Source organism: Pelodiscus sinensis, chromosome 4 (assembly GCF_052426305.1).
Source record: "Pelodiscus sinensis isolate ZL-2025 chromosome 4, ASM5242630v1, whole genome shotgun sequence".
NCBI classification, from domain to species: Eukaryota; Metazoa; Chordata; order Testudines; family Trionychidae; genus Pelodiscus; species Pelodiscus sinensis.
Genome location: NC_143055.1, coordinates 108,289,698 through 108,400,423, shown reverse-complemented (window position 1 = coordinate 108,400,423; position 110,726 = coordinate 108,289,698). Strand labels below are relative to the sequence as shown.

The window sequence follows — 110,726 nt, the reverse complement described above, 5'->3', positions numbered from 1 at the left end:
GGTGGCCAGATCCCTTTCAGGACACTGTCCTCCGGCAATGTCCACCACAGCCAAAGCCTTTCCCCCATTCCGGGGGCTGAGACAAGCCTCTTTCCCGCCTTTCTTCAGGTCGGGACGAGAGGTACTTGTTCGCGTGCCCGGCCTTGCTCCAGGTCTGGGCCGCAGAGGGATAAGTTCAACCCCTCCCAGCACATCTATTATCGCACAGTCCAGGGCAGGGTCCTGTCCCTTTAAGAGTTCCCGCCTGAGGCCCGGTCGGCAAGCCCGAGCTCTCGAGCAGGGCGGGCAACACTTACAGTCTATAAGGCCTGGCCCTCGAGCCAGGCGGGCCAAGCAACAGGTCCAGCCAAACCCAGGCCCTAACTCCGGGTGGGGCAGCAACTGACGGCCAGGCCCTGAGGCAAGGCGTGGCCGCCAACATACGCAAGTTTGTAGGAGCTCCTCGTTCAGGAGCGGGCCCAGTAGGGCACCTGCAGCAGCGGTGAGGAGGGAGACTGCCACCCGGTTAGGGAGGGTGGCAGGGGGGGCGCAGGCCTGTAACTTGCTGGCCGTGGGCGGCTCTCCGCCCGGGCTACCCCTTGGGCCATTTCTCGTCTCCCCCCTTCCCAGGTACCTGTAGCCCCAGCGGCCTGTCGGGGAGTTGAAGCCCGCGTCGTCTCCGCAGGGGCCGGGTGGCCCAATCCAGGGGTCAAGAGGTCGGAGCTCTGTAGCATCCCGCGGGGCTTGTCCGGCCCGGCATTCCAGTACCCACCGGGGGTCCAGCTGGTTCAGCGGCTCGGTCCCGTCCTCTGGGTCCGCGAGTGGTTCAGCTGGCGGGCCTGGCCAGGCCTTAGTAGCCCGGGCAGGGAAGCCCTGGCTGGCCTCCGGGAAGGTGGCTGAGGGCGGCCTAGCCTGGGTCTTAGCCTCCCCAGGCAGGAGCTCCAGCCAGGCCTCCGGCTCCTTCCGCGGCAGCCTTCTTATAGTCCTAGCCCCGCCCTTTGACTTCCAGTCAGGTGAGGGGGCGGGGCTAGGCTGGCCCCAAGATGGCCCCCAGAGGGTTTCCTCCACCTCCGGCTCAGAGGGTGGCCATTCCACCCCTCTACAGTCATACATCACATTCGGCGATTGATGCTAGATGTCCGTGACCTTCAACCTTGCAGCTAATGTAAAGCCTTAAGGGAGGACAAACGGAGCGATCCCTCGATGGATGCCCACTGCCGGTTCCAATGCAGATACCGCAACCGAGTCCTCACCTCCTGCGAGCTGACACTTGGTGGAGTACCGGATCCTGTCCAAGTATCCCGTAAGCGAGACAATATTATAAGTCCCAAAGTCTTAGTGGTAGTGGAAAAGGCTTCCCTCATTCCAAACAATGTCACTAGAAATGTCAGACTGCAGGCTGGAACCTTGGCCTCCTCAGGGTAGACGATGATGCAGGGAAATGATGAACCACGGATGCACACGCAGGACATGAGGAGAGCCAAAGAACACGAATGTTCCTTGACAAGAGCTTATAAACACCTTAAGGTGGGAAAACACTAAAGGAAAGGGGTGCAGAGAACTAGGGTTGGGTGCATAAGGAATTGAGTGCCATGTGCAAAGGATGGATGCACACGCAGGCAAATGGGGTGGTGTGCACAGTCTTTGGTGCTGAGTGCACAGCTTTAGTGCTGAGTGCACAGCATTTCCCTTCCTGGTTTTGGCGGGAAAGTTGCTCTGAGGAAAAGAGAACCCCTCAGACTCCATTTTGTATTTTATATATTATGCCCAGGCAACAATACGGAAATGGTATATAACACATCACCTCCATATTGGTGCACATAACAAAATTAATTCTGTACAAGGACTATCTGTGGTCAGAGTGAGGCCCTGAGGTTCGGAGTGTCATAAGGGGCTCAGTTGGGGAGTGAGGGCTCTGGCTAGGTGTGTGGGCTCTGGGGTAGGACTGGGGATGAGGCATTTGGGGTGCATGTGGGGATTCCAGCCTGGGACCTGGGGGAAATTCCTTCATAACCCCATCTAAGATGATCAGTTAGACCCTGAGCATGTGGGTGAGACCTGCCAGATAGATACCTGGCAAAGATTTCTCTGTTGTAACTCAAAACCATCCACTTCTTGCATTCCATCTCTGGCCATTGGAGATATTTGAAGATTAGCCATATGCCATTGTAGGCAATCTCATCATACCATGCCCTCTGTTATCAAGCTCAGCCTTGAAACAAGTTAGCTGTATTGTCCTCACTAATCCCCAGAAATTCACTCCTCTGATGATTAGAAACCTTCATCTAATTTCAAGCCTAAACTTGATAGACCATTTGTATCAATTTTTTCTTGTGCCAGCATTGGTCCTTAACTTAAATAACTTCCTAGGAGTTTCTGCCTCTCATGTATTTATAGAGGGAAATCATATCTCCCCTCAACATTCATTCGCTGAGGTTAAATAAACCATGCTCCCTCAGTTTCCTCTCACAAAATAGGTCTCCATTCTCTAATCATCTTTGCACAGTTGAATTCATATTTTTTAAATGTGGGAGATCAGAACTGCATGCACTATTCCAGACAAGGTCTCATCCATGCCTGATATAATGGTAGTAAGACTTCCCCTATCTCTAATGGAAATATCTCACTTGATGCTTTCTAGGACTGCTTTAGCCTTTTTCCTGGCTGCATTATTAAGATGCTACGTAACTCCTTGGCTGTGTCGATACTACAACCCTCTTCCACAAGAGGAAATGCAAATGGAGTGCTCATTTGCATATGTTGCGCTCTAATTTGCATTTCCTCTTCAGATCCCTTTTGCGCAAGAGGTTTTTGCGCAAAAAAGAGCTGTGTAGACAGCTCCTTTTTGTGCAAAAAACCTTTTGCACAAGAGCCGTTCATCCTCAAAAAATGAGCCCTTACCCCCCCCACCTACCCCCTTCCCACACTCTGAACCTTAGGGCCACACCCCCACCATAGACAGTCCTTGTGCAGAATTAATGCTTTTGTCCTCAAAAAATGAGGAAGAACGACAAAAGGGGGATTTTGCGCAAAAAGGAGGCATCTACACAACTCTTTTTTATGCAAAAACCTCTTGCGCAAAAGGGATCCGAAGAGGAAATGCAAATGAGAGTGCAACATATGCAAATGAGTGCTCCATCTGTATTTTCTCTTGCAGAAAAGGCTTGTAGAATAGACACAACCCTTGTGTTTATAGGAAGTTTAGTGTACCACAGCACTGAGCAGTTGTATCTATTACAAAATCTTTTGCAGATCAGTCACCTTTAGCAACTTTCTATTATTTCTCACAAGAGAACAGAAACTCATTATGTTGAGAACACACACTTGTTAACAGCTTGATAACAATATAAATACTATTTAAATAAAGCTCGTAAATCACTTTAAGATTCTCAGAGGCAAGGTGCTATAGAAATGGTAGTGGGCAGGAACTTATACACACTCACATAAAAGATTTCTTCCATATAAACCAGCACCTAATTTAATCAGTGTTGAAACCAATAGTATTGATTTGTGTGCAAAGCACCCTATTCCCTTTCCCCAAATGATTACAGGAAATTTATACATACATTTTGTAGCATATACACTAATATAAATTGTTGAATGTGTAACAAATGGTCACAGAAGATTCTGTAGCAAGTTACATTGCAGTAACACTGTCATGGGCTAGCTTGCACTTGTGATGATCAGCAGTCTGACTAAATCATAAGCCTGGCTGCACTGTCTCTGTTGGAATGTCTTCTTTTTTTATAAAAAGTTTAAACTTTTAAAAACATTGTTTTGCTAAGTACTGAGGTGGAGTATGATGTGGCATGTACTGTTGGACTATGGTGTGAGGTAAAATATCAAGATTTTTTTATCTCTCTTTATATTTCCCACACACTCTTTCGTTGCCTTGTAGAATTCCAAAACCAGAAGATGATTAATTGAGAACCATCATGACAAAGACAACAAGAAACAAACAAGAAACACTTTAGATCCCAAACTCCTCTAATCCATGTAACTGAAAATATGACAGCTGGACATGGAGTTCTCTCCAAATCAACCATTTCATTTCAGCTTGCTGTTAAATGGTATGTCTTTCTCTTGCAATGTTCTAAATTGCTTGATTCAAGTTCAGTGTTTTCATACAAAATTCACTTTTTTGATTTTGTTTGTTCCTACTCTTACTGATTTCTTGTCCCATAGTTTGGTAAGTTTGGGAACATTTTTCCTTACTTGGCTTGAGGCTAATCTTGTTTTTAAGGCTTTATTTTGAACAGCTGGCTAACTACCAGCTATTGTTTATACTGGGTATGGTTTCTCTCCCTGTGATACTGAGCATCTGCATCTAAAACCTGCAATCTGGTTAAACTGCACGTATTATAAAATTACCTCATATCTTTCTTCTACTCACATTTCATGCTGATTCATGAGCCTGGAACAATATTCCTATACTTGTGTATTAAAAACACCTCCATGCTTCTTGCTCTCCCTTCTTTTAACTCTCATATGTTTTGTCTTTAACAAAACATTCTTTTTATGAAGACTTTCATTATAACCCTAATAATCATGGAAAGATACACACAAACACACACACACACACACACACAGAGGACCCAGAGGAAGGCTAAGTTGAAGAAACATTTTGCCTAGATTTTTGCATGAAAATCTACATAAAAAGGAGGAAATGGTAGTACACATAGTGGTATTATTCTGATCTGACTTATGACTGTGTCCTCCATAATTTTTCTGTGTAATTTAAAGTTTTAGAAGCACACTTTAATGGCTCTCTCTTGGCTCAGGGAATGTATTCATCCTCTGAGAATTTAGTACCTCTTGGGACTTTTCCCAGAGATGGAAGTAAGCAGGGAAGGGAGTTCTTGTCAAAAAATATGGGAGAGAAAAGTAGAAGAGTCTTATGAACAAGCCAAAATAAGCAAATCACACTTCTTTCAATGTTGGGAAGGGGGCAGCTAAGCATAGAAATCTAAACCAAACTGAGACAATAAAAGCACCTGTATCTTGTTTGACAGGTACTAATTCAGATGACGGGTACTAACTCACCAGATAGCCGAAGTCATAGTGACCGTTGGCAGGATATCATGGATTATGCTTTTATACCGAAGAACACTTTGTCCAATATGTAAGGTACAAAAAAGCTTTTCCTCATAGGCTTTCCCACCTCCTGCCCCCATCTCGCTTTCAAACAATACAAATGAATTCTTAAAATGGTATTTGCTCAGATTCAGCATTTGGTTTTCAGTGGCTTGGTTAAATTTACAACTTACTAGGATCAAGTAAAACCCCATTTTGAAGGAAACTAACCAGCCGCAAACTACATGCATTCCCAATTCAATCTAAACCTTCTTCAGGTTCAGATTCGTCATTCCTGATCCCATTACAGCTTCTCTTCTTCCTACATACATTCACAGCGTCTATGCCCCATTAAAGCATTAGATGTTGGGCTGTTTCTTGCAGTGCATCCAGATGCTAAATCTTGTAGTTATGCTGGAGTTTCCTCATTAATGATACTTCAGAGCATATAATCAAATTCTAAACTAAGTTTCCAAAGGAAGTAGTGGAATCCTTATCACTGGAGGTTTTTAAGAATGGGTTGGACAAACATCTATCAGGGTTAAACTTCATATACTTGGTCCTCCCTCAGAACAGAGGTTAGACATAATGGCTTTTCAAAGTCCCTTCCAGCCTTAGATTTCTATGACCGTGTGGGGGTTTCCAGGTGCGATCACCCCCTCTTGGGCCAAGAGGGGGGGTCAGCGAACCCTTGTATTCCCCCTTTTTGGGCCTATTCGGCCTCGGAGCCCCCAACGGGGAACCCCCGGTAACGGGTGCGATCACCCCCTCCCAAGGGGAGGGGGGGTCAGCGAACCCGGCAACAGTCACCCGCCCGAGCGGGGTGGGGCAGCCGGCCCCTGGTCCAACGTTTCCCCTTGTGGGGTCGTAACTCACTGCGGCTCTCTGCGCCCGCCGCGGGGAGTGGGATACTCCCTTCGGGGAGGGAGGGGGACCCGGTCCCACCCTCTCTCCGGGTCCCAGCCCGGGGCCCTGGGCGCCGGGGCTTGCTAACGCCCCGACGCGGTGGACGAGGGAGCTAATCCCTCCGAAACTCGTCCACCCACGGTCGCCAAAAGCGCCCTGCCCCGGACTCCTTCCTCCCCCCGGGCGGTGCCCGCCAATCGGGCCCGCCGCCTTCCCCCCTACCCTGGTTCGGGGTCTCGTGGGGTCTCGCCTCCCGGCGTATCCTCGGGGGATCGCTCTGAGGCGCCGTTCCGTCTCCGTGCGTCCCGCTCCTGCTGGACGCGGCGCGGTGGGGTACGCCCCCCGTCGGCCGACGGGCTGAGGGATCGCCAGGGGCAGTGGCTGTCCCGAAGCCCCTGGGCCCAGCGCCGGGCTGGTAGCCACGGGGTGTGCCGCCCGGGCTCCGTCCTGCCTCCGGCTCGGTTCCTCTGCTCCTGCCGGGAGCCTGCCTCCTCCTGCGCCGGCGGCCGGCCCTTTTGAGCTGGCCCGCCGTATCCACCGCTCCTGGGGACTCCTCCCCTTCCGGGCACGCCGCCGTGCAGCGTCCTGCCGCCCAGCTGATCCGCCCCCCCCCCGCCCCCGCCCGGCCGGCGGCGCGGGGAAGGAGCCGGCACGGCGCAGCCGGCGCAGGCGCGGGGGGAGTTCCCCCGCCCGCCGCCGCCGCCCGCGCGAGCGAGCTCGGGAAACGCCGGAGAGCTGGTTCCCCGGTGGCAATCTCCGGGGGATCGGGGTTCTGGCCGTCCCGCCCCCGATCAGTGACAAGCTGTCACAGACCGCATTTGGTGACAAGACCAGCAAGATTCTTCACTGCTGTGGAGCAGCCCACAGGGAACTGGGGAAAGGTGGATAATTTAGAGCAGCTACTGGCTGCTCTACTTTATGTGGAGGACTATTTTGGTCCACAGAACAATCTGAATCAGATGAGTTCATAGGTGACATAAATCCATCTTTGCTACCTCTCCTCCTGAGCTGTGCCACACTTTGCTCTGCCTCTTGGAGGTTTAGCACAGATCTCAGCCCTCATTTCTAAAACAGCATTTCTGAAGTTGTGCTGAAAACAGTGTGTCTTTGTCTACATTTGCAACTGATCAGTGTTCAGCACTGGCTTCGTTGCACCTCTTGCTGATGCCTGTGGTCAGCAACGTGTCTTTTGCAGTGCTGAGAAGGCTTACGCAGTTATGTTTTTTGAACCAGTTTTATTTGAAGCCCTGAGGTGTTACCAAACAAGGACTAACAGCCAGTCGACGTGAGAGATTCCAGCTGTGGACCAGACTCTAAACTGTGATGGACTGGCTGAGCACTAGTGTCACAGCAGAGTGTGGTGAATCTGCTGGGGGTGGATATGTTGCTGCTCTTTTCCTCCTGCTGATTGGGGATAAGGTCGCCACAAGGGGAATTTGCTATGACAATTGGAAGGAAGTTGGTGAAGAGGGGGGTTGGGAAGGCAGGTGCCTGGGGCTCTGGGAGGGGCAGAGTGGAGGCTGGCAGAGGAGGCAGTGGCTGGAAGCACTGGGCAGAATTCTGTTTGGGGTTTCACATGTGCCTGTCTAGCCCTACCACCTTTGCACAGGAGTGATACTTACCAGTGCACCAGCTGCAGTGCACCAGCGCTCGCCAGAGACGGTGACAATTAAAATCTGTTGTTTAGGGATAAGCTTCATAGCAAGGGCAATGACATTATAAAGGCATAGGAAGATACCCTCTCTCTTACCTTCCTGCCCCAATGTTTACATAGGGATATAAAATAAACAGCAAAAGACGACATCTACGATTTCCCAAATACCTACGCCCAAAACCAGTAATACAGAGATACCCACCCAGAACTCTGAAATGCTGTCAGGGTTTCCAAACCTAACATTTGTCTCTCCCAACTTTAATATGACCAACTTGGAGGAGCTCTGGGGTTTGTGTGTATAAGTAATCTACCTGTCCATCACTGAACTCTTTTTAAACCCGTTGTTTTCTAAAAAGAAAAAGATAATATTGTTAAGGGGAGCTGTATTTTCAAGTTAAGAGCATTACAAAAACTTAGAATGAAAAAAAAATAAAATGGACAATATGCCTTTGATTTACACTTTAATTATAAATCAAACCCTGCTTTAATCTCAATTGAGAAAAAAGAAGTCTTTAAAATAACTTTTGATCTTCCACACCAGGCACACATGCACATACATACAAAATCTACTTAGGAATTTTCCTCCCATTGATTGTTTTTGCCCCATAATTTCAAACAGGAACACTTTTTTCCCCCCTTTAAATTAACAAGCTTGGATCCCGTCATGTTCAAACCCAACAGAGAAAAAACAAAACAAACCAAGCAAAATACAAAAGGAGATGGAATTTAGACTCATCATATGCAAAACTCCTCTGTTGCTATCCCTCCAAGTGTTGTGGTGTTGAACATGCAAAAAAATTAACAAATAATCTGAGGATACTACTAAAGCCCCAGGAGTAAGGAACTAGACAACGACTCTGGTAGAAATTTATGGATCTCATTCTCCTTTTATTGTCCGTTAGAAAACTTGCAAGGATTAACCTAAAATCAATCCAGTTACAATGGTACAACTGATAATAGAGCTGAACTTAAATGGATTTAAATTTTGCTTAAACTGGTTTAAATTGGTTTAAGTGCATCTCTATTAGGATGTGCTGTGGTGAAACTAGCTAGAATAGTAGTAAATAAAACTGAAGGAGAAATTAAGAAATTAAATACATGGAACATAAATAACATCATTTTATACAAACAGGGTATGTCTACACTACAAAGTTCTATCAAATAGGGTATGTCTACACTACAAAGTTAGTTCGAACTAACTTTCCTAGGCGCTACACTAGCGCTCCATTAGTTCGAACTTAATTCGAACTAACGGAGCGCTTAGTTCGAACTAGGTAATCCTCATTTTACGAGGATTAAGCCTAGTTCGAACTAGCTAGTTCGAATTAAGGGCTGTGTAGACCCTTAATTCGAACTAGTGGGAGGCTAAGGTTTCCCAGGTTTCCCTGGTGGCCACTCTGGCCAACACCAGGGAAACTCTATTGCCCCCTTCCCGGCCCCGGAGCCCTTAAAGGGCCACGGGCTGGCTACACACTTTGTGCCAGTTGCAAGGCTGCAAGCACCCGTGCCTGCACAGCCTGCACCTGCCACACAATGAGCCAGCCATCCGAGGGCTCCCAGCCCTCCACTGCTCCCCAGGACCAGCCTGGCGGCTCCCAGGAGCCTGCCCGGGGGCGCAAAAGGCGGGCGCCCGCCTGGTCAAGTGCGGAGATCATGGACCTCATCGAGGTTTGGGGGGAAGCCTCCAATGTCCACGATCTCCGCACTAGCCACCGGAACGCGGCCATCTACGGCCGCATGGCTGCCAGCCTGGCCGCCAGGGGCCACCAGCGCAGCCGGGAGCAGGTGCGCTGGAAAATTAAGGACTTGCGGCAGTCCTACTCCCGGGCCTGCCAGCCAGGGGCTGACCCGGAGGCCTGCCTCCACTTCCACGCCCTGGACCGCCTCCTGGGGGCTCATGCCGTCCCTGCCCCCCGGGACGTGATTGACCCTGGGGCAGAGGGACCGCTCCTGGACACAGAGGAGGAGGAAGAGGGCTCTGAGAGCCAGGAGCCTGCCGCCAGCCTGCCCAGGACCTGGGACCCCCGAGGCACACCACAGAGCCGCTCGCCTGCGTCGTCTGAGGCCGGGGAGGCGTCCACCTGTGAGTACCCTCGTGTTCCCCTTATGTGTATGGGGGGCTGGGGCGAGAGGGAGCCCCGGGACCGTGCGCCTGGGCCTTGCCCACCACGGAGCAGCAGCTGGGGATCCTGCAGAGGCCCTGGCCTTGCAGAGGGGAGCTGGGTTTCACACACCTGGGCCCCTGGGGTAATTGACCGCTGGTCTTCCTGCACCACAGCCGCAGCACCTGGGACTGCAGGGCACACCACCCCGCCTGCTGCAGCTGCCCACGCCCGGGCAAGCAGGACAGCCAGGAGCCAGGAGGACTACCAGAGGCGGCACCTCCGGTTCCTGGACCGACAGCTCCGTCTCCAGGACCACTGGGTCCAGGAGGACCTCAGGCTGCGCCGGAGGAGTCTGGAGGCCCTGGAGGAGCAGGGCCGTGCCCTGCGAGGCCACCTCCTGAGCCTGCTGGACCGCTTCCCATTTCCTCCTCCTCTTGCTCCCCCTCTTGCTCCGCCTCTTGCTCCGCCTCTTGCTCCCCCCGCTCCTGCTTCCGCTCCTGCTTCCTCCACACCCCCTGTCCCTCCTGCACCCCCCTCCACAACCATTTCCCACCGACGCCCCCGGACCCGCAGTGTGGCGAGACGGGAGAGGCAGCCGGACTCCCACCCCTGAGCTTTCCTTTCCCTTCTTCCCTTCCCTCCCCTTCCAGCTCCCTTGTCCCAGGTTTCCCCCTCCCCTCTCCCACCCTCCCCCCTCCCTCCCCCACCCCAGTTATGTGAAATAAACAGACGTTTTTGTTTGAAAAACAGGTGTCTTTATTTTACAGTAGGTAGGGAGGGGAAAGGGGAAGGGGGGTAGGGTGGAAGAAGGCCCCAGTGGGGCATGCAGGGAGAGGTCAGTCCTCCTCCTCCACCAGGACGCTCTCCCGCAGGGCTTCCCGGATCCGGACGGCCCCCCGCTAGGCTTCCCGGATGGCGGTGGTGCGGGGCTGACCGTAGTGTCCAGCCATGCGGTCAGCCTCAGCCATCCAGGCTGGCAGGAAAGCCTCCTCCTTCCGCTCACACAAATTGTGGAGCACACAACATGCCGCCACCACGGGAGGGATGTTGTGCTCGGCCAGGTCCAGACGGGTGAGGAGGCATCGAAAGCGGGCTTTCAGTCGCCCGAAGGCCCCCTCCACCACGATGCGGGCCCTGGTCAGCCTGGCATTGAAGGCCTGGCGGGAGGGATTGAGGTGCCCCGTGTAGGGCTTCATGAGCCAGGGCTGCAGTGGGTAGGCGGCATCCCCCACCAGGCACACGGGCATGTCCACGTCCCCAACCCTGATGTGGCGGTCGGGGAAGAAGGTCCCGTCCTGCAGCCGCTGGCACACGGAGGAGTTGCGGTACACCCGGGCGTCGTGTGCTTTGCCGGACCAGCCCACATTAATGTCCGTGAACTGTCCCCGGTGGTCACACACGGCCTGCAGGATCACGGAGAAGTACCCCTTTCTGTTGACGTACCGGGACGCCTGGTGTTCCGGGGCACGGATGGGGATGTGCGTCCCGTCGATGGCCCCCCCGCAGTTGGGGAAGCCGAAGGCGCCGAATCCCCGGATGACGGCGTCCGGGTCGGCGAGGCGGACCACCCTGCGGAGCAGCAACCGGTTGATGGCCTTGACCACCTGCGGAGAGAGACACAGCAAAGCGCCAATCAGTGGGGTGCCCGGGTGGCTGGGAGCGTGCGTGCCCTGGCAGTGCCCCGCGCCCCACTCCCAGAAGCAACCCCCCTGGCAGCGTGTAGTACGGCCGGGACAGCCCGACCCCTCCGGTGCGGGGTGCTTTCGCCTCCTCCCGCCCCCCCTTTGTCCCTGGGGCGGCCCATCCCCTCCTCGCAGCCCCCCTCCCCCCCGGCTTGGTGGCCGACGAGTGCCATACCTGCATGAGCACCGCTCCGACGGTGGATCTCCCCACGCCGAACTGGTTCCTGACGGATCAGTAGCTGTCTGGCGTGGAGAGCTTCCAGAGGGCGATGGCCACCCGCTTCTGGAGGGGGATGGCGGGTCTCATGCGAGTGTCCCTTCTTTGCAGGGCAGGGACGAGCCACTCGCAGAGCTCCAGGAAGGTGTCCCTCCTCATCCTGAAGTTCTGGGTCCACTGTCGGTCCTCCCAGCGCTCCAGGACGATGCGGTCCCACCAGTCGCTGCTGGTGTCCAGACGCCAGACGCGGTGGGGCACGCCGGTGCCGGGGCCCCCAGGGCGGCCAGGCGGAGAGGCAGGGGGCTGACGTTCACCAGGTGGTGCCAGGCAGCCTCGAGCCATTGCTGGCAGGCTTGCAGCAGCAAGTCCAGAAAGTGCACCAGAAGGTGCAGGGCGAGCTCTGGCTCCATGTTGCCACCTGCGGCGGCCCTCCTGAAGGGAAGCACCGACACAGACGGGCACAGAGACCAATGCTTTGCTGTCCCTCGGCGAGGTTGGCAAGCAAGCAGGAAAAGCTGAGAACCGGCTGTCCAGGGGGGTCCCTTTAAGCTCGAGCCTCAGATAGCCTCAGACAGCAGCAACACAAAGCAACTACTGACCTGATGCCCTGCCAGAACCGGTTTCAGCTGCCCTTAAATGCCCCCCTGCGTCCAATCAGTGTGGACGCGCTAGTTCGAATTAGCAAAACGCTAATTCAAACTAGTTTTTAGTTCTAGACGCGCTAGTTCGAATTAGCTTAGTTCGAATTAACTAATTCGAACTAAGTTAGTTCGAATTAGCGCTGTAGTGTAGACGTACCCATAATGATTATTTGATAGAGATATTTATTTTAGTGAATATAGTTCTCTTGAAAGCTTCTGAACTGGCAAGAACACAGATCTCCTGTTTGTCCCAGAACAGTTGTAAAACAGACTGTGGCAATCCAAGACTTTGTACTGCCTCACAACTGTGCCTCTTCCCTAATCTGGGTCATCTTTGCAGTGAGAGAGCAACTCATTTTTCACTTGGCATGCCTTCTGAGATGATTAACATGTGTTCTAAATCCTCAAGTGTTAAATTAAAGGAGAGCACAACTCCTCGTACTCTGCTAAAAGCAATGGGTTAGCTCCGTATCCTTTCTTTGCTGTCTCCTTAGCTGGTGCAGTGATTGCTCTCCCTCTCCTGTTTGTCTACTTTAATCATTGCAGACAGTCATAATCACAGTGATGGTTTGTAATGTAAACACTTGTCCACTCGAAACTGAACTGTGAACACCAGCTACATAAATACAGGAATCAGTTGCTAAGGCATTTTGGTCCCTTTCCAATTGTAGTGGATTAGAACAGTTACCAATTCTTGGAATCATCTAAAGGGCCGGTTCCAAATATATATTGGGACTAGTGGTAAGAGCACAGGACATTCCAATGTTCTTCTGTGACAAGTTTATTAACCTTGCTGTCAACATTTCCTGCTTTTAAATAGGAGAAATATCTATCTTCACAGAGTTGATAAGGATTATTTTATTAGTTTCCACTTTGAAAGAATAAAAAGTGCTAATATTGTGATACTTTCATATGGGAGCAAATGGATCCTGTAACATTTTATTTTATACTGTACACTTGTGTTAAAATTGTTTGTCTCTTATATTCAAGAACTGAGCAGAAGACACCACTTGCCGTAGAGGGCATTTTTAACCACCAATTGATGTAACAATGTTATGCATTGGGAAAATGTTCCTTTCAGTTATGGGATTCACCACACTCTGGTTTCTGCTGAATTATTCAGGCTGGAGTTCATAAAATATTTCAGAAGAGTAAACAATATTTTAAACTTTTTGAATGTACCAAATATTGTCAATTTTTTCTGTAGTAGAATGCACCCAATCTCCATTTCCGCCCCAAGCTGCAGCCCTCAGTTACAATACACAAGTTGAATAGTATGTTACCATGCAGTACTATCAATACATTCAGGCGATGTCTACACTATGCAGAAGATTGACACTGCCACAGTTAATCTTCTGGGGTTCAATTTAGCAGGTCTAGTGGAGATCCAGTGAATCAAACTCAGAGGGTGCCCCTGTTTGTCAGCACCAGTACTCATGCTTCTCACAATGAGTAAGGGTGATAATTTCTCCTCAATATGAACAAGAATGCAAAGAGTCTGTTGTTGTCTCTGTTCTCCATCACATAATACAGTACCTTAAATTTAGAAATTGCACAAAAGCCAAGTGCTAGATCGATATGCTTATGTGCTAATAGATAGGTGCTTCACACATCCCAGGATGCATTGGTACAATTTAAATAGAAAGAAAGAATAGCTTTGGGGACAATATTGTCTCATACCTGATAAAATTCATTGTTGCATGCTTGAAGACCATGGCTTTTCTTAGATTTCTTGCCATTGCTATATACAGTAACACCTTACAAGTATTGAGCCAGCCTGAAATTTGCTTGGCTTAAGAGTCAATGGGATCATAACATAAGTGGTATAGCTGCACACTATCCAGTTGCAATCATTCAAGACCAATGATTTAACATTTTCTGTCTCCTCTCCCCTTCAAGAATCACCAAGTCAATGGCAGCAATCCAGAATTCCTCAGAAACCCCACCCTATACCAATGTTTTAGTGGGTATGCAGATTGAAGGGAACATCAGTTGGAGTAAATTAGAAGGCGAGATTTTCCAGCTATCACTGAGTTATTTTAACTTTAAGTAAGACTTTAATAAACATCTTTTCAAAATAGAAAAAGCAAATGATACCTACCTTTCATCTCTTTAGATTACAGGATCCAGCTCTGAGATTTCTGGAGCAAATAGCCTGAAGACAAGATATATTTGTAGCTACCAATTTCAGGTTCTTACTAGTCATCACAAGAATATCTCTTCACTTCCATATGTGCTGGAGCCAGCAGTGCACCCCTTGGCTTGGAGTGGTTTTCATGATTTGGCTTCAACGACTCTCAGTACCCCCACTATGTAAATTATGCCAGAACACCTGTTCACTTCGTTTTCTTAAGAGGAAACAATTTATACACATTATTGGATCCTTGCCTTTATTACCAGAGCACCAAGAAGACCTTGATCCTGCAACAGCTGTGCACATGCACACAAAACTCTCCCATTGAAATAGATGGTGGGGTTGTATTCATAGTTAGCTGCAGGATCAGGCTGTCAAAGGGCAGTTTGCATCAGTGCATTTAAGCAAACATGATAAACTGATATTTGGAGAGGGCCATTTGAATAAATGTCAAACTAGGTGATAATCTGAGGGGCAGAATAAGAATCAATAATGCTTTTGATGGCAGATTTCTAATCTAATATATAAAGGAGAATGTTTGTATGTTTGTGCGCTAATAACTTGGATACTATGGGTGTGTCTAAACTACATGGCTCCGTCGATGGAGCCATGTAGATTAGGCTGATCTGCAAAGGGAAATGAAGCTGTGATTTAAATAATTGAGGCTTCATTTAAATTTAAATGGCTGCCACGCTGAGCCGACAAACAACTGATTAGCTGTTTGTCGGCTCAGCGCGCTAGTCTGGACGCTCCCGCGCCGACCTGAAAGCCCTTTATCGACCACCCTGTTATGCCTTGTAGGATGAGGTTTACCAGGGAGGTCGATAAAGGGCTTTCATGTCGGCAGGGGAATGTCCAGACTGCCCCGATCTGCCGAGAAACAGCTGATCGGCAGAGCGGGGCAGCCATTTAAATTTAAATTAAGCCGCGATTATTTAAATCACGGCTTCATTTCCCTTTGCCGAACAAACAAATCTACATGGCTCCGTCGACGGAGCCATGTAGTCTAGATGTACCCTATAAGAGCTACTTTAACCGAACTTTGCATGGGATAACCTTTTATCCAGGAGAAGGTTTTAAGGGACTGTGGGAGGGAAGAGATGAGAGACGGATGCCTCTCCCCGGAGCTGCACGGAGCTTGGCAGTGCGGGGAGAAGTGGCTTCCCGGGGGAAGTGGCGGGGACAATCACTCACTAAGGACGATGGAGGGAAAAGGAAGCAGAGTGCGGGCTCAGGTGCCAGCAGCAGGCGCATGGCTCCCATCCCCCTCCCTCCCTTCAGGCTCCTCACCTCAGTTATATCAACTGTCTCGAGCAATGGCAGGTAACTCCAGCTAGTTCCAACTAATTAGAAAAGATAATTCTATAATGGACAAAAGAAAATGTTAACAGCATTTTATTGGTTTCCTTCCTTTTTACAGGTTTTTCTAGATTTGCTGCACTAAAATGAAGGGTGAGTAAAAACAAATATTTTGATTTGGTACAGTGTAAACTTATTTCAACCTACATGTTTTTCATGAACTATTCAGTTTGACCAAGACCTGCAAAAGTGATTTTGGCTGCCTCCATTTTCGCATGCCCAGTTTAAGACATCTTTAAGGGGTCTGAGTTTAACTAAGTATCCTCTCAAAACTAAGGCTCTTTAAGGCATCTCACGCTTGATTCCCAAAAACTGAGGAACCTCAAATCACAAGTCACTCGTTATGCAATGTTGGACCAGTTTTGCCACATTTGCTTACACTGAATGGTACCTTACTACATTTAAAGCCTGATCCAATTATCCCTGAAGGCTAATTAGGCCCAGAGTCCCATTCAGTGAAACTGCTATGTAGCAAGGTACCAGTCAATGTGATTAAGAATGACAGAATCAGGCCCAATGTAATTAATTTGTCACATGCCCATATGGTATTGTTTTTGTTCCTTGAGACCTAAACAGGGCCAGCACTTTTGGCACAAACAGAGAATACCCATATATGCACATAACTGCCCATGTATATAAATATAGGCATTTGCACAAAGTGGCTTTTCTCAACATTAGTGTGAGCAAAAATCCATCCACACAAATCTTCTTGGTGATGTGAAGTGCAAACGTGGCAAATTGGAAAATGATTCACAAATCACAAAAATATTCAGGAAAAAATTATTACAGGTGGGGTATGTCTACACTACAAAGTTAATTCAAACTAACAAAAGTTAGTTCGAATTAACTTTGATAGGCGCTACACAGGCAAACTGCTAGTTCGAACTTAATTTGAACTAGCGGAGCGCTTAATTCGAACTAGGTAAACCTCATTCTACAAGGACTAACGCCTAGTTCGAATTAAGTAGTTCGAATTAAGGGCTGTGTAGCCACTTAATTCGAACTAGTGGGAGGCTAGCCCTCCCCAGCTTGCCCTGGTGGCCACTCTGGCCAACACCAGGGAAACTCGTATGCCCCCCTCCCGGCCCCGGAGCCCTTAAAGGGGCACGGGCTGGCTACGGTGCCCGTGCCAGGTGCAAGTCTGCCAGCAGCCAGCAGACCCTAGACCCGGCATGGCACGAGCCAGCCACCCACTGCCACCCAGCCCTCCGCCTCTTCCCAGGACCCGGCTGGCAGCTCCCAGGAGCCTGCCCAGGGCTGCAAGAGGTGGGCGCCCGCCTGGTCTAGTGTGGACATCGTGGACCTCATCCATGACCTCCGCACTAGGCACAGGAAAGTGGCCATCTAGGGCAGGATAGCTGCCAGCCTGGCCACCCAGGAGCAGGTGTGCATGAAAATCAAGGTGGTCCAGTGAGACCCTCGACCCTGAGCTTAGAATGGCCATACTGTGTCAGACCAAAGGTCCATCTAGCCCAGTAGCCTGTCTGCCGACAGCAGCAAACACCAGCTACCCCAGAGGGGATGGACCAAAGACAATGACCAAGCCATTTGTCTCGTGCCATCCATCTCCAGCCTTCCAAAACAGAGGCCAGGGACACCATTTCTATCCCCTGGCTAATAGCATTCCATGGACCCAGCCTCCATGAATCTATCTAACTTCTCTTTAAATTCTGTTCTAGTTCTAGCCTTCACAGCCTCCTGCAGCAAGGAGTTCCACAGGTTTACTATTTGCTTTGTGAAGAAGAACTTTCTGTTATTAGTTTGAAGCCTGCTACCCATTCATTTCATTTGGTGTCCTCTAGTCCTTCTATTATGAGAACTAATGAAGAACTTTTCTTTATGCACCCTCTCCACACCACTCATTCTTTTATAGACCTCTATCATATGCCCCCTCAGTCTCCTCTTTTCTAAGCTGAAAAGTCCCAGTCTCTTTAGCCTCTCTTCATATGGGACCTGTTCCAAACCCCTGATCATTTTAGTTGCCCTCCCCTCTCCCACCCTCTCTCTTCCCCTCTCCCACCTCCTTTTCCCAGTCTCCCCGAGTTTTGTTAAATAAAGAGAGTTTCTATTTTTGAACACGTGTCCTTTATTTTGTACATCAGGAAGGGGGGCTAGGGAGGGGTAAGTGGAAGGAGGTGAGGGAGGAATGGGGTACGAGCCCCCAATGGGAAGGATTGGGGTGGCTCTGCCGGCTCCTCTCCTGCAGCCCCCCGATTGACACCCCCCCTCCACCCGGATGGCAGCCTGCAGCAAGTGCAGCCGGGCTGATGGCCGAGTGCTGTGATGTGCTGAGTGTGGGCATTCAGGGCACTCCAAGACAGGACTGCTTTGTTGTCCCTCATCGAGTTAGACAAGCGAGCGGGGAACCCCTGAGAACTGTCTGTCCGGGGTGGAGGTCGGGACCCTTTAAGCGCAGCCCACGGCTAGCCTAAGACAGCAGCTCCACGCTCTAAGCCCTAATCTGATGCCCTGCCGGCACTGCTTCCGGCCAGCCTTAACCTCAGTTCTGGGTCCACTCAATGTGGACATGCTAGTTCGAATTAGCAAAACACTAATTTGAACTAGTTTTTAGGTCTAGATGCACTATTTTGAATTAGCTTTGTTCGAATTAACTAATTCGAATTAAGTTAGTTCGAATTAGTGCTGTAGTGTAGACATACCCTTGTACTCATATATATCAATAGTTTTGTTTTTCAGCGCTTAAGAATAGTTTCTCACATGATTGGTGGAGTATTATTAGTAACTGAATGGTTATCAGAAATCACTATAAATAAGCCAGCTGACTTTACAGTTCTGTTGTTCTTAACATGGATTGCAGTAAGATTTTCTTCAAGTACCTGATTTATCTTAGATATGCATAATTTATAGACTTCTTTTACAAAACACCATCAGGGATCAATGCAGTTATAAAATATATCAACTATTGTAAATGTCTAAACAAGAGCTATTGCAAAATGCCATGCTATTCTTTTCCCATAATGACTTGCAAACATTAAAATGGTTTTAATACAGATTGTTTTCATTAAATTATGCAAGTCCTAACTGAAATACATGACCATCCTGTGGAAAGGGCTACCCACACATGCATCAGCTAGCAGTGAATGTAAAGATTGTTAGATCTTATACATTTCTACTAATTATACTGTCAGATAACATGAAAGAATAAAGATATTGCTAATCAATGTTCAGATTAAACAAAAATGAAGAATTGATATGGTCTTCTCAAGAACCATTCACTTTCTCTAGCTACTGCCATAATTCCAGATAGGTGCATGTTTCTGCCTAAAAGATCAGTAATGAAATGAGTAGCCATGCTGACAGTTAGAGCCTGATTTTTCAAAGTGGAGGTAGTCAAAGTGTTTAACATGTGCATTACCATAGTAACACATTTGTGTGCTAAATACACAGAAGTGCATTTGAATATTGGCTATTATTAGTTCCAGTAGTTAGGTGCCCTAGTATACATTTGCTTGCCATATTATCCTGAGATACACATATAGCTTGTGTAATTGCACATAAAAGCATTTGTATGAGCAGTTCTTTTTTTATAAACCAAATTTAAAAAATCAAATTTTAAATCAGACCTTTTCTTGTCATAAAGAGGCTTCACAGTCAGCATTAGTATGAATGGAGTCATGTCTTAGGTCATTTGGGGCAGATTCAGATGCTCTTTTCTAAGGCTGAGACAAAAATCAGGCAACTTAAGCAATCAATATATGCAAGGGAATGGTGGACAAATCTAAATTTGCTCTATAAGTACTATGAGTCACCAATGTGTAAATAAAGATTTGAATTGAAGTCTACAGTCTAAATGACATATGTTTAATACCAGAAAATCTCAATGTGAGGATGATGACAGACCTAGAATGGTTAGTATCTGCAAATAGCAACATGTTCTGAAAATGTATTGCATATACAACACACCCAGAATTAATGGTTTTGCTGTGTGGCTTTCTATTTAAAACTCAAAAATGTATGGCAGAGTGCATACGTGGAGAGTTCTCTACCCATGAATTACAATATTATCCTGTAACCAACAGTTGTCTGGAGGGGAGAGGAAAGCAAGCAAATTGATGTGTCTTGAAGCCATTTTAATCAGGGAGAAGGTAAAGATTTAGCCTACTTATATCTCTGCATACAGTTAAACCAATATCACAAATTTTGCCAAAATTGGGAAGGGGGAGAAAGAGTCTTTAGCTCAGTGGTTAGAACACTCACCTGGGAGATGGGTGACCCAGGATACAGACACTCGCTTCAATGAACATTTAATTATTTTTACAGAGAGAAGAACAGCTTCAGTGGAAGTGACTGAGAGACCTGCCTGCACAATACTCTGTAGCTTACTGTTTTGGACAAACACCTGGCATAAAGGAGGACCAAGTTAAAATCCCCCCTGGGTGAATCCTCTAATAACTGAGCTAAGCAAGTGGTAGCAACCTCCTCTTCTTCTGGCTATTTTGTGTAGCTATAGGTATGCATTGTGAATGCCTGAGGTCCTACAAGGGAATGTCTAATTTGAGGGTCCCACTGAGGTTTACATGTGGGATATATGCCTAGATTGATACAGCCATGTGCATAATTACTGGCAAAAACTGAGGTGCCTAGGGTACTTTAATGGTAGGACTTTAGGTACAGGGCTACATCTACACTGAAGGCTTTTTGCGCAAGAGCAGCTGTTCTTGTGCAAAAACTTGCGGCGCGTCTACACTGAATGTGCGTTCTTGCACAAATAAATTTACAATAAGGCATCGGAACAGAGGGCTTCTTGAGCAAGAGTTATTCCTATCCTCATGAGGAATAAGCCCTCTTGCGCAAGAGCATGGATTCACAAAGGGCAAGTCGTGCTTGACCAATCTGATTAGCTTCTATGATGAGGTAACTGGCTCAGTGGACATGGGAAAGTCAGTGGATGTTATATACCTTGACTTTAGCAAGGCTTTTGATACGGTCTCCCACAATATTCTTGCCAGCAAGTTAAGGGAATGCGGATTGGATAAATGGACGGTAAGATGGATAGAAAGATGGCTAGAAGGCCGGGCCCAGCGGGTAGTGATCAACGGTTCGATGTCAGGATGGAGGTCGGTTTCTAGTGGAGTGCCCCAAGGTTCGGTTCTAGGACCGGTTTTGTTCAATATCTTTATTAATGACCTGGATGAGGGGATAGATTGCACCCTCAGCAAGTTTGCAGATGACACTAAGCTAGGGGGAGAGGTAGATACGCTTAAGGGCAGAGATAGGGTCCAGAGTGACTTGGACAAATTGGAGGATTGGGCCACTAGAAATCTCATGAGATTCAACAAAGACAAGTGTAGAGTCCTGCACTTGGGACGGAAGAATCCCAAGCATAGTTACAGGCTGGGGACCAACCAGTTAAGTAGTAGTTCTGCAGAAAAGGACCTGGGGGTTACAGTGGATGAGAAGCTAGATATGAGTCAACAGTGTGCCCTTGTAGCCAAGAAGGCTAATGGCATATTAGGATGCATTAAGAGGAGCATTGCCAGCAGATCCAGAGATGTCATTATTCCCCTTTATTCGGCTTTGGTGAGGCCACATCTGGAGTACTGTGTCCAGTTCTGGGCCCCCCACTACAAAAAGGATGCGGACGCATTGGAGAGGGTCCAGCGGAGGGCAACCAAAATGATTAGGGGGCTGGAGCATATGACCTACGAGGAGAGGCTGAGGGACTTGGGTCTGTTTAGTCTGCAGAAGCGAAGAGTGAGGGGGGACTTGATAGCAGCCTTCAACTTCCTGAAGGGAGGTTCCAAAGAGGATGGAGAGAGGCTGTTCTCAGTAGTGACAGATGGCAGAACAAGGAGCAATGGTCTCAAGTTGTGGTGGGAGAGGTCCAGATTGGATATTAGGAAAAACTATTTTACTAGGAGGGTAGTGAAGCATTGGAATGGGTTACCTAGGGAAGTAGTGGAGTCTCCATCCCTAGAGGTGTTTAAGTCTCGGCTTGACAAAGCCCTGGCCGGGTTGATTTAGATGGGATTGGTCCTGCCTAGAGCGGAGGGCTGGACTTGACGACCTTCTGAGGTCTCTTCCAGTTCTGATTCTATGATAAGGGGATGGTTGGATGAAATAACATGATCTTGGTAACTAATTGACCATTCATTTCCAGTTGGAAATAGGTCAATGGAGGGATGATAGGAGTTGCTATAGGGAACTTTCTGGGTGTCTGGCTGGTGAGTCTTGCCCACATGCTCAGGGTTTAGCTGATCGCCATATTTGGGGTCAGGAAGGAATTTTCCTCCAGGGTAGATTGGCAGAGGCCCTGGAGGTTTTTCGCCTTCCTCTGTATCATTGGGCACAGATCACAGCTGAAGGACTCTCTGCATGTTGGGGCCTTCAAAGTATTGGAAGGCTTCAATATCTGAGACATAGGTGAGAGGATTATTCTAAGAGGGGTGGGCGAGATTCTGTGGCCTGCACGGTGCAGGGGTCAGACTAGATGATCATAATGGTCCCTTCTGACCTTAAAGTCTATGAGTCTATGAAAAAGGTAGTGTGGTCGGGCAACAGGGGTTTCTTGCACAAGAAACCCTTGTGCAAGAAACCGTGGCTAAAATGGCCATCAGAACTTTCTTGTGAAAGAGAGCATCCATACTGCCATGGACGCTCTTGCGCAAGAGCACATCTCTTGCACAAAAGCACATGGCAGTGTGGACGTGCTCTTGCACAAAACAGTTCTTGCGCAAAAAGCCTGCAGTGTAGACATAACCACAGAGTTAGGTGACAGCTTAGCAAGCATTTTGGGAATCTCAGTGGTGACTAAACATGCACTCAAGTACCTAAGTCCTTTTGTGGATCTAGCCTCTACTGTTTTTTGCAAACCAGACTCCACTATTCCCTCTGCCCTAGAAAAACTCTTAAACCTTACTTTTATTCTGAACTAGAATTAATATGACCAATTTGACCAAAGCAATAGCATTCTTCCATGTGATATCACAGTAACTGCAACACAATTCTGCATTCCTATGCAGAGTCCTAGTCTATTCTTGAAGGCTTAACAATCTCTCTGAAACTCTAGTATCATGTCCTTTTTGAATGCCAAATACCAAGTTTCTCTCTTCCCCACTATTTGAATTAGACAGAAACTCTGTGGACCAGTGGTCCCCAACGTGGTGCCCACAGGCTCCATGGCGCCCGCCGGGGCATTTATGTGCACCTGCCAAATGATCTGAGCCAGTCCTGCCCCCAGCGCGTGGCGCATGCGCGGTGCTGGCCCCGGGTGTGCGGCGCATGGGCAGCCCCTGTCCCGGGCGTGGAGCACATGCGTGGTGCCAGCCCCAGGCGCACGGCACACGGGCGGCCTCTGCCCCAGGCGTGTGGCGCATGTGCGACCCCACCCCCAGATGCCTGGCACGTGAGCAGTCCCACCCCTGGGCGAAAGGTTGGGGACTACTGCGTGGATCATTCACCTTCACTTACAGTTTACACTAGCGGTAGGCAAATGCTGGTTTGCCAGGGTCCAGCTGGATCCGGTTCACAAGAGTTAGCCCTCAGCAGGCCACTGCCACTGTATTTGTGTGAGCCTCCACAGGTATGGATGCTTGCAGCACCTGTTGGCTATGCATTGCCATTCCCAGCTGGAGGGTGCTGCACGAAGCAGTGTCCCAGTCTATGCCACCCCTGGTTTACACTGTCAGCAGAAAGGTACAAAGTTCTGGGGTCTGCCTTCTGAATGATCATAGTGAAATTTGCCCTTCTTTTTGATGTGTCACACCAAAAGAAAGGGTACTGGTTTTTTTCCTCTGCTGACACAGTGGAATATTTTTAAAAAGTAGATGGACACCAGAAGATTCTGACCAGACTATAACAATGTTATATTCCTTACAACGTATTATAGTGTCTCAAGATAAAATAGATCTATTTCTAGTAGTCCTATAGCACCTTAACTTTGTAATACATAAGCATCCTAATAGGTAAGGTCATTTGAGCAATTAATGTTACTTCAGGATTGAAGATGAATGTCCGTTAATTTCCAGTTTTTTTAAAATTGTGCTACATGAAAAAAGTAGGGAAATAGTTAATTTTTATCAGGCAAAGTGGCACAAAAGTAATGTCCCTCCCAGTTCTCTTGAAACTAGATTCCTTTGTTCCCATTTATTTTGATTTTTTTCATATTTTATTGCCTTCCTTGCTCACATTGGCTATGTCTACACTGGGCCACTTATTCCGGAAAAACGAGCCGCTTTTTTAGCGAGCTGTCTACACTGGCCCCTTGAATTTCCGGAAAAGCACTGATGATCTACTGTAAGAAATCAGCTGCTTTTCCGGAAAAACTATGCTGCTCCCGCTTGGGCAAAAGTCCTTTTTCCGGAAAACTGTTCTGGAAAAGGGCCAGTGTAGACAGCACAGTAGTCTTTTCCGGAAAAAAGCCCCAATTGCGAAAATGACGATCGGGGCTTTTTTCCGGAAAAGCGCGTCTACATTGGCCATGGACGCTTTTCCAGAAAAAGTGCTTTTCCGGAAAAGCATCCTGCCAATGTAGACGCTCTTTTTCTGGAAATACTTATAATGGAAAACTGTTCCGTTTTAAGCATTTCCGGAAATTCATGCCAGTGTAGACGTAGCCAATATTGTGTATACTTAGTTATCCTCAGATTGCCTCATTATTGTTCTAAGTTATAATGCCTGAAGCCATGTTTTGTCTAGATGGAAGATCGATCCTGCCACAGTCAATCTTCCAGAATTCGATTTAGCAGATCTAGTAAAGACCTGCTTAATTGAACTCAGAGGACACCCCTATCAGCCGGTATGTCTGCTCCTCGTGAGGAGTAAGGGAATTCAATGAGAGCATTTGCTCCCGTTGACCTCCCACTATGGCAACCGTGCAGAAACTCAAATTAACGTACATAGATGTACATGTAATTAATGTAGCTGGAGTTGCGTATCTTAATTCAACCTTCCACTGTAGTGTAGGCCTAGGCTAAGTCAAACTATTATGCTGTATTTATCTGAACAAAATTGTGTGATATAAATATATTTACCTTTATTATGCATTATGGCATCATTTGTATCACCATTTGCAATAATAGTGGACATGTATGCAACACTTTACATTTTGAAAGCACTGTGTAAGTATTAATCTAGATTCAGAGATGAGTTATCATAAGATAATTTATTCATAAGATAAGTTATGCTATCTTAAACCATAGTGGAGATCACTTGTGACAGGACCTTTGCCTGAGTATTGTAGTGGCCAAAGTTCCCTCTAATCTTTTCCATCCACGTGCAGAATAATTTTATGTGCACCAAAGCATGTGCGAATGTGCACCCCCAGTAAAAACAAAAATCTAGCTGTGAACACTCTGCTAATCAGCCGGGCAGCATTAGAATCTCTCCTGAATGGCTGCACATGAACACAGCTCAAATGAACACTAGTAATGACACAAAAGCAGCTGGCCACTGCATCAGTCTAAATGGCCTTTTACATCTTTCTCTCTCCTAAGTAAATTTGCAGCTCTTTTTTGACAATGTGAACCATATTCATTATTCTTTAGATATACAGTAATGCTCAGGACCTATTCCATCATTCCTTGCACACCCTACTGTCTCCCATTGATCAAGTATAGTGAAACCCACTCCCTCCCCCGAGTGCAGTCCTTCCCTCTCCCCAGCACCTCCTACGCAATGAAGAACAAATGATTGCAGAAGCCAAGAAGCACTGGGAGAGAGAAGGAAGAGTTGATCAGCCAGGTCGCCAGTGGGAGGAAGGCACTGGGGGAGGGGAATTGGAGGAGCTGGCTGCTGGTGGGTGCTAAGTACCAGCTAAATTTTTCCCTAAGTGCTCCCACTATAACTAATTAACTGATACACTTTTTAAAAATTATTGGCTTAAATAATTAAAATTTCCACATCCCAAAAAAGCCTAAATTTCTCTCATGATGAATGAGAATTTGAGACATGTGTGAAAAATAGAAAACCATCACCATAGACCTTGACTACAAGAGAAGATAATGCAGCAGTGGGCAAATACCAAGCAGCAGGCCAGATCCGGTTCACCAGGGTTAACACCTGATCGGTTGCTGCTACTCTTGCTTGAAGCTCCCATTGGCTGCTGATCACTGTTCCTGGCCAATGGGAGCTACAGGATGCAGTGTCCCGGTCTGCACCACTTCCCGCGGCTTCTGTTGGCCAGGAATGGCAATGTTCAGCTAATAGGAGCCTCCATCTTATTGCCCACACCTGGGATGATGGGAAAAGAAAAGAATGGTGGCTGAAGACTCAGAGTGCTGACTCTGCAGTGGCAGAAGATCATTATAGGCAAGAAATTTTACAGCAAATGCAGACAGGAGGTGACAGACTCACATAAGTGTATGTACTCTAACCCCAAAGTATGATCCATGACTAGCACAGAGGAACTCAGATTCCAGGAGAAGTCAGCACTATAATTGGCTGTACAGTGAAAAATTGGTGTAAGAATAATTTATAAAATAAATCCACATTGGCAAATACTTTATTTTCACATTAATTTTCCACTGTCACTAAAAATTAGTCTAGAACAACCATATTACCATTCCACAGCAAAAAGTCTGGAGCAGCAACTCTCAACTCTTTCCATACTGTGATTCCATGTTACTACAGACAATTGTTTCAGGATTCCCTTCTATGTAGTGTTGGAAACACATTCTGCTACAGAAAAGCAGGCTAGTTAAAACCCAGGCCATGACCTGCTTGTGACCCTGAGGTTAGAAACACATACTCTATTTGTTCTGCTGTAGAGAATTAAATCTTCTATTGCAGGGCTATTCGACTTTGGAAGCCCCAGGGCCACAATGATACTCACAGAATATGCCGAGGGCTGCAACTTAAGTGTGGTTGCATGTACATGCAAATAGATATGTAAATAGCTTCTTTCACAATGGCGGGCATGAATACAAAGATTAGGGCAAGACTACACAACACTCAGGCCCCATTTTAGTCAGCTCTGCTGATATTAATAAAATGCAATAGTTACCTGATATCGACCCATATGACAGCACTTTTAATGAGCAATGACAGTCCAGGAATTTAACTGCTAAAACGCATATCAACAGAAGACTCATCAATATCAATATTGATGCATATCAATATTGACTCATCATTATGGAGCGTGTTCCCAGTGGAGGCCATATTCAAAGGATCCCACCCGCGAGCCACGTGTTGAGCCCTGTGTAAAACCGCAACACAGTCCTCAAAGAAACAGGTCGCGGGCCACAAGCAGGCCCACAGGCCATGTGTTGAGTAGTCCTGCTCTATTGTATATCATCCCATTTGTGCTCTTTTCATATACTGCAGAATGTCATGAACTTGTTCACATGTCAAATCAAAATGCTTTCCTTTTCATGTGATTTACTAATTCATGAAGAAGAGGTGGAGGAAAATCAAGTGTCCGTCATTAATTGATACATGCTAAATAACAGTAGCACCTTTTGATTCAAAGAGCTCTCAAAAGTGTTTTACAAACAACTAATTGTTCATGGAAGGTGCAGGGTAAATTGATTCCTCTCTCTGGGGTGAAATGTGGCAACTGCTTAACTGTAGGACAAAATAGGACAAGAGACAAAGCAAAAAAGAACACAAAAATTGGGGGGAAATTTAGGTGAGTAGCATGAATCACTATATTGGCAACCAGCCTTCTTCCAGTAATGGAGGCTGAACCTGGTGAACGTGATGGAGTTTTCCTTTAAGCTGCTTTGGACTATCATCATAATCAAAACTAACATGCCTCTATTTTGCAGTCCTTCATCTTTCCAGTACACATAAAGAGATAGAAATGTGAAAAGCATTGTGGTGGAAGGGAAGACACATTCACTAAAACAGTTAAGGGTCTGATACTTGGTTTCACCAAGACCCCTTTCTCAGGAAATACTCTCTGGCTGTGTCTACACTGGCATGAATTTCCAGAACTGCTTAAAACGGAATACTATTCCGTTTTCAGTTTTTCCGGAAAAGGAGCGTCTACATTGGCAGGCTGCTTTTCCGGAAAAGCCCTTTTTCCGGAAAAGCGTCTGTGGCCAATGTAGATGCACTTTTCCGGAAAAGAGCCCCGATCGCCATTTTCACGATCGGGGCTTTTTTCCGGAAAAGACTACTGGGCTGTCTACACTGGCTCTTTTCCGGAACAGTGTTCCGGAATAAGGACTTATGCCCGAGCGGGAGCAGAATAGTTTTTCCAGAATAGCGGCTGATTTTGTACAGTAGAGCATCGTTGCTATTCCGGAAATTCAAGGGCCAGTGTAGACAGCTCGCAGCTTATTCCGGAAAAGCGGCTGATTTTGAAAGTTGACAGCACACTCCCATCTTCTCATACAGGGTATATCAGAGATCCAGGGATGGAGAGGTTGAGTGCAGGCTAGAGTAGAGACATGGCTAGAACATGCTGGGATCTGGGTTTTCATTTCTGTCTTGGCCCTCAGAAGCATCCCTGAGGCTCTTGTAATTGATTAGGGATAAGCTGCAGATGTTTAAAGAGTATCCATTTATATTACAATAAATGAATATATTCGTCAAAGGCAAAGATTTGTGGTTTGAGTTCAGGAGGTTTTTGGTGCACAAGGAATGCAAGATCTTGCCCTAAAATTACAACTAAATGCATGTACCTTTAACTGAGCAATGTTTAAAGAGTATCCCTTTATACTACGATAAGTACAGGGTAGTCAAATGCAAAAAATTATGGCTTGAGATCAGGAGGTTTTCAGTGCACAGAGAATGAGATCTTGTCTTAGAATTACAACTGAAACCATGAACCTTTAATTGTGCAACTGAAATTATAGCTGTGGAAAAAGGCTCTGACTAAATTCACAGTATTTAAGTATGAGATCTAGTCCACGTTTGTTGTCATTTTCTCTGGTGTTCGTGTGTTCTTTTCTGACCACTGTTTGTACCTACATTATGTGACTCTTAGCTGATATGTCAACGGGCAAACAAAAGTAAGGAAGAGCTTTTAGAGGGCTTGTTTATCATCACATATTATGAACCTCTTAAGGTCCTTTATAAAGTTATAAAGTTGTACACAGATTCTGTTAAGAATAAGTGACCTGGCTCACGTTGTGATTTCTGCTATCCTGTAAAGACCGTTAAACACAACAGCATGTAGTATTAATCCTATCCATTCTCTCTTCTCATCTTTCTGTTCAGTAGTGGGTGTTAGTGACCCAATTAATTTCCTATGAAACACATGTATTATAAGAGGTGCTTCTGTTCTTGTTCCAAAATCCCCCCCTAGAATGATAATACTTTAATGCAAAAAGAAAAAGGTGCTTGAACTCATAATGCATCAAATTTTAAATCAGATTTTAAAAAACATAACACTTCTTCAAGGCCATCGTCTTTACAAGCACAGCTGGTGGTCCCCAACAAACTTTTATCTATACATAAAAGTGCTCAAACTCAGGGACATATGTTTAGCACGTGGCGCTTTCCTGCTCCTCCTCTAGGGACCATCATTTAAGTTCTGACAGATAAGACTACATCTGCTGACAAAGTGGAGCAAGATCACCTGCTCTATATCAAGAAAGGATTCAAAGCCAGATCAGTCATATAGCTCTACACTGTCAGGTGTTCAGAACAACCTTGCAGACAAACTTAGTGCTTTATCAGTCATGACAAGACTCTCAAAGACTCAACCAAATTTTCCTCAAATGGAATCTGCTCACCCCGGAACCCTTTGACACCAATGTTGATCAAATGTCATGTGTTTTGTTCCCAAGGAGGCATAAGCCCAGGCAACTTATAGGATGCATTCTTGATCAGTGGAATAAAAATGGAAATATACCTTCTCTTTAATAACCAGGGTCTTCAGAAAAGAAAGAAAAGGCAAAAGGCTGCTAATTCTGGGTATGTTTAGACTGCATCCCTCTGTCAGCAGAGGAATGCAGATTAGACAAGTCGACATTGCAAATGAGGCAGGGATTTAAATATCCCATGCCTAATTTGCATAAAAATGGCTGTCGTGTTTTGCCGACTCAGCACTTTGTCGGCAAAAAGCAGCAGTCTAGAGGGGGGTCTGTCAATAAAGAAAGCCTTTTTCGACAGATCCTGTAACCCTCCTTGCAGGAGGCATAAGGGATCTGTCAAAAAAGGCTTTCTTTCTCTACAGATACCCCTCTAGACTGCCGTTTTTTGCCGACAAAGTGCTGAGTCAGCAAAACACGATGGCCATTTTTATACAAATTAGGCACAGGATATTTAAATCCCTGCCTCATTTGTAATGTCGACCTGCCTAATCTGCATCCCTCAGCTGACAGAGGGATGCAGTCTAGACATACCCATTGAGACACCTGCATGATCCATCTGTCCTGGGATTCAGAACTGATGCATCTTTCAACACAGTTGCCCATCATGCTTCCAGATTTCCAGGCATTATTTCACAGAATCAGACCCAGGCATAAATCCTTGTCTCTATATCTGACAGGATGGATGCTGTCATCCAGGGTTGGTTAAATGTTATAGCCCAGGGTTGCTTCACTCAGATACAAGATGTTCTGATTCAAACGAGAGAGCTTCTACAAGACAAACAAACTGATTGACATGGAAATAGTTTTTCCTCTGGGTTGCTCATCTTGACCTTAAACTGTTAGGGTATGTCTACACTACACACTTATTTTGAAATAAGCTATTTCAGAACAAAAACTTGAAAATAGCTTATTTTGAAATAGCGCATCCACTCTACAAATGCCCATCAAAATAGCACAGAGCCATTTTGAAATAGAGTGTTCACACTGACTGTTGCCTGAATCGCATTTAAGGCCTCCCAGAAGCACTTAGGTCAGGGCATCAGGACAGCAGTCATTTCCTACAGCTGCTGCCTGAGGGTGCCACCTGTATAGTTATGTCTCAGGCTCTTCACCTTTGCCTACCTCCTTGAGGGACTGCAAACTTTTCCTACTTCCTACAGCACTCCAGCCATGGAGCCGGACCTGCTGCAAAGCAGTTGCCAGCTCTTAAACCTGCTGCTGCACTCCCTAGTAAAGTTACTGCAGGCTGCCCTCGTGGCTGTACGGGAATAGGATCTGTCACTCCCTGCAGGGCACCTCCTCTTCTCTCTCCAGTGTGCACTGCTGCTTCTGGCACCGGGACACCAGTTCTGATTGGTGGGACCAAATTGTCATGGAGAGATGGGACGACCAGCGGTGACTCCAGAATTTCCGCATGATGAAGGCTACCTTCCTGGAGCTGTGTGACTGGCTCTCCCCTGCCCTCAGGTGATGGGATACCCACTTGCAACCCGCCATCCCCCTCCAGAAACGGGTTGCCATCGCCCTCTAGAAGCTTGCCATGCTGGGCAGCTACCGCTCTGTTGGGAACTGTTAGGAACCATCTGTGGCCAGACAGCCCGCCTCCATATCATCCATCTTATTTGCCTCTCTGAAGCACAGGGCAGAGAAGGAGCAATAATATCAGCATAGTCTATGCTGGCTCATCTGATCCTGAGAAGCTGAAACACAGATATGTGGATAGAGAGCAGTTAAGTCAATAAGCTGGCCTCGAGGCTGCGGCTGGCACCTATGTTGATTCGAACACACACAGTCCCTGGAAGGGGAATTTCCCACTGAGAAAACAATGTCCTGTACTTCCAATTTAATCACCTCAATTCTCTCTTACAAGTGTAAATTAAGTTCACAACTCCCTTGTAAGAACTGGTCTCACAGCAGACAGACCAGCATCAATTGGCATTACAGATAAGAAAGAGAAATACGTGACCCCATGATTATAAAAGATGGGCCCAGCACACACTCACTTTGAGTGTCATTCTACCCTCTACCTGCTGGTCGGGTTAGGTGTTTGACCTCCCGAGGTTCTATGGGGACGCCCACCTCGTATTTTCGTCTTTCCTAGGAATTGAGGGACCGGCCCTGGCCTGACATGCTGGAATCGAGAGGCACAGAAGGGGGTAAAAATGGTACCTGGATGTGGTCCTCTGTCTTAAGTGTACACATAGAAAGAGTAAGCTATTACTTGGTACCATTATTTCTATTTTTCTATCTTTATCTTCTTTGTAACCATTTTTAAGACCTATATTTTGCTAATAGTTAAGAAATAGAACAATAGCCATTGCAACCATATGATTTATAAGCTTCCTCAATAAACCTGTAACTGTTTAAGCTTTAACCTGACTCCTTCAGTTGCTGTAACAGAACCAAGCACAATTTAAAAGAACTTCAGCCGGTCATAAAGGGACAGACATAGGGAGAGCTTGGGCGTTTGGATCTGTGTCACTCCCAGGTGACAGGATCCACTGGGGCATCTTTCAGTCTTTCCCCAAGGCTGCCAGCTGCGAAGGAATTATGAAATTCTAGCAGCTGAAATCTAAGATGTAATAAGCTCTTCCTATATAACGGGGCGTCTGTTGGCCTGCTGGCCACCCTCTGCGATGGGACCCCGGTCCTAGCAGTAAAGGCACGGATGTTAAACCTTTTCTCGGAAACATACACACACACACTGCCCTGACCGTCGGCTGACACCATCTTCCACAACTCCAGCCTCTACCAGAAGATGGACACCAGGACTTTTTTCCCTGACCACACCATCAGGGTCGGGGAGGTGGACATGCCCATGCGCATTGTAAAGGATGCAGCCTATCCTCTGCTCCCCTGGCTTATGAAGCCCTACATGGGACACCTTGACTAAAGCAAGGAACGTTTCAATGGCAGGCTCAGCAGGACCCGCAATGTTGTGGAGGGAGCCTTCAGGCGTCTCAAAGGGAGGTTCTGTTGTCTCCTCACTTGGCTGGACCTCGGCGAGTGAAATGTCCCCCAGTCCTGCTGTGTCCTCCTCAATATTAGTGAAAATAAGGGGGAGACATTCCTGCCAGGGTTGGGGCCAGGGCCCAAGCAGCTCAAAGGGTTTTTAAGCAGCCACAGAGTGCTGCCATCCAGCAGGCCCATCAGGGGGCTGTGTATATCCAAGAGGGCCTGAAGGAGAGTTTCAGACAAGGACACCTGTGAGACTCTTTCCCCTGGGCCTCCACACAAAGGGCCCCTGCAGTGCCCCGTTGTGCCTTTCCCCCCCCATACCTCCCTTTCCCTGCTCTCCCTTCCCCCTCCTTTCCTCCCTCACTTCACTCCTGCTGATAAAATAAACAAGACTTTGTTTTGGAACAATAAACTCTCTGTAATTTTTAAATGGGGTAAATATAACTGGGGAAAGAACCTGGGAGGGAAAATAGAAGGGGGAGGAAAGGCTCAGGGATGGGGATGGAACCGTCGCCTGCCTTGGGCAGTCCCACCACCTTGTGTGCAGGGCCCTCTGCAGCCACAGAAGGATTAGGGGGAGAAGCTGGAGGGGCAGGAGCAGGAACGGGTACAGAGAGGACTTGGAAAGTGGGGGGGGCGGCTGCTGAACTGCTCAATCGCGGAAACCAGGTTGTTGTTGTTGGTGCTGTATGTCACACACATGGTCTGGGCCTCTTGGGACAGCTCGTGCCAGGTGGTGTGGTGCAGCTCCTGGTCAGCATGGTGCACCTCCAGGTGCTCATCCAACCTCCAGTCCTATCACTCTAGAGACCATTGTAGGGAACGGAGGCAGGCTATGGGTTCCCACTCAAGGTCTTTGCAGGGTCGACGGTACCTGCAGGTCTCACAGGGCCAGGAGGCTGGTGCAGGAGATGTGGCTCATGCCCCACTCACAGCTGTCCTCCCAGGAGATACTGCGTGAAGCCCAGCTTTCATCTCTGAGCCAACACCGAAAGGACTCCGGTCAGAAGAAGGCAATGTGCTTCAAGCAACACCATCTGAGGCCTGGACAACAGGCACTTCCCTGCATGGGCACAGATGTCCCACGGGAGAGCCTCGCTACCCCCACACCGCGAGGACAAGCAGGCATGTGAAGGGAGCCTGGGAGCAGGAGGGGGGTGAAGAGGCAGCTTGGCTTCCCTCCGTGCTGCACACAAACAGGGTCCAGCAGTGGCGACGTCCCACAAGGAGAGGACTTGTGTCCCTGCCCTCTGGAGGTGGGGGGAAGGTTGTTGGGGGTGAGCAGCAGTTTCCGGTTGCTGGGGAGGTTGCTACTCCACTTCCTTCCCCTACTGACAGGCTCCCCTGGCAGGGGCTCAGTGTCCTCCACCTCACCATGCTTGCCTGGGAGCAGATGCTGCCTGAGAGTGCATGCATGATCCTGTGCCATGTGAACTGTGCAGGAGCCCTGTGAGCAGGAGCACAAGGTTCCTGTGTGGCATCCTCATTGCAGTTGTGTGCTCTGGACTGATGCTCCGCGTGCACCCACATGCACAGGCTGCTGTGTGATCCCCAGGCTGCGTAAGGAACGCACTGCCTCTCCCTGTGTGGGCTCGTCTACACTGGCCCCTTTTCCGGAAGGGGCATGTTAATTTCAACTATCGTAGTAGGGAAATCCGCGGGGGATTTAAATATCCCCCGCGGCATTTAAATAAAAATGTCCGCCGCTTTTTTCCGGCTTTTAGAAAAGCCGGAAAAGAGCGTCTACACTGGCCCCGATCCTCCGGAAAAAGCGCCCTTTTCCAGAGGCTCTTATTCCTACTTCAAAGGGCGCTTTTTCCAGAGGATCGGGGCCAGTGTAGACGCTCTTTTCCGGCTTTTCTAAAAGCCGGAAAAAAGCGGCGGACATTTTTATTTAAATGCCGCGGGGGATATTTAAATCCCCCGCGGATTTCCCTACTACGATAGTTGAAATTAACATGCCCCTTCCGGAAAAGGGGCCAGTGTAGACGTAGCCTGTGTGTCTAGGGAAAGTAATGGAACTCGGTTTCGTCCCACGCCTTGGTGACATCCTGGGAGTGGGGGATGGCTCCAGGGATAGGATGAACTCCTGGCTGGCAGGAATGATGTTAATGCTGGCCTCTTCCTCCTCCTTCTGCAGCTCCTCCTCCTCCTCCTCAGCCACACTCTCTGGGAGGCTGATGACGGGTGTCTCCAGCCCAGAGTCCACAACGAAGGGGAGGAAGGGACTGACCCCCCCCCCCAGGATGCGGTGGAGCTGGTCATAATAGGGGCAGGTCTGGAGTGCCACCCTTGAGTGGGAGCTGCACTCCTAGGCCTTGGTGTAGGCCTGCCTCAGCTCCTTCACCTTCGTGCGCACCTGCTTCTGGGTGCGGCTGTGGCTCTTCTGGCCCAGGCTGTCAGCCATCCAGCCATCAATGTCCACATTCTGGTGTCTGGTGTGGAGATTTTGGAGGTTTGCCTCCTCTCCCCAGACCTTAATGAGATCCAGGACTCCACACCAAACCAGGAAGGGGCCCTCCTCATTCGCCCCTGGGAAGGAGCTTGGGAGATGGCTGCCAGCTCACTCGCAGCCATGGAGGGCTCGGTGGGAGCATGGGGGTCATTCATGGCAGCATCAAAACAGCGAAGATCGCTGGTGTATGGCACAGGACTAGCAGGGCTTTCCTTGTGCCACAAGCCCTTTCCCCTATGGCTGCAGCTTTAAGGACTGCAGGGGAAGGGGAACTATAGAGTGTTGTTGTGTATAGATAAAGTGGGCACCAGGGCAGCTGTGAGAGGCCCTGGAGGCCACTTCTTTCAAAACAACCACATAATCGCACTGTCTACACACACCTTATTTTGAAATAGGTGTTATTCCTCATGAAATGAGGGTTATAGATTTCAGAATAAGAAGCCCGTTATTTTGAAATTATTTCAAAATAATGGGCTTGCTGTGTAGACACTCACCTTGTTATTTCAAAATAACATGAATGATTTTGAAATAACACTGCAGTGTAGATGTGCTCTTAGACGACCGTCTTTTTGTTCTGTGTTGGTATAGTGCCTAGCACAACAGTGCCTGGTCCATGACTGTGATTCCTGGACACTATAATACAAATAAATAATAATTCCTGTATTCTGGACTAATTATAAGACCCTTTGTTTTCCATTTTTATTTTGTTTAAAATTTCCTGGGAACTTATTAGTATTGGGCCAGCTACAGAAAATTATAAGTGTCACAAGGGAAGCAAGCACAAATAGGAGTTCTGGCCTCAGAAGGAACTGGGGATGAATTCTGTTTGAATGAGAATGATCTTGGTGCTTGGAGACAAAACAAAGGTGGGAAGGGGTGGATAACAGTAGGAGAAGGTGAACTAATTACTCCAGCTATTAGCAGGTTTGTTCACAGTTCAGCAGTTTTTTCTTGTATCTGGTGTATTTTATGCTATTTCCAGAAAATGATTCTGAGTGCTATGGAATCGCCTTCACAGTCTGCTTTCTCCTGCCTTCTATCATCCTTTTGATTTACTAGTTATTTCCAAAAATACGTTCTTTTCCCTCAGGGAGGATGAGAATTTTCCCTAGAACTTTTTCTTTAAGATCTGTTTTCTGTGGAGATATATATCTTTAAACATCTCATTGCAGAAGATAAACTTGAATTGACCCTGTGTTTCTCTTTCATTTCCTATTCCCAAACCTTTCTGCAAGAGCCTTTGTTTGTTAGGATTTGCTTTCCTTTCAAAATGTCATAGCTGAGATTTCACAGCACCACAAAACCATGTGGTCCCTCACCTGGATCCAAAGCATTTTTTCAAGAGACATTGCTGTATCTAGACAAACTATAAAGGTAGAGTCAATAATTCCTGTAAATCTAGCTAAATGTAACAAGCACCAAGATAGTTCTCACTCAAACAGAATTCATCCCCAGTTCCGAGGCCAGACCTCCTATTTGTGCTTGCTTCCCTTGTGACACTTGTAATTTTCTGTAGCTGGCCCAATACTAATAAGTTCCCAGGAAATTTTAAACAAAATAAAAACGGTAGTTCGAATTAGAGAGCCTAATTTGAACTACCTACTCTGTGCCATGTGTAGCCGCGGGCACGGAGTCCGCACTAACGGGGATTTAAAAATGGCGGCGCCCGGCAAGATGCAAATAAAGCCCGGGATATTTAAATCCCGGGCTTCATTTGCAACTTCGAATGCCTACATTAGCCACCTTAGTTCGAACTAGGGTGGCAGTGTAGACATACCCCTACAGAGGTAGCATTTTGAGGTGGCAGGGGCTCCCTGGGAGTGGGTCTGGGAGCGCGTAGGCTGTCCCCCGGGGACTATCAAATAGTCGTGTAACCACTGAGATTTCATGGGGTTATACAACTATTAAATTACCTGATATCTAACATCTCTACTTTTGGCAATTAGTTTTGGCCTGAATTTCAGAAGTCCTGACCATCTCCAGTTGACATCAGATGGAATAACTGGATGTTCATCTCTGAGTGTCTATCAGCCTTAGAAGTGAAGTTAGATTTTTTAAAAAATCTTCATAACTAGATACTGTATCTGAATTAACTATCCTGAACAAAGAGTTCATTTTTACTCTCTGTACTCTTCCTTTTTGCACAATCCAGCCTAGCCCTTTTCTTAATATGTTAGCTTTCAGTAACAATGATTTACTGACTGGTTGTTTGGGACTCAGCCTTCTGGAGATGCAAAGTCAAGTTTGCCATCAAAACAATTTAGACAAGCCAGGAACTTGACTGATTAGGATAGCAGATAAGCATCTGTGTTTCTTACAGTTTTTCCAATCGGTGTAACAGTTTGTCCATTGCAAAATATTATATTTTAGAGACTGATGGGGAACATTTGATTGAACAAGAATGTTTGTTCTGAGTGCCTTTTTAAAAATGTTGTGTTCATTAGAATAAGCTAGCCCTTTTTTGAGGATGAGATTTCATTTACTAGGGAATCAATTAGGCTGGCTTTTTTGTAAAATGTTTTGAGGTATCTAGAGTTGTGAAGACCTAGAACTCTAAAGACTACTTCTATGGAAGGTATAGCAGTTGGGAAGATGGAGCGCAAATTGTATTGAACAAATGGCATTCTTCTTCGTTACGTATCTGATTCTAATGGCACCATTAACTTAGGTTTGTAGAAAATGGGCACTTCACACATACCAACTTGAGCTGGAATCTATTATTATGCTGGTTTTCTATATAAATATGGTCTAACACACCTCAGTTCCATTCTTAACGCTTTGTTTCAAGACCAGAGAAAATTAACTTCTCCTTGACTCAGTTTACCCATCTTTTAGTTGGGAATAACAAACAATGTGTGCCAACTGTACATAATAGGGCTGTTATGAGAAGTAGGCTCCATATCTGCAACTGGATCTATGGGAACAAGGGCTTGGTTTTAAATAGATGAAAGAGGCACTCAGCTCTAATGGTGGGTTTATGCTACAAAAACCCTTTGTTTTTAAATCTCTCGCTGTCTAGTGTAGCATTTGTGGAGCTTGGGAAGCTGCTTGTGATTGTAAAACTTAAATGGGATCCCACAAATAGATGAACTTAAGCATGTTCATGCACATATGCAGGATCTACCCATTAGGTCTATATCCTGAAATATTCTCTGAAAAAGTGACCCTTGTGCTAATGTAGAGCCCCATTCATTTCCACATATCTGGCAAAGTCTGCTTGCCTGTAGCTTATTGCAGGATGAGGCCATAGTTTGTACCACTGTTTATTTTGACTATAAACTGTAAGATCAGTTTGAATGAGAAATTCCTATAAACTTATTCAGTATGCTGATCCTTTTTTTCCACCCACACCAGATACAGCTTTCGTTCTGCCCCATGGGACCCGTGCAGCAATCTAGCTGCAGTGTTTCTTTTGAAAATTGCCTGGCATCTTTTTGGAAATAAAAACAATTTTAATGCACAAGCTGGCTTTGTCCATTAATAGTATTACTGTTTCCAATAATATCCCTGCTGATCTCATGGAAGAAAAAACAGTAATGAAAAAGATACTTGGGTTTGCTTCAGCTGACATGAACAGAGAGGTCTCTCTGATCTTTCTTTTTCTCTCTTCCCTATCCCCAAAAATAGTTAGGGAAAAATTATATACTCCGATCTGCCCATGGCAGTCTGCATATGTTGAAGAGAGCAACATTTTGGAGAACAGATTTCTTTCTTAAAATCATAAAACTCCTTTGAAGACTTTAAGACTTAAAGGGCTATACTGTATTTGCCTACAGTTATTTTAAAGTGGCAGTCTCAGCTTAAAATTTAGTTTGTTTCAAATAACAAATTTACACTAGTTTCAGTACTATACTGTCCCTGAGTTCCTCTGCCAATGTTTGTGACTTCACAGTTATGTACTTATCTTTAAAATGTGTTGCTCTCCTTTCTTGTTTTGTGAAAGACTCATGAAAAAAATTAATAAAACCAGCTGATATGCACAGATGGATATTTGTGTTCACCTGGAACCTCAGTGATTTTAGGGGTTCCACACTGACACAAAGGCACACCCACATGGCTCAACAATAATTTGGTACAGACGAAGTGCCATCATGGACAAAGCAAATAAATAAAAACAGTAGACACACATTTTTTTTCTCAGATCTCTTTCAGCTATACTAGTCTGAGTCATGTAACCAAAATAAGTGCAAGATTTTTAATCTTTTTGTTGAAAATAAATATTTTGGAGGAATGGCTATTATTCACTCCATTAGCTTCATTTAGTATGGCCACTCTAATTGACAATGTTTCCCCCCACTTTCACTTTTTTTTCCTTCTCTTTCTCCCCCCCCCCCCTCTTTGTCTGCTAATTATTTGGAAACTGGACCCCTTAACTCCATTCATCTGAAGAAGTGGGTTGTGCCCACAAAAGCTCATGATACCATCTACATTTTCGTTAGTCTCTAAGGTGCTGAAAAATTGAAGCCACAGATTCATTATTTTTAAAGTTTTTTCAGTTACAGACTAACATGGATACCCCTCTGAAACTGTTTACCTTGCTTCCTTTAAGTAATAAAATGAATCAGCAATCATTGAGTTTTAAAGGGAAAAATATGACAGTTATGTTCAGCTAAATGGACTTCTATGCCCGCATCACTGCAGTAAGAAACTCTTACTATTTTAACCCTTGTTTTCCTCGCACATTCCTCCACCCATTGTTTGTTATCTTCTCATTATATTGCCTCTTTAGCTAAGATATAGTCCTTTGCATTTGTGCATTAGTAGGATCAGGGTGTTAGGCTTTAAGGCCTTTAGGGCAGGAATCTCCTCTGTTTTTATCGTTGCTCTAAAGCAGTGTTTCTCAACCAGTGGTATGAATACCCTTAGGTGTACTTAAGAGAAGTCTGGAGGGTACGTCAACACATCTGAAATTTGGAGAAAACTGATTTTTTGTTTTAAGTTTTACAGCACTTTATTATTTTTTGTACTTTTTACACCCAAAATTACATCACCTGCTTGGCTACAATTAAGTTGTTTAAACACATGTGTTGCAATGGTAGAAAAAAAAATTGTGTATCTGAAAACTGTAGATACAGGGGGTACTTATAAATTTTTTAAATGGTACTTTATTAAAAAGGGTTGAGAAACACTCCTCTAAAGCAACTAACAAACTCTTGGATGTTGTAAAAATAATAATAATTTATACAGCACAAAAAACAAGTTTGCAGTTTCCACTATTGCACGAATACTTGTGCATATCTATCAATGATAGCACCAAGACAATTGCCATTGTATAAGCATTGCGGCATCTGGTGCTGCTCATTCTAGCTCTGACTCTAGAAGCTGCAATACTTAAACTTTGACAGCTACCAGCACCCAAACTCTGTTGTCACCATTGCTAGTGCAATTACAGGACATTAAATTTTTTTTTTAAAAAAGCTACCACCAACAGTCAGAACACATGGGCCAAACCTGAAATTATGGTCCTGAGCAAGTTTACATTGTTAATCCAGATCTGATTTCTATAGGTGCATTTCCATCCATGAACCCAAGCTAAAGCTGCCCCCAGCCAAACTTTTAAAAGCGCCTAATTTTAAGACACTGCTTTTAAGTGTGTCCCAGACTTCCTCTTGAAAATGGGATTAAGATTCCCTAGTTACTTTGGCACTTTTCAAGTTTTACACTGGTCCCTGCTCCAGAGTGTGTGATCTGTGGCTTCAATTTTGCAAACAGATACTAGCTTAACTCTGCACATGAGCACTCTCTTGGACGTCTGTGGAACTGTTCTTATGCATACCATTTTAGCACCTCTGTAGGCTGTAGGATCAGGGCCAATGTAACTGAACACTGTAGTTTAACACATCTTGTGATTTTGTAGTCTTTAGAGAGAGATGTATTTTGTCAGCCAGTTCACTCTGACTTTGATGGAGGGAGGGGCTTAGATGTCTCCTGGAAGAAATGTGTTTTAACCAGGAAAAGTGATGGACATGAAGCAATGGGACAGGAAGTGGTCTGAAAGCAAGGAGGTTAGTAAGATAGCTGGAAAAGAGCACTAAAAACCTTTAAGTCTGCCAAACAGCTCACAAAGAGGCTTGGCAGCCTTGTTTGGGTATTCATTTAAAGGCAGCTTACACCAGTTCGGAAGGGCTTTGCTCTGTGTGTTTAGCGGGCGCAGGGGTGTCCAAACTTTTTTCAAAGAGGGCCAGATTTGATGAAGTGAACATGAGTGAGGGCCGACCATTTTGCCTGACATTCTTTGAACCATTAAAATTAAATGCAAATTAACTATTTTATGCAAAGTTTATTGCAAACGGCATACTTTTCATTTCGTCACATGGATGACAAATCTAAACAGGTGTTAAATCACTCTGCCTTTCATATCTGAAGGCCAGATGAAAAAAAAAATCCAGGAAGCTGAAATATATGTCAGGAACATTGTAAAGTACATTACATATTATTGGTAATAAAGGTTGTCCGTCAACTTTTAAGTTCAAAAAATATGAACAGGAACATAACACCAAGTATACATGTTGTGCCCAAATATATTTATAACTGATTTAGACCAACTGACATTAACTGAGATTTTACAATGTGTTCATCTCAATACATATGGATTCGTTGGGGGGCCATAAAAGATAGATATTGCCAAATTACCTGTGGGGCCGTATTAAACCGGAACAGGGGCCGCAATTGGCCCGCGGGCCGGACTTTGGACGTGCCTGCCAGACCAATGCAATCTCGCACATTCGCACTGTCCCTGCCTGACAGCTCGGTACTTCTAGTGCTTGTAGCAAGTGAGCTGGCAGGCACTGAATCAACTCCTTCTTTATCTCTGCATTAAGCTCTCTCTCCACCTTTAGTAGCCGGGGGGGAGGGAGGGAGGGGTGCTCTTTACAGGTCTTACCGGTTTTTCTAGCCTGGCTTTGAATAGCAGCAGCACTGGGGTGAGTCACTGTTTGGAAATGGAGGGGGCGGGCGTGTGTGAGTGTGTAAGAGAATGAATGATGTCAGGCAAGATGCAGGCTCCCGAGAGGAGGGGGACCGAAGAGCATGAAACTGACTGTAAACATAGCAGCGCAGCAGCAGCACGCAGAGAAAGCTGCCTCCAATCCTCTCTCCCCTCCTCCCCCCTTCTGCCTGCAGCCGCCCTCAATCAGGAGAGCTGCTCCAGCTGTAGCACTGCTGAGGTAACAGTGCAGCAGGATCCGGCAATCAATTCAAGGAAGGCTTCCTAAGAAGCGGCGTCCTCCCTATCGCCCGTGAGGTCGGTCTGTTTGCCAGGAAAGAGGGGAGAAGAGTAAGAGACAGAGAATTGCAGAGGAAGAGAAAGGTGCGGACAAACTTTCTAGCCGCTTCTTGCTTCGGCTACCACCCCAGAAGTGGGAGTGTCTGTGTCCTGGCTATAAAGAGCTCCAAAGCCCAAATGTCAGAGAGTTCTGAAGCTGCGAAGGAGACTTCCCAGTTCCCTGCTGCCTTTGGAAGAGGAACTACCTTCAGCTCCAGTGTTTCCATATACAACTAAGTGGGTACGTTGCAAATGACACAAATCAATACAACTTTGCATTCTGCAGAGTAAAGATGGGAAGGCTGGAAGGGGTGGCTTGTTTCCGACCTGTACCAAGGCAGCCTCAGTATTTCACATAAGATGTCTAAAACTAGACTGGACAGAGTACTAGAAAATGCAGCTGTAGAGAACAATCCTGCATTGGCAAGGTAATCTAATAGGTCTTTTCAATTTCTACCATGATTTATTAATTTCTTTTACTGACTGTTCTTTTCCTTCCTTCTGCCTCTGCCAAATAATTTTTACTTACTAAAAACGTGTTTCTTAAATCCGGGAAAAATGAGTGATACCATGAGCTGCTTTGTTTTGCTTGTAAATAGCTATTTAATCTGGGAAACATAATTATGTAATTTTTTAAAATGTTCCTTCGTTACCCAAGAGTTATAAGTAAACACTTTGGAGTGGTGCTAAGAACATACTTGAGCAAAGGTTTGTAAGAACTTTTAAAAATTTGTTGTTTGAACTATTAAAAATATTTGTTTTACATTCTAGATAGATGACTGGTTTTGTAAAGGTCAGCTCCTTGCTGTTATTGATGCTCATGAGAGTCTTGCCGTTGGCTTTAGTGGGAACAGCGTCTAGATCCCTATAAATCTTTGTGAACTTGCTTACCTTCTAAGTTCATTGGATCAATGCATAATTAAAGTGCATCTTTTGCAGAATAAAAGAAAACTTTAATCCTTTATGAAATGTAGTTTGCAGCAGAGGAGAAACTGATTGAAATGTAGTATCTTGGAAACCAGATACTTTTTTAAAACTAAATGATTAGATCATACTATGGATTAGTTGCTTTTCAACTACTTTTGCAAGCAGTCCTTTTTAAAGCTCAAACAAAATAACCCAAACTTCTCAAACCAGTCAACTTTTTATATTCAGAACTCAGGAACCAGTGAATAGTTTTTTATATTGGAAAGAAACTTATGTTCTAAAAGGTCAAGCTTTGTTTGAGTGAAATTTTTGATAATCCTATAAATAGATATTTATACATCTAAAATGTTAATACTGCAATGATAACTCAATAGGACTACTCCTGCTGCAAAGTTAACCAGGTGTTTAAAATTTGCAGGATTTGGGGCCTTACAGCAGCATTAGCAGTCACTATTTAAATTAAAATATAGTCTTCATATTTGGGTTAAATTAAAGAATTATGTATTGTCTTGATAGAAAGTATAATGGGTTTTCATTTTCCATCTTTGGATCTTATATTTACAGAAGGTGGTCATGCTGAAAAAGAACTAGATATTGTTGTTAGTATTAGGCATGATAGTGTAGTTATGGTATTTAGGTGTTTGAGAGATGATTTTACTGTATTTTTCTTAGGAATAAATTATATTACATGTGTAACTTCCTTTAATTTTTTTACCATTAGAGTTTAGATATTTAAGTTCAATAAAAGCTGCTCTAGAGCTCGATTTGATGCCGGTTAAAGTCAATGGGAGTCTTCCCTTTCCATGGTTACAGTGGGGATGGTATTGGGCCCTAAGGGCTGTTGGATAATACTTAAGAAATACTTTTTACTTTGAAGGTTTACCATTAGTCTGTATGCAACTTGAGTTCTCTCAGGCTTTCTCTAACTCTTTTTGAGCTTTGGTTGAGAAGATGACTCTCAAATGTCCCTTTCCAGGCCACAAAACTGTCTTCTGATTAACTTTTAACCTTACAAGCAAATGAGTTCTAACAATGAAGGGCAAAATGCTGATTATTCCTCATTTCCACCAGTGCTAGTCAGAGGAATTTCAACCAAGGTGGTTAGTTTCAGCAATGGTCCTGCAGCACCTTAGAGGCTAACCAAAAATGTTGATAGTATCATGAGTTTTCGTGGGCACATTTTCTCTAAAGTGCTGCAGGACCTCATGACAAGATGTTAAAATGACATGATCTGAATTGCCAGTTTGGATTTATACAGATGTTGTCTCCATCAATGTTTCCTGTTTTGTTTGTGTGTAAGTGATATATAATCACTTACACACAATTTTAGGCCTCACCCTGTAATCAATCCTCACTGACTGAAATTGCCCATTGACTTCCAGGGGAGCTCTGTGTGCATAATGATTGCTGATTGGGCACAGTAACGACATATCAATATAATTCCTGGTTAAAAAGTGTTTCTCTTCTGAATTTTGACAGATACCTCAGATTTTTAGAAGTGCCTGGATTAAGTAAAATTTAACCATAGACAATCATGAAACTGTTCTCTTTGCAGTCACAAAACAGAATATTTCTCTGGAGACCCAAATTATTGCTTTGGCAATGTACAAACTGATATATCACACACAATAGTCTACCATTCCATCATCTGCTTGCCACTTGAAATTGCAAAGGTTCAACAGTACCTAAAATTTCAACTTTGGTATCTGTAAGCATAAACTCATTTCCCTTGTCAAAGTTCTCTTACAATGAGAAAACACATTAGTAGGCTATGATTATCATGAGGTAACGGACACTTGTGAGTTTAAAACTATATAGTCAAACTTTTTAAGGATCCTGTCTTTTTGGCTATTATAAAATTATTACTTGGACAAAAGTCAAGTTACCTGAGAAGGAAATGTAGGGCTGGATCCACAAATATAACCCTACTTTTTATTCCTAGAACTTTATTATTTGTGTTCAAAGGACGTGATAAGTCTGTTTTCGTTGTCTGTGCTGAGAAACACGAGTAAATTATACAAGCAGGAAAAAAAGTAGGAGAAACAATCGTATTTTTAGGTTCTTCCAATTTATTGACACAAGCCAAGATTTGATAATTATGATGCGGGGGGGGGGGGGGGGTGGATGAGCAGTATCTCCTTAAAAGTCCCCCTGTATATTCATGATCCTTAGCCTCCAGGAACAGTCTCTTCTATTAGCTAAGAAAATTTAGAAGAGTAATGTCTCCAGAAGACTTTACTGTGTAGATGAAATTATTAGTAGCGCATACATATTTCAGTCCTGGGGGAATTCTGCAATTTTACTATGGCTCCAATTGCAGAATTCTCCCAGAACTAATATCGTTATCGTTGTTGTTTTTGTTTGATGTTCTTCTGTAGGCTATCAGCTAACAAGATAGTTTCGCAATATTAATGTAAGATAGGCAGTGCAGATGCTATGTCACTTTATTTAGTATGTATTCAATACTACAGTCCTTCTAGCAGATGCTGGAAAGATTAATATAACACAGACACTACTGTTTTCGTAGATCTGTGTCTGCTGGGAGAAGTCTTGTACCATGGACACTACTGTCCCAGAAGATGATGAGACTTTAGGAGCTAAAATGAGCATTGATGGGAAAGTTTATGTAACACAGATACTACTGTCTTCTCAGATCTGTATCTACTGAGAGAGCTGCTTGACCATACTGGACACTACTGTTCCAGGAGAGACGATATTTTAATGACAACAGGGTCCCACTGTCTCAGTATGTTTTTGTTTTCAATATCACTGTTAGTGTGACTGATACACATATACATAACAGAAATTGGTGTAGCTATCACTGTGTAGCTTATTGGGGGTGCATCCTATATTAACAAATACTTATGGTTACTAATATGAAGTGCGGTGGAACTTAAACTCATTATAGTAAAATAACATTTCCTTTACTCGTTAGTAAATCCGGTGTTAATTTTGTTGGAGGATGTTCAAAAGATTTCTGGGCCTTTAGGGGTGGTGGACCATGCAGTTGTTCATTATGGTTTCTCCTCCTGTAACTGCCTGGGGTCTTAGTCATTCATTACAATTTCCCACCCCTCTTTGGTCCCTCACAATAGATATCAAGTCTCCTATAGGTCCTCTCAGAAGTTTTTCTAGTGTGTGCTGTTCTCTAGTATCAATGACAAAAATATAAAGTTTTTAAAAATTTCCCCAGAGTGTGGATTTTTTTGGACAAATCCTAAAAATGCTACTTTGTGTTTGAAAGGGGATGATTTTTCGCTCAGATATTTTAGTACCCATGATAATTTTGAGATTTGAGGATTTCTGTATTTTATTTTTCCACTTACAAAAGTGTAGGTATGATCAATGGATGTACACATTTAGTCATCAGGCAAGACATGGTAGAGCTAATGCTATGATTTCTTGCTATTACAGTAATTATTTCAGTCCAGTTTTAGTGAAACTGCCTTTACCAGATATGGTGATCCATGTATCTATGAAAATGAGGGATATACGTTCTCAGGGCCCATCCCACTCAATTTAAAAAAAAAAAAAAAAGATTGTTTTGGTGTCCACCTACTCTTTGTTCGGCCAGCTGAGCCATTGTAACTGACAAGAGGCATTGGAACATAAAGGACGCTCCCACTATGATATTTTCTTTAAATTGGTGACCAAGAGAAGTTAATGAATCACTCTCAGGTGAGGTATGAAACTTCTGAAGTGTACACTTAACTAATATGTGCAGCTTTGCATTCCTAGGACTGTGACCCTGGGACTGTTCCTACTTCCTCCCTGTTGCATTTTATACCTATTAAGACTGTAATCTTTGTGTGTCAGAATTATTTTTTATTATTGTTTGAACATTGCCCCACCTAAAGGAATGTCAACCCTGAATGAAGCCTCTGGATTCTACTGAAATACAAATAACGAAGTATTGCTACATTGTTCTACCCACCTACTTCAGTCAGTCTTCTAGTCTCCACCTAATCAGATCCTTATAGGTTCATGTTTATTCTGATTGAGGGTATTTCTGTGAGCAGGTCAGGATTAATGCATTTTCTTCTGATCACCAAACTGGAAGCATACTTTTAGAAGGACTCCTGGGTTTGCAATGGAGAGTGAACCAATCAAGCATTTTGCAAAGTGAGCTGCTTTCTAGTAATGTGCAAATTGAGCAGTAAAGTTTTCCCAGAGTGCACCATGGTCCTAGTGCTAAAGCAGCCACGTTTCAGGGGCAGAGGGTACCTCAGACTCTAGGATATGGTTACCTTGACTCAGTTTTGTGTACGGCAGAGTGGACACCAGAGCTATAAATTTGAGCACAGTTTAGGAAAGTGCTAACATGAGGTTTAAAATACAATGTGTATATTCCAAGTCCTGGATTCCTTAATGGGGTCAGCTGATTCAAGTCCCACTAACCCTGGGCTTATGCAGAGGTGAAAGTAAGCTGGTGCATCCTCATGTGGTGCTCCAACAAGAAGCCGACCAACTGAGACGCTTGACTGCAGCTACTCTCAGCCAGGCTTCTAGGGCTCTCCTGCAGGTTGCCTTGCTTAAGATGCAGGCAGCCAAAGGGACTGGCTGGGGGTATGCACGTACCCACTCCACCCTCCCCAATGTGGGGCTGCCCCAGCCCTTCCTCCTCTCTCCGACCTCACATGTCCTTTAAGGAGGCTGTGGGGCTGCAGCTGCACATGCCCAGAATTTCACTACTTTAAGGAGCAAGGGGAAAGTATGCAGCTTGTGTGCCTTCCTCTTGCTCCCAGGTGCTCGGGGGAGGAGCAGAGGAGGAATGCACAAATTGTGCACTTTCCCATTGCTCTCTGAGGGCATGTCTACACAACAGGGCTAAAGCCAAAATAAGCTAAGCAACTTGAGCTACATCAGTTGCGTAGCGTAAGTCGAATTAGCTTTTTTTCGGCTTTTGGCACTGTCTATGCAGCAGGAAGTCTGAGGAAGAGCACTCTTTCTCCAACTTGCCGTACTCATACAAAGAGGGTTACAGAACTCGGAGTAAGAAGTCTTACCCAGATTTTCAGGTGTTGAGTGCTTTAAAAAGCATAACAAATTTATTTTGTGAAGACTTGAAGTATCTTGAACTAACACCCAATTCATTAACAAAGCAAGGAATACTGAATTATTTCTCTGTTGGCACCTCATGATGCCATCTGCATGTTTTGTTAGTCTTTGAAGTGCTACCAGACTAATTGTTTAAGTTTTTCCTGTTACAGACTAACTTGGCTACCCCTCTGAAACTTTTTTCTCTCAGTTGGTTACGTGTCATTTACATAAACCAATCCCAAACTGTTTGCTTATCCACACCCCAGATCCACCTTACCCCATAGTAAATTGTTCAATGGTGCTGTGTAGTGCAGCAGTTGTACAGCCTTCCTATATTATCTCAAGGAACATAATAGCTGTTAAGAGTGATAAAGGTCAGGGCCTCCTAGTAATTAAAATCTTTTACGTAGGGAGGGCACAATAAAAGTCAAACACCTGACAGGTGGCTCTGTATATTCCCTGTCACAGCAATTCCTGTCACAGCTTCTAATGCTTTTGTCCCTTCCCCCCCCACATCAACCTCATGAATGGGGAAACAGCACTTGCTGTTCGTAGATGCTTTGTTAGGGTGCCAAATTCTGCAGCTAGTGTCTGTTTGAGTCTGAACACAGACTATATTGAAGCACAGTGTTCCCATCACCACAGCCTCAAAAGGACATGTTAAAAATTGGAATGCCACATTCTTGCTTTGGCAGTGCTAACAAAACATGCTTAATGTAATACTGTCCAATTTTGCAGTCGGATCCTTCCCATTATTCCCATTTAAATTTCTATACCATACAAATTTTTAATCATCTAGAATTAAAAATATTTTCTAGTTCTAAATTTAACATGTAGCCGTATGAAGTGCTACAGGTTTTTAATTGGTTTAATTCATACTTGCATGTTCAGTTTTGCTGATCATTTGTTGGCTTTGAAGTCTGCTTCTAGGGGATTTAGATTTTACTTTTAACCAACTACAGTTTTAAAAAATATACCTATTTATATGCAATTCTCTCTGGAGTCTTGTCATTGTCTTCAGTGGGAATTGGATCAGGCTCTACATAGCAATTGGGCACCCACAGTTGACCCCTGCCAACCAATTCTGGCTTAGGCCAGTCACAGGTGTCCAGGTGCTGTGTAGACATGCCCTAAGAATGCTATGTAAATGCTGGGCTGGCCCACAACATTTTGGCACCTGAGACAGGGAGCTCAATGATGCCCCAATGCCCCCTAGGTTGGGCCAAAACTTTGAAAGGTCTCAATTCTGTCTTCCTTCCTGTTCTACTGTCAAGGTACTGCAGAGAGAATACATGTGCATCAGCAGCAGACACAATTTTCTACACTCTGGGTCAGTGGTCCCCAACCTTTTGGGTCTTCCGGGTGCCCGGAGGCAGCACCGCACATGCGCTGCATGCCTGGGGTGGGGGCCGTACATGCGCTGGGGGCCCGGGGTACAAGAATGGCTTGGTATGGTCCTGGTCACTAGGCGGGTGCACATAAATGCCGCTGGCACGGCGTTGAGGACCACTGCTCTGGATCCTAGTGGCATTCCCCTCTTCCCCCCCCTCCCCCCATAGTCTGGCACCTGAGGCGGCTGCCTCAGTTTGCCTCATGGTAAGGCCAGCCCTGTGTAAATGACAGTATATATGAGTAAACTTACTTTTAGTTTAAATTCCATTTTTGGAAGCATGAACATGGTTCCTGCTGATTTTATGGGAAGTTTTGCATTCAAATGAAACTTCATAATGTATCAGTTAGAGCCCATTCCTATCTTCCAGCGTACCCATGCAACTCTTGATGTCTGCAACAGGGCTTATACAGGAGGACTGAATTTGGCTCTCACAAGTTTAATTGGCAACAAGGCCAAATAAAGATGCTGTTGGCCTGTTAATTACTGAACATCTGCAGTCTGCACAGAGTGCTTTTGTTTCTGTGTTTATGTATGCTTTTCATGGAGCTTTGAGATGTGAGTTAGAAAATAAAATGACACCATTTAGCAATATGGTGCAAATAAAGACTATCTAAAGTGAAACCTCTATGTGAGTTAGAAATATGAGTTGTAACTAGCATGTTGGTAGATGTCTTCAAAATAAACTAGAAATTTGTCCATAGCTCAGAACATAATCAATCGTTCTTCTTTTTTCACAGTCTGAAAAAGCTTCCAAGGCTGATGTGGTTTTTGGAATCTTGGTGTTTGTTTTTAGTGCAGGATTACTTGGAAGAATAAATATATTTTCCTGGTCATTTTAGAAGGACTTTGAGTTTTCGCATCAGACTATCGTTTTAAAAACACACAAAGCCACCCCAACTAAGTCCCTTACATTTGAAATTGCTTCAAGGAATTTCTTCACACCTCCCCAAGATTCTCTGATACTCTGAGATATTATGTCACAACACCCTTCTGTGAAGACGCATTGACAATTTACTATGCAGTTTTTTTCTCCAGATGATAGCCTCTGTTGGGATTACATCCTCCATTTACAGCAGTTGTGCTCAATCGTAGGTCCTCCAGTTGTCCTCTCCCCATCCAGGCAGGACAGATGCTGAGCAGAATTGGTGAGGCCAACTCTGCTAGGGAAGATGCAGGCACTATCTCAGCAGCCCGCAGCAATGTCCTTTTGCGTTGGTGGGCAGTCGAGTGGGCTTGACTCCCGCAAAGCCAAAAATGTCCCGGATATAACAATTGGAGGCGGGGATAGTCGCTGGACCAGGGATCAGATCCTTCGTTGGCATCCACGAGGGCTATGTTAGTTCCATGCAGCAAGTAAAAGGGAATTATACGTAGGCTACCATTTTTATGGCGATTGGTTTCCACCTGGCGCACACAGTTCCGATTTTATAAACAAAAGAGGATAGGGGACAGGGTTAGGAGTAACACCTAAATCAACTTCCCAGTCCTCCTCATAATAAAAAACACTAGTTAGATTCCAGCCAAAAACATTATTTGTGCTATTGTACCAATCCTTAGTAACATTTTGATTGTGTTAAAAATGCCCAAAATATTCATTTAAAAGGTACAATTGTGCTGAAAACCAACATCGATGGGTGGACCGATTTGGAACTTTGCATTTTGCTGCACATCGTGGGGTACCCCTGACAAATCTACCTCCTACTCAATTTTGTGTAGATCAGCGGTATAGGGTAATGTTAACAAAAGGAAACTTAGGGTGGGTGCTAGAGTGGGGAAAGAAAATAGGGTCATATTTGCATACCAATTTGGATAGGAGTTTAAAAAATTAAGATAAATGGGTGTAACAAAAAATGGGGGTTCACCAGCATGGCGAACTGGAAGGGAACAAACTAAACAGTCTGTTACGTTTCCTTGGACTGTGTACGCCTTCATTCTTCAATGGTTGATGAGTTATCCTGAAAAACAACACATATGCGACTTGGTTGCTGTTAGGATCGTTTACTTAACCAATTATGATGAACTAAAACTAGATTTCGGTTGTCTTGGTTTTGGACCCAATAGGTGTTGGGGTACTGGCTAACCTGCTTGATGACAGTAGATGACAGTCTTTTGTACCACTGGCCTTGGGCTCCGTGACCCAAACCTTGTCACTCTGGTGGCATTTTGGAGTCCACTGAGGCGGTGTGGCCATCTGGATATCGGGTGGTCTGGAAAAGGATCAGTTAATACACAACACAACCTCATCTAGGACTAGATGCCATCCTTTAAAGTCTGGATTTGTATTGGCTAATCGGAGTCCGTGCTTTAGAGTACCAATTTTTCTTTCTACGACTTCATTACTTTCAGTATGGCATTTTAAGTGAATATGGTGACAGACGTTGAATTTTGCAAATAGATATTCTAGCTGCTTTGCATTAAGTGGCGGGCCTCCATTGGTTTGGATTTCATATGGAATTTCCCCAGTGACTTATACATTTAATAATTGCTAACCCAACTGCAGAGGCATCAGTTCACCTCATAGGTAGGCACTACAACTGTCGTGTGCCAAGATCGACCACTACAAGTGCTTTTGGGTATTATTTTGCCCCCGGGAGGGGACCAAGGAGATCAACCTGCCATGTCAGACCTGGTTTAAAATATTCTGCCTGAAAGGTCTCTGCATTATATGTAGCCCAGTTCATGGCTTTATATTGATGACAACGTAAACAGTTGTGACTGACTTGTTGCCATGTTTTTTGAGAAATCTCGGGCTTTTAACTTAAGGCGTAACGCTTACACGCATTATAATTGGTTTGCGGACCCCAATGTCCCCATTCAGCATGTAGCCATTGAGCTAAAGCTGATGTATTTGCTGGGCTAGACGCTAACTGCATTATATTCTCATCAACTTGTGCTGATTCTGTTGGTGTGGGTGCCTCCCATGTTTTGGGATTTTCACTTTGGAGGCATTGATCTGGGCACATGTGTGCCCAATGAGTATCGGGTTTGTGAGATGGACAATGGGTAACGAACCATGTTTTCATATGTGCGGCTGCTTTAGCTACGGTGGGTTCCCAAATTTCGGGGTGCTTTTGAAGGTGATCCGGTCTCTATTAAGATTTTAACATTATACGTGGAGTCAGTTCCCAAAATGGGTGTTACGCCTTTAGGATGACTGGTGACTACACTAGCTGCGATGGCGTTGGCTTTTTGGGCTCCAGTATTGGGGTAGGTTTATTATTAACTGCTCACATTTTGTACAATAGTAGCCTGCCTTGTGGCCTAATTTGGTACTGCCATCTGTAAAAATCCAAGGTTCTAGTTTTGATTCTATAAATGTATAGAAATGTATGCTTCTTTTGATAAGTGTGTTCAGGTGCTGGTAATGTTTTTTATCCCACTGGAGCCATACGATGGTGGCTGTTGAGGAGTTTTTCTCACATGGGCTGCGTTCCATTACCACAATACCCCCTCCGTGTTTTAAGCCACTTAAGGCTGTCCACTAGTGGGGCTTCTAGAATTCCACAATGATTTTTTTTCCCCCACATTGCACCAAACTGTAGTGCTAATAATAGGGTACCATACAGTCCATAATTCTTTTCAGGTCCCTGAAGTGATTTTAAGGCTTGGTGTACTAATTGGTCGTCCTGAGGGACTTCCATTATGAGGTGTGTGGGGGACCAATTAAGTTTTACCTTGATATCGAAAGTTGGATTAAAATGGGACAGTGGCTGGGGGAGGGGGGAAGGTAATGTAACTTATTAACCATTTTAACGCAGTATGCTGCAGGTTCCCCCAGCTTACTGTTGTTCGTTTCCCTCTTATGGTTTTTTGAATTACAGCTAAAGCATGTGCAGCCTCTGGAGGAAACAAGTGTCGCTGATCATTTAAAACCCCTAGAATGCTTTGGACTTCCTTGTTTTAAGGTGGGTGCTTTTGTGACCCATTTCTCAAGCTCTGAAGTCTCTGGGCTTTCAATGATGGCTTGGTTGGGGGTTATTTTTAGGCCCAGAAAGGAAAAGGTGGGACTCGGGACCAGTTGGCTTTTTTTTTTTCATTAATTTTCCACTGATCCATCCCACTGATCATCCCCTAAAGCCTTCACCACTTGCTGTGTAACTTGAGCTGCATCTTCTCGGTTACTTCCTATTACACAAATATCATCTACGTAAGACAGAAATCTACAAGTGGTTGGAACTATAACTTGGCTCAGGGTAGTTGTTAAGGTGGCAGTGCTAACACTTGGTGAGTTACAATAGCCTTGTGGACGCACGCACACCATGGATATATTTGGCCATTAAATGAGAAATTGAGGATGCCTTCAGTACCTCGCATTGGCACCTGATAGAACGTATCCTTTAAGTCTAAAGTTGAGCCCCATCAAAGATGCTTCAATCTCAGGTAGGCTAAGTGGGGCGGTAAAAGGGATTTTTTTCTACACATTCATTGGCTTACCTATAGTCTATAACGAAGCGATATTCTGGTTTAACGGGAGGATTTGGGTTTCTTTCTTCCCCATCCAGGAGATAAAAATGGTCCAGGGCCAGCACATAATATTTTCCTTTCGTCTAACAGTTGGGCTATAAGTTTGGTTATATATTTCGTTCCCTCTTCTGAGGTGTGAATAGGTTTAAACGGCCAATTAGTACAGGCTTTTAATTTTGGTTCGCGTACGGGAACCATAACGGTTATTGGGAGACTTTCTACTAGCTGCTGTTTTAGCCGCAGCTTTCTAATTTCGTCAATGCCCTATAAGTTTGTTTCCCAAAAATGCCTTGTTCTTATGTTCCTTGCCAGCCCTGCATACTTTCACAATGACCCCTTCTGATTGTTGGGCATGATGTAGGCCCTGAACCCAAAGTTTTTTACTCGTTTTTCTCATGGGGAAGTGAGGGGTGAATAATGGTGATCTGAGCGCCTGTGTCTATTAAAAATCTTTTTGGTTGGGGTGATCCTACTATATTTAAACATACATATGGGCGCCTGTCCTCTAAGGTTTCTTGTTGGTCGGCCGGATGACATTCAGCCTCTACTCGTTTTTTGGAAGGTGATCACTGGGGGCCCAGGTTTTCCAACCCAATGTTACTGCTATGTTTTCTTGTTCTTCTTCTTTAGACATGGTTCTAACCTTTTCTTTTGTGAGCCTTGGCCTAATAGAAAGCCAAAAAGTGATCTTCCATATTTGGATCACATGGGTGGCTGACTTTTTGGTTTTGTGTCAGCTGGAAATGCTTCCCTTTGTTGGGGTCTGGGTATTTCTATTTGGCTTGCCACTTGATATATGTGAGGGAGGTTATAACCTTCTACTGTGTGAAGCCACATCAAAATTCCAGAGTCTCTTTTAATCATCCTGTCCACTGCTGCCTGGATGGCCCATCCTGATAAGGGGATTTGGCTAGGGTCTGTGATAAACTGGAAGGGATTTGGTAGCGCTTGTTGTGCAGGTGTGAGTCCTAACGGGATGACTCGAGCATCCCGAATCTTAATACTAAAACCGGCACAGGCATACATTAAATCTTCCCTGGTAATAATGGTCCCTTGCGGGGCAGCTTTGGACTGAAGTGACCTGCCTAACACCAAACTCACTAATCCGGGGACCGTCAATGGGTACACCGCATTGCCTGCTACTAGTGAGTTTTTGCCTGCTCCTTTACTGCAAGTCGGGGCTCTCACTAGGTGTTCTGCTTCTTCTTTGTCTACTAACTCTGACCTGTTATTTAAAGTTACACGTCCCAACCACACCACCGAAGGCTCTCCTGCATTACGTTGCATGTCCTCTAAAAGGGCTTTTAATTTGGTCTTAGACCGGGTGCGTAGGACCGTGACCTGGTTAGTAAGTCCAGTTGCTGTGTCATAAGTCATTTTTGTGACGGCTACCGGGAGTGCCTCCACCTCAGGCTCTTTCACTGAGGGTGGGGCGGTTGGTGCTTTTAATTTTTCGAGAGCTTCCCATGGATAAGAGGGGAGGCTCAGCTTCTTTTTCTGGGGTCACATCTACATCTTGGCCGGGACTGTTAACCTTGGCCCTCTGCAGAGTGCCACACATGGCAAAACTTAGCGCTGCGTGGCTTGAATCTAATTTCTGGAGGGTCTTTTTAAACATGACCCACAAAACTTCTGCTACTTTTTCGGGTTTAAATTTATCAGGCTTTAGTTTCCTTTGTTCTCGAGTTTCTTCCAATTTTTAGACTAATTCTGTTAAGAGGGTGTGTCCTGGACTACCGGGGGTAACGGGGGTAGTTGGGAGGGTGGCTGACACGTGGCCACCGGATTTCTTAAGATTTTTTTTTCCACGGCAGTCAAAAGCTTCGCCAGGTCTGTTTCGTTTCCTTTTGATTCTGTTGTTACACAGGTGGGGCTTTTAGTTTCATCCTCCGGATAGAACGTGATAGAATGGTGTGTCCGTAGCAAACAACCTTAAGATGGCATTGTTAGGGGGGCTGCCCATGTTTTAGAGGCTTGCCCAGTTCCTACTTTTCTATTAAAGATCATCGAGGGGTTGTTGTTTTCATTACTTTCCAATTTGTGATACGTTAAATGGCAAAACACATTTTCTGGATTTTTCACTTGGGGGGCCTGCTTGCCCAGGGACACTGGCCATATCCTGTTCGTGACTCCATGTTGGTTCTCGGTTCGGTAAAATGGCAGGAGTCCCAGAGGCTTATGGCCAAATACCCAGTGAAAATACCGAATGATGGCAAGACAACAAGTTTTATCAAAGAAGGAATGATTTATTAAACTGAACAACTTAAAATGAGCAAATTACCCAATATTTGCCACAGAACAATGGAACCACAGCAATTTTTAAAACTCTACCTAAGTTACAGCTAAGTCAAATATATACACATTTCAAAAACTGTTTCTTTAACACTGAAAATAGCAAAGGTAAAAGTTACCACTGAGCATTATATTTTCTAACCTGTCTCTTTTAAACCACTTAACAACAAAGAGGGTAAATTAAATACTTACGAACTCAGCAACAACAATAGCACAAAGACATACAAGGAATCGGAGCATGCTTGAGATTTGTACACCCCTTTTTAGATTCGGTGGGTGGGAGGTGGCCTTTGGGTGATCAGTCCTAAGCCAGACTCAGATTCTGTCTTCCAATATTTGGGAGTCCTCCCCGAGCTTAGGGCTAAGGGGTTTTTATGTTGTTGCCTATTACCAGAGTACAAACAATGGGTGTGGTCCGGGTGTGGTGTGCTGGACTCTTGACAAGCTCCATTTTATTGGTAGATAAGCCTTGTTGCTATCCATGTGACGTGGTGAGGTTGCTGAGGTAGATCTCGGCTATGCCCGCAAGGCCTGGCCAAGAGAACCCATACTTGACAGAATCCACAGCACCAGACATGTATTTGATTACAGATCTGAGACCCTTCGCTTCAGGGCACAGTTGAAGGGTACAGAATGCAGCATGAACACTGCTGGTTAAGCGTATTAAAGGGTTTTCAGGCCTTACCACTTCTATATCAAGTCTCCTAGTGCTTTTCTGATGATATTCCAGGGTAGAGCCTTCAGGGCAAATGCAGATTCAGTCTTGTAATGAGTCCATTCTTGAATGAACAGTACTGCTTCCTGCAGCTTCTGCCCCTGCGATGAGCATGGGGGACCTCCTGCTGCTGGCTGTACCAGGTCCCCCCAATAATCCCCTGCGTCGCATAGCTTGGAGAAGGGAGCGATAGGAGGTGGAGCAGGGGCTGATCTTGGGCATAGGGATAGAGTAGGGGCAGACCGGAGTGGGGATAGGAAAAGGCAGGGCAGTGCTTGGGGCAGGAGGGGAGGTGCCAACAGCCCTGCACCCCCATAGACTGGCCCTAACTGAAATCGTTTTGTTGTTTTTCCCCAAGGAAAGTCAAATATTGCTCTGTCATGGATGCAAGATTCCCATTTGATGCCTAAGGGTGAGATCCAGCAAAACTGACCAAAGCTTGTCTGCTGCGGCTTGTGCAAGATGCCAATCCAATATATAACGCTTTCTGCTTCCCACCAAGGCTTCAGACTTACTCTTCTGTCAGACATCCTCTGTCACTTGTTGTTGTTTCTGTAGGTGTGCTCAGTTTAAAAGAGGAAGGGAGCAACGTTTTCAAAATATTTAATTCCCAGAGTTGTCTCTGAAAACAAGTTCCCCTGCTTAGTTGCAGCAATCTGCAGAGTCAGCTTTTCCACAAATGGAAAAGAGTGGACTGAAGCTGTTTGTTCCAATGGGCAACACAAGTAAAAATATTTTAAGACACTGTTTACAAATTTGTTCTTAAGACCACAGCAAGGATTCCATGTGGATGTGTGGGTGGAGTGGGAGGTGTATGGTATAAAGATTTTTATCAACGTGAGCTGGAAATGGGTGAATAACTCATGGCTGCTAACACTAAATATTATACTGTTTCTCATGTACAGTATTAGCACAGTTTTTCTTTGATGGTGAAAGAGCTGGTATATACTAAATTTACAACTATTGGTTCTGCTGTTGTGGAGGCACTAGATGCATATTTATAAACTGTTGCTACTTCTTGTCATTTAGGAAACCAATGGATTTATAATATTGTCTGAGAAATGGACCACAGTAAAGATGCAAATGGTGAAGGGGCTTCTCGGGAGGCGGGGAGGCACCAACTATATGCCTCCCCAGCCAAGGGGAAGGGCCGGAACAGCGTCCCTTCATCCCAAACCCCACCTATCTTTACCCTTGTTTATTCCCTCCCTGACCTTGCTTTGCCTTTGCCCCCTCCTTGCACCCTGATGAGGCAGCCCAGAAGACTAGCAAAGCTGGAGGCCAGTGGTGGTGGGAGGTGTCTGCATCCTGTGTCGCGTTATTGGATTTTAAAGTGAGCAGACAGGTGGTGTTGACCCCAAATTCTGTACAAAGTGGGCTATGTGAGGTGTCAAATGAAAGCTTATACATAGAATCAGTAGAACATGCTACTCCTGTACTTGTATGTGGAGATATGAATATGGGCTCTGTTCTTGTATTATAAATGTTCTGTCTGGGAGGGAGCAATAGGCCTGGACTGCCTATTGTGAGGAATGGTAGTTCAGTCAATGGCTGTGCTAACTAGCACGGCTTCATGGACAGTGGCTCTGAGTGGCCAATACGCACCTGAGGAATGCGTCTGGAAGCCTGCAGACTAGCCAGGGCCTCATGGGTGCTTGCATGTGAAACACACATAGGTCACTTGATCATGTGACCAGCTCCAATTTGGGAGATACCAGGAATATAAAAATCTCATGAGGGCATCTCCATCTTGTCTTCAATCTTGCTCCTGATTCCAGGTGCATCCTTGCTAGGGACAGAGCCAGGAAGGATTGCTGACCCATCCTAGTACAGGATGTACACCAAGAGACTTCTAAGCTAGCAGTTTGTAACATTTCTGCTAAGAGCCTGCATCAAGAACTTGGTGATTGTTAAGGAGAACATATTACATACATCAATCTTACTCTGAACCTTTTCTTTCTTTTATTAAACCTTTTAGATTTTAGATCGTAAAGGATTGGCTCTGTGCTTTTGTGGGTATGATCTAAAGTGTAAATTGACTTGGGACCGTGGTGGTTCTTTGGGACCAGGAGGATCTGTTTGGATTTGGTGAGATCGGGTTTTATAACCTCTCACCCATGTATATTGTCCGGCGGCTGATTGTGGCACAGGGAAAGCTGGGGTTCCTGAGGGGTTTTGCTTGTGAGGCTTCCTGAGGTTGGCAACTGAAGTTGGCAACTTCCAGTTGAGGTTGGCAACTGAAGTGCTCTATGTGACTGGTTTGTGGCTTATTGGGGAAAGGTCTCCAGTCGAGGGCTTTAAGTAGCCCTGGTTTTGACAAATTTGCCCTGAGCTGATGCCCTCAGCGGTGCCCAGGCTGGGCCCGGTCCCCGTCACACCCTGTTATAATCCTGTTACAGTTTGGGCCTTTTCACCATCCCCTGGAAAACCGTTCCACAGGTTGACTGTGAAGAAATAATTATTTTAAATCTGCTGTCTAATGTCTCTAAATTTCATGGTGTGAGCTTTTTGTAGTGTAGCCATGTCAGTCTGCAATTTTAAAAACAATGAATAGTCCTGTGGCACCTCAAACTAACAAATATATGGTATCGTGAGCTTTCGTGGGTAAAATCCACTTAATCAGATGAGCTGGAGTGGAAATAACAGAAAACAAGATATTTATAACGGGGGGAAGTTCCAGTCAATTGTAGGATCAGTGCTAATGACACTAAGTGAGCTGGAAATACAGGAGACCCCCAAAATGTGACTACCCGAGTTGCGACCCTCTTCTTGTAAGTGCGGAAGGGTCCGAAAGCCCCCAATTTATGTCCTCGTCCCACATTTATGATGGCGCATGATGCCTATCATAAATGAGAGTTTGAGTTACCATGTCCCTGACTTGCAACACTTTCCCAGGAACCAATTGCATCGCATGTCGGGGGCCGCTTGTATCGTATTCTTAGCTTTTAATGTAAAAATGCAGTAAGGCAGGGGAGACTGGTTGTATAATGCAACATCCATTAATGTCTTTGTTAAAGCCCAGGGAAACTGTCAAATTTGTAGATGAATACCAATTCCATACACTCTCTTTAGTTGGCTGGTGAAATTCCTTTGAAGATAGCCTCCTGTATAATTTCCCATTGACTTAAAACTTCAGGAACATGTTATCAATTGACTTTTTTATTGGGGAATTTTCATTTAAAAGAACAACTCCAAAGCGTAGACAAATGACTTAATTAATATGCTGTCCTATATTGGTGTGACTCTTTTTCTGTTTTGTTGACTTGTTAGCAAAACTGTAGAGGATTCAAGAGTATCACTGAATCATTTTCTTTTTCCAGGTGTGTCAGGGAATAATCTTCTACCAAACATCAGCATATTACTTCAGAAAGAAGTATTGCCTTTCTCTTTTCCATGTCTAACTGTAGGGTTTAAACTTATTTTGTTGCAACTTAGCAATATAAGGGAACAGGGAAACGCTCCCACTGTTTCTCATGTTCACAATGAAGTCTAATGCCCTCCTCCCCACCACTCAAAAAAAAAAATTTCCACATGTTCTGCTTTTTAATTGTGGTTTTCTTTGGAAAAAGTTGTGTTTTGTAAAACACACAACTGTATCTTGCTGTTGAATTACCAGGGGATCAGCTCAGTACTTCTGCTATAAGTGATGTTTCTGTTAAATTTTCTGCAACGTACAAATGAAGTGTTGAATTTTAAAAACATCTTCAAAATAAAGGATTTTATGTGCAAACTGTCCATTTTGATAGAGAATAGGATTTTAAAAGCACTTTGTATACCAATATTCGTACTCTAGTGGACTCTGTTACAGCCATTAAAATGTACACAGTTACACAAGTTGTACATTTAAACTGTATTGTGGTAGTTGGTGATGATACTAAGTGGAGTCAAAATACTGTGTACTATCTCTAACACTGAAGTAACACAATGGTCTGTTTCTTCATAGATACTGTACTTACTGTATAAGTATGGTATCTGAGCTTTGTGATCCATAGTGGATACAAGAACTCTTAAACACAATTCCCTTTTGAGCATTTGGCCCCAAATCCCACTGAGTTCAGTGGGAGTTTGGTGTCTAATTACCCTTGAGAATCTGGTTCTCATGGTCAAAGGAAAGTGGGGAATTTTCAATGTTGTTTTGTTACCTTCACTTTGAGAAGACTCATATTTTATATCAAAAGTTCAAGATAATAGAACATTAGAACTCTAAAGGGGTTAAAAGAATTGTATTAAAGTGTGAAAATTACAGATGTGGCAAAGCTTGGAAAAGTATATGTAGATCAAATGTGCTGCTAGCAGTATCAGAACTTCAAAATTTGGCTGCTACAGCAGCCAGCCCCTAACTCATGCTTGTAGAGGTTACAAATTCATCTGGATGTAACTATAGGTTGAACCTCCCTGGTCTGGTCCTGAACAAGGGGATTTGCTGGACCAGGACAGGTCCCTCCCCTCATGGCCTGTGCTGCCCCGGGCTAGGGCTCCAGCCCCAGCCCCGTTGCCACGTGCCCAGCCAGTGATTCCCAGGCCAGAGCTCTCTAGCTGCTGCCAGTCCCGTTGCTGCTGTCCAGGCCCAGAGCTCTGCTGCCTCTAGCCAGGTCCAGAACTCCACAGCATGCCACCCTCCACCCCCCTTGCCTCACTCCTGCCCCACCACCACACCTCCCTGTTCCCAGACTCTGTGGTCTAGAAACATCTGGGGTTTTATACCACTACTGATCATCCTGAAATATTTTCAGGATGAGACCCAATGGGCAAATTCTGGTGATGTCACAAAACCCTCCATCTTTGCTATCATGGTTACCAGAATGTTACTGGAATCCTTAATATTGCCTTTGAGTTCAATCCTTAGTTTGTAAGTTTTCGCTTGCCAATCAGGCATGTGTATATAGAAAAAATATGAATTAGATGCTAGTTAAAATTGCTTCTAAGTCTGTCACTTCGGAACATTGCTTCATAAAACTCCAGCATTACTTTCAAATAGATGTGGAGTGAGGAACATGCATTGGTAGCAGGTCAGTCATGGTAGGGAAGGGAGGCTCAGTACTTGGATGAAAGACCTCTAAGAATTCTCTCCCCTTGTGGGTTCCAGGACAAGCTGAAGAAAGTTATTTATGGTGTCTACAAACTTTATTCAGATTTGAACCTGCAATTTTACCAAAACTAAACAGTGGAAGTCAGAGGTATTTTTCAACATAAGCAAATTATAATTTAAAGCCCCCAGCCCAAGCAATGCAAATTTAATGCTGCTCACACGGGCACTAGGTTGGCAGGAGACACTCTCTTGCTGACATAGCTTACGTTTCTTGACAAGGGGGTGTAATTATACTAATGAGTTCTCCATTCAGCACAGGGCTCTTTCACCAGTTATGCCATGGTGACAAAGCTGTGTCAGTGCTGCTGTAGCACTGTAGTGTAGATTTGCCCTTGGAATGTGGAACTCTTTCAAGTAGATAATGAATAGGAATCCCTTTGGGCTGGTCTATACAGATAATGCCTAGGAAAAATGTGCCAAGTCAACTACAGGTGTAAATTTAAAGTGTGTTGTTTAAAGCACATTTAAACATCTGTGTGGATACTCCTGTTCAGAAGCAAAATGACCTCAGTCTGGTTTAGTTTTATCCAGTGAATTCAGTTTCTGTCTTGCAGGTAAAACATAAAATGGAGTTCCTAGTTATTTGTGGCTTTGACTACTCAAGACTCTTTTCTCTCTCCTCTTCTCCCCTCCCCAGGGCTATAGTTTGTTCCTGATGTTCTGATCAAATTCCAGTGTGAATTATTACTTTCTCCTGACCAAAGGAGACTGTTGCTCAATCCTGGCTTCTGCCAGGTCTGGGACCTACCCCCTCCGCGGCTCTGCATTTAAAGTGTATTAGGGGCTTCCTGCCTGCCTGGCTCAACTCAGTTGCAGCTTGTGCCAGGTCTGGGAGCTCATTCTCTCCTCCCTGTCCCCTGCCCCCCACCCCCACCAGACAAGGGCTGATGTCACCCTGCACTGCTGCCTCTGTATCAGGGGCAACAGGTAGCCAGTCTGTGAGGGGAGCTGGTTTTTAAACTGCCCCCCCCTTTTGGATCAGCTCCTGCCTGGCACCCTACCCTGCTGCCTCTGATAGAGAGGCAGTAGCACAGAGTGTCAGGGGGCTCGTTGTGAGTGGAGCCAGAGCGCTATAGAATGGTTGAGAAACAGATAAGAATTCATGAGGTTAATGGACTATTAAATTAACTGATATTTAACATCCCTAGTTTATTCTTATAAGAATGAGGAGTCACCAAATGAAATCCAATAGGCAGCAGGTTTACAACAAATAAGTAGTTCTTCACACAACGTGCAGTCAACCTGTGGAAGTGTTTGCCAGAAAATAGTACAGTCTTGGCTTTTATAACCGGATTTTAAAAAAAACCCAAAAACCTAGATCCTATCCTCTAGGAATTGTACATCAATGGCTATTAGCCAGGATGGGCTGGGATTGTGTCCTTAACCTCTGTTTTCCAGAAGCTGGGAATGGAGGACAGGGAATGGATCGCTTGATGATTACCCATTCTGTTCATTTCTTGCGGGGCACCTGAAACTGGCCACTGTTGATTACAAGATACCGGACTAAATGGAGCTTTGGTCCTACCCAGTAGGGCAATTCTTATATTCTTTGTCCATCACGTCTGAAGTCTTAGGTAGGTGGGGGGAGTTTATACTACTGTACAATAATCTTAGCACCTGGGTGAATGTTTTATAAATATTACTACTAATTCTACAAATATGAACAGCTCACTTGCAGCTAGCACTGCATTCTTTTCAGGAACAGCGTGTCAGACGGCTAACTTCATTGCCATTGTGTCCCATAGCACTAGTGGTTATTATGAAATATTTTCAGGATGTGAGAGAGTGGGAAAGGTAATATCCTTTATTGGATGAATTTCTGTTGGAGACAAGTTTTGAGCCACATAGAGCTCTTCTGAAGTCTGGGAAAGGTACTCTTGAGTGTCACCGCTAAATGCAGGGTGTTACCTCACTCCTTAGTGTCCCTCTAATATCCTGGGACCAAAGCAGCTACAACTACACTGCATATTTTCAGGATGTCTCATATGGGGGAGTGAACTCTTATCAGAAACCATGTGACTTCCTTTTTTTTTAACTGCCCATCGACACACACCTTGTAACAGAGAGACTTTGAATCATAGAGTACTCATTGCCATTTGCACCCTGTATACATAATGACTCAACTCTTACTCTCTTTTTATGTTCTAAGGCTCTCTGTTTCAGCCTTTATCCCTCTGCAACCAGAAGGAAGATTTTGTATTGGAAGAAAGAGAGCCAGTATTGTATGTGACAGTTTTAAGGTAGAAAGTTCAACTCTTTTACATGGAATTTGTTTCATTGATCACTGGTTTTTTTTCCCCCTCAGGTTTTGTTTGGGGAGTGAGAGAGTGGGTATTTGGGCGGCCAGCAATCTTGATTAGTGTCCTGTTTTTCATAGGATAATCTTTTGTTGTACTGCAGTGACACTAGCCAGTGTAGCAGCAGCAGCAGTAGAAAATCTAAGTCAGAACATGGCTATATTGATGAAACAGCAGATCCCATAAACAGTGGGACCCATGGGCTATACGAATGGTCATGTAGAGATTTTTTTTTTTTAAATATTAGTTTGGGGTGGTGTGTTTTTTTTTTTTTTTTCTCCGTGTTCTTATTATGCTAGATAGTCCTTCAACAAGTTCATGCCAGACAGGCTGCCAGCTAAATAGCTGGATTCCCCTAGAGCTAAATGTTGCTCATGTGCAAACTTCAGCTGCCACAGTTTTTTAGAGCCCTCCCCTCCCCCCCCAAAAACACCCAACCCTTTAAAGCCATTTTCAGTACCATGCATGGAAGAAGTTTAAATACATATTTTATGTACAAACTTTCTGCAGTATCTCAGAATGAAAGCCAATCCCAAACAATATTATACTTTCTTGTGATTTTTGTTTTTAAGTTTGACTTTTTTCAAAATCTTTTCAGGCAGAGTAAAACTACCACACCATCATAACTTTGTCAGGCTTGTGGAATATTAGCTGTGACTAAGATGTACTCTTGATTGAATCTCAAGCTAACAATGAAACTAATATTTCTCTGTAGTGTTACTGAATACGTAGTAGTAGAATCCTTATTTATTTTTGCTTTGGTTGTAAGTTTTCTGAATTAAAAGGTTGAGTGTTTGAGCCACAATTTTGCTTCTAATTTTTAAGTTTAACTTATTGAATGTTTTCAGTTATTAAATCTACCCATACTGAAATTCCTTTGAGGCCAGTAAAGGATAGATTCTTTAGTATGTGGGATTAAAAGCTTTTAGTAGCTCTTATATGACCCAGAGAACTTTGTAGCTAGATAGCAAAAGGATTAATAGCAGTTTTGAGGACATGTTATCTTTTAAAGTTCTTAGTATAAATTTATCTGGGGAGCTCTTAGACAGTGTTCAGTATGCTAAAAGATACTAAATAAACCTATGTTTTTGGCCAGAGAAGGCTGAAGCTAACCTTTTTTTTTTAAATTGCCTGAAAGGGTGAGGTGAGGTAACACCATTTATATTGCTAATCATTTTAATAGGTTGTGGAAACATTAGCTGGGAGGTAGCGATCTGTCTCCGTTTTATAAACCGGGAAACTAGGCACAGACCAAAGAGCTATTCCCTCTGAAACTATCAGAGTGTATAAGACTGCAAGTGATCATTAGTCTCAGCCAGATTGTCTTCCCTAGTGGGGTCTACAGAAGTGCAAACCCCACTGTCAACTTCCAAGAACTGTCTCTCTTGATATTTGTAGGGGAAGGGAGTTTCCTGTCCCCTGTTGCTCCCTTTCTCTCTGCGGGCTCCACAATGGCAAAGCACAGAGAGACTTCCTGGCTGCCTGAAGCATCTGCAGCATCTACCTGCAACCCAGTATAAGAAGGAAGAAAGATCACAGCTGAGACATGGGCAAGCAAGATGTGGTTGCTAAATAAGAGGATAACTCACCTAGTTGTGTGACACTTCTTTGTGCTGCAGAGCTATTCTAGTGACGATATGTAAGAAGGAAAGAAACCAGCTAGCTTGAATCCCAGATGGAGATAAGGCTGGATGGAAAGTGGGAGAAGGCTGGATGGAAAATGGGAGAAGAAATCTTCCAACTTTTATAAACCAATATTTGTTCTGGGAATGGCTGAGGGACAAATGTAGAATTCCAGTTGTCTCTTGCCAAAAAAAGGTCCTATTTCACAGTAAAATAAGTTTAAGAATGTATCCATGATAACCAGCTTCTGAATTTCTGTGCATCACAGAAATCCCATTGTCCTCATTATTCTTCTGAAATGCATAGCAAGTACAGGCTCAAGTTCAAAGACTGCATATCCATTATGAATAATGCTGTTCCAACATTATAAGGGCCCAGTCCCACTCCTGCTGAAATCAATAGGAATTTTTCCATTGACTTCAGTAGCTGCTGGACTGGGCCTTCATTAAGGAAAAGAGCGCTGAAAAACAAGCTGCTATTCTGAGGAAAACAATTGTACCATTACAATCCTATTGAGTTTTAGTTTGGATTGGGTGCCAACAGCTAAGCAGGCAGGATATCAAGGAATTTCTCTCAAATTCCTAAACTGTTCTATGTTAACAGACATCAGTTTATTCTTGTAGTCATACGTTTATACAGGTGTGGATGCAAGCATCAGTACTGTAGTTCTGAAAGTCTTCAAATGCAGTACTGATGAGCATATTTGCTGTAGGAAAATATTGTATGTAATAAGTAAACACGTGAAAATATTTGAGAATCTTGCAAACATTTATTCATACTTTATGGTCTTGGCTCAGGTCAAGTCTGGCAGTTTTATTTTCAGCCGTGAATTCAAGACCAGACACACAAGTGGTGGTGGTGGTGCAAGTCTGAAAGCTTTTAAGAGCCCTGAGCACCATGTACTTCCATTGTCTTCAGTGGCATGCATGCATTACCTCTTGCATTCTGATCCCAGCTGCACCCTAGATCATATTCATTGCAGGAAAGTATGATTTATAATTTGTGGTTTAAGGAAACATTTTAAAATATTTGAGTAACTAGCAAACAGTTTATTGAAATATGCTTTGCATGATCTAAAATCACATATAGCACCAATAGCCATCTTTTATATAATTTTTCCTGATCTGAGTGTGTGTTAACTGTCTCCAAACAGTACTTAAACTGATCTCTCTGACATTGCTTTCAGCATACCACAACCACCAAATATAAAAAACACACAAATATGATGTAGAATTGTTCTCGTAAGTGTGCATATGCCCTAATAAAGCTATTTTGCTTTGAAAATAAAATATTGGGCAACCAACTTACATTTAAAATCTAAATTGATAGAATAGCACATATTGAACATGGAAACAAGATGCCCATAATGGCAATATATGTTTAAAATACTTTGAGCACATGTTTGTTGTTGTAACAACAGTACAATTAACAAAACTTGTAAATTCAGAAATTCTGTGCAGCTGCTCCATGATTCTGTAGAAAAAAAATTGATACTTGCACACATTCTAAGATTTGTGTATTTTAAGAAATGCATGTACATTAAATATTTAAAAATCAGTGTAAATGTTTCAAATCTTGGAAATAACTAGCACAAAGAAAGAATGAGCCTTACATGAAAATCCTGAGATTGACAAAGTAGTTGAATAAATTGTGTATGTTCTTTTGCGCTTACCTCTTCGCACCAAAGCTTTCTTAAAATAACATGGCTGAAAATAAAATAATTGATTGGTTATACAGCCCAGAGAAGATTTCTTGCCTGTAGCAGTCGAGAGGACTACTTGCCAAGAATGGTAAGAACATTCTGCTACTGCACATTTAGAAACTGCTTATAGTTTTATTATAGGCATTTACCTCTTTATTTTATAGACTCTGCTCACATTTTTTCTTCAGCTTGGTAGATTTTGAAACATGTTGATATTTATTCCTGTTCCTATGATAACATCACTAACGCAGCAACTCCACTTTTTGAAAAGGGTGCATGTTTTGTTTTATTAACAGGAATACCTTTCTGTTTGCTTCAGCCTCTGTGGCTGAGTCCTAACTGGCTCATTTAGGGAAACTAAAATCTTATCAGCCCTGTTGTAGAATGCTACATAACCCAGTGATGGTTACGTTCTTATAGCTATGAAGCCGAAGTTTGAAGGAATGGATCCCCAAAATGATGCAAATAAACAGTTGTGCTTTTTCTTGGGCTTCTTCCAATGTTGCTATAGCTGCAATGGAACCTTTCCATTTTAGTCTTCCTGCAATGCAGCCTATTAATAAAAACACACTTAAAGTTTGGCCAGATAAATACTTTTTAGCAGGTAGTTGTGACAGGTCACTGGTTCCTTTAAGAGGGAGCAGTTGGACCAGTGCAAATGTGGGCTGAGCCTTGGAGAGGAAAAGGTTTGGTGAGTCAGAGCCTGAGAAGGGTCAGGAAAAGGCAGATGAGGCTACCTGAGAGAGGCAGATGAGAGCTGCCAGCTGAAACAGTAGTTCCTTTGGGGAGAGCTGAGTTTGGAAGAAAAGCAGTATCTGTGGGCATCTCTAGACTATGTGGAACGGTCGAAAGAGGATATGCAAATTTCGCAGGAAAGAGAAAGTAATTAAGATGCAGCTTTTTCGGCGAACTGCCCCTTTCGTCGAAAAGCTGCTCTTACTCAATAAAAGGAGGCTTACATGGCTTTTCGACAAAGGGGGGGAGGTTTGCAGAAAAAGCCACGTCTTAATTACTTTCAGTTTTGAAAGTCGCATCTTATGCCTTTCCTCTTCCGACCATTCCGCATAATCTAGATACGCCCTGTGAGGAGTTTGGAAGAGAATATTGACGGAAGCTGACTGAAGCTGGAGTCCCCTGATAAGCAGAAGACATGGACAATGGCCCCTAGGAAAAGAAGAAAATCCAGCTTGGTCATGGGAAACAGTCTAAAAATGAGGGCTGATGCAGAAGGATGGATCTTCTGTGTAGTATAACTCAAAAGCAGTGAGAAGTAGAATGCTGCAGCCCATGGGAAGAAGACCTCAGTGAAGTGTGGTGGGAAGATGCGTCACTCTAGGATTGGAGGAGAAAGCTATGCCTGGCTTTGAGGCTAAAGGAATTAAAACCGAAGTGCTGCTGTTGACATTTGGGTGGGTGACTTGCTGACATTGTCCCTGGAGAGGGGAATGGGAAAAACCTATAATATGGTTAATTGTGGAAATTGGAAGATGGTTTTATTACACCGTTTGGGGGAAGTACTGAACTGGTGTATGTGAATATATTCTGCCCAGAGGGGAGCTTCATGTAAGAGGCTCAGAGGTGATGTTGCTTTCTTGGGCAGAAAGAGGTGGGAAATGGAGGCAGGTGAACCAGTCGTGCTGTCGGTTGCAGCAGGACTGCACCGCAGGTGGGAGGTCACCATATCCTAATAGTGTAATTTAGATTTATACAAATGCTGACTAACAAAGACAATTGGTTGTGACCTGGCTGCATACCTCTAGTAGACAGTCCTCAGTCTGTTGTAATTGGGCTGAACATTTGTGTTCCACGTGCTTTCAAGCCAGCTGGTCAGAGCGCAGTACAGATACTGTTTCTAGCTATGGTCCTCTAGGGAATACTCCCAGGTGACCTGTCTGCCACTCTGTTAGGATGTGTACTTTGCGTTCCAGTTGCTCAGACTTTGGCGCTGTCTACGCTGCAGAGTTCTTACTTTGCCATGTCCAGGGAACGCATCTGCTTTTCTAAAACACTTTTGGCCACTGTAGATGAGCCAAATGTCAAAAGCCTCTTCCAAAAAAAGAAGCAGGAAAAAGCTATGCAAATTGAGTAGCTTTCTCCGGAAGGACAGTGTAGTGTAGACATAGCCCCTGAAACGTACACCTTCCGAATCTCTGTCATTTATAAACACTCGCCCAGAGTTTCACTTCCCCATGGAGTCCTTTTGTTTGTAGTTTGACTCTCTTGGAAATGGTGTGTCAGGTAAGGGAAGGAATGCAGGGTGTAACCACAGTAATGTTTACCTTTTAAGCATGTGGAAGTTACAGATATCTGAGGAAAAACAATGAACATTTATGTAGCCTTTCTGAAGGGTTCTGCTGACCCCTTCTTGTGACTCTTAGGGCACGTCTAGACTGCAGCACTATTTTTGGGATATTTTGATGTCTTTACAGAATGCCAGTTGTTTCAAATGCAATCGAAATAACGGGCATGCTATTCTGACATCCTGGTAAACCTCATTCTACTAAATAGACTCTCGAAATAAGCTCAAAATAAGCTCCGCAATTTGCATAGCTCAAATGGCGTATCTTATTTCAAGCTAGCGCCACACTATAGATGCACACTCTGATAATGTGAGTAGACCACCTTCTTCAGTCCTCCTGTTATCAGTGAATGGTCAACCTGAAAGAGCGAAAGAGGCACTCATGATGAGATCCTGCTCTTAAAGAAGATTTCAGTTGCCTTTCTCATGTGACCAACTGATGAGCTTCAGAAGCACAGACTGGTGGCTAACTGGGAAGTGCCCGCCTCCCTTCTCCAACTTCATACTGGGAAAACCAGTTTCCTTTGGTCTGGCAAAATTTCTGTAGCAAAATCATTTTTCTGGGGGTGGTAGATCCCTTGGATTGAAAGACCATCAAACTTAATTATTCTTGTGTAGCCCTTTAAAGCACTGTTGGGCATTGCAATAAGCTGCCATTGGTCTGTTCTTGACCTGTGGGCAATTACAGTGTAGAACACATTAAAAATGGTGTGATCAACAATTAAAAATCAGTTTGGTATAATGTCTGTTTAATCTTTAACACTTTAGAAAAAGTATTTGTATTGTTCTAAGGGGCAAGCTACCCTCCCAGCAGATTTCTGAAAAAACATGGTAATAGCTTATACTCTGAAACAGATTGTCTGCTGTATATTTAGTACTGCTGAAAATTAATTAGCTGCATACCAAGTGTCACTGTTCTGTTCACCTGACTTTTAAAAGGTGCCAGCATCCCTGCAATATAAATCTAAAGTAGACATTGTCATTAACTGAGTTGTTCACCATTGGGCTATCATGGAGAGCAAAGTACTTTTCTTTTCGTTCCTATTAATAGTCCTTCTATTAAAAAAAAAAAAAAAAATGCAAAAACTTTGTCTAAATCTTGTGGTGATATAGCTGAAATAGCCCAGCGTCGCATTAATAGAGATGACCCTTATCTCTTTTCCTGTACCTTGCACATCTGAGAGAAGTTGTTAAAAAGCTATATTGCCATACCAGCATAAATGCAAGGTTTGGGGGTATGTCTGATATTAATAAAATGCAATATTTACCTGATTTTCACCCAGTATGACAGCACTTTTAATGAGCAATGACAGGTCAGGAATTTAACTACTAAAACGCATATGAACATTAGACCATTATATTGTCAAGCTGTTGGGGAGTGTGTTCCCAGTGGAGGCTGTATTCAAAGGATCCAGGTCACGTGTTGAGCTCTGCATAAACCCAAACTGCACTGCAGGCTGCAAACAAATGGGCCACGTGTTGAGTAGCCCTACTTTAAATGAAACTTTGATCATGAAGCCTGCCGAGCTTTGCTTCAAATGGTCTTGATGTATGTGAAACATAAGAAGTGGTAGATCAATATACTTAACCTTCCTTAGTAAATTGTCAAACAATCTTCCCCCATAAACTTTATGACTAATTTTGTTTTACGTACTCAATTAATGAAAGTGCCTGATGGCCAAAAAATTAGTTTGTTAGGATTATCCTTTATTCTGACAGTAATCTCAGTTCTGGAAACTATGCTTGAAAGTCATTAAGAGTACGTCTACTACACTGCATGCTTATTTTTGAAATAAGCTATTCTGGAATAGTTATTCTGAAAGGCTGTCTCCACACTGGCAAGTTATTCCGGAAAATCATCTGATTTTCCGGGAAAAACTTGCCAGCTGTCTACACTTGCTGCTTGAATTTCTGGAAAAGCGCTGACAAGCTAATGTAAAATCATCAGTGCTTTTCCGGAAAAACTACGCTGCTCCTGTTCGGGCAAAAGTCTTTTTCCGGAAAACTGTTCCGGAAAAGGGCCAGTGTAGACAACACAGTAGTGTTTTCTGCACAAAAGCCCCGATCGCAAAAATGACGATCGGGGCTTTTTTGCGGAAAACCGCATCTAGATTGGTCATGGAAGCTTTTCCGGAAAAGTGTCCTGCCAATCTAGACGTGCTTTTCCGGAAATGCTTTTAACGGAAAACTTTTCCGTTAAAAGCATTTCCGGAAAATCATGCCAGAGTAGACGTAGCCTAAGAGTTTATTTTGAAATAGCAAATCTACACCGCAGGGAAGCCTCAAAATTAGTCCAAGGCAGCACATCTACATTAGGGAAGCCTATCTTAATTTAGAGCCCCAGGAGGCACTGGGGAGGAATAACTTAGAATGGCCCTGGTGAGGGGCTATTTCAAAATAGCAGCAGTGGAACATCTACATGCACCTTATTTCAAAATAGCTACTTCAGAATAGGTGTTGTTCCTCATAGAATGAGGTTTACAGAATAAGCTGTCCATTATTTTGAAAGCAACAGCATCACATCGTTGTATGGTGATGATTCAATTATATTTCAAAAGAAAGCAATGTGGAGGTCGGGGAAGAAAGGAAAAACTGCTTTCTGGGCCTTCTCGTATATGCTGGTCAGTCACTTATTTAATTAACACTTCATAACAAACTTTTCAGGCCTACTAACCTTTCTTTCTCCTGTGTGTCTCCCCTTGATTTCCTTCATGTGTTGCCCTTTTATTATTATTACTATTATTATTATTATTTTATTGTTTATTCTCCTAGTTAATAGGCTAATGAAGCTGTTGGGTCCCAATCTAACTGGTAATCAGAAACTCTCCAGGGGCCTACTTGGTTAAATAACAACCAAAGTGCATTTGGTGTCAGTTTAGTTTTGGTAGGAAAAGGGGAACTTTAAATGAGTTTTAAATTTAAAAAAAACCCTACATCTGAGCATACTCAAAAGGCATCTAAGACTTTGTTTTTGTTGTTTTTAAAGCCCATAAGCAAGCCCGCTCTTATTTCTGATACCACTGCAGTCCTGAAAATGAACTGTTCCACAGAGCCTCAGTGTAGGTATTAAGCTGGTTATCAATCATTTGCTCCTTTATTTACCTCTGACCTGGCACAGAATCTCTTACAGCTGTGTGAGGTGGCTGTTTACAAAAAGGATGTTCCCTGGGCATCTATGAATTAGTGCTATATAGCCCATTAGCAAAAATCTTTAGAGGTGAAACCGGAACTGCCAGAGTTTACCTCACCAACCAGAATTGCTGACTGAGACACATGTAGCACAGCACCCAAGCTTCCTACCTATTCTACTTTAGAAGTAAAGCATCACCATGGATGCAGGAGCTCTGTCTTGCGGTGGCCTGGCTTCCTCTAGGGCAAGGGATAGGCCTAGGGTTGCCAGATAGTTTAACAAGAAATACTGAACGTGCGTGCGCGCACACCCCCAAAAAAGGGAAAAAATTCTTTTGGGGGGGGGGGGGGGGAAGGGGGAGACCAAAGCTGTTGAGAGGGAAAAAAAATAGTGTGGCCCCTTTAAGAAATGCTTTGCTTTTGAGGGGTTTTTTTGGCCCTAACAGGCTGCTGGCGGCCGCCCGCCATCTTGCCTCCCTGCACTGGGCCAGACAGCTCCCCTGCAAACCTGGTAAGCACCCAAGATTTTCACCTCCTAGCTGGGGAAAAAAACAGAAAATACTGGACATTTTAGGTGTCGGTATTTTCTGAAATTTTTTACTGGACAGGAGGCAAAAATACCGGACTGTCCGGTTCAATTTGGGGGGTGGGGGTGGAGGGGTTGGTATTTTTTTGTTAAACCATTTGGCAACCCTAAGTATATATGAGCTATATCATCTCCTTTCTCTGGGTTGGAAAAAGAGGAAAGAAAGCAGTATGTACTTGCAAGAAGACCTACAGAAACAGTTTTATGCTTGAAAGGGAGATCTACAAGAAACTCTCCTTATATTCTTGTCTGACTAGGAGGATTTATAAATGGTCAGGTTTTGCACAAGGCCTTAATGAAGAAAGGGAATACCAGCAAAAGCTGGAGGAGTGCTTTTTGTCCTTCTTCATTCCCAGAATATAGAAGAGGGAACAGAGTAAAATCAGACAAGGAAAAGATCTCAATCATTAAATTAAATAGAATTCTTTACACGTTTAATCCAGACAAGACCGGTTATTACCGTAGGAATATTTTCATACTGAAGGGCGGTTGCTGCTCTTCACTCTTTTCCACTGAACCAATCAAGAGTTAAAAATAGGAAGAAAGGGAGAGCAGCGAAAGCATGAAAAATATTTTCCCCCAGGCTCTGTTCTATAGGGCGTAATCTTTAGCTTAAGTAATGATGTAACTAAGTCAGAATGGGAATCCCCAGTAAAGCCAAAATGCCTACAGCAGCTCCAACTTATTTTGTAAGAGCAATTCTGACATGGAGAGGTGATCTCATCGGTATCCCTGCCATGTAAAATCAAGAAAACAAGGCCTTGGGCAAACTTAGATCTAGATTGGGGTTATTTTATTTCTGACATGTTCCCTGGATGTACTACATTCCTGATGGGTCAGTAATGTCTCTTGCAGGTACAATGTGGCTCTGGAAGTGGAAAATAACTATTGTATACTTCAGTTCTTAGGCGAGAGCCTTGTCTAATGGATCCTCAAAAAATATTAAGAAAAGAGATTTCTCTTGACCACTTGGAATACCAGGAATAGTACAATATTGCAAAATTACACAATTATTTTGAACCTATTAATTTCTCAGAAATATATGAAAGGAGGAGAAAAATCAGTGCAAGAGAATGAGGCTGATTCAAGAGAGAAAGGTTAAGTGACAATGTGATTGGTGATATATGGTTTTGGCGATATATGGCTTTCATGATATATTGCAAGTCCTGAGCAAATGGCACTTTTGGATGAAAGATATTATATACCTGATGAATTTAAAAACACCCACGTATTTTGATCACAAATTATTTCAGGGTTTTTTTGGTCCAGTTGTACCCATCTACTGAAAGTCTGTGAACTTGTTTATGATGAAAAATAGAAATTTTAACTTGTTTCTCTTCAAATCAGCAGGTCCACAAATCTGACCCTTCCAAGATTCAAGGTCCCTTGGCTTAACCAGGGGATCTTGCATGATCTAAAAATCAAAAAGGAGTCATTTAGAAGTGGAAACCTAGGTCAAATTACAAAAGATTAATATAAACAAACACAAGTATGCGGGGCAAAATTAGAAAGGCAAAGGCACAAAACAAGCTAAATCCAGCTAGAGACATAAAGGGAAACAAGAAGACATTCTACAAATATATTAGATGCAAGAAGACGACTAAGGACAGGGTACGCCCATTGCTCAGTGAACTTGGAAATGGCAGAGGTGCTTAATCATGTCTTGGTTTTGGTTTTCACCAAGAAGATTGCTGGTGATGAGATGCCTAACAAAGTGAATCCCAGTGGAAAATGGGGTAGATACAGAAATTAAAATAAAGAATAAGTTACAAATTACTTAGGAGAAAATGGATGTCTTCAAGTCACCCGAGTGTGACAAAATGCGTCCTAGAATACATAAAGAGCTGATAGAGGAGATATCTGAGCTTTAGCTATCATCTTAGAAAAGTCATGGAAGTTTGGAAAGATTCCAGAAGACTGGAAAAGGCCAAATATAGTGGCCATATATAAAAAGGCAACTCGGGAAATTACAGACCAGTTGGCCTAACTTCTGTACCAGGGAGGATAATGGAGCAAGTAAATAAGGAATTTATCAGGAAACATATAGAAGATAAGGTGATGGGTGACAGCCAGCATCAATTTGTAAAGAACAAATAATCTCAAACCAATGTGATAACTTTCTTTGGGATAACAAGTCTTGTGGATAAGGGAGAAGCAATGGCGGTGGCATACTTAAACTTTTAGTAATGTATTTGATACGGTCTTGTATTAACTTCTTATCAATAAACTAGGCAAATACAACTTGGATGGGGCTACTATAACGTGAGATGCATAACCATTCTCTGATAGTTATTAATGGTTCACAATCCTGTTACAAGGGCATAATAAGTGGGGGCTCCACATTGATCTGTTTTGGGACCGGTTCTGTTCAGTATCTTCAACGATTTAGATATTGGCATAAAGAGTACGCTCATTAAGTTTGCAGATGATACCAAGCTGGGAAGGGTTGCAACTGCTTTGGAGGATAGGGTAATAATTCAAAATGATCTGGACAAACTAGAGAAATGGTCTGAGATAAATAGGATGAAGTTTAATAAGGACAAATGCAAAGTACTCTACTTAATAAAGAACCATCAATTTCACACACACCTTTCTGCACTACTTCTTCCTAGAGTCACTGGTTACAGTGGACCACAAGCTAAATGAGTTAACCTTGTGACATTGTTGCAAAAAAAGCACACATGATTCTGGGATGCATTAAGGGGAGTGTTGTGAGTGAGACATGAGAAGTCATTCTTCCACTCCATTCTGCACTGTTTAGGAGTGGCATACTCAGTTGAGGTATTTTATCCTGCTCTGGGCATACATTTCAAGAAAGATGTGGAGAAATTGGAGAGGGTCCAGATAAGAGCAACTAAAATGATTCAAGATCTACAAAACATTACTTATGAGGGAAGACGGAAAGAATTGTGCTTGTTTTTGTTTTAGAAAAGAGAAGACTGAGGGGGATATAATAGCAGTTTTCAAGTATCTAAAAGGGTGTAACAGGGAGGAGGGATAAAAATTGTTCTCCTTGGCTTCTGATGATAGGACAAGAAGCAACGGGCTTAAATTGCAGCAAGGCAGATTTAGGTTGAACAACAGGAAAAACTTCCTAACCAACATCTATCCGGAGTGATCTAGATGGTGCTTGGTCCTGCCGTGAGGGCAGAGGGCCGGTCTTGATGATCTCTCGAGGTCCCTTCCAGTTCTAGTGTTCTATGGTTCTAAGATCAGCGAGACTTGACACTTTGCAATAGCACATATTCTTACTACATTATCTGATACTAGTCTGTGGGACTTAGTCTCCCAGTACCTAGGCTAGTGTCCTAAAAACAGAACTATCCTTCCTCTTCTTTAGTGGAAAGCTATTTAAAGGACGGTTTACTTCCAGAGTTGCAAATAGACTAAAGATATGCTGGGCAGATCAATGTATTCGCTTATATAAAGAGGGAGGAGAAAGTTCAGGTAAGCAGAAGCACATTTATCCTGGAATAAGCAGTATGCGATCAGGACAACTAATTCTCCTGAGGCTAAAATGATGTAATCATCCTTATTGTTAAATGTGATAATATTTTCCTTGAATAGGACACTAAGTTTTTCAAGCAATTCTGTTTTAATTTTGCTAATCTATGAAGGTCTGAGCAGATAACTTTCACTAGTGTCAGAATATAGTCTTGTTACTCTAAAGCAGTGTTTTACTTCTGATGCCTCAGCAGCTGGATCATGAAGGGCTTCAGTAGACAACAGAGTTAGTCTACTATTCTCAATGTACTGTATTCCAGTTGTACAAACAGCTCAAGTGATTGATTTAGGTGGATTTTATACATACTCACTTGTGTCCCAATCCTGCTGCGCTTACACACATGTGTAACTTTAACGTGTATGAGAATTCTTGTGGAAGTCAATAGAAATACTCATATGAATAAAGCTGTGCATGTGCTTAAATCTTCATTGCTTCAGAGCCCTATAGCTGATCCCGCTCAATCTAAACGGATAACTCTTCCAATATGATATGAATTGTTACACCAATAGATCACCATCCTCTTCATTCCATGAGCACAGAAGGTAGGATGAGAAGACGTGCTCTGTATCAAGGGAGGCTTAGGTTAGCTATGAGGAAAGACTTTCTAACTATAAAGTTCCTATAGAGGTCTCCCATCCCTGGAGATTTTTAAACATGGGTTAGACAAAATACCTCTTAAGAATGACGAGGTTTATTTGATCCAGCAGAGGTCTGGATTGGATGACTTCTTGAGGTCCCTTTCATGTAAAATATTTTGGAGTACTAGAGATGGTAAAATAATTGCAGTTTCTGAGCTGTATTTTGCATACCCATTTGACACTTCTGGAGTGATTTCCAGGAAACATTATTTATTTCACCATGAGAGTGAATGTATCCGTTTATAAACAAATGATTTGTAACATAAAATACAAAATATGAAAAACTTCGGGAATATGTATGTCCTGTTGCTGGATGCTTTTTGGTTTTTATATCTAAAAATAATTGAAAACCATCCACTTGATATAGCTGCCAAGTATTTCATACAAAAAAATTGTTATAGTAGCTACAGTAATATACACCCTTGAAAAATACATACCAGTAACATTCCAGTTAATAAGAACTATGGAATAAAAAGTATGGAAATAATCAGTGAAGGAAATAAGGGTAAATATTGCAGTACCCTTACAACTCATAGATTGTGTTTAAAATGTAAGAGATGAAAATAGTTAGAATTTTCTGTGACTTCATTGAAATGGACTGGAGAGAGAGAAATATGCTGCCAAAATACTGTTTATTTGTTGCATAAAGAGGATACTGTGTACAAGATTTCACATGAAGACTATTTACTATTTCAGGCTTTGATCCTGCAATCTATTCTTTGTGGGCCGATCTCGATGCTCTCTCACAATGCAAGACTGAGGCCTAAATCAAAGCTAAGTCTCGGCTTGACAAAGCCCTGGCTGGGTTGATTTAGTTGGAACTGGTCCTGCCTAGAGCAGGGAGCTGGACTTGATGACCTTCTGAGGTCTCTTCCAGTTCTATGATTCTATGATCTTTAGCTCGATTACAAGAAAATGGTAGAAATTTCTCAAATTTTGAAACAAGTCATTTCTTCAATACAATTTTTTTTAAAAAACAGCCTTGTAATGTTTTTCTTTATCCATGCATAAGTCTGTGCAGCAATAGCTTTTGTACTTTGATACACACTATCATAATAGGAGCAATTACTTTTATGTAGTAGATGCTTTTTGGATTTATAATCCAACAGATGCAAGTGGAACCTTTACTGACATGATACACAAATGTAAAACATGTGCTTAAACAATCTGGCAGTGCTCTGTTTAATATGCTCTCTTGGACTATACTGTCAGCTACGTAAATAATGCCTGCACAGCTTTTTTTTAAATCCGTGCCTTTTGGAAGCTTAATAGAACAATCTGATTTAGTGATAATTATGTCCTTTGTCTTTGCCTTTTTTCTTTAGTTTCTAATGTAGCAGCAGTGCTTTCTGTTATTTATGCTGGTATTTATTTAGATACATATACAAGATCACTATAAGAGTGCTTCTGCATTTGGAATACATTTTTAAAAAGAGCTTTGTCATCCTTGGTGATATCATTGGGAATATGTACAACTCTAGGAGCAGTACTTCTTGGCTAGAGATCCCATACAAGGGGAAGAAGAGAGGCTTGTTTCAAAAAAGCTCTGGTTTTGTATTTGTTTATCTGAGAGGAGTAGAAGAGACTATGTAGTTCAGTGGATCATGTATAGTAAAACCTGTATTATCCGGCACGTTTGGGGATTAGGGCATTCCATTCCAGTTATCTAAAAATTCTGGTTATCTGAGGATCCCATCAACCTAGGGAAAATCAATGGACAATAATAGCAAAGTTCAAGTTTTTAATATTGGTAATTTTGTAGTGTGAGGCAGTTGGTCTCACAATTCTACTTTGAGTTAAAGATGATTAGTACTTCATAAATAAAAAATTAAGCCAATCATGGTAAACCAAGCCAGGCTTGTGTGCCTGAAGATGTGACAGTATTGTGGCTGGGGGCAATCCTGGTTAACAAAGTTTTCTGGTTAACAGTGTTGGATAACAAAGGTTTCACTGTATTGTCCTGGAAATCTGGACACCTAGGTTCTAATTATGGCTCTGCTCTTAATATGCTGTAGCACCTTGAATAAGTTTTCACCCATCTGTGCAGAATTTTCAAAAGTGCTCAACTTTCCTCTAATTCTGCTCCAAATTTTCAAGAACACTGCACCTCCATTTTTCCCACTGGTAAAATGGTGGTAATGGTTCTTTCCTTTTAAAAAAAAAAAAAAAACACTTGATGTATGGAAAAGCTCTTTTGTGATCTCACTAAGCTAGGGGGAGAGGTAGATACGCTGGAGGGCAGGGATAGGGTCCAGAGTGACATCAACAGAGGATTGGGCCAAAAGAAATCTGATGAGGTTCAACAAGGACAAGTGTAGAGTCCTGCACTTGGGACGGAAGACTCCCAAGCATTGTTACAGGCTGGGGACCAAATGGCTAAGTAGCAGTTCTTCAGAAAAGGACCTGGGGATTACAATGGATGAGAAGCTGGATATGAGCCAACAGTGTGCCCTTGTAGCCAAGAAGGCTCATGGCATATTAGGGTGCATTAGTAGGAGCATTGCCAACAGATCCAGAGAAGTGATTATTCCCCTTTATTTGGCATTGGTGAGGCCACATCTGGAGTATTGCGTCCAGTTCTGGGCGCTTCCCTCCCTTCTCCTCCTCCTCCCCCCCCCCCCACTATAGAAAGGATGTGGATGCATTGGAGAGGGTCCAGCGGAGGGCGAACAAAATGATTAGGGGGCTGGAGTGCATAACATATGAGGACAGACTGAGGGATTTGGGTCTGTTTAGTCCACAGAAGCGAAGAGTGAGGGGGGATTTGATAGCAGCCTTCAACTTCCTGAAGGGAGGTTTGAAAGAGGACGGAGAAAGGTTGTTCACAGTACTGACGGATGGTCTCAAGTTACAGTGGGAGAGTCTAGGTTGGATATTAGGAAAAACTATTTCACCAGGAGAGTGGTGAAGCACTGGAATGGCTTACCTTGGAAGGTGACGGAATCTCTATCCCTAGAGGTTAAGTCTCTGCTTGACAAAATGCTAGCTGGGTTGATTTAGTAGGGATGGTCCTGCGTTGGGCAGGGGGCTAGACTTGATGACCTCCTGAGATCTCTTCCAGCTCTATGATTCTGCCAGTTATAATGCATTTGGAAAGGTCACAGTTTGGTGTGATATTTATAGATATTCCCCATCACAATGTAAATCACTGTATGATAAACGATTGTTTGTACATACTATGATTTTAATGCGATTATATAGCATTTTTGGCAGGAAAAATGTGGCCTTGCAGATTCAGTTTATACCCTTATTTCTTGGCCTACTTTTAAAAATCCATATTTCCTTTTAAAGGACAAAACTATTTTTCTCTAACATTAGTGAAAAGATGTGATCATTTGTTGGCATGTGCTATTCAGATAGTTAGTCTCTCATTTTGGAAAACAGTGTTTTTCCCCAAGAGAGTGACGCCGCCTTCAGTTTTGAATTTTCTTTCACTAGCTGCTTTCCAAAAAAAGTGAATATCTTAATGGTGTTATGTTGTTGGGGGTCTGTTGCTTCTATTGTACAAATCTTGTGCTGGAAATTTCTGCTTCCTACACTAAGAACCGCTGCTGCATTTTATTTTTTTTAAGGGAAGGGGGATTTTAAATTTAGATATATGGTATGTTTAATCAGTGTAGATAAACAAACAGGAGGGAGTGTGAAAGGTGGGCAAAATAAGGATGTAGCTGCTTTGGAGGACTCTGCCATCTTCCTATTTATTAAGCAGATTTTTCCTTGGATCTACTCTGTTTCCTTCAATCGAGACTGCTACTGGCTCTTATTTCATTACCCAGACTTAATTGTATTTATATGTACTATAGTAACAACTATGTCAGTGGTCCTGGTTGAAACATAGTTGTCTGCTATCATGGGAAGTGAGAGATTAAAAAAAAAAATCTCATCAGGATAGATGTCAAGGGACCCTTTTGGAGTCCCTTCCCTTTTCTGATGTAGGATCTTCTTTCTCTTCCCTCCCCTTCCCCCCCCCCCCCCCATTTTTAAGACTAATTAGAGCACTTTCCTAACTTCTCTTGGTAACCATAAGACTAAGCACTTGAACTCTGAAACTTGGCAGTTTTGAGTTACAGAAATTTGTATAGCTCCTTTTTGTTTGTTTTTTTCTGTTCATGTGGGGTTGTATTCCCTAAGCTTTGCTCTGCCTTTTTTTTTTTTTTTTAAAGTCTAACTTGTAAATGGAAAGAAACTCAAACCACCAACTTTGACCTAGTTTAGGATAGACACCATGTGAAATGGCCCACTTTTTCCATAGTTTCAATTCAAAATGGTAACTAGTCATATTCACTGAACACTTTAGTTTTGGCCTGAGTTTCAAGTTAGTAAGATGACACAAGCAGTTGCCATGTGTTCATTATTACATTACATATTTCAAAAAGATCATTTCATACACAAAATAGAAGCTAAGTCAGGGAGGCACTGGTTTTCAGCCCAAGCCTTGAGAGCAGACAGCTTTGTTGGCTTAAGGAATAGAGCAAGTGCCAATTCATAAGAGATTGGTAAAACTCACAAGGAAACCAATCTAATATGCTGTCTTTGAGGTTTTCTGTATCTGTGTCTATTAAGCCTTTCTGTATAGACTGTGTCTCTTTCTACAGTGTGTAAAGTTTTTTGTATACCTTAAAGCATTTGGGATTAGTTTCATACCTTGTAATCTTTATTAAAATAAATCAAAAGGAGAAAGGGGAGGAACTCTTCTAAATGAGATGTTATCCACCCTTTGGTTGCATGACAAATATATACATCATGTAATATGGTTTGTATGTCAATATCTAGATTAGTAAAAAAAAAAAAAAAAAGCACAATACATGCTAGACACATCTTTGACCTGCAAATATAGTGGCCTAGAATCAGATCCAAACCACTCACTAAAGTGAATGGTTGTCTTTATGTTAATTTCAGTGGGATTCAGCTCAGACCCTCAGCCTGAGCTCAGGCTATGCCTACACTGCCCCCATTTTGCACAAATATGCAAAATGTGCCTCATTTGCATAATTAATGGGGTTCCGTTTTTGTGAAAGAGGCTTTTGCGCAAAAAGGAACCAGCTACAGAGCTCCTTTTTCACCAAAAACCCCTCTTGCGCAAGAGCCATTCTGCCGCATTTTTTTTTCCAGGAAGAATGGCTCTTGCGCAAAAACAGAGCCTCATTAATTTTGCAAATGAGGCGTGGCGATATTCCATGCTTTGCCTCATTTGCAGTGTCGACCTAGCCTCAGTGATTACCACCATGACCATTCGTTTAAAATGGAGTACTTGTAATAACTGTGCCTGGTAATAACTGTCTGTAGGATTAGGCTCTTAATTAGATTTTAAATACCCTGTCCTAGTATAGATATAAGCTTCATGATTACTGTTTAATTCATTAAATTGTCAATGCAGATATCATTGAAGGAAAAAGTAAAAGGCAACTTAGTAACTTACAGTAAGTAGGGGTGTGTGTGCGCGCGCACACACACACACACACACACGCGTATGTTGAAACTCTCTAAACCAGGACACTCTCTGATCTGGCAACCTCTGTGGTCTGGCACATAGTCCCAGTGGAGAGCCAGCATAATTTCATAGGAAATGTTTACACGTGACTTATTTTCTGCTGTGATTTGTACACAATATTATATTTATACTTCTATGATTTTTCTTAACAATTAATGTTCGCTACCTCAACATTGAGGATGTGTGCATGAAGAAGTAGGTAGCTAAAATGGAGTTTTACGTAGCTTTGAATAAATTTTTCAAAGAGAGCACATATTAAAATAAGGATTTTGCTTTATTTTGAGAAATTCAGCTATATAAATTGTTGCATTTTGTGTGTACATTTATTATGTAGGAATAGATTTTTCTTTTTCAATAAAACAATGAACTTTATCTCAGAAGTTAGTCTCTCTAATAGTTCTGAGATTTTATCCTTTTTGCTTTTTCTCTACTATATTGAGTTTAGAAGGGTTTTTGTTCTTTCATCTATAGTGATCAGAGGGAGTGTGAATCTTCTCGCTAAGTAGGTTAGTTTTCAGAAAGTGACCTGTGAGAAATATATAGAAAATGAGGATTAAATACAAAAAATGAAAGACTTCATTATGAATGTTGCATTAATCTGATCTATTAACATAATTTAGAGTTGTAGTTAAATTCTGGTGGCAGAAACTGGAGCCAGACTTGTGGGAAAGTTTTTGTTTGTTGGTTAGTTTGTTTTTAAATGTTGCTATTGTATTTTTATTTAAAAAGTGCCTACATGCTTATTTAGTGCTTTACTAAAATAAGACTAAGAAGGTGTGTGGGTGGGTGGGGGGGGTGGGGGTGGTGTGTGTGTGTGTGTGTGTGTGTGTGTGTGTGTGTGTAAAATAACACTGTAGTGTGTGTGATTGGTTTATGTTCCACCTCCAAAAAGAAAATCATGGTTACATATTTACCTAAGCATAGAAATCCCTGACTTCTATTCATGCCTCTTCAAAGCCTAGGTGAAAACCAAATCCTTGAACATAGGCTTGGGCTGAATTTAAACACTGAGAGAAATAGGCACAATTCAGTGGAATTTTGCTTTCTTATGCTGGAAATAAATGTGGCCTATAGTGTTCATTTTTAGAGTAGAATACAATGATGTATTCAATCCTGTAATTCTTTTTTACACACATACATACTACAGCAGTCAACAGGTGCTCTTTCACCATGCTTCCACAAAAATACACTAACTGCAAGTTCTGAATAAACTTAAACAACAAAAGGTCTGGTAGCACTTTATATACTAACAAAACTTATAGATGGTACCATGAGCTTTCTTGGGCACAGCCCACTTCAGATGACCAGAGTTTTGAGTCCAGGATGTGTCACCTGCTTTAAAGTAATGTTTCAGTAGCATAGAGGCAAGGTTGACTTTATTTATGCAGAAGTTATGTAATATCTTTGTCTATTTCGAAGACTTTTACAATCGATACTTCAGTATCTAGGCTTCAGCTTTGTTTTGACAGCAGTAATATTGCCATGCAAAAGGTTAAGTAACATCATTGTTCTACTTCAGTAGAATTTCAAGATTAAGGAAGCATATCCTGTATGGGGCATTGCTCTTGGTATGTTTGTAATTCCACCCACTGATCAAAGAAAATGAAAACAAAGGTAAGACAGAGCAAATATTTAGTGATTAGAACATACGGTGAGTACCAGTCACAGATCAGATTTAATTACTGTTTTCCCATATTGAATGATTTGTCTATTTTGAGGCATAATTGTAACCACCTTTCTCATATTGCTACAGATATTGTATTTTTGTTTCTTAACCCAACCATGAAACAAATATATGAACCTAATATTAGGATGGCTCAGAATCTTGATGAGGATATGAAAACTTTGGAAGTAAAAGTTATGGGTTTGAATATATGTCAGGTCAAAAGTGGCTTAGTCATTGGCTTCAGATAGTATGAACAGCTATCTTAAGCTAGTTGTCATTTGGAGATGTCCACGTTATGATCGCTTTGTGCTGATGTCTTAAGGATTAGAGATAGTGCAGTGATTAGAATGCTAGCCGGAGACTACTGATGATTCTTACTCAGATTCAAAAACTTCCTTGACACACATTGTGTGAGCTTGTGCTGATTAGTTTTCTGTACTTCAGTTTCCTATCTGTAGAATGGGAATAATGGCACTTCTGTTCCTCACAGGAGTATTGTCAGGATCAACACAAAGATGATAAAGTACTCAGATGCTACAGTGATGGGAGGAACGCACACATCGAAACGCCGTAAACCAGGACTCTCTGATCTGGCAACCTCTGTGGTCTGGCACTGATGTTGCAGGACCAAATAGTCCCGATGGAGGAATCCCTGCAGGGCCAGCAATACAGTGGCCTGCATGCAGCAAGCTGCCAGCAGGGCCACTCAGCACATGGCAGTGGGGTTGCCCAGCAGAGCTAGGAGACCTGGTGCGTAGCTGCTTGGCAGGGCTGGGAGCTGCAGTAGTAGAGATGTCAGTGGGCCACAGGAGCCCCAGTGCACAGCTGCACAGTGGGGCCAACAGCAGCAGCAGCTACCCAGGGTGGCAGGGAAGCCCTAGGGACCGGGCCAGGGCTGGGGGGGGAGGAGGGGCAGTGATAGTGGCTAGAAACGACCTCCCCTAGTCTAGCAAAATCCCTCACTGGAACCATTCAGGGCCCAGGGATGACAGACCAGGGAGGGCCAACCTGTAGCTAAGATAAATAAAAGTGTCTCATGAAACCAGTTAGCAGTCCAGATAGAGAAGCAAAGGTCTTGAATGGTTTCTGTAGAACACAGATAATTTAGTGGGGCATAGAGTGACCAGATAGCAAGTGTGAAAAATCGGGACACTTTTGTGGTGGGGGTAGAGGGCTGTAGTTGGCAGGTGTAAGACACAATCCTGGATATCCGGATGTTTGGTCACCCTAGTGGGGCAACATAGAGGAAGCCTGCCTTGCTGCTGCCTGTTGAGTATCTGTTATGTAAATAAGCACCTATCCAACACCAAATTAACTTGATCTATTGTGCTTTGGAGGTCTCGGGGGGCCCCCCCCTTGACAGGGGTTGCCACCTGCCTCCAAGGCATCATCCAACCAACCGGGGCCTCGGCCCCAAAGCGTGATGCCCTCTTTTGGGGGAAATATGGCCTCCCGGCCTAGTCCACAGTTTACAGGCCCAGAAGCCTAGTCCACAGTTCAGTGTCTGTTACCCTGGTCCCCACTCGCCGGGGTCTCGGGCAGCAGGGTAGGGGGGCCCGGGCCCTCCCTCTCCACCGGGCCCCGACCCAGGGCCCTAGTAGTGGCGGGCGGTTCCCACCACTGGCTCGGCAGGGGCTCCTCCCTGCAACGCCCCGACCCCTCAGGGGCTTCTACAGCTCCCTGCCCTGGGTCGCTTCCTACCCCCTGCTCCCGGCCCGGCGCCGTCCCACCTGTCGGCGTCGGTCGACTGCTGGACTGGTACTTCCCCTGGCAGCCTCAGAGTTGGCAGAGTCTGGTGCTCGGGTCACGGGGGTCGGTCGGCAGCTCCGGCATTGGGGCCGAGCCCGGCTGAGGCCCGTCAGCAGCGCGCTCAGCTCCCTTGGCTACTCCCTCTCTGGCCAGTGGTTGCTAGCTCCAGCTCAGGTCGCAGTCTGCCCCTTCTGAGCAGGCCAGCAGCCTTTTATCTCTCTGCTCCCCTCGGAGCATGCCCAGTAGGGCTGTGTGGGTGGGGCCTTCTCCGCCCCTGACCCCAAGTGGTTTCCCTGGGCTTTAGTGCGGGGTGGGGCTGCCCCATCCAAGGGGGTTAGAATGTGGAGAAACATTTAAGTTTCCTAAGTTTATACGGGCAGTCCCCGGGTTACGTACAAGATAGGGACTGTAGGTTTGTTCTTAAGTTGAATCTGTATGTAAGTCAGAACTGGCGTCCAGATTCAGCCGCTGCTGAAACTGACCAGTGGCTGACTACAGGAAGCCCGAGGCAGAGTTGCTCTGCCCCGGGCTTCCTGGAATCAGCCTCTGTTCAGTTTCAACAGCCTGAATGTGGACGCCAGTTCCGACTTACATACAGATTCAACTTGAGAACCCCAGGCATCCCCAAGTCAGCTGCTGCTGAAACTGATCAGCGGCTGATTCCAGGAAGCCCAGGGCAGAGCAACTCTGCCTCAGACTTCCTGTAGTCAGCGCTGGTCAGTTACAGCAGAGGCTGACTTGGGGACGCCTGGGGCAGAGCAGCTGGGGTGCTGCCGGGTTGGTCCAGTAGCGCCCAGAGCAGTGCTGCGGGACCAACCAGCAGCGCCCCAGCTGCTCTACCACAGGCGTCCAGAGAAAAGCCTGGTCTGCTGGGGGGGGTGGGGAGTACTAGCTGCGGCGGCCCGCCCCCCCCCCCAGCAGACCAGGGAGACGCGGGCGGTGGACCGAGATGCACCGCGGTCCTGCCACCCGGGTCCTCCACGGCTTTGCTCCACGTCTCCCTGGTCTGCTGGAGACCAGCAGACCAGGGAGACCAGCAGACCAGGGAGACGGGGAGCAATGCCACGGAGCACATCGGCAGCGGACAGCCCAGACGCGCCGCGGCTGTCCCGCTGCCGGCGTCCTCAGAGGCTTTGCTCCCCGTCTCCCTAGTCTGGGAGACGCGGAGCAAACCCGGTTCGTAACTGCGGATCCGTAAGTCGGATCCGCGTAACTCGGGGACTGCCTGTATGTTCACAAATGTAGAAATATGTTAGAGTTGGACAGGAAATGATTTTCCCACCCCACGAAAATGTTCATATTCTCAGTTTCATCCTAGTGCAGGTCTTTTGACGCTTTGTTTTTTGTTCCCACCTCAAAAAAATCGCCAATAAATCGGTTAGGGTACTCACTTGGGATGTGAGGACCCAGGGTCTACAGGTTGAATCTCTGTAAACTGGGACTCCCTGATCTGGCAATTTCTGTGGTCCGGCAGGTCCACAGACGTTCCAGGGTCAGTGTGCGCTGGTGAAGGGCAGGCAGCTGGGCTCCCCACAGTGGGGGCTTGTCTGTGGCCAGGCTCAGACAGGAGCATGGTGCTCAGGGAGCTGGGCTGCCTGGTGTAGCAGGAAAGCAAGTGAGGGGACCAGCAGGGCAGTGAAGCCAGTGGGACAGAGGGGAGCCAGCCACAAGGCCGGCTGCTGGTCCAGGGTTATAGAGACTGGTAGCAGAGGTGCCAGATAAGACCACCCTGGTTCAGCAAAATCCGTTATTCGGGACTGGTCAGGTCTCAAGGGTGCCGGACCAGGAGGTCCAACCTGTAGTCCCTGTTCTGCCTGATTCACACTTGCATCTGTCTCCAACATCCCAGGTGAATAGATTAATCACTAAACTGTAGCTCTTCTGGAGTGGGTCTTGACCAGTGGCCCTGACCAGAAATTCCATCCTGGATCTGGGAAACCTTTCCTGACGAGTTTCATATTGACAAATTGTACTTTTTTTGAGGCAGCGCTGAGCACCCCCCTCATGGCTAGAGGTACTGTTGGAGTCACTGCCACAGTTTCTCCTTTTAGCTGCTCAGTAACTCCCATAACACCATCCAAAAAATAATTGAAAATCTTCCTTTCTGGAGTCCAATTTAGTTAATCTCTGCACACATTGGCTCTCCAGGCCCCATTCCCAGTTGAGTGTCATTCTCTCCCTTTTAAGAAGTCCCCAGCCTTCCTTCCTTGAGAAGGGTCTTGGTTTACCAGCTTTCAATTCTTTACATGGCTGGACCTCAGCCTTGAGGCTTTGATTTCCAAATTCTCCTGGTGTGGCTTAGCTAGAACTGTGAATAACCTAGCACAGTTCCCTAGTTTCAAGGTTTTCCCTGCAGGAGGATTTCACATTCTCTCTGCAGTTTCTGCCGCTTTTGTAATCTGGGTTGACTAATTCCAGATTTTTCAGTCGTTAAAGGGCAAGCCAACCTGTTACAGACCATCTAATGCATTTTTCCTGTTACTGCAGTATTGTGTCCTATTGATGGTTCAATCCTACCATTTAGGTTCAACCCATAGTAAGGGATCTCTCCTTTAGGTCCTTGGTGAATGGTAGGAAAACACTTGTGCCCTTAGCTTTCTATGGTGTGCATCACATTCCTGCCTACTATGCCTCTGTACTGTGATGGCTTCAGTCACAAAGCTCCCCTTGAGATTTTCATTTGATTTGCTTGAAATACCACTGACCCGCCTTTCAGGGTGTCCTGCCACCCTGTTTTGCTGAGCCAGTCCCTCTAACTCCCGAGCAGTGGCACAGAGACAGGGTTACAGCCCCCCAGCAGAGGAATACAGAAACTGAGATCAGCTCAGCTCTAGGAAGGATCACGCAAAAGGACTTGCCACAACATCCAGGTGCACACCCCCAAAGGGACCAGAACCCCAGATAAATTCCTCTTACTCTGTAAGCTCATAAAATGTTCATCCTCTTTATCATTGCAAGAGAGAGATTCACAGCTGTTTACCTGCCGGGGTCTTTTTTTTTTGGGGGGGGGGGAAACAATTATTTACACTTGGTTTATTAATAAACAAAAGTGATTAATATAAGCATTTGCTTATTGGATAGTAGACTAGTGGCTTACATCCCTAGGTCCACCCCTGCCAAACTTCATGTCCCTCCTTCAACACGTATGGGAGCTAAAGCATTTCAAAGAAAGTCTCAAGAATTATTTTTAACTCTTGGGGGGGGGGGGAGGAGATTTTGCTTCTTGCCTCATTCTTGGAGATGGCTTTAACTCATTTTGGTGGAAAATTCCTCTCCCTTGTCCCCTTCTCTCCCCCCCAATAAAACAAACAAGTGAAAAAACCAAGAACCAGAAAAGCCTGAGACAGATGCATAGGAAATTTTGGCCCAGATGATTGGTTTTGCAAACTTCTAAGCTACTGAAAGGAGGTCTTCATATGGGAAGTGTAGGGAACCTTCGCTGTCAGTCCACCTATATTGCTAGGAGTTGAGTAAAATTTATGGAAAGAGACATCTTCAAACCTACTAGGGGAATAATACAATCTTTACATGGCTGTATTAGATTTTTTTCCTTTCACGATTAAACCTCACCCAATTATTATACTGACAATTTTGTCTTTGTCCTTTTTCTTAGTCGTTATTTTTCATCTAAATTAAATTAGAAGAAATTTGTATTGTTCATTTGTCTAACGTAAGGCCATAGACTTGCCTCCATTATTATGATGCAGAAAGGCAGAATAGTTCAACCTGGGCAGAGAAGGACTTTTGTACTTAGAAGTGGAACGTTCTTATACACTACTGCATAGCTCATCGTCTCCTGTTTGCAGCTGTTATACCAGGGCATTCTCATCTGCTGCAAGAGACATAGCTGAGAGAAATCAGATGAGCAGCTGTTCTATGAAGCATGCCCTCCTCTTAGGGCAACAGAACTTACAATTCAAAATAAAGCCTCAGAAGTTACTGCTGTCCTCATTAAATCCTTCTCTGTGGCTTTTAGATACTGCCAGGGTAATATTGGGGAAAAAGCCAGCCAATGGCAGTATGCCAAGTTGCTTAGATGTACTGCAGCTACTGTGAGCGTCCTAAATGGGAGCATTAAGTAGACAAGATTTTTGTCATGTATTTAGTGATTATTCCCATGGGCTTCACTTGCTCTGTGTGTTTGGAGGCCTTGCCTGCTCCTCAGTCCCAGCTCTGAGAAGATAAAATGGTAGGTGGGTGATAGGACTTTTGTTACATGTAGGGTTGCCAGGAATCCATTTTTTTGACCAGGATGCCTGGTTAAGCATGGGGGAGGCAGGTGGGGCATTGCCCTCTTGAAACTGCAAGCCGTGGACAGGCACCGAATTTGCTACCCTTCCTGTGTGGCTCAGTTGGCCTTACTGGAACTTAACTCCCGCCTCTTCCCCACTCCCCCCCCCCCCCCCCCCCACATACACACAGTATAGAAGTCAGACTCCTCATATGATCGCAAATGTAAAAGAGAACGGTAAATGAAACCACTAACATACTTAAACTTACGCTTGGCTTTAAGTGTTTGCTAGATTGGTGCTGTGTGCTCAGCACCTTGCAGAATCAAGCCCAAATAGTGGATATTTTATTCTGAATTTCTGGCCCATTCTCAGGGCTCAATAGGCCATTTGTCAATGTTATGGACGTAATTGACTAATTCCTGGTACAATCTCCATACAGTTATGTGGAATTCAATAGGGTTACTTTGGGATGTAAGCCAGCATGGAATTCTGTTAAGAGTGTTCACATTTTAATATGGTCGATGTCTGGGAAATCTTGACCTGTAATTCTGCTGTTGAGAATTCGAAAAATCACCACTATCATTAATCTTAGCTCTTGCTGAAGCTGTGTAAATACTGGTGCTTTGCTTTTTTTTTTTTTTTTTTTTTTTTTTCTGAGGGGTGAGGACAAGATTGATAGCAGCCACTGTATTAATTGTAATGAGTCAAGATCAAAGCAAAGTTATTCAACTTTAAATTGAGAGTTAATATTATCTATGCGGATTAAATTAGTGAGTGTTGTAATACCACCTACTATTTTGTTTGCTCTGTTTCCCCAGCTTCCATGTGATGCCAATCATTTTGATATTTAGAATGCAGATTTCCCTAAGCTGTTAGTGTTTCATTTGTTCATTGTCTTGTTGTCAACTGTATGGTTTCTCAATATGATTTTGTTCTTTTACAGATGATACGTTAAAAGTTTAGAGGAAAAACCTGAGATTTGTTTCTAAGATCTGTTGCTGAACTGAGAAGAGAAAAAAGCAGAATGGAGAACTTCTGAAGATTTTTATTAGAGAACAAAAGTCAACTGGAAACATAAGGTGGACTTAAAGGAGTAAGGAATTTTACAAGGCATCCAGAAATTAATAATTCCTTGGTTTGGCTCAAAGTCGTGGGACAATGGATACCATTGAGACTGCAAAGCTTGAAGAGCACATGGAAGGTCAGAACAATGACACTTCAAATGGTTATGTTCGACCCACCTTATCAGTCAATGAAGATAGCAAAAATGGCAACAGCAAACCAAAGGGTTTACCGAATGGTTTGCGGAAAGGCACAAAGAAATATCCAGATTATGTTCAGATTTCTATGCCTGCTGAATCTAGGAACAAATTTCCTTTGGAATGGTGGAAAACAGGCATTGCCTTTGTATATGCGCTCTTCAATTTAATTCTAACGACTGTCATGATCACAGTGGTTCATGAGAGGGTACCTCCCAAGGAGCTCAGTCCTCCATTGCCAGATAAGTTCTTTGATTATATTGATCGTGTGAAATGGGCTTTTTCTGTATCAGAAATAAATGGAATGATACTAGTTGGATTATGGCTAACCCAGTGGCTATTTCTCAGATACAAGTAAGTAGTTACATTTATCTCTGTTTGTTTCTACTTAGTAACAGAATTTGCTTCTGCCTTCCTTACATTTTCCATGAGTAGTTACACTTCCCAAAATGAGTACAGGTAAAGAATGTTGAAACAGAATGTTTAAAGGAATCTTGGATCTAGACTCTGCATCCATGAGTGAGAGTGCAGTGGGCTTGAAACCCACAATTGTTTCATGAAAAAAGAAAAGGGGGGGTTCAATGTTTTGTTTTTATTCTTATGCAGAATAAAACAAGACCTCTTCAGAGAGCAAGGGCCTGAACTTTGATCTATCACATCACCACAGAACAATTCAACTACCAAGTGATTGGCTATTCTGCTTTCTGGCTAGAAATTCCATTGTGTACTTCAGACCTTATAGATAACTTTTTTTTTATTCAAGTGATATCATTCTGCAAAACACTTCTGTTTTGACTAAACTGTGTCTTTGACAGAAAGTGCTGAGAGAATTTAGTGCCCTAAATAGAGCTGAATAAAACATTTTTCCATGAAATGTTTTTAAAGTTTGACAACACACTAGACAGTTCACTAGCATTAGATGTGGACGCTCAAGCTAGTCACAGCTCTGAGAACGCCAACTCATCTTTTTTTCCAGCCCATCTCTTCTGTTTCTTGGAGAAAAATCTCTACAGAAACTTGAAAGGAAAACAGACTTTATTTGACATGGGATTGAAAATGAAAGAAATTACAAAATTCCCAAGCAAAATAAAACCAGCTATCCAAACACCTGTGCTATTAAATAGGCCTGAATTTACTTCTGGTCTAGTGGTAAACAAAACCAAACCATTACTTGTGCAGCAATTTCTTTTTCTTCTCTCAACTAGAGCATACTCAGGTCTCAATTTCTGACAGCTTCTCTCACTAAGCCTATGAGAGACAATCCAGAAAGATGTGTCCATACATCAAATATTTTGTGTGTGTCTCAAATCTCCTATGGAAGCAGTTCTGTTGAACTTTGTTTTCATATTGGTTGGATCAAAGTTAAAAACTGTAACTTAAAATTTAGGCTGTTAATTGTTTAATGAGGCTTAAGCTGAGGCTTAAGCTAAGCCAGTGGCACTGAAGGCCTCTCACTTCTTGACAAGTAAATGTATCTTGTCTTTCATTTTATGCTTAAAAAAACCTTTCTTCCTTCTCCCTCTGTCCTTGTTTTCAGGTCGATAGTGGGGCGCAGGTTCTTTTTTATAATGGGAACTTTGTACCTGTACCGCTGTATTACCATGTATGTTACCACTCTACCTGTCCCTGGAATGCATTTTCAGTGTGCTCCAAAGGTAAGAAATCTTGGTGTTGGCCAAAATATTATACCAAATACAGTGTCTGAAAAAGACATATTGGGATATTCATTTATTTTAATAAGATAAATATTTCTCCACATATTATATGATAGTCTTCAGAGAGAAGTGTGGCATATCTAAATATGAAGAGAACTGCTAGGTTTTTGACATTTTAGTTTGGTACGTTGCTGTTAGTAAGGCAGGATTTTGTGAACACTAAGCATCTTTTAGGAGGAGAGTGCCCAAGAATAGTACTGCAGCAGATTGTCCATTTCATTCTTGGTTTTATGAACATATAGATTCACCAGGTTTATTCCAGTTTGGACTATATTTAAGTCAGACATCTAGATTTTTTTTTTTTTTTTAATCTGAAACCTGCATAATATACTGACTATGCTTTGTCAACTGAAAGACAAACCAGCTGCTTGCAGGACAAGCCAGCAAAGCCTTGCATTGCAGCTAGATTTTTGAGGCAAATCTTGTCAGCATGTTTGCCGGTGATCATGTTTTGACCAGGGCTGTCTGGGGCTTTTAAATCCAGTCTAGGCAGGTGACGCTTGTGGCAAAAGGTACGTAAACATAGCAAAAACAAATTCTCAAAAGCAAATATTTGTGGAAATTTGATTATTTGTCGGTGGTACAGTAGAACTAAATGATAAAGTACTCTAAATGTTAGAGCAAATGTGAGTGGTGAACTGCCTCATGTTTCTGTTACCGTAACTCCAGGTCACTAAGCTAAGATTCCATAGCATCTTTCAAACGATTGTGTTGATTTTTGGAAGTTTTTCTAATACTACTCCCGCAGCACTCAGTAGAACTTGTATCTTAAATTTCACATTTTCTGATTTATTTTTTAATGTCAATATTCATTCCATTCCTGAATTGCTGGGATTAAAATTGGACATATGGCAACTGAAGACCAAATGTATCCTACCATCTGTCACAGAAAAATATTAGAGCCACTCAGGAGACTGCTTTGGAGGAACACAATTTTTCACTAGCAATTCAGTTAGATGAATTTTTCAGAGCTACTCTAATGATGGGGGCTGAGAGAGGCATATTCATTCTTGATGTATTTGCTTTGTCTTAATTAGAATTAAACCAGGAATTAACTTGGTTGAGGAATATATATTGAAATGACTCTGGCACACTCAAGAGCTGTGCAAAAATCGGTTGGTTGGTTTTGCAGCATGTGAATTATTTTCTTAAGTTTTTGATTTTTGGTGAATTCATGTCTCTCTTCCTCCTCCCCTTTCCACATAACCAAGCACGCAAGAAGTTAATCTTGGTGAAAAGTGATAGGAAAGTGACAGTGTGCACAGTATCCGTAAGAAGTTTCAAATAAATTTGGGATGATTTATAAAGTCTACAAACATGTCAGCAAACCTAGGCTGACTTCTGACTATTTACGTCCCAAATATCACATGGCTTGAAGTCTTGATTTGTGACCATTTTGCTTCACTCTGGACAAAGAATGAATGATTTGCATATATTGCTTTGCAGGGTTGTTTTCTAGTAAACCATGCTGTTGTCTTTGAAAAATATATAGACAAAGAAGATTCAGATGTTTAGTAGATAGAGCTTTTTATTTATTTATTTTTAAGCTCAGGTTTATTTGGCATAAACTTTTTGATCAAACATATATTCATTATCTTGATTTTTGTTTCTCATTTTCCAGTTGAATGGAGATTCTCAGGCTAAAGTACAGAGGATCCTACGATTGATTTCTGGTGGTGGTCTGTCTATAACTGGATCTCACATCCTGTGTGGAGACTTCCTATTTAGCGGTCATACAGTAGTTCTAACGCTCACCTACCTGTTTATCAAGGAATGTAAGTTACAATATTTAAATGCAGTTGCATTGCTGATGCTTGTGTTATAAGAGGAGTACTTAAACTAAAACCACTTTGTTGCATTTGTACTTGTTTTAGTTTTTACAACATAAAATAAATTGAAAAACTTTTATTCCAAAGTTTGACAAAATTCACTTGTTCCTCCCAGTGGGTGGCTTCTAGAGTGGGTCTGCCATGGTTGTATGTGGTATGTATACTATCCTAGGATGTGTGTGGAGCATCAGAGCTTTTAGCAGACATCTGTGCATTTTTGGAAGACTGATGATGCAAGAGGGGGATAATGAAGGTAAGACTGAAAAAGGGGCTATATCAGCTAGGTGAACAAAGTGAAGGCAAAAGACCACGTTGGCTTAATCGGGAGATCTTGCATGATCTAAAAATCAAAAAGGACTCCTATAAAAAGTGGAGACTAGATCAAATTACAAAGGATGAATATAAGGCAACAACACATGTATGCAGGAGGCAAGATTAGAAAAGCAAAGACACAAGCTAATCTAGGCAAATACAACTTACATGGGGCTACTATCAGGTAGGTGCATAACTAGCTGGATAACAATTTTCAGACTAGTTATTAATGGTTCACAGCCATGTTGGAAGGAATAACAATTGAGGTTCTACAGGGGTCTGTTTTGGGTCCGGTTCAATTCAATATCTTCATCAATGATTTAGATGCTGGCATATAGAGTACACTTATTAAGTTTGCACAGGATACCAAACTGGGAGGGGTTACAAATCATAGAATCATAGAATAATAGGACTGGAAGGGACCTCGAGAGGTCATCGAGTCCACCCCCCGCAGTCAAGGCAGGATCAAGCTCCGTCTACACCATCCCTGACAGATGTCTATCTAACCTGTTCTTAAATATCTCCAGAGAGGGAGATTCCACCACCTCCCTTGGCAATTTATTCCAATATTTGACCACCCTGACAGTTAGGAATTTTTTCCTAATGTCCAATCTAAACCTCCCCTGCTGCACTTTAAGCCCATTACTCCTTGTCCTGTCCTCAGAAACCAAGAGGAACAAATTTTCTCCTTCCTCCTTGTGACACCAGTGCTTTGGAGTATAGGGTTATAATAAATAGGAACAAACAATCTGTTTCACACATACAGAATGGGAAGTGACTGTCTAGGAAGGAGTACTGCAGAAAGGAATCTAGGGGTTATAGTGGAGCACAACTAAATGAGTAAACTGTGACATTATTGCAAAAAAAGCAAACAAGATTCTGGGATGCATTAACAGGAGAGACATGAGACGTCATTCCTCCACTCCACTCTGTACTGATTAGGCCTAATTTGGAGTATTGTGTCCAGTTCTGGACACCGCATTTCAAGAAAGATGTGGACAAATTGGAGAAGGTCTAGAGAAGAGCAACAAAAATGATTCAAGGTCTAGAAAACATGAGCTATGAGGTAAGGCTAAAGGAATTGGGCTTGTTTAGTTTGGAAAGGAGAAGACTAAAAGGGGACAGGATAGCAGTTTTCAGGTGTCTAAAAGAGTGTCACAGGGAAAACGGGGGGGAAATTGTTCTCTTTGGCATCGGATAGGACAGGAAGCAATGGGGTTAAACTACAGCAAAGGGGGTTTAGGTTGGATATTAGGAATAACTTCCTGTCAGGGTGGTTTAAAAACTAGAATATATTCCCTAGGGAGGTTGTGAAATCTCCATCACTGGAGATATTTAAGAGCAGGTTAGACAGACACCTGTCAGGGATGTGATAGACCTTGCTTGGTCCTACCATGAGGGCAGGAGGCTGAACTTGATGATGATCTCTTGAGGTCCCTTTCCGTTCTAGTATTCTGTGATTATTGTCTTAGAATCATGGAGTACTAGAACTGGAAGGAACCTTGAAAGGTCATCAAGTCAAGTCCCTTGCACTCCTGGCAAGACCAAGCACCATTTAGACTATCCTTGAGAGGTGTTTGTCTACAGTGTAAGGATGTTAAATTGCAGTTAATTGGCTAGTCGAGTAGTTGATGGAATTTCCATTGATTACTCGACTAGTGGATAGATACTTCCGCATTCCTCAACTGACCCCAGGCTCCACGGCACTGCCCCTTTGAATGCCGCTGCATAGCTGATCCCAGGCTCAGCTGTGCAGCGCTGCCCTTTTGAAACACCAAGGCGGTGTTTTTAAGGGGCAGCCCCATGGAGCCCGGGGTCATGTAGGGACTCCCCAGCTGATCCCCGGCTCAGCTGTGTGGCACTGCTGCTTTGAAGTACCCCTTCCTCCCCCTGCCCTGCACTTTTGCTGCCACTATCTGACAGACAGCAAGAGTGGGGTGGGGGAGTGACTAGTTGACTGATATCTCATAAGTATTTGCTTGTTGGATAGTCAACTAGTCCTTAACATCCTTACTATTGTAGGGTCTTAAATATCTAATGATGGAGATTTCACAATCTCCCTATGCAATTTATTCTAGTGTTTTACCACCCTGACAAGAAGCTTTTTTCCTAATGTCCAATCTGAACCTCCCTTGCTGCAATTGAATCCCATTGTTTCTTGTCCTGTCAACGGAGAATAATTCTTCTCCATCCTCCTTGTAACAACCTTTTAGGCTTTAAACAATCTGATATATAATATCGTAATCCCCTTTGGGAGGGGATTATGTAACCGCCTTTAGGATCTTATCACTTCTGTTTGAGATATTCAGCAAATTAATACTTGAGTTTTTTATGAGAAAGAGAGAAAGAGAGAGGACTCCCCTTTCTGCAATGGGAGTCGCACCTGCTTATCCCATTGCTGAATATGGTGCTCAGTTTTGGCTTTCACAATGGAGGATACTTTCCTGAGAGGCTGGATTTTTGACAGACCATTGTAAAATGAGGTTATTAGAAAGTAAGCTTGAGTGGCTTCTGGAGACTCACAGTATGAGTTTCAAGATGATGTAATTGAGGGCTAGACTCTAAGGCTATGCTGTAATACTCAGCGTGAACCTTAATAATTTTGGCTATTTGTTTGGACCAGGAGTGTGCAGATTCCGGCTTGTGGGCCAGATCCGGTCTGCAGAGTTAGTGCCTGAAGGACTCCCACCTTGATGTTTACTTGTGCCTCCACAGGTATTGGAGAATCACAGCTCTGGAGCAGCGGGAATCAGCATTCTGGTCCACGATGCTTCCCGCCACTCTCATTGGCCACAAATGGTAATTCACAGCCAACCAGAGCCTGTGCTCACCTGTGGAGGCTAGGTGAACATAGCAGTGGTGGCCCACCAGGGACTAATACTACAACCTGCCATTTTTTTGTATTGCCTATCTCTGGTTTGAACACATACCAGTGCAGTAGCATTTCCTTTTCAAATCATGGCATGGCACGTCTAAAATTACGGTATGTCTTCACTATGCAATCTTAATTAACAAGATTGCGTTGGCACAAACTTGTCACTAAAAGTAAGTGTGTGTGTGTGTGTGTGTGTGTGTGTGTGTGTACACACTGTTGGCCATTTTATTGACAAAAAATACTTCTGCATCCAAAGAGTAAGTTTCGCTTTGTCAGCAGGAAGAGCGCTCTTCCCGACAAAGCAGTGTTCACTCATGCACTTTGAATGAAAAAGTTTTGGTGAGGTGAGGAGGAAAGGTGTATTTTAAGCACTTGTGAACAACAAGTTTTGTTAAATGCAAGTGTAGACGGCCTTAGAATTTGACTTTCTTTGCTGATTTCCTGAGCACTTTGGTTAAGGCAGTGGTCCCCAACACGGTGCCTGCAGGTGCCATGGCGCCCACCGGGGCACTTATGTGCACCTGCCTAGTGACCAGGGCCAGCCTGAGCCATTTTTGTGCCCGGGCGCACGGCACATGTGTGGCCACCACCCCCGGATGTATGCGCGGCTCCTGCCCCGGGCGCCCGGCAGCCCCGAAAGGTTGGGGACCACTAAGGATATTAAATAATTTAATGAAGTCTATTTTCAGTGCATAGGTAAAGATTTAAAACGTTTTTTCTTGTCACAAAAAAGCATCCCATCACTTGATGATGAGGCCAACAATGTTGTTTATCAATCTAAAGAAAGACCTTTCCAACAGAGAACTTCCATGTGGACATAAGACTTATTCCTTTAAACGAGAAAGAGAATTTGAGGCTTTGTCTGTACTGACGATTGAACAACAACTTTTGCCTGTCACAGGTGCTTTAACTACCCTTGCGTCGTCCTCCCCCACCAAAAGACAAAAGATTTGCCACAGTGAATGGCAAGTGTAACCAGTGCATTGTCGGCAGAAGAGCGTTCCTGCTGACAATGCAAATACCGCTTATTGGTGGTGGAAGTATTATTCTGTCTGCAGAAGTGCTGACAAACAGTGTTAACATTGCCTGTCTACACTACACAGCTATTAGTGACACAGTCAAAGTCTTTGTTCTATGAAATTTCCTGGCATTGTATTGTATGTAATTAATCAAAACTGGTAGAACAGATGGCAGTCAGCCTAATGTTCCATGAGTAGATGGCAATTTGATTTCCTGCTTTCTGTGCTATTAATTTTGTATGTGTGTGTGCTATCACAGCTTAAAAGTGGTCATTTAAATCTTCTACTATAATATATGCCACAGGCAAGAGGTATTTAATTCTCTTCTTTTTAAAGATTTCTAGTACAGTAGATTTCTGGTACAAATATCTGTAAATAGCATGGCAAGGGTAGGGGAGAATAATAACAACCAGACTGTACCTATAATAAGCTCTGTAAATGCTGCCTAAGAATTGGCCATGTATCCCTTCTGACTTCCGATGTACAGAGCAGTCTGATTACAAAGCAGAGGAAGTGCATAATTTACCCATTTGTATTTCCTGTATAATTAGGGAAATTTAGTTTTCTAAGCAAGAGCATATATTCTATCATTGTTTTCTATTAGAGGTTACTTGCAGTATGCTCTGTTTGTCTCTTTGATCAAGCGTGTTTCTTAAAAGAAACATTTGTATATTTCTAGGTGTCATTTTTTTTCCTCCCTCCCCTGCTCCTTCCCCTCTCTCATCTTTGGCTCTTGTCAGTGCATTTCAGTCATAAGCAGGAAATATCATGGGAGCTTTTTCCTGGCTCCAGGCTTGTTTCTCTCTGAATGGTGTAAGATATTCTAGGGAGTATCAGTTCTGTCTGGAGTCTGCTTACTTAGCTAGATGATAGGATGTGATTCCAAATCCTGATCCGCAAATCAGGTGGGGTTGGACTCAGCCTTAGCAATTTTGGGAGGCTTCTATGATGTAGTTTTTCAGTTTGCCCCCCCCCCCTTTTTTTTTGTTTTTTTTTTTTGAAACATAACTGAGTCCTGACTCTAGTGATGTAGCAGGTAATGAGATGCACTGAGCCCAGCCTCTTTGGACAAGATCACGGATATAGTCTTTAGTATGCCCCAAACCTAACACTCAATTTACATAGAAGTGGGATGGGAATCTTGGAGTGAGGATACCATCAGCCTCCTGCTCCAGTAGAAGTGGACCCCAGTTGCCTGTCATGATGTCCATGACTGCCAACATCAAAAACATTTTTCAGGAAAAGTTCCAGCTAAACTGCTAGACTTCCAGCTGCATGTTACAACTTAGTCTAGTCCTCAGTTCCATAATCTTGAAACAAATACTGTGAGCCTCCAGAAGCCACTCAAGTCTACTTTAGCACTTTCATAAACACTAACAAATAATAATCACAATGCTCTTTCCTGTGTGGCATACCAGCCCCTTTTGAGTGGTCAGGATATAACAGAAAAGTTATTTCACTTGACTAATACCACAGATAGTGTGAGAACGGAAATTAGAAGCCAGAAGTTCTCATGCCTACTTCTTTAGGTCAGGTTATTCTAGACCTACAGAAGGGCAGTGTAAGGTAGGCACTCCAGCTACATAGATAACATAGCTGGAGTCAACAGACCTGAAGCAGAGCATGGCGCCGTCTTTACAGTTGAAGGTCAGTGAGAGCAAACACATCTGGCATCTTCCCTTCTGGCACTGACCAGGGGTGCCCTCAGCATTCTATTGAGCAGGTCTTTACTAAACCCTCTAAATTTGAATGCCAGAAGATTGATCTCCAGCGTGGCAAGTGGAGGTATGGCCTTAGAATAGACTCTCTGATTCCTCTTGTGGCCAGAAGCCATTTTGGATATTAAGCTAAAGAGCAGTCTCAGTTGATGGCAGCTGGATCTGGGTGGCATCTTGCAGTTAACATCCTCAATAGGAACTTGGACAGCACCACCCACCCCCAACTGAGAATTGGTCTTGGCTCCTCTCTCCACAGCATGGTAGAAACACTATGTATTAGATGATTTAGGGAAAATCATAGTGGAAAACTTTGAGTCCTAGTGGTCAGCTTTTGTCCTTTCTCTGATAATGTGGACTAAAAGCCATTTTAAAAATGAAAACTTAGATTAGTCATAACCTTCATAAATCTCTCCGCTAAAGGTCTGTGTGTGCTAGTGGCCATATTTCAGCAGATGCATCAATAAGCTCTCATAGCTGTTCAAAATGCATTTTTACTGAAGCAGATCTCTCCTCTCTCTCTCCTCTCTCTTTTTTTTTTATATATATACCCATACACATCACATACGTTCAGATTAAACTGCTAAAGTTAAGCTTGGATATTTATAGAAATATATCATTCTTTCCTATTGACAGACTCGCCTCGCCATTACTGGTGGTATCACTTGATCTGCTGGTTGATGAGTGCCACTGGTATAATCTGTATTCTTGTTGCCCATGAACACTACACTGTGGATGTTATTGTTGCTTATTATATCACCACAAGACTCTTCTGGTGGTACCATTCAATGGCTAATGAAAAGGTGAGTGCCTGGGTATTGGAGGAGAGGGGCAATATGTGTAAACAACTATAAACCCAATAATGGCCTCTCCTTGTAAATACCACACAAGTCATAGTGGTTTAAAATTAGTAAACTAAATCTGGGGCAAATTGTTTTTTCTGAAAAAAAAATGGAAGCACACGTTTATCGTTAAAATTAAGTATATACTTCGGTGCTTTCCTAAATGCAATTAATTTATAATTTCTAGCATTCATATGTTTTTAAAATCTTTATCACTTATTTGTAATTTCTGTTTTAGATAGCTAAGCCACACCATTTTTAAATTTGAACAGTAGCTGCTAATGTTTTAGAGATCTTAAATTATCCAGCTTTTTAAAACATTTCAGTTACATTTCGTGCATGCAGGAACAAATTGAACAAAGATTGACTGACTATATTCTGTGTGTTTAAAAAAAAATTCATTTTGTTGGCTGTAAATATACTTATTTTCAAATTGAATCTCCCCCCCCCCCTTTTTTTTTTACCATGTCACAAAATAAAGTGTTCGGTTCTCATTATGCTACTTGTGATATGGAATACACAAGCTAATTTTTCTTTCCAGGTTAAATAAACCTACTATTTATAGAATTTCATTCAGATATACTGTAATTGTCTCTCTCTCTCTTATTTATGATTCAGCTAATGTGATGGGTTATGCTGTCTAAACTTGTTAATTTTTTTTTCTGCTCTCCTTTTCTCCCCAATATAGAACTTGAAGGTCTCTTCCCAGACTAATTTTCTCTCTCGAGCATGGTGGTATCCAATATTTTATTTTTTTGAGAAGAATGTACAAAGCTCAGTTCCTTGCTGCTTCTCATGGCCAATATCGTGGCCTTCCAGCTGCTTCAAATCTTCATGCAAAAAATATTCACGGGTTCAGAAGACAGGAGAGGATAATGAAAAATCCACCTGAAAGAAAGCTGAAGAAAGAAAAGAAAGAGTCTGCTTTGTATTTTACCAAAAGATTAATGCTATAACCAAAGTTCTTAAAAGGACTAGATTGTAAGGGAATAAGTGGACTAAATTCTTGTGCAATTGATTGGAAAGACAATTGTAGACAAAATATTACATCTCTTGATATGTTTTCTAGTCATCACATTGTACAGAGCTATTCCACTTTTCAGTACTAGGAGAGCACTTCAGATTGGGTTTTTCCCTGAGAGGAAAAATGCAGGACTGGTTTACTTATGAGATTGAGGTGCCAATGAACACACCCATTCTTTTAATTATTAATTAATTTTTTCATCCACAAAATGTCATCATTTCTGAAGTTTAAGGGCAAAAGCATACTAAAATTTAGAGTTACAGTATCTTTCTAGAATAGTATACAAAGAGTCGAACAATAGTGGGAAGTGGTTGACCGTATTTTTCTTGCTAATGAAGGTAAGTCTTATGATTAAGCCAGAGGTGAGTCTTTGACATTTTGTGCTCTATGGGAATGAATGTAATATGACCCTGAAGTGTTGCCACTTCCCATATACTTTACCATATACCAATTTTTACATTTTGTATTGGTAATTTTATATTTAAAAAAAAAACCTTCAAAAAAGAACCCTAAAAATGAATAGCTGTTGTGCTATCTAATGGCATTACAAATTAGAAATATTAGCTACTAACATCTTTGGAGCTCTACAAGCATGGAAATGTTTTTATTTTTAAAACATATACCTATGTAAGAAGAAGAAAATTTATTTCAAAGTCTAAATATTTAATGGCAAGTTAGCCTGAGTCTGTATGTATTATGTGTATATAGCTATGTAATGCATATAGGTATATATACATACTTTTGTGTATTCACACACATTAACCAATACTAGATAAATAAAAGAAAGCTGAGTATAAAGTATTACTGTAAGCAAAACTGTCAATGATTTCCTTCACCTGCTTGAGGACTGCAGGGTCAGGTCCTAAATGGTAAATGTAAAAATCAAATATTTTAAAAGTTTAGTTACTGTTTCTTGTTGACACTATATAAACCTTGTGCTAGACAGCCTGATGTTATGCATTTATAGGTGTGGTGTGTGGGGGGGGGAGGGGGTTTAAACCTTTGGCACACATCTGTGACTCATAAACAGGTCCAAGGTGAATACACTCCAACAGCAACACTTCTTCCACCTTTACCTAACAATATTTATTATAAAATGGTGCTGTCAGATGACTGGCCCATTATTTCTGCCTATCAGGACTCTTTTGTCCAATCAAAGTATCTACATAAGTATGTTGGTTTAGAATGTGGCAATACACAACTTTCTTAGAGTGCAATGGAATTGCAGATTTGCAGTCAACCTGGTCATATTGTTCTTGAGAGAGCAAAGTGGATACTTGGCTCCCCAAAGTTTAACAGTTAAATTTGTCCTATATTTTTTTTCTCGGTTACTTAAGTATTTAATTTCAAAACCTTCAGTAAAAACTGATAGCAAAAGAAATTGTCATTAATACCCAAATTAACGTGTGCAACTTGAGGGAAAATTTGCTCTTATTTTAAGGAAGTCTTGACAAATGTGAACACTAAAAAGAAAATTAAATGACACTCACTTTAAAAAAAAATCCAATTAGAAGAATTGCTGCAAATAAAATACAAAATATAGTACTCGGATCTGATTTTGTTTTTCAGTTCACAGGGCTAATTAGTAAGTAATCTGAACACCAAAAAATTTTAACTTGCACTTGAGAATATTTTTGTGCATGATACACACAATACAAATCTTGTGCATTATATAAAAGCATAATACAATAAACAGCATTTCTTACACTGTATCCTGGTAAAACATACCCAAGTAATAATATCAAAGCTCTTTTTAAAATAATTTTAAAGATTTTATTTCTCGCTGAAAATATTTAACATCATGCTGGGTAGCTTGATGATGTGTAATATGGACACAATGTTCATGTTTTGTTGCTGACAGAACTTTAGTGGCTCAAACTGAAACCAAAGTGTTTCCTCAGGGCATATCTACGTGGGAGTGCTAAAGTGCTACATCGGTTGCGTAGCTTAAGTCAAAATAGCTTATTTTGGCTTATTGTGCTGTCTACACAGCAGGACACCCGAGAAATATCACGCTTCTTCCGACTTCCCTTACTCTTTGTAAAATGAGGGTTACAGGAGTCTGAGTAAGAAGTCCTCCAGCTTGCCGCCATTTTGCTTTTATGTCAAAATAATGGCTTGAATTGTAGACACAGACTGTTATTTTGAAATAATGTCAGTTATTCCAAAATAACATTGCTGTGTAGATACACTCTCAGTTATTAGCTAACCAGTCTTCTTAGTATAATATCAGCCTTTGCAGATCCCCATATTGTATTTCTTGTTTGAGTTCATTCTACATGGACCACGGTGTCTTTGAAGACAAACCACAGACTACCGGGCTATAGTTTAACTCACGTTTTAGTTGAACCACTTCTAATAGCAATTTCTATGGAGAGAAATGTGGGTGAACTACAACCAGCTTCAAGATAAGCACTGTGAAACTGTAGACTGAGCTTTCTAGGAAGGATCAGAAACTGCTTTTCACTTGGTAGCCTGTTAGGCCAATGAATAATGCATCCATTGATAGCCTAGATAGATTACAAGAAGTTTCATTGAGACATTTAGAAGAGTATTTAGCTAATGACTGACCTATAGAGTACATAAAGTGGTCTGCTCAAAACTAATATCCTTATTCAGTACAATTTGAGGTCCCACTCTAGAGAGAGAACTAAAATTGTGAGAATAGCTTAAAATCAGTTGTAGTTTTAGATTAGTTCTGCTAAGCGCTCAAATTCCCTTTATTCCCATATATCAACAGAAATTGAGACTCCTATACTTGCACTTGATCAATAAAATTTGTTGTTCACAGGTGCTTAAATTAAAACCCCACCACAAATGACAATCTTGCCATGGCAAATGCATGTGGATACACTGCTTTGTTGGCAAGAGCATCCTCACAGCGTTTACACATGCCGACTTTGCAACAAGGCTGTGTCCACTAAAAGCAGCACAGTGTAGTAGACATCTCAAAGTTTCTTCATATTGACAAAAGAACATAATAGATTTATTGTATCTTTTTTTAAAAAAATACTCTCCTCATTCAGAAACATTAAAGCTTAAATCTGCATAAGAATGCAGATTTACATCCTTACATATTTACATAATTTAATGAGCCTAATGAGCCTATTCTTTATAACCACATGGCTCTAACAAATCAGATATAGACCACAGTACACAGGAACATGACCTTAAAGAACTAATAGTGATTGTGATAAGTGGTGACCTATAAAGCAAAATTTCAAGACAGGAAGAAATGGAGTAAAGTGGATACTATCCAAAAATAAAAAAGCTAATCTGGAATTCATTCATAAGCCTTCACTGGATTGAGTGCAGGCTTTTAATCCTGCTGCCTTGTTATATAGATCTCATTTTTATGTAATGTATCAAACTTTTCTTTAAATACTGTCTATATTTGCTGCTGTGCCAGGAGACAGAGAATCATAGTTCAGATGCAGTTTCTTAGATCCAAATTCTGCCCTTTTGAAGAAAGCATGGATGGGCCTTTTTGAAATCAGAGGAAGTTCCATATGCGCTTCTTCCACCTTACTGAAGACGCAGGAGCTGCTGAGTCCTTGACACTTCTGAAATCCAGGTCTTCGCCCATGTGCCTAATTGGATTTAGAAACGTAAATTGGGCACCTATATTAAAAAATCTTAGCCTTGGTCGTTATTTAAAAGGGCAATATGACAGCAGTATGCTCACTCTGGCTTGCATCAGATCTGTCACAAGAGCAAATAAACGGCCTTGTTCAACCACTTCAGATATTATCTCTATGGTGTGTCCTTAATGACCTCTGGTGGCTATAAATGGTATGTGTTCAATAACATTCTCTGACTTTCAAATTTGTTGTTGTTTTAGGGTAATTCGTTGGGAACCAGTCCAGAGGAAAATTAAAAAGTTTCCCAGCACTTGAACTGATTTTTTTCATATTCAAATGACTCTAGTTAGGTTGACTGTTTTTATTCATTTTTTACATTTTCTGTATTACCTTGTTCTGGCCAGAACCCGGAAATAATATATGAAAATATGAAGTGTTGTTCTTGTAGTGTAAAACCCAACTAGTGCTACAAAATGCTGTGTGTGCAGGAGAGTGGGGGAAGTGTTCATGAGACTTTGAGACAAGCGATCCAGATATTTTGAGATGAACATCTCTAATGGAATCAATCCTCCAAACTTTGAATTTCACCCATTGCTAGTGATTGCATGGCCAGATAACTTATCCTGTTCATTTAAAGTACACCTAGCGCCAATCAAAATCTATCTTTTTGGTTGATATGAAATATGTTCTAGTGCTTTACAATCTGACCCCTGATTCCAATCTCATAGAAATAGTGAGTCCACCTATTTATTTTAAAGGGCAGGTCCTTGAAGAAAGGCATGGAAAAATGCAGATTTTTGTTCTGCTCCCAGCTCTGCTACTGACTTGTGTGGATGTGGGAAAGCTATAACTTTTTCCAGCCTGATTCAGAACCACTGCCATTCCATTTGTTTTTGCTAGGAGTTAAGCACAACACTTTTGAAAATTCTGTCTGTTTCACCCTCTGTGAAATAGAGAAACAGCTTCCCTCTCATCACACTACTGAGGCTTAGTATTTGTAAATAAATGTCTAGATTAGGGTTGGGCAAGATCCAGCCCACAGGAAGGTATTTGATCCAGCTCGCAGCCCTCCCTACTGAGGCCTTGAGACTGTTCAAAATGGCTGGCAGCTCCCCTCTCCCAGGGCTGTGCAGCACCTAGAAGGAGCCACCAGTGGTTTTAAACAGTGAGGCACGCCCCTTGCAAGGGAGGCAAGAGATTTTGTGTGGGCTCCTACCCCCAGGCACTGGTCCCAGCTACAATGATTGGCCTGGAGGTGGGGGAGCATGTGAAACCTCATTTCCCCCGCCCACCCCCTTCAGGGATGTGCAGCCCTGAACTGTGCATGGAGGGGAACCTCTTTGAGTAGCCTGGGGCTGCTGCAGGAGGGTGCCTGCCTTGGGGGACCCTGTTTGGGCTGCTGGCCGGGAGCCACCTAAATAAGTGACTCCTGGCCATAGTCTGCCTCTGGCATCCCAGCCCCTCCCACTTCCCAGCTCCATGCCCCGTTCACCACCCAAATCCTCTGCACACATATCCCACCCCAGGTCACAAGTCCCTCCTGGACCCTGGAACACCCCTCTCCCTGGTCAAAATTTACTCCTGCACTCCCCTGTCCTGCACCTTAATCCCCTGCCTCATGTCACAACCCAACCTCTGTCCCAAACCCCCCACTCCCTCCATAGAGAAGTGTGGCCCTTGACCACTTTCCAAAATCTTGGTGTGGCCTCCCACCAAAAATTATTGCCCATCCTGTTCTAGATGATGGGAGGGAATGTACTACAGAAGTGCAAATATTTTTTTTTTCTTGTAAAGCACTGCTTTTAAACTAAGTCGTCTTGAGGCATGCTTTGAGAATTGCATGCCTGTATCAGGCACTGTAATACCAGTGAAGTTTTAACGAGACTTCATCTTTTAAGCCACCTTTTTCAGTGACTGAATTTGACAGGCATCCAAATCAATGTTGCTGTTTAACCGCATATGAAAATAACTTCCCAGCACAGTATTAATGCCATTTCTGTGTTCTAAATTTTTGTCCTTAAATGCCAGTAATATGGATGCTGCAGGGATGCAGAATTTTTTTTTTTTTACAAGCATTGGGAACAAATTCAAAATAATCTAATCTTGTATTTGATGCAAGTATACACTTCCACGCATGCTTACAAATTGTTTACGTAGCCTGTCTGCATCATTTAGCAGCATAGCATCTATCGTTAGAAATCAGTTCAGGAATAAGGAGGAAAACTTTAGCATAGCATGTGACAATTGTATTGTTGATTTCCAAATAGAAGACTTGAAGAAAACAAATGCAAATTACATCATTCTCTTTGCCAAGTTAGGAGATAAATTAAATCAGTGTTCCTATGTAATTGTTAATGCTACATGATATGAGGTCTCTTACAGAAAATGTATTAGTGCTTCGAAGGTAGTTATTTATTCTTTTATAAATATACTATTTTTATGTGTTAAGTGCCTTATTGTACAGTTTTACATCTGTATGTATACTGTAAATTTTTTCAATAGTTTGTTGGATAGAGTCTATGCTACTCTGTTATAGTTGTATTAGTATATGTTTGCAGGTTTTAATCAAATTTTAATATAACAATCTTTCACACCTTTTGCCGCTACTTTCAAACTGCCTTTAGCAGCCCAATGTAGCAGAGCAGCACTTTGCAGAAACACTATTTGTGCTTCTATACACTATGGGTGCCTTAGCACTCTGGCTAAAAAGTTCTTGAGTTACATTTCAGCCTGTCATGAAGTTATCATATGAGACTGTTTCCACAAAAGTGGGTGGAGGAAAGTTCTGTCTGTTAGATGCTACAATAGATGTTTATTAATCTCTTTATAACAACCTTTCCATTCTTCTCTCCTTCTCTCCCCCTTAGGCCCCCCTCTTACTTTATTTTTAAGCTCGAAGGTTGAGGCAGTTGTCTTATAATGTGGATTTTAAGTGCCTTTGGGTGGGAGATGGGGGTTGAGGTGGAGGGGCTGAGGACCAGGAAACACAATAAGTTGAATTTGTTTTCAGTGGGAAAACTTTAAAGCTAATGAATCCTATTCAAGATTTTCATAGACATGTGGCCTCCTTTGGATGTGTGCTTTGGCTAACTTGCCACTGTCGACACGTGAGGAGGATGCAGTATTAAGACTGTACCAAGAACCCCCAACAGTAATTTAGCTGGCTCTGTTTGACTCAGTACATGCTAGCCTTCCTGGCTATCTTAGGAAAAGGAGTAGCTCATATTTGTCTCCATAGCAGACATGCCTTTCACTTCCCTTTTGGGATGGTGAGTGTTGGTGCTGCTAGCCCTGTGTAGTCAGTATGCTCCCAGCTGAACAATCCAGCCACTGCACAGTCTTTGTGTAGTTGTGGGTCTTTGAAACTCCTCCTCTTCCCTTATGCACTTGCACAAGGTTAGTCACAATCTGGTTTGTTTTGAGTAAATGAAAATATCATAAAACTAGTTCAAATACATAGTGACTACTGTAGAATTGAAACTCAACTTCTTTAAAAGTGTCTATGGACTTGATTCTGCAGAAAAAGGTCGAGTTTTGCAAGACATCCAAATGTACTCTTGGTTGATT

General features: G+C 43.2%; 1 protein-coding gene and 1 long non-coding RNA gene across 4 annotated transcripts; both read left to right on the top strand.

Annotated features, from left to right (window-relative positions):
- Nucleotides 1-41,742: 41,742 nt before the first annotated feature.
- SGMS2 (sphingomyelin synthase 2) lies at nt 41,743-104,379 on the top strand. Of its 3 annotated transcripts, XM_075929704.2 has the most exons (7): nt 41,743-42,392; nt 53,333-53,416; nt 91,932-92,601; nt 93,785-93,902; nt 95,584-95,737; nt 102,349-102,515; nt 103,243-104,379. In XM_075929704.2, the coding sequence occupies exons 3-7, from the start codon at nt 92,147-92,149 to the stop codon at nt 103,444-103,446; spliced, it is 1,098 nt and encodes a 365-aa protein (XP_075785819.1). In that variant the 5' UTR covers nt 41,743-42,392; nt 53,333-53,416; nt 91,932-92,146; the 3' UTR covers nt 103,447-104,379. The 3 variants fall into 3 exon arrangements, with proteins under 3 accessions (XP_075785819.1, XP_006119361.1, XP_006119362.1); XM_006119299.5 differs by lacking the exon at nt 53,333-53,416; XM_006119300.5 differs by lacking the exons at nt 41,743-42,392; nt 53,333-53,416 and adding an exon at nt 42,406-42,579.
- On the top strand, nt 63,163-68,219 carry LOC149524561 (uncharacterized). Its single transcript, XR_016349353.1, has 3 exons — nt 63,163-63,645; nt 64,221-64,311; nt 65,767-68,219. It is a non-coding gene; the product is annotated as an uncharacterized LOC149524561 (long non-coding RNA).
- Nucleotides 104,380-110,726: the final 6,347 nt, after the last annotated feature.

Excerpts from the sequence above, each read along its gene's own strand:
- SGMS2 (XM_006119299.5), top strand. The coding sequence starts at position 92,147 with ATGGATACCATTGAGACTGCAAAGCTTGAAGAGCACATGGAAGGTCAG. Across the intron at positions 92,602-93,784 it reads TGGCTATTTCTCAGATACAA|GTCGATAGTGGGGCGCAGGT; the intron begins GTAAGTAGTTAC and ends CCTTGTTTTCAG. Across the intron at positions 102,516-103,242 it reads ATTCAATGGCTAATGAAAAG|AACTTGAAGGTCTCTTCCCA; the intron begins GTGAGTGCCTGG and ends TCCCCAATATAG.